General features: G+C 47.9%; 1 protein-coding gene and 2 long non-coding RNA genes across 6 annotated transcripts; all 3 read left to right on the top strand.

Moving 5' to 3' along the window:
• Window positions 1-2,037: 2,037 nt before the first annotated feature.
• On the top strand, window positions 2,038-4,006 carry LOC135912047 (uncharacterized). Its single transcript, XM_070541435.1, has 3 exons — window positions 2,038-3,009; window positions 3,307-3,447; window positions 3,989-4,006. The coding sequence occupies exons 1-3, from the start codon at window positions 2,038-2,040 to the stop codon at window positions 4,004-4,006; spliced, it is 1,131 nt and encodes a 376-aa protein (XP_070397536.1).
• Window positions 4,007-23,349: 19,343 nt separating this feature from the next.
• Window positions 23,350-143,367, top strand: LOC135917028 (uncharacterized). 4 transcript variants are annotated; one of them, XR_011514998.1, is made up of 3 exons: window positions 23,350-23,654; window positions 38,784-38,858; window positions 82,935-83,634. It is a non-coding gene; the product is annotated as an uncharacterized lncRNA (long non-coding RNA). The 4 variants fall into 4 exon arrangements; XR_010569151.2 differs by lacking the exon at window positions 82,935-83,634 and adding an exon at window positions 125,240-125,473 and having other exon boundaries at window positions 23,351-23,654; XR_010569150.2 differs by lacking the exon at window positions 82,935-83,634 and adding an exon at window positions 40,465-41,960 and having other exon boundaries at window positions 23,351-23,654.
• LOC135917036 (uncharacterized) lies at window positions 43,976-47,082 on the top strand. The gene is made up of 3 exons (XR_011515441.1): window positions 43,976-44,376; window positions 45,787-45,996; window positions 46,831-47,082. It is a non-coding gene; the product is annotated as an uncharacterized lncRNA (long non-coding RNA).
• Window positions 143,368-144,179: the final 812 nt, after the last annotated feature.

The raw sequence follows: 144,179 nt of genomic DNA, 5'->3' as shown, positions 1-144,179 counted from the left end.
CTCTCCGGCTGAGCCGTCAGCCTTCCTCTCTGGCAGCGGCGCAGCCGCCGTACTAGGCTCGCGCGGCCACTTCCCAGACTCCAGCATGCAGGTCACAGTGTCTGCAGAGGACTTGAACCCGTCCGAATACAACCCCCGGGACTGGAAGCATGTCCTGTCCATGCACGCGTCCCGTCGGAACACGACCGGAGCCTCCAAATCGTCTCCCGCATGCCCAGGATCCAGCATGGGGACGCCACAAAACGCAAACGCCACGACGCCATCGCCGCCCACGTTCCAGCCTCGCCAGGAACAGCTGCGCGCTGCGAGAGCAGCAGCGTTCAAAGGTCGCCAACTCGCGCCGTTGCCTGCCGACGCTTACAAGATTGTCTACCGATCGCAGGGAGGGCTCGCGCTTCTCGACATCCCACCGCGCTCGCTACTCGCCACAATCATGCAAGCAGCGCAGCTACAAGGCCAACAAGACATCCAGATCCGAGTACATCCCACCAACAACACGTGCACCATCGCCACCACGTGCCAAGAGACCGCCCGCAAACTCGTCGATCTCAAGGAAATTACACTACGCGACCGAAAATATGCTATCACAGCCTACATTGCCCCACCAGCCGGGGCGGTGCGCGGAGTGATCACGAACGCATTCTGGGATGAAACCCCCAGTGAGGTCATCGCAGACCTTGAGGCCCGAAATTCCGAAGTCCCCATCATTGATGCCCGACGTATGGGGAAAACACGCTCAATCCTTATCACCTTCGCCTACGGACCAGTTCCAAGGAAAATCATCTACGGCGGCGGTGTCCACCTATGCACGGTCTACCGGGGACACATCGACGCCTGTGCGAACTGCAGAAAACCAGGACATCGAGCAGATGTATGTACCCTGCCCCGCTCCCACCGATGCCCAAGATGTGGTGAAACTCATGAAAGAGTGGACCCCCCAACCTGCGCTCCACAATGCATTCTCTGCGGTGGAGGACACATGACCGGAACAAGTGGATGCAAAGCAAATCGAAGTCCTACTACACGCCAGCCGCGATCCACTCAAAAGAAGACAGAACATCGACAACACCATCGATCCAGTCCCAGCCCGCGTCGACGCTCCGGCAGCCCAGCTTCTCGCCCTTCGGACGCTCGACATCTCACATGGGCCGACCTGGTCGCCGGAAGACATACCCCCCCGCTCACCAAGACTCCCGAAGCGCTGCAACAGGAACGGGAGCTCCAGGCCCTCAAGGAAGAGGTAAGTCGCCTTGCTTCCCTCGTCCATACCCAACCCCCGACACAATCAGGCCTCCCTAACTCCACTCCACCCCCCGAGACGGAATCTCCCAGCACACCTCCCACGAAAAAACAGCGAACCACACAGGAAATACCACCCCCTCAGATGACAGACATAGATGCCAAACTCGGAGCGCTTGAGGCTAAATTCGATCGTAAACTACAAGAACTCGAAACACGCCTCGAGTCTAAACTCACTCACCTCGTAGAAACCCTCACGGAGAAATTAGAGCACCGCATGGATGTTATGCTTAACAAGATGCTCGAAAACATAGAACACCGCTTCACACAAATGCGTCCTTCCATACCCTCGCAACCCACCCTTCAGCCTACACAATTCACCCCTCCTGTCCAACACATTCCAATGGACACGCAACTAACCCCCCCTCTCCGCCCCCCCCCCCACGCTCCAGTATGGCGGCGCGGGGAAATAATTACCTACAAATTCTAACTTGGAACTGCCGTGGCTTCCGGGGCAAGCGTGCACCTCTGCAGCTTTTACTTCCCACACTCACTCCTCAGCCCCAAATACTTTTACTCCAAGACACTGCACATTGCGCAACCCTTCCCAGCTACACCTCGGTACATTCGGACGCCACAGACAAACCCAGGGTGTCCACACTCATACACCGTAGCATCACTCACAGGGTACACCATATCGCTTCAGAGACGCCCTGCGTGATCACTGAAATCATACACCATAAACACACGTTACCATCTATATTTATTGTCAACATTTATCACCTCCCATCACACCCGATGGCGTCTCTAGAGTCCCTACTTCGATCGGTGCACCGGCTGGCAGGAAAGCACCGCCTGTTAGTCGGCGGAGAATTCAACAGTCAACATACAGACTGGGGATACAAAACAACAACACACCGAGGTCGCAGGCTCTGGCTGCTCCTCCAGAGCCTCCACCTCACAGTACACAACAACTTCCTGACGCCCACTCGGATCGGAAATAGCGTCAGCATGGACACCAGCCCGGACCTGGTGCTGACCCACTCCCTCCGAGGCGTCACCTGGACTAGAACACAATACACACTAGGCAGCGATCATTACATTATACAGGTCACTGTCCCATACAAACAACCCCGTCACACTTACATGACACACAAACTCATAAACTGGGACTCTCTCCGCACCACTCGGGCGGCCCGCTCTGACACCCCTATTTCCGATATCGACACCTGGGTGAAATCGCTCCAGGATGACGTTCAATGCAACACAAAACTCATTGAAACCCCTGCAGAAACCCCTACATTAGACACCCGACTGGCCCACCTCTGGGAGGCCTACCACAGCCTCCTAGAACGGTGGAAGAGGAATAAGCTAAACAGGACACTTAAAAAGCGGCTGGCCGCGCTGCAAACCCAAATCCAACAACATTCTGAGGAGCTCTGCCGGTCCAACTGGGGCCAGATATGCGACGGCATTGCTGGGAACCTGTCCACCAAGCGGGCCTGGCAACTCCTCCGCCACCTTATAGATCCGACGCAGACAAAAACAGCAACACAACACCATATAACAAGACTCGTCCACGCACACATGGACAACCCTGACAGCCTTATAGATACACTTCAAAAAACCTACACCTCCCCAGGCACACCGACTCGCTTACCTCCCTACACAGGGCAGCCCAACCCCACACTCGACACGGACATAACGGAGACGGAAGTCAGAGCGGCCCTCCTGACTCTCCGTACCAGCTCCGCACCTGGCGCCGACCAGGTAACCAAATCTATGCTTCGTAATCTGGATGATCAATCCATCACACAGATTACGGACTACTTCAACCAGTGTTGGAGGGAGGGCACCCTCCCCCAGTCCTGGCGTCATGCGAAGGTTATTTTCATACCCAAACCCAACAAACCACTTACACTCCAAAACCTTCGCCCGATCTCGCTAACCTCATGCCTCGGAAAGCTTTTCGAGCATGTAGTATTATCGAGACTCACACAACACATGGCGGAAAACGACCTTTACCCTCACAGCATGGTGGGCTTCCGCCCCCATTTATCCGCGCAGGATGCCATGCTACAACTTACGCACGACATTTTCGACCCCCTTATCCCGGGTCACACAAAGGCAGTCTTGGCTTTGGACCTCTCCAAAGCCTTTGATCGCGTAGAACACCATGCGATCATGACTGCCCTCTCGCCACTGAATGTGGGTGCACGTACGTACACCTACATTCAGGCATTCCTGACCGACCGCACGGCTCAGATACACTTTGGCCCACTCACCTCCCTCTCTTTTACTTTACGGAGTGTTGGCACCCCGCAAGGGTCCGTTCTGTCCCCCTTTCTATTTAATATCACCCTAATCCCCCTGGCCCGACAATTGGCAACCATACCCCATCTCAAACACACCCTCTATGCCGACGACATCACGCTGTGGACTACCCACGGCAGTGACGGCGGCATAGAGGACACTCTCCAATCTGCAGCCACCCTGACCCAAAATTATGCTACCAGTATCGGTCTTTCTTGCTCCCCAGAAAAATCCGAACTGCTACTAATCAGACCTCGTAATCGCTGCTCCCCATGCTCCCCCATCACGATCGAGCTGGACAGACGCCCAGTGCCGGAGGTTGAAACCCTCCGAGTACTGGGACTCCATATCCAGAGTGATGGTAAAAACACCACCACCCTGAAGAAACTCAAGCAGATTGCAGGTGCGATTTCGCACCTCATTCGCCGGGTTTCAGCCCACCACAGAGGCATGAAGGAGCGCGACCTATGTCGCCTCATCCATGCCTTCGTCCTCAGTCGTGTGCTTTACACAACCCCATATTTACACTTATCCCGACACGATACTAATGCCCTAGATGCATTAATACGCAAGGCGTACAAAGTAGCATTAAAACTACCCATTAATACACCCACAGAGAGACTACTCGGCCTGGGCCTCCACAACACTATCGGGGAACTTGTAGAAACCCACCGGCAGGCGCAATACATTCGCCTGACACGAACCTCCACTGGGCGGCACATCCTGGACTCCCTCGGGATCCGGATACCGGCCAACGACCCTACACAACTCGCCACCCCACGCCACATCCACCGGGAGCTGCTTATTAAGCCGCTCCCGAGGAACATGCATCCACAACACCACGAGGCGCGCCGCCGAGCTCGAGCTAAGGCGCTCCATCGCTATTACGGCCCCGAACCGGACGCCGTATGGGTGGACGCCGCATGCATGGGAGAGCAAGCGGTTGCCGCCGTGGTGGACTCCTCCCTCTCCCCACTCATCACACTACCCCTCCCCCCACACACTTCCCCAGAAGCTGCAGAGGAAGCTGCGATTGCCATTGCCATCACCCACACGGAAGCCCGGTACATAATAACAGATTCAAAAACAGCTATACTAAATTTTGCACGAGGCCGAGTCCATGTTCCTGCTTTTTGCATACTGGACTCGCCCGTTGCACCTCCACCCCGCCATGTGGAGCTGATATGGGTGCCTGCGCACTCCGGGAATCCCGGAAACGAGGCTGCCAACCTTTTAGCCCGAGGTTCTATTAACCGGGCTCAGGTGGCCTCCGATCCGGGATTCACGAAGGAGCGCATGCACTCTTTCAGCGATCTGACGCAGGCTTATAGGGCCGCACGTCAGATCTACCCCCCACCTCACCCATCCCTAGACAACAGGCATGCGACACTGTGGAGGCGACTCCAGACCCACACACTCCCCTCCCCTGTCACCCTATCGCATTACCATCCCTCTTTCCCCACGCCCGCCTGCGCCCTCTGTCCCGAACCGTTCGCATCCGCCATTCACATCCTCTCGCTTTGCCCGGCGGACCCTCCCCCGCGGGGCCTGGAGCACCTGACATCGTGGGAGGACTGGGAGACCGTGCTCCGCTCTGAGGACCCGGCAACGCAGACCATCGCGACCAGCCGGGCTGCCAGTGTTATGGACCTACGGAACATAAACACTTGAGTGGACTACGGTCGTGCGGGGGCCCAGGGGCCTACGTGGCCCGAACACCTCTGTTTAAATAAAGTTTTTAACAACAACATGATTTTTAAACCACAGGTGAACCACTCCCGCAAGGTAGAATATGACGGCATTTAACTTGGCGGTATCGTCCCATCGATTGTGCAAGCTCACCCGTTCGTATGTAGACAACCTGTAATTGATGTCCTGCTCATTAGTACCGCTGAAAATCGCTGGATGGCGTTGCGGGACAGCGTCAGAGCAGGCAACGGAGGGTGGCGGCGACGTCGGCTGGGGAGAGTCAGGCATGACGGGAGGTAGAGGCGAGACCGGAGTTCCAGGGTGTAGATGTTCTTGAATATCCCACACATCCACTAATTTTAATCGGGTGTATTGAACAGTTCAGTTGGTAGCGTCTGTTCGTAATCGAGAAGGCAGGTCACGTAGAGGAGGAACAGCTGTTTGCCCGAACGGTTCACGCTCGTGCTAAGCACTGGCGATCCGGCTGGCCCACTGGTTGCACTGCAGGCACGGAACAGACGATCTGGCTGGCCTTGTCCTTGTGCTCTGCTTCTTCATTACACTATGCTTAATTTTCGTGTAGCTGTCTGCTAGTTGGATATGGGAATCGATGCTTCGCCTTTACGGCGAAACTGAGATTTTTTTTTTATTTATCGCAACTTTAGTGCATTGGGAGTAAGTTATTGATGTTTTCTAATGAGAGAAAGTTGTAGTTCTGTATGAAAGAATGAGGTGAGCGGTACTGTAAAGGATTTTTTTTTAGGGGGGGTCACGGAAAAACGGGTGCATGTTACAATCGAGGGCGCGTTATAATCGAGTAAACACGGTATGGTGTGCAAAACTAAGAGTCCATGGTTTGTACATGCGCACATGTCTCTCTCTCCAATTTCCCACCTCAATATATCGCTAATTCAAAACACCTAAGGAGCTGCGCTCAAATTTCGCATTGGGACGTAATTTTCACACAAGCCATGAATCAACATTCTGTTTGTGCATCCAGTAGAAGTCGGCTTTCATCGATGAAATCGGCTCGAGGCTTGGCTCAGTCATTCCTTAAGTAACAACGCTTTCGCCACATGCACGTATCTCAACAGGGATCAGGGATCGAAACCTCAAGACAGGCATGCGCGAGTCAACAATCGTTCACTGATCTGACTTACTCGAAGTGGAAGCAGCGCCCATGGGGGCGCCGAGCGAAGCTGTTGAGCCGGTACGCACCGGGACAGACTGCGCCGCTGTCTGGGCAATCTTTTGGGTTGGAGCTTTGGTCTTTCATGGGGGCTCAGATTGACCGCCTTTTCACTCGTCCCTCAACATACCCATAACTCTTTTAATGTCGAACAACTGCGGAGCAGTTGCGGTTTTAATGGGAAATACCGCGCTCAGAACTTTCTGCGCCTCCGACATCAGTGCTGACAATCATAAAAGGAACAAAACGTGGACGTACGCAGCGCAAATCGCCATCGAGCTTCGCAGCGCCGGTGAGCGTCGGCGGTCAAACGCCGCGCGCGGGCGACGCCGTTTGTGAAAAACACGAGTCCCGCTGTAAAGATAAGCGTTGCCAGACGAGTGCGCAGGGCGATAGCCGGCGGCGGCGCGCGCCTCTGGTGGCCGTCGTCGCGTTGGAATGCGCGTCGCCCCAGTCGTGCAAGGTCGCGCTTACTCCGCGGCGAGATAAAATCGCACGTGGAACACACGTGGAACGTCGGCGAACGACGCCAGCGGCTCTCTCTCTCTTGCCCTGTTCTTCCCTCCCCCGAAGGGTGTTCTCGCCTCATCTCCCAGTTAAACACGCGCGCGGGGAAATTGTTGCACTGACGAGGGCAAAGCACGGGCAACCGAGTCCTGCCTGATGGCATGGCCGAGCGGCAATAGCAAGGCTGCAGCTGTCAAGTATTCCCGCATTGTCTGCAGCAGTGCAGAATGCACGACCGTGTCAGAGCGTCCTCGTGGTTCTGTACATGAATGCTCCTCCTTTCCCCTTGTATAGGGTGCAGCTCGAGTAGGCCTTTGACGCACAGTCTTTGCATGTGTAAGTTACCAAGTGTATAAGGGCCTTGCATGAAATATGTTCGCTGTTCTCTCGGGTGATTTTAGATGTAGAGAGGGAGAATGAGCTCTTTATTTGAAAGCAGGCGTAGAATTTTCGCTTCATGCTACTCTTCAAGCCAGATCGAGATAAAGACCCTAGAAGAAGGAGGGCAGGAGAAAGTGCAATGCAAAACATATCTTCATTACACTTTTACCTACTTACAGGTAACACCTGTAAGTAGGTGTTACTCGCCAGGAGTTTCGACGATCACCTTTGGCGGCTTGCGACAGTACTAGAGGCCATCAAGTCACCGGGCTCACTCTGAAGCCTGAAGAGCGCCACTTCGCTTACGACGAGCTTCTGTTAAAAAATAACGTACAGCGCGAAGGACAAGGACAGCGATAGACGACATACACAGCGCAGACTTCCAACAATATTTTATTGCGTTGCCACATCGTGTGTATATATACAAGAAAGGGCATGCGCAGAAAATGTAAGACAGTAACATGGGGTGTTCTAACAGCAAGTCACTGAATTAAGAGCATGGTCACCTGAAAAAAATAAAAACATTAAGCATTACGATTTCTATCTGTTTAGATACGTGACTTCACCAGGGGTCAGCGCGATAGAGGGGGCACTAACACAAATACTACCAAGTTTTCTGATGAAATCAGCTTCCACAATTTCCCGGGTGAGCTGCGAGCTGGGTCGCGCGCTAAAACTTCAGTATCTTCAAAAAATGGCACGCAGCCGCAGTCCCGGCAATGGATGCCCAAGTAGCCTTGTACAGTGCTGCGGACGTTGTTACAGTGCTCTCTTAGTCGATCGTTTAAGCACCTGCATGTCTGTCCTACATATTTGCTGCCGCAAGACAGGGAAATTTGGTAGACTACATTCGTCGTGCACGTCACAAAACGTTTTCTGTGCCCGACAGAACAACAACTCTGATGCGATTTAGGCGCGTTTACACGCTTACAGAGCCTTGCCAATTTTTCCGGGGCTGAGAAAACGACTGTGAATACCTGCACGCTGCCCAATTTTCTTTAGCCTATGGGAGACGTCATGGACATACGGCAGCACTGCAAACCTGCGTCTTTCAGCCCGCTGGTTCCCTGATTACGCGGGATCATCACGTTTTGTGCGCCTCAGAAGCTGTTCGGCTATGGCTGAAATTAAGGCCAAAGGGTAAGCACCCTAAGAAAGGCGATCGACCTGAGCAGCAAGACTATGTTGCATCTGGTGTGGGCACGATTTATTGAGGCTGTTAATGAGACATAACTTTATAATACTTCGTTTAACGAGTTTTGAGTATGCGGAGTTAAAGGGCAAGATTGGCTTCTTACTTCTCGGTTCGAAGCACCAGCACACATTTGTTAACAAGGCTCAGCCTGAGATCTAGAAAGCGCAAGGAATCATCAATGGGGACCTCAATGCGTAAGTTCTACAGGCTCCAGGCCTTAAAGATCTCCAATACTTCAGAAACAGCCGGCTCAAAAGCGGGATTAGCACAATCAATAAATATCAGGTAGTCGTCCACAAACCTGCACACTTTGACAACAGAGGACGCGGCTAGGTGACCATGAATATTGCGATCATGATGAGCTAGATAAATATCGCTTAATACGGGCGCCAGATATGATCGTATAAAAACACCTTTCCTTTGTATGTAATTTTGTTCATTCCATGAGATGTATGTTGATTTCAAGTAGAAGGTGAGCAATTCATGAAAGCCGCCAACAGAAACACCTGCAGCATTCTGAAAGCCAACTCATCCAAAGTCATCAATGGATTCTTCAACAACCAGAAGCAACTTGTCATGCGGAAGTGAATAGTACAGATCTTGAACGTCGATCGAGAACATCTTGAGTCCTTTATCATTCTCTTTTAAAAAACTAATAACTTCACCAGAATCACTAACGAGGAAAGGATCGTCAGTGATTAGAAGGTCTAGTTTATCTTGCAAATACAAGCCAACAGCCTTCAGCCAAGTCGCTGCTTCAGTCACCATAACCCGCAGAGGGCAGTCATTCTTATGCGTCTTAGCTGAGAAGAAAATGTCTAGGTTTTTAGTTTTTTCTATCACTTTTGCTAGCTTGTCGAGGCTAAGGGATTTGCATAGTTTTTTTGCTTTCAATTTCACGTTTGCAAGGGAAACACTGTCATCACGTTTAAAAACTGAATCAATGGCAACCGTAGCCTTCGCATTGAAGTCACCCAACGGCAGGACAGCAAAACCACCTTCTTTGTCAGAGGGTAAAAGTGATAACGAGTTCGCTTTCAGAAACGATGTAACATATCCGATCGGGAGAACCTTTGTGGAAGGTTTGCAGCGCATTAAAACATCAACACCTTCCGCATCACACCTTTCAGATTCGGTGTCCGGGGCACGTCCAGCAACTTGCCTAACAAGGGTGAGAAGTTCGTGTGGCGACTTCGAGGTTCCACGGCAAACTTCGGCCCAAGGGTTAACACATGCTGCACCTTTTCTGGAAGCGTCACATCTCCAACACGGTGCACATTTTTCATCGGTAGAGGTTTCTTCTTTGGAGTAATGGCACGTAGTTGTAGGAGCGCATGTTGCCAGAGATATTCAGCAGTTCTGTCGACGATAGCAGACAACTCACACCGCTTTTTCTTTGCCGTAGACGGTCTGTCAGAACTTAGAAGTTGAAGAAACAAGACGTCACGGTAGAAGTGGGCCTGGCGTTGCCATTGCGAGCGCAGAATCTTGCAGATCCTCACGATACGCCCACAAGAGGGTCTGAACCCACCACACAGGGCTGCCACTTCGGGAGGTAGGATCTTGACTCGGATACAGTAAGCGAATGAATGAGCTCGGCACATGGCAAGAGCAATCAAACTGACCAAAACACTAGGACTTGCTGAGGAACAGGGGAAAGACGAAGGGAAAGGGCCCATTGTACTAGAAATGAACTAGGGTGGTTGCTTGGGCTAGCTGGTAATTCATGATCAAAAATAACGTACAGCGCGTAGGACAAGGAATGCGATAGACGACATACACAGCGCTGACTTTCAACAATAACTTCAACAATACCAACTTCCAATTGATGATTCCTTGCGCTTTCTAGATCTCAGGCTGAACCTTGCTAACAAACATGTGTGCTGGTGCTTCGAACCGAGAAGTAAGAAGCCACTTACCCTTTAACTCCGCATACTTAAAACTCGTTAAACGATGTATTATAAAGTTATGTCTCGTTAACAGCCTCAATAAATCGTGCCCACACCAGATGCAACATAGTCTTGCTGCTCAGGTTGATCGCCTTTCTTGGGCTGCTTACCCTTTGGCCTTAATTTCAGCCATAGCGGAACAGCTTCTGAGGCGCACAAAACGTGATGATGCCGCGTAATCAGGGAACCAGCGGGCTGAAAGACGCAGGTTTGCAGTGCTGCCGTATGTGCATGATGTCTCCCATAGTCTAAAGAAGATTGGGCAGTGTGCAGGAGTCAGAGTCGTTTGCTCAGCCCCGGAAAAATTGGCAAGGCTCTGTAAGCGTGTAAACGCGCCTAAATCGCATCAGAGTTGTTGTTCTGTCGGGCACAGAAAACGTTCTGTGACGTGCACGACGAATGTAGTCTACCAAATTCCCCTGTCTTGCGGCAGTAAATATGTAGGACAGACGTGCAGGTGCTTAAACGATCGAATAAGAGAACACTGTAACAACGTCCGCAGCACTGTACAAGGCCACTTGGGCATCCATTGCCGGGACTGCGGCTGCGTGTCATTTTTTGAAGATACTGAAGTTTTAGCGAGACACAGCTCACAGCTCACTCGGGAAATTGTGGAAGCTGATTTCATCAGAAAACTTGGTAGTATTTGCGTTAGTGCCCCCTCTATCGCGCTGACCCCTGGTGAAATCACGTATCTAAACAGATAGAAATTGTAATGATTAATGTTTTTATTTTTTTCAGATGACCATGCTTATAGTTCAGTGACTTGCTGTTAGAACACCCCATGTTACTGTCTTACATTTTCTGCGCATGCCCTTTCTTGTGTATATACACACGATGTGGCAACGCAATAAAATATTGTTGGAAGTCAGCGCTGTGTATATCGTCTATCGCTGTCCTTGTACTTCGCGCTGTACGTTATTTTTGATCATGAATTACCAACTAGCCGAAGCAACCACCCTAGTAGAGCTTCTGTTCTTGGGCCACGTCATCAGCAAATCCGGAGTCCGCCCTGACCTACAGGAGACAGCTGCCATCGCAAAATACCAGCTGCCCATCGACGGGAATGCAGTGTGTAGATTCCTTGGCATGTGTGCCTACTACAGGCGCTTTGTGACGGAGTTTTCACCCAACCGCTGACACATCTAACTAAATTTCATGTCGAGTTCAAGTGGGAAACGCCGTAGGCCGTTGCATTTCAAGAACTCAAATGACGTATGCAGTCGCCCGCGGTACTTGCCCACATCGATGAGTACGCCGATACACAAATCCATACTGACGCCAGTAGCCTAGGCCTCGGTGCGGTTCTAGTCCAGAAGAAAAACTGCCTTGAACGGGCGATAGCTTACACTAGCCGGTCGCTCTCAAAAGCGGATGGAAATAATTCTACGACCAAAAAGGAGTGCCTCGCCATTGTTTGAGCTAGAGCAAAATTCCGCCCTTGTACCTATATTGGCAGGCCGTTCAAAGTCGTCAGCGACCATCACGCGTTGTGCTCGCTTGCGAACTTAAGGGACCCTTCAGGACGCCTGGCGCGCTGGGGCCCCAGACTGCAAGAATATGACATCACTGTAATCTAAAAGTCCGGACCAAAACACTGATGCCAACTGCCTGTCTCGCGCTCCCGTGTACCCGCCGCTACAGAATGACCGAGACGAGGTCGCCTTTTTGGGTACACTAAGTTGTGGGGTTTCTGGTTCTCGCGGCGTTTTTCAGGCTCTCGCGATGGTTGTGCGGAGGCCATTGCATTGTATTGCCGGGGGGGGGGGGGGGGCTCCGTGTCCCTCTCCTCCTTGCCTGGACGGGGTGGCAGCGGGTCATAAAACACTGTCGCTCTGCTGTCATCCCGCCCACGCGAAGGTCAACAGGCTTTCGCCATTGGCTAACATTTTGGCGGGATTCGGGCCTTGCTTGCGTGCACTCCGGGTAAAGCCTGTTTCACATGATGCGATTTTCGTCGCACCGGAAGTGCGATTTCCGTCGTTTGCGATGAAAATCGCAGTCGCAGTGCCGACCCCCCGATTTTCGGCTGCGACCAACCGGTTGGTCGCACAGTCGCACCGTCGCACCGATCGCTGCGATTTTCCGTCGAAATTGCGCGGAGAGCTGTCAACGGAGCTATTTCGCCGGTTTGTTTTGGAAAATGGCGTCTCGAACGACAAGTGCAATGCGCGGAGACGTGGATCGTCGAATTCGGTACGTACGCGAAGGGAGAATAAAAAACTTGTACCGCAGATTGCATTCTCCGATTGCTATGCGTTTGTTGACACGCTACACAGCAAATGAAGTGCATTTTCACGTTTGCTTCGTACGCCTTTGCGAGTTGTCAGTGCTAGGAGGTGTTCGATCCCTAGCAGACGACGAGGTCGTCACAATTTTCTTTTGTTGTGTAGCATGCAAAAATCGCGCTTACGGAGCCGCTTGAATTATTTCAACCTCGGCAAGGGCAAATGACAAGACAGCAAAGTACCCGAAGGTTCAACGTTGCTCTGAACGCGGTACCGTTCAGTTGCATTTTCTTGTCGGTTTTCAAGCATGAATTTCCCGATGCATCTTGAAAGCTTATCTTGCCTCTTATTAAATTTGACAGAGCAAAAGTGTAGGCTATCGTAATGAATTTGCTACGATAGCATTAAATCCGTGGCTTGAATAAAATATTACATGCACGTTTAGTTGCACCTCTTCTCTGGAGAATTTTTTTTCTTGCTCAGAAACCAATAAACATTGACTATGTTGCGGACTTTGTATCCTTACTGCATCTGTATGAACACTTGCTCTGCAAGGTAATTAACTGTACAGCTAGTAGATTAAGTAAATACAGTGACAACGTACCCTCCTGCACAATTATGTAGAACTCGTGCAACAATGCGAAAAGCAGGCAAACAGCCTGTTCTTGTGGGGATAAAACAGTATAAAATGACACGCTGAAGAAAAGTAAATCAAAACTGTGCAGTGAAGTCAGGCAGTACAAGCAGTTCTTGCACGTTCACAGCTGATCAAGTGTGCAGAAACATTCATGCCTTACATATTTCTAGTAAGTTTCTAATAAGTTTGTGATCACATATATTAGTGTGTAAACCCATATAACGATATCCGCTGCGATTACTATCTTTATAAATAATGAAATACCATGCTACTTGCAAGAACATAATTATATCACCTGAGGATTTTAGAACAAATTTCTGCATTTCAACTATACACAATATGTGGTTTATTCAATAAAAGAACACAAACTGGGCTTTTTGCAATGACAAACTTATTCCAAACTTTACTTACATACAGGCAAGAAAAAAATTATAGACAGAAATATTGTTCTTCAATTTGTTCACCTGCCACTGTGGCTATAGCATTCTGCTGCTAACACAAGGCGAGAGATTGATTTGCCAGCCATGGAAGTCGCATTTCGATGGGAGTCATAGGTGCGAAAAAAAGCTCTTGCACTTAGATTTAGTTCATCACCTTTTATTGAACCCTTACGCTTCAAAATGCTATTGCACGGGGCACACGCTTATGCAAAATCTAACACCAATAGAAAGCAAAGCGCAGAATTGTAAAACAACCATCTTTCGTGATAATTCAAGTGTGTAAATATTCATTGCATCAATATGTATTGTTCAACAGCACTGCACAAGTAAGCATGATCAGGTATAGCAAGTACTCTGTCAAGAAGCTGGTTCTACAGATGTTTAAATGTCAAGGCATGAATGCTCATACTACGTCGCACACATAGCACACAGAAAACCTTTTTCAAGAGTTGTCCCTTCTGGCAGATATGAGTGGGCCATAAGCAGCAGAAACTTTATTGCAGGACATCGTGTAATACCGCTTATGAAAGAATGAACAGAGTGAAGAGGCTTTTTAACCCTTTATTGACAAGTGTTGCCTACAGGCAACACACCAAAAAAGAATTTTTTTCTTGTCGAGTTTAGGTATAGAGTACGAAGTTTCTAGCTAAATGTCTTCGGCCAACACTGAATGACAGGCAGCAAGCGTCATTTGTTGGTTTAGAGCAGGAACACTAGACGAGGAAGAAGAAGTTTGGCACGCGACTCACTGTCTTGTGCAAGCAAGTTCAGAGGAGACAGGCCAATGCAACGTATGCAGCTGCAGTGGTGTCGCAGATTTGATGTAAAGCAAATGAAATGGGCACCTATGGTTCACATATGATAAGAGCTGTCTATACAAATTGACAATAAAGCTAGGTGGCTTCATTGGGGTGAAGCCCACTTCCAGTTTCCTGCCTGGGGTTTTCCCTCTATTGCTGAAAAATTTCTGCAAAATATTTTTTCTTTTTGTTGATTATGCTTACTCTTGACGTGTTTTGCATATTTAGATAGAACAATAAACATGTTTTCTCGGTATTTATATGTCTCGTCATTAAATGGTTAACAGCAGCACCTCATGCTGCTCTAATAAGAGGAACGATGAGCAAAAACATTTCTGGTAGAGCACTTAAACTAACTTTCTGAAAGACAGAAAATTACAGGTGAGAGTTGGAGGTACGTTTAGCCCACACACACCAACAACAAGGGCATACTACAAGAAACGCTACAGCCTATGGTGTATTACAGTCTGTGGGAAAGCTATCTTATACAGAAATCAAGAATGATGCAACAAGCCCTCGACAACACTGCAGACTTTCTTGGCTAGTCTGGCCTCTCGCTTTCTGATAAGTCAGCTCATATCGACGTCAGAAAGAAAAGAAAGACTAGAATCAAGAACTACCCCAGATTGCACATTGTGATCCACACAGCTGGACAAATATGCCCGCAAGTCAACATCCACAAATCCTCAGCTAGTGTAAGCATATATGACGGCAGATCCATCATGTGGGTGAAACAATTATGCAATGCCTGGACGCAACTTCCACACCTGGTGAAAAGAATAATCTCGAAATAACGGGGGTGGGCGAGCGGATACTATAGAAAATCGCAGATGCTGTGCTTGTGTCCAAGGTATGGTACGGTATGAATTACCAGCAGCACACAAAAAAAGACAACTCATCGAATACAGGCATCGGGTAGTAATAACAGGTCTTTCCAACTGTACCATGCTTGAAGACATCTACGAGAAAGAGCTAACGAACAAGCACCTAGACAGAGTAGAGTTGCAGCCTGCAGCACAAATTCTTTGTCTCAAGAGCTCAGAACCTCATCCCAAGATACTATGCCAGCTAGCATATGAGATGCAAAGACGACTACCCCTCCCTTCAGAAACACAACCTCGGGAGTACCTGAACTTGAAACACAACAGGCCCATACCATGGAATATGGGGGCAAACAATTAGGCCAGGAGACTATATGCAACTGCCAAACACACAGAGGAGGTTGCTAATCATGAAGATACAAGCAAACATAAGGCACATATAGTACACTGATCTGGCAATAGCAGTGTAACAGTAGTATGACGCCACATAAAACTAAACCCCATATAAGTGAGTACCATTCCAGGTCATCCTACACCTAGAAAAGCTGAACGGAAAGCAATCAAAGCAGCACTTGTAATGCAGATTACACCCTGCACAACACCCTGCATGGATTCACCAGAAACTGTCTGGGCCTGCACATCACACAAGATTGTCAGGAAAATCAGGAGATTAACGCGCAACTTGCCAGCACATGGCCAGAAATTAAATTACAGGATACATAGCCATGCAGATATTCCAGGACACAAGCGGGCTTATAAGCCTGACATAATAACTGAAAACTAGATGAGTTTGTGTGTATTCATTACTAACTAAAGTGCAACAGATAGACAACAGACAAGAACGAAGCGTTCTGTGTGTTCACTTCGTTCCTGTCCATCGCATTTCTGTTGCAGTATAGTTAATGAATTCATAAGGCTGCACAGGAGAGGAATGATACCTCTGCCCAAGGGCCCGATCTCGCATCCAAATCCACGCGTGTGCACACACACACACACACACACACACACAAATGTTGCAAGAGTGCATAGCATGAAGCAGTATCAACAGGATGACACTAGATATGGATGAGGACTAACTTTCAACTGAGGTTCATTTATAAAAATGTGGCGAGTTGTAAAAGGGCGATGAGCGAAACGAGAACAAGGTGAAAGCAGGAGCCAACGTTTCGACAAGTGGACTTGTCTTCTTCAAGGTCCACGTGTAGAAACGTTGGCTCCTACTTTCACCTTTTTCTCATGTTGCTCATCGTCTTGAATTTCCAACTCCTGCCTTCCCCGAGTTTTCCCCAGAAAAAGAAAGACATCTTTGAAGGACAGATAAAAATTGGTGCTTGATGCAGCCAAACATAAATAAAAATGCTACAGAAAGAAAATAGAGAAAAATTTCAAGTTCAGGAAAAAATCATTACAATTGCCAATCCTGCATGCCAGCACCTTTCAAGAAACACTGTTGTTATTCCAATACACAGACTGACAGCTTGCTTATGCAATGCAAGCACATTCTTCCAGTTCCATGCCATTGGGAAGAAAACGAGTTTCCTGGAAGGTAGCCACTTGCACACTTGGTGATCACTGTTTTTTTTCCCTGGACTTGTATATCTATATGTATTTTCCCCCTTTCCTGCTTTTACGTTTGGTTTCATCAAGCACTAGTCTTTATCAGGTTTTATTGCTGTGCTACTTTGTGGTAACCTTTATAGATCACTGCATTTTCACAATAAACCTTTTAATTAGACGTTAGCATACCCTGTTCTTACTGCTTCACACTGTACATTCTTGCTACATTGGCCAAATAAAAGATTTTATAAGGTATCATGAGGGCCATTAAAGTGACTTGCTGCAGTCTAAAAAAAAACGAATAGCCTGGCTGCAAATGGCACCAAAGAACACATAGGACAAACAAGAAAACCGTGATCTAACAATCAAAAGTTTAATGTACACACCGAATAAATGCTCGCTGACAAGCAATAGACTGAACATACACAAAAAGGAGAAGCAAAAATTCATGTGCATTTCCTGACAGGAAATGCATTCATTTCTAACGGAGGCCGTGATGACAAGATTAACCCAGCATTTTTAGATCTACAGCTTCCGTAATTTCTCTAGGCAGCCGATCTGCACAGAATGCTAGCTTCTTCCTCTTCAATGCACGCTCAGATGTGGAGAGTGCATTGTAGAGGAAGAAGCTAGCATTCTGTGGAGATCGGCTGCCTAGAGAAATTATGGATGCTGTAGATGCAAATACACTGGAAGAATCTTGTGTCAGCATGGCCGCTGTTACACTTTCAGAGATGGATGCGTTTCCTGTTGGGATCTGTATGGACACACATCAGATCTTGCTTCTGCTTTTTGTGTAAATTAGATTTATTGCTTGTCGACCAGCATTTACTCGGCATGGTCAATAAACTTTCATTTGTTAGTACACCTCATGAGATTATCTTGGTATCTAGCAGAAAGGTGTTCATTCTTTTTAGAGTTAAGCTGTATATGCCTAGGCGAAACACTCATGGTCCGATCACAAGAACCCTAGCGTAGGGGTATGAGCCATTGTTTCGGGGGTTGTGAGCCATTGTTCGTCTTACATGAGGGACGGAGACATTTCTTGTTGGGTAGACATAGAAATGCTTATGCATTTAACACATAAAAATTTATCTACGCATTATTGCAACGAAGGGACACAGAGTGGGATGGGGTTAAGACAAGATCATGATGTCATAATTATCTTGCAGCAAAGGTGTGGCGGGCCATTGGCTACACCGATAGTGACGTCGTTTCTCTCTAGCGGCAGAGCGCGCATGCAGAAGTTTCTCTCACACTTCCCTATAGGTTGAAAAATGTGTCCCTGTATTTAATTAAATGAAATGTGCAGCCCCGGTGTGTCACTTGGTAACTACAGTGCATAACTGAGTCATAAACATTATGATTAACGCATTACAAAACACAAATGCGTAACATAATTCAGAAAGACTTCGATGGACCACCTGGATTAACACAATGAACCGCTGCTCATTGCACTTTCGAAGATGGTGATCTTGCAAAGCGCAGTGTGCGGCATTCCAAATAAACAATGTGATAAACCCAAGCCAAACATGTGCATAACCTCATTAAGAAACACAGACATAACCAATAATATAGAAAGACTTGAATAAGCCATTGGAATTAACCCAGTGATAAAAACCTGGGCTGCACATTTCAGCTTCGCTGGTTTACCGTCTGTACAGGGTGCATGGGCAGTAACTTTTTCTGTTATTGTTTGTTAAGTATTGTATAATGTTGCGCCAGCAAAACACGTTGGGCTAGTTGGTGCAATGTAGTAGTACTGCTTTTTTTGCTGGTTTTTTTCTTAATGTTGTGCCCTTCTTCCTTTTGTAACAACTTTTTTATTCCCCCTTGCATAATACTTCAACCTTGCAGCCTGCGAGGTATATAAATAAATAAGTACATAAGCACGTCATTCATTCATCTGCATACACCTCGCACCATTCCTTGCTCAACAAACGTCACTGTGTTGATGTCTCGCAGCGTGCATCTACATTAACTGCCGTTTGTGTTTCGGTATGGTTTGTGAACAGTGTAATGCATATAGATTACATGACATTAAGGTTGTGACCTATGCGGTGCATAAGCAAACCTTGCAAAAGATGACAGGTTGGATTGTTGAAAATAAGACAAATTGTATATACCGCAGTTACTTTAACAGCATTTAATTGACCACTTGACAAAAACTTCACTTCGCATAGATTCCAACATGTACACTGAATCTGCAGTTTTCTTTTTTTGCTTATTAATGCAGTCGTTACTGCATGGCCACATTGTAGATTTGAAAACAAAGTGAAATAAATTTGTTTGTTGCAATATAACAATATGTGTAGATCACTGCGATTGTAACCCCAGAACTTAATACAAACATGCACACTATAGGACACAGACAAATGTTCAGGACAAATTTCAGAATGTTTGCATCCTGATACTTATGAAAGTGAACGGTTTCATTCCATGGCTATCAATGAGAGGGAGAGAGAAAACTTAATTGTGTTCGTGGAACAAAAACGCATTGATAAGCTTAGACATATAGTAATTGCTTAACACTTTCGAAATGAATAATTATAGCTTGCTATCGACATTGAAGCAGCCATTCGACAGCAAGAAAAGGAATCAGTTTTTCCAGCTCTGAACATTGAATTGCAGGAAATGCAAGCAGGCATAAAATTCTGCCAATATAATGTTTAGGAATACCAAATTGGAATAAACATTGAGGCTTGCATTTGTACTTTCTCTGGCTGAGCAATCTAGTTTGAAATGGCTCCCATAAGCATGTCGTACCAATGTTGATCTAATACAGGTTGAATGCATGACTAGCTTAAGAAATCTGGATGATTGCTATAAACTACAGTGAAGAAACTATAATATCTAGTAACATTAATAATATAATAATAATATTTATTTCCACAAAACAGGCTATCCGTGAGAGGCGTGCTAGGCTGAGCAGAAAGCTGAAAAATTCTACGGCAAGTGCGCCTGCCGTGGGCCTACAATCCTGCATTATGAATAGCGCGTATTGATATGGTCTTCTTGTTAGAAGTTCCGAGTATACTACCAGCGCGAGACACGGGACAACAAAGTGGACGAGAAGCGTGTCTTTTAGAATGCTATGTTACAACGTACTGGTTTCTACAAAAGTGTCGGTAACTGCTCGAAACATTTGATGCGTCGGCTTTTGCGCCTTTAGAAATATTGAGAGGGAGCTCCCATATATATATTCGCAGCGCAAGCACGGCGATGGACAAACCAGGCTAGCGCTAAGGTTGAATTTCACAACACAATTTTCATTCCACGTCGTAATCACACAGATCGTTTGAGGCTTCGTTCAGGGGCACACGCGGGCGTTCGGGTTGGTGCTTCTTGTTGCGTTTGGCGTAAGAATATGGCTAGGAGCAGGCACCACATATGCGCAATGACAGGCAATATACACGCATCTTTTCTCCAGAAGGTGACGCCGAGCACGGGTAGCGCGAGGATCTTGTTGGGCTGACACGACAACTTCGTGGCAGCCGAATTCCGAATACTGCATATACGGTGAGGGTAGCTATATGAACTTGTCGATAGGTCATCTTGCAGATTGTTGTAGCACAGGCAGAACGAAACGGTCATAGAAGGTAGATAAGACAACACACATCGCTGAACCACCTGCGAACAGCTGATTACGTGCGCGATGTCGCACTGAACTACAGAAACCGCCGTCGCGCACCCCAAGACAAATCATAACTAACGTTTTTAAATGAGTAAAAGAACATATTATTTGCTTACAATCAAGAGAAGTCAATAATATTATAGTGTAAACGTTTTATTCACTACAATAAAAGAATTATGCAGCGCGTGCCACGAAACCTGGCACTAAGCAACCCTGTGCGTCGCACCAGTCGCATTGTTGAAATCGCAATCATGTGAAATGAGCCCTCTAAAAATCGCATTGCGACGCGTGCGACAGCACCGATTTTCGTCGTTGCAGTCGCAGCATGTGAAACAGCCTTAAGCGCGCGCAAGACGGCTCCCGAGGAGACCACATCGGGGCGTCTGAAGGTGCGTACGTGTCCCTCTCTGCCGGCGGCGGCCCCCTTCGTCCGCCGCCGGCCGATGGTCACTTCGGCTCGTCGGGGTCCCGGCCTCGGCGGGCGCGCGCGCACTCTTCCGTCGTCTCGATGTCCTGAGGCAGCGTCTGCCGATCGTGCCCCCATCTGTTCGTCTGTCGTTTCTTTCTATTTCCCCTTTCTCTGCTGTGGGGCGCGCGATGGGAGGCGCTGACCGAAGGATAGGCAACCTCTTACTGCTGGGGTTCTTTGTTCCTCGTTTCTTTGTTCTCTCTCTGTCGCGGTGGGCCATTAGCGGCCACCGGCGACCATTCGGCCATGTTTTGTGTAATTAGATTCAGATTCGGACGTGATGTTAAAACGTGTGTTTGTATTGACTCCCAGTTTAATAAATGTACTTTCTGGCTTCTCGAAAGCTTTGCCTAGGGTCTCCCTTGCTGCGCGCGCAGTCTCGCCTTCCCCTAAGCTGTGGGGCCGGCGGGGCGCGTACGCGCGCAGCTGCGCGTCGGCACACGGAGCGGGCCGGAGCAGGCGCGGACGCGTGGTGCCCTGCGCGCGTGGCGGCTCGGAGTGCTCGAACCTGCGGTGGTCGTCCGGCGCACGCGGAATCGGAGCGTGCGCGCCGTGAGCGTCGCGGGTGAAGACCACAAAGTACAGGCGACATTGCCACGCAGAAGTGAGCCGACCCGGATCTCGGAAGCCTTGCTGAGTACTTGCCAGGCAAGACCGACTTTGTCCCGATGGTATTTAGGCGCGGCTTGTCTTCGTTTTTCTTACGAAGCGACGTCGTGGTGAAGAACTTTTCGCCAGCCCACGCAAACTACCTCCTCGTTGTGCCCGCAGCACTCCGGTCGGAAGCCCTGCACGATGGTCAGACAGCCGGGCACCTCGCGTTCTCCCGTACGCTCGCAAGAATACAAGAGAAGTACTATTGGCAGCACATGACCGCCGATGTTACGTGAAGACATGTCGAGAGTGCCAGCGACGCAAAACACCATCGACGACAAGGCCGGCGGGATTACTACACCGGATCGAGCCTGTCTGTCTGCCGACCGTTGCAGGAGATCGGGATGGATTCCTTAGGACCCTTTCCGACGTCAACTAAAAACAAGGGTATCTTCCTGGCCTCCGACTACTTTACCCGCTACGCCGAAACGAAAGCTCTGCCTAAAGGCAGTGCGGCCTTATATAATCACTAAATTATTCGTCGAGAACATCCTGCTGCGACATGGTGCGCCAGAATTCCTCATTACTGACAGCGGAACGGCTTTTACAGCTGAGCTTACAGAAGCCTTCCTGCAGTATACCCCAGACAAGCCACAGGACTTCAACTGCCTACCACCCGCTGACAAATGGTCTTACGGAGCCCGCCTGAATAAGACCCTCGCCGACATGCTATCAATGTAGGCCGAAGTCGAACACAAAACGTGGGAGGCCATGCTCCCATTTGTCACATATGCTTAAAACACGGCAGTACAAGAAAGAGAGATCACGCCATTCAGGCTGGTTCATGGAAGGAACCCGACGATGCATCTCGACGCCATGCTGCCGCACGTCACCAACGAAGAGAATGTCGACGTCGACGCCTATCTCCAGCGTGCCGAAGAAGCCCGACAGCTTGCCCACCTGCGTATCGAGAACCAGCAGAGGACCGACAGCTGACGTTACAATCTAGGACGACGCTACGTCGAGTACCAGCCCGGCGACCGTGTTTGGATTTGGACCCCGATACGCCAACGAGGACTCAGTGAGAAACAATTGCGACACCATTTCGGACCTTACAAGATTATCCGACGCATTGGCGCACTGGGCTATTAGGTCGTGCCAGACAGCATTTCGCAATCACAGCGTCGCCGCTCGTGACCTGAACATGTTGTGCGCCTTAAGCCGTTCTCCCAGCGCTAACGAGCTTTGTTTCTTCGTTGTTGTTACTTTGTTTTAACTGTGGCTTTTGTTTTTCGCTGTCCTGTTTGCAGCATCGGTACGACGCTTTTTAAGAGGGGGCATTGACACGTGTAATTCATCTTTATCGGGTGACCGCGTTTCACCGTCTCAAAAGTGTTATCGCTCACCGAAGGATGAGTCTGTACGTATCAGAATTTTCTCGAATGTTATCGATGGGTCTACCCGCTCTCTCTTGTCACCGAACTTTGTGTAATCTAATTGCACGTATGCGCGAGGCGAATTCTGTAGTACTTTCTGGAAGACACGCAGCCATTAGTTATTTCGCTGGAAGCTTCGATGACTCATGTATAAAAGCCGATGTGCTTGTCCCGCTGTTCAGATTTTGACGATCAGCGAATGTGTTCGCCGCTGTCAAAGTGCTTTGAGTGGAACTTGCTTCTGTGGGCAAAAGTTCGCCCAATAAAAGTTAGTCTCATCATTCTCAAGTTTGTCCCTGCGTTATTCGCCGTCACTACCACCTGACGATGTTTACGCATGCGCAGATAACTCCTGGCTCGGACATCACGTGGTTATTTGTGAATCATTCACAATAAGTTGGAAGTCCAGCGCTCGTCCCTGTCGTTTCATCTGCGTCCGTGTTCCTTTGTGCTGCCGGCTTTTTGGATTTTCTTAGCGACTATACTTCCCACGCGAGTGACCGTGGGACCCTGTTTCGTTTCCGAGAGCGGCAGAGTCCAGCAACCAGAGAAGCGTGTACTGAAGCCGTGCAGCAGGTAAGCGCCCAATCTTAGCATTCCTGCCGAGCATAGCACCACTATTTCGACCCACCCGGTCTCACTCGACACGAAAAGCACCTTACTGTATCTATTGCGAATGGACGTCGCCTTTCAGAACGCTGGTTCATGTCACTTACCGTGTCAGTAAAACATGTGGTACAGAAGGAACTTCGCCCATTGCGCAAGATGACCAGAGGCTTCGCGCCCGTTTCTGGCACGACACGTCGTTCACTCGCGCAGTCTGCGAGAGAAAAAAAAAAGAATATTGCTGCGTTTCGTTTACAGAATCCTATGTCAGTAGCGTAGCAAGGCGGCGGCACAGCGGGCACGTGCCTCATCGGGCAAGTGGTTTCCCTCTTCTAAGCAAATTTCTGGCTTTGCCACTGGTGAGAGCCTACGATTGAGTGAGCGATGAACCCTGTTGCCGGTCACTGCGGTCATGCGTGCGTGTTGTGAACCTTTATTATGTCGTTTTGCTTCTAATCTATTTTGCGCCATATTACTGGTCGGCCTCCATAGAGGAGACCGAGTTGCTGCATCTAGCTTGTGCACGAGGCTGCACTATTTATTCTTCCGAAGGACTCGTTAAGAAAGGCAAAATCCAACATCCACCCGTTCATAGCAATTGCTACAAAGGAAACTCAAAACGGGTTCCTCGAAAGAAAAGCCTCGCAGTTTAAGAAAAATTCGTCCTGGTCCGGGACAAGAACCCGGGACCACCGCCTTTCCGGGACGCATTTTTACATTGCTTATACATTACATTGCTTATTGCTTAATAACAATGCGGGGGCCATCTGGCAGAACACTGTAAACGTCACAATTGACGTCCGTATCTTCGCGACACCAGGTTTCTGGCATGGTCTAGTGATAGACTAGAAAGGGAGATATTGGAAGCTTTTTACATTGCAAAGGTCGAGGGCACGTGCATTAGTTGCCCTTCAGTGACGCTTACTGAAAAAGAGATAGCTTTTCTGAAGAGATAGGGAGGTCGTGATGTCACGATGGGCCATTCTTGGTTGCATCTATTTAAAGTTCTGTTTCTTCAAAAAACATTCAGTTGGAAGTAGCGCCTTGTCTGTCGTACATGTTGTTCTTTCGTCCGCGTCTTCGTAGCGCTCATTTCATCAAGTGTGCTTATAGATGCAGCGGGGCGTGGCGTTTCTCGCGGCGCTCGACGTTTCTGCGCAGGCGCGAGTAAGAGTGGGTGCGAGAGAGAAAATCTGGGGGCCTTTGCTCCTTGAATATTTTACTCTGCCTAGGCACTACGGAGGTTTATTAGCGCGTGTTGTATGCGTTCGTCCGCTAGACATGCCGGCATGGCGCAGTGCGGTCGTGTTCGTATGCGCTCCGCCGTTGGCTGCCCGCGCGGTGAGGCAGTGGGCACGGGCGCTCCATTTGGTGATCGCTGTGTCTGAAGGGGCAAGGTTCTCACTGGTGTTGTACAAGTCGCGGGTCGCTTTTCGTCGCGACGATAAATTGCATTTTAAAGCGAAGCTTTCTTTGCCTCTTCTTTCGACTTTCCCGCTGCTGCTGCTGTCGCGCTCACCGCGTCGGGGGGTGGTTCAGAGTGCGTATATAGATGACAGGCGCGAGTAAAAGAGGAAAGTAAAACTTTTGCTTGGGCTAGTTGGTTCATGCTTGAATGAGTAAAGGCAAGGCGCAAAAGACCAGGACTGGAGGACACAAACGACTGGTTCTGGCGTTTGTGTCTTTCAGGCCTGGTCTTTTGCGCCTTGCCTTTACTCATTCAAGAGTGGAAAGGCGACGGGAGAAATTCGTTTTCACCCCACCGCGTCGAATGTGCGCAATGCCTTCTGGAGCTCCCTGGCTGTCGCCACATTAGCTGCTTGACAGCTGTATTTATTCGTGGCTCCCCTAAGAAGCATTGCAGAAACTGCCGCGCTTCCCTTTCTACTAACGTGCGAGGCCAGAGCGGACGCAGATAGAACTGTAGAGAGAAGCGGCAGTTCCCGTATATGATAGGTGGGGGAGGTGACGAGAGCGGTTGCGGGGAAGCAGGGTAAGCTTATGTTCAAGGTACGGTATAGTACGTTGCTGCTATTCCTGAAAAATAAACACCATGCAAATATGTCAAATGGGCAACTTACGCAGGGCGTGAAGAACCAGAACCGCATTAACTAATTAAATCACACCGCAGGGTCCAGGAGGTACCGCCGCGGTAGCTTTGCGGCTATGGTTAAAACATGTTGGCGAGCTAGTTGGTTAGAATCCATGGTAGAGTGTATAAGCGCGACTGGACGACTGGAATCGCGGCAGCCGCATTTCGACGCGGGCGAAATAGAAAACGCACGTGCCCTTAGATTTTGGTTCACGTTAAAGAACATCACAGTGTCAAAATGAATCCGGAGTCCGCCACTACGGCTTGCCTTATAGTCTGAGTGGTTTTGGCACGTACAGCCCCATAATCCAATTCATGTTTAATACTTCTGCCACAATGCGATGTGCCATGTGAGGACATGACAATACTCAACCCTCTCAAAGGTTGCAGAATATAAGTGGAAAGTTGGGAGAGTTGGTATACATTCATAATGGGAACAGCGCGAACAAGACGACGACGGTATGAAAGGACACAGGACGAGCCCTCGCCCGGCAGCCACATGGGGTCTTCAGACATGACATGACGCCCGGCACACAAACCATGGTGGCCCCGTTGCGTTACCACTTAAGCCCGTGGATACCGGCAGAAAGTGTGTGTTTGGGGGGGGGGGGGGGGTCTTCAGACATGACATGACGCCCGGCAGCCACATACCAGCCAGAGCACGCTTCTTCCACGCATTAGCGTTTCGTCCTCCGCAACCCTTCCTCGCCGTCGATTCTCGTGGGAAGCCGTGTTGGCCAGCTCAGACCCAGTCGTTCAGACCAGGGCCATGGAGTCGGCCACCCAGGTCGCCGTCTGCCATGAGCTGATGGCCATCTAGCACGGAATCGTCCGCACATGCGTTCTGACGAAAATAAAGTTTTTCCGTCTATCTCGCCGGCTGAACACGGCTAGGTCGTCCTCTGGCGTTACTGAGAACGTTTACCTGCAGTGTTAAAATATTCTCGTAATAGATAATTATAAGGAGGCTTGTTGCGGTCTGAACATTTGTTATGTTAAGAATTTGCATTCGGTTTCCACTGCCTGGTGCTGCTTGCCCAGGATTTCACAAGTACATCTTTCTTTTTAGGGGCACGAGCATCGAGTGACTCTTGTTTCTTGCACAGCACTTCCGGTTCACCTCCCGAGACCACCGAGGACGAAATTCAATATAAATACGAAAAAAAAGGAAAAGAATAGTACAGTTCAAAAGTCATGGGTTTCATTATAGATACATCATGAACACACGTTTAGTTGCAAGTTGAGTTACTGAAGTGTCTGGAATAATTAGAATTACTTAGAAATCCCTGATTACTGCAAACCAAAGCACAGTATCGTAGACTTTAAGGCCCCGCCACATGAGCACGACTTGGGCGAAATTCCTGGAAACGCGGAAGTACCACACCACACGTACGCCATCGTACTCTTGCGGACGTGCTCCCACGCATGCGCAGACAGTGCCGCCCGGCTCGTACGTGTCGAAACGCGGCACAGTCTCGGTGAACAGCTGCTCTCTGTTACCTTCGCGCTCGGGCTGCCTCGCGTCGGCGCGCATAGCTACACAACTACGGCGCAGTGCGTTCAGCTCCCAGCCAAGCATACCGATATCGGGCAAGAAAGTGCTTAAGCTTTCCTTCTTGCGCTCATCGGAGAGCTCTAAAATATTACTTTTCTACATATCGAAGCATTTCGAGGCACCATCAGTAACCAAGTGCGGAGTGGCCTCTTCCAGGGCGTCTATGAACGAGCCCAGTGAGCGCGCGCTTTTGCCTGTATCTGTGGATGCAAGCCATCACTCCTCGCGAGAAGCGAGCTTGCGCGTGTACGTCTGGTCTCGGCTTAAAGCTGAAGCAATGACGTCACACACAAGAAAGTGGCATAATATTTAACCGGCTAATAATCGCAAACTGTTGCCTGGCATAACGGACGTGACGTCACTCCCGGCCTCGCTTCTCTCCCTGTGCTCACCCGCACGCTCGCTTGCCGGCAACAGCGGCACGCGCTCGTTACATGCTCTGACGTCAGCACCGGAGAGGGCGCGTAAGGTGAACGCGCCCTCTCCGAGGGTGATGAAAGGTGCGCCGCTCGTAAGGGGCTACGCCCCGCCAGGCGGCGCGCTTTCTTCCTCCTCGTCCTCGGTAAGGAAGCTCTGGTGAAAGCAGTGGAACAAACTTTGAAAGATAGACGAATACCAGACAGTTAGCGACAAAGTAGAATTAATTTAATTGATAAAGGCAAGGGGCGAGAACGATAGAATTCACTCGTATAGACCGTTGACCCTTACATCGGTAATATACAGGCTAGCAATGCAAGCAATCAAATGAAAGCTTCAAGCTTGGGCAGAGAATAATGGCATTTTGGGAGAACTTCAGAATGGCTACAGAATAGGGAGGCGTTTGGATGATAACTTATTTGTTCTTACTCAGTGTATTGAAATATCAAAAGTGGAAAGGAGACCAATATATGTGGTCTTTTTAGACATTACAGGAGCCTATGACAACGTAGACCGCAACATATTGTGGGATATTCTGAAAGGGGAAGGCTTAGGTGACAATTGTCTACAGCTTTTGAGAGATTTACCTACAAAACACCGTTTGCGTTGAATGGGAAAGGATGAGAAGCGAGGAGAAAGTTCATATCACCAAGGGACTGAGACAGAAGTGCCCTTTATCCCCGCTGCTGTTTATGATGTACATGGTGAGGATGGAGAGGGCGCTAGAAGGAAGTAATATCGGCTTTATTCTCTCATACAAACAGGCGGGCACAGTAGTTGAGCAGCAGCTTCCAGGTTTATTTTACGCGTATGACACTGCGTTGCTAGCTAACACGCAAAGTGGTTTGCAACGTCTGGCTAATATCTGTGGACAGGAAGGCAACAATTTAGGTTTGAAATTTAGTGTTAAAAAATCAGGTGTTATGGTATTCAATGAAAACAATGAAGAGACAGTGGATGTACAGGGCCAGAAAATACCTCGGGCAACAAAATATAAATACCTTGGTATATGGATTAACGGGGGCAATACATATATGGAAACACAGGAACAAAACAATAACAGTGAAGGGGAAGAGAAATGCAGCCATAATGAAGCACAGAGCGCTATGGGGATGTAATAGGTACGAGGTCCTCCGAGGTATGTGGAAAGGTGTAATGGTTCCAGGCCTTACTTTTGGAAATGCGGTTGTTTGCTTTAAATCAGGGGTACAATCAGGACTCGATGGGAACCAAAGGTCAGTGGGTCGCCTCGCCTTGGGCGCTCACGGGAAGACTACAAATGAAGCTGTGCAGGCTGATATGGGCTGGACTAGTTTGGACTAGGCTGGACTCGGCCGCCCGATTGGCCTGACTTATGAAGGACTGTTGTCCCAGGTCAGAGCTGGTTAGCTGTGCCTCCCATTGCTCCATTGCGTGGTGTGTTTTATCAAACGGGTGTGATTCACAATCCCAAGTAATGTGTTGTAGTGTCAGTATGCTTCCGCACCACGGGCAATCGGGCCTGTAGCGAGTGGGGAACATGGCATCCTGTAACTTAAGGTAGGGGAATACCCCAGTCTGAATTTTGCGCCAGTTGGCGGCTTCCTCTCCACTGGGTTGTGCGTGAGGGGGAGGGTATTTTTTTTTCTGTTTGTACCCTGCTGAGCGAGAATCTCCCGGGCATTCGTTGAATTGGGGGCACTGGCCAGGTAGCCACTGTGATAGTGACTACGTGGCACTGTCCCAGTCGAGTCGGCCCGGTTAATAATACCTCAGGCTAGCGAATCGGCCAGTTCGTTCCCCTCAGGGCCTGTATGACCTGGACACCATAGAATCCGGTGATGACGGGCGAATTTTGTCGGTATTATTGAGTGACATGTTTTGGTCACGTGGCCCCTGAGAAACAGGTGACATTACAGTGTACTAGAAGAGTTATTCTAGTACACTGTAGGCGACATGCTTCTTGTGAGTCTGTTATGTTGACGCTCTTTGGCGTGCGTTCCGCGTGAGCGAGGGCCATTGTCACGGCGAAAGTTTCGGCAGCCGCCGGAGTTCCTGCCTTGACGGATGCCGTAAGTTGTTGCTGTGTTTTCGTGTCGACGATTGCCACTGCGTACCTCCTGACGTTCTTTAGGGCACCACTGGCGTTCGAGTGTACGTTCGAATACGCGGCTGCGTCCGTGTATATTGTGTTGTACGTGGGATTATTTTCATACATTGTTCTAATATGTTGTGCGCGTGCTTTTCGCCTTGCTTTATTGTATTCAGGGTGCATGTTTTTGGGTATGGGGGCCACTGTTACTCGAGCTCGTGTTGAGGGCGGTAGTGGTAATACGTATGGTATGGTATGATGAACTTTATTTAATGTCCTGAAGATCAACCTTTAGGTTGACGCAGGCGGCTCCCACGTCGGGACAGTAAGGTTTAACCTTTGAGCCATATCGTGAGCCTTCTGGACGGCCTGTACTTGATCGGAAAGAACTCTACTGTGTAGGACTCGCCGCCACCAGTCTCTCTCTTTGTCACAGTCTGTGAAAGTCACAGGACACTGCCAAAGCATGTGATCCAGAGTAATGATGCCATTACACTTCTCGCAATTGATTTGTACCTCCCTTTCAGGATATAGCTTATTAATAAAGTTTGGACTTGGATAGGTTCTTGTCTGCAACAATCTCATAGTCACTGCTTGAGCTCTATTGAGCTTAGCGTGTGGCACTAGGAATTCCCTTCTGTTCATGTAGTAATGCCTCGTTATTTCATTATATGTAAGTAATTGGTCCCTGTTCTCCTCCTGTATATTATTAAGGTCCTGGTCGCGTAGTACACGGATAGTAAGTCCTCGTGCAGCTGCGTTAGCCATCTCGTTTAAATTCTTCCGAGATGGATCGACAGACCCCATGTGCGCAGGAAACCAGCGGATTTCGATCCCTTGGCTGTCCAACTCACCGATCAGCTGGGCAGCCCTTTTGGTTACAAAGCCATTGGTAAAGTGTCTAATAGCCATCTTAGAGTCACTGTAAATCTTCGTCCACTTATTATTCCTTAAAGCCAATGCTATCGCTACTTCTTCCGCGACTGTCGTGTCTTTAGTCATGATTGTAATAGCATCCCGAGTGAGACCATCTGCATCTACTACTACTGCCGTAAAGGCTTTCTTTCCTCTGACCCATGCAGCATCTACAATAGCCGCATGTTCTCTGTCGTGTTCTATCTCTTGCAGGAGAGCTTGGGCACTTGCCTTTCGTCGTTCCAGGTTGTGCACCGGGTGCATATTTCTGGGGAAAGGAGTTGTTTTGATTATCTCTCTTATGCTATCTTTTAGTTCTACTGTGCCTTCACCTGAAATTTTGGATTCGGTTGGGCAGCACCCTACCTCTTCTAGTATTGCTCTACCTGGCCTTGTTCCAGAGAGCCTCTCTCTGTGGTCAATTTGCTGAGCTTAAATTATCTCGGCTATTGTGTTGTGGAGCCCCAGTTTCATTGATTTATTATCCGGCGTGGTAATCGGTAACCCCACTGTTGTTTTGACTAGCCTTTTAATTAATCTGTTCAACTTGTTTAGATCTGTGTCCTACTGAGCATCCCGGCTACATAGAAGTGACACAAGGCGAAAGCGTGGACCAGTCTCATGGCGCTCTCCTCTCCCAGCCCTCTGTGTCTGTTACTGATTCTCCTTAGCAGTCTTATTACTTCAACAGTCTTGCTTGTGATTTGTCGTATTGTTCTTCCGTTTGCCCCGTTTGCCTCCAGGAATAACCCTAAGACTCTAATGGATTCTACTTATTTAATAGATTCGCCTGCCTTCGTGGTTAGTACTAACCTGGGTTCTTCCTCGGGAACATATCCCCTCGATTTTCTACCCCTTCTTCTGTTCTTGAGTACAAGGAGTATAGACTTATTAGCAGAGCATTTGAGTCCCATGTCTTCTAAAATAGACTCTACCTCATAAATGCTCTGCTGAAGTCTTCTTTCCGCATGTCCCATACTTCCTTCAGCGCTCCATATAGTCACATCGTCTGCATAATTGGTAAAGTAATGCCCTCTATCCCTTTTAATCCCTTTGCCACTTGGCCAGGTTGAAAAGCATAGGTGACAAGACCGACGCTTGTGGCGTCCCTCTGTCACCGAGATCCATCTTCTTTGATTTAATATCCCCGAATCTAAGGTGAGCTGAACGATTGCCAAGAAAGGTGTTGACCACTTCATAGTTTCCTCCCCAATCCCAGTTCGGAAATCACTTCAAGTATTGCTCTATACTTAATTCTGTCAAAAGCTTTTTCGACATCCAACCCCAAGAGAGCTCGAGTGTTTTTTGGTTTAGCTAATAGCAGTTGATGTTTGATCAACAACATGGCATCTTGTGTGGACAAGCCTGATCTGAAACCAATCAGATTGTACGGTAGGATGTCATTGTCCTCCACATATTTCGTTAACCTGTTCAACATGACATGCTCCATTGTCTTCCCTAGACATGATGTTAACGAAATTGGCCTCAGATTATCCAAGTTGAGTTGCTTGCCCTGCTTTGGTATTAACATAGTACTGGCCGTCCTCCATTCTTCTGGATATACCCCACCTTTCCATAGTTCATTAATGTATGTGGTCAGATATTTCACTGATTCGTCATCCAAATTCTTAAGCAATCTGTTAGAGATGCCATCCGGGCCAGCTGCTGACCTACTATTGAGATCATACAGTGCCGTGCGTACCTCACTTTCGGTGAATTCCTGATCCATATATTTGCATTCTACCCCTAAGTAATCGGTATAACTCGCATCCTGATCCTCTTTCCTGAAAGGCAAGTATTTAGTAGCCAATCGCTCCATTATGCTCTCTGCGCTCGCAGTCTGACTTTCCTTGTGTACAAGTTTCGCCACTGCCGTACGTCTGTTCGATTTAGTGCCTTTTTCGTTGAGCAGATGCCTGAGAAGACTCCAATCGCCTCCACGTTTTATCCTTCCGTCTACACATTTAAAAACCTCATCCCATTTTTGTTTCTGCAAATATCGTGCGTGTTCCTCTATATTCTTATTGAGCTGAGCAATTCGTTTTCTAAGTCTCCTGTTTAAGCGTTGTGATTTCCATCTTTTTAAAATCGATTGCTTGCCTTCGATCAAATGCGCCAATCTACTATCAATTTGTTCGACCTCTTCCTTTGTCTCTATAGCCTTAGTTGCTGCATTCAAGTCGTCCCTAAGCTGAGCCACCCACTCTTGTAGTCTAACGCGCCCCTTTCTATCTGTGTCTGCTCTGTCTGTTCTGATTTTTCTAAAGTGATCCCAGTGTATGTAAGTGAAATGCTTTACCTCCACCCCCGTAGTTTCCACCATTGTGTGTAGTATATAATGGTCGCTTCCTAGGTCCGTACCAGAGTTGATCCAGTCTGCCCTGGGGAAGTTATAAGTGAAGGGTAAATCCGGGGTAGTGTCCCTTCACGTGGAACTGCCACCCCTGGTAGGAAAAGCTGGGTCCGTGATAAGAGAAAGGCCTAAATCCGTGGCGAGACGTGTTCGCTGATAAATTATGGGTGTGGGGAAATACGTGGCTTTGTCAGCCGGGCCCGCCCTGCGTGAGTGTAGTTCAAGCGTTCCCTCTGGGAGGTTAGTGTGGCTTGTTTTAGCTCTTCGAATGTGTTGGGTACTCCTAAGGCTAGCAGGCGCTGTGTGGACGTCCCCTTGGGTAGTACGAGGGGCGCTTTGCATGCTGATCTTATTATGACGGCTACCTGCCTCTCCTCCTCGCGCACGTGACTCGGCATCACTAGTGCTTGGACGAGCCTCAGCGTGTCGTGTTCTTGCATGCCAGCTTTCCTATAAGTTACGCGACGGATCATTTGCGCAATGTTATTTGCGGTCGTTTTCAATGTTTTGATGGTGTGGAATGCTTGCCCGCTACTTTGGAGCCAGAAACCCATGATCAGCGAAGACCAGCGCCGAGGTGCGAGTGTCACTACGAGACACCTAAGTCAAGGATTAGGGTCACCTACTATTGTTTTATTGCGTGTTCTACGCAGCTCTTTTTGATGCCGCTTGACCATTGCGATTATCTTGTCCCCTAAACATGCGTGGCTACAGAGCTATTATAACAAATGATACGCATAACGACTTAGCACGAGGAAAGCGGCAGATGGAAGTTCAAGACGATGAGGAAAACGAGAACAAGGTGAAGCCAAGGTTTCGACAAGTGGCCTTGTCTTCCTTAAGGCCGTGAAGAAAACGAGCCTACTTGTCAAAACGTTGGCTCCTGCTTTCACCTTGTTCTCGTTTTGCTCGTCGCATAGCGACTAAGAGGCATAACCCGTCATTCTAGAACAGTCATTGCGTGTATTTTTCCTCGTTAGCATGGACTGTAGCTGAGTCGGTCCTTGGGTCGCCAGTCCCGACTCGCTGCGAACGCCAAGTGTCCGGGAATAAACGCGCTCAGAGGCTGCTCGATCGCAGGCTTGAAGCCAGTGCGGTGGCAGACGCCGCAAGTGCGCTGTATGTGACACGCATTGCACCGCGGGAGAGGGACGCTTCGGCCGTGTTGGACAAGGATGGCGCTGCAGCGTGATTTACCTGCGATGCACCTCAACAGCGAGTCAATGCACATGAGCCTCCAGAACATTGATGTCAAAATCTGTGGGCCTTCAGCACGTACTCAACTGATCAGCATTCGCGTACGGGCGGCTAATGCGCCCGCACATGGTTGCCTGCGACGATGTGCAGACGCTGCCCCCTTTCGAGCCATTTGGAGCCGTGTTGTACGCGAGAACCAGCAGATGTGGTCGGCGTGGAGCGCCCTGTAATCCCGGCGAGGGCCACGTGGACATAGAGGACTGAAAGAAACGCTTGCAGCAGGCCTTCGAGCCGCATTTATTCGTTCGGAGAGAAAATTAGCAGCAGTAGTGTGCCGCGTTCGTGTGCAACGAGCCCTTTATGAAACGCGAGATAGGCGGCCATTTGCGAGCTGCGTATCGTTGTCGAGTGTCTCTACACTCGATGCTTGTATATGCTTCAACATTTTTTAATAAGTGCGTTTCTCGGAAATGGGGTAGCCCAGCTAGGTGCATTTTCTATAACAGGCAGTTCAGTCAAAGCGTGAAGCTCTATTCTACGATGCGCTAAATGGCTTGCGTACCATGAAGAGCTTCAGCAGTCGATTGCTCTAATGCCTGATGTATACCATAGAATTTAACTGTTCTTCGTAATTAGGTTTATCATTAATGAGTTTTGCTCAATTGCGCCACTCATCGCAGCTCTGCCTACTCGTCGCTGCTCTCTGCAAAAAATTGGCAGTGGCTTATCTCGGTTACGCCAGGATAATTATGCCTTAAGGGCAAGCCTTCATCGCAATAAAAAAAAAAACGTAGCGAAAGCTAAGGCATAGCATGGTTAGCCTTGGTTAATCTTGATTGCAAGTCTAGATTAGTCTGGTTGTCTAGTCATGTTGCGAAGTTTAGCCGGTCGTTCGGCGCGCTGTTCGTCTGTTTCCTGGGCGATCCGTTTTCTCTTCCATCTCGTTCCGATGTCGATTCCAGGCCTCCTCCTGCTTATCAGAATTGCCGCCGTCCATGCTGCCGCCTCAACTGTGCTTGCGGCGCACGCGAGCTCTCCTTTTCAATCCTACATGTTATCAGGCATGCGACGCAGCTGGCGAAGCGAGCGGAGGCGAGCGCCACGACGAGGAACGCGTGTGACGTCATACCCAACGGCAGGCGCGGAAAGGCGTGGCGCTGCGCAGCGGCGGAACATAGAGTCACTGGAAAAAAATTCAGAGTACCGCATTCGTTTCCCCGCGCCGCCGACGCGTTCATTGGCCCAACCGTACCACGTGACTTTGGAGTGCCATATACCTTCCAAGCGCCGGGTGGGCCGGCTCATGTTCCCTACGCAGGTTCCCTACGTTTTTGTGTGTGTGTGTTACGATTGTCGCGCTCGCGTTTGACTGCAAGGAAATCATGCCTGGGTACTGCGCCTTCGGATGCAGCAACCGAACCGAGTCCGGAAAGACTTTTTACTCGATTCCGACTGGGAAAAATGACCGAGAGCGTCGTTCTGCGTGGTTACACACTGTAGAATCGGCCGGGAGAACTTCAAGCCTACAAAAAACAACCGCGTGTGCGAGGGATAAGTACATCTTGCTTGTGCTTTTCGCACTGTTTTAAAAGATATTTAAGCGAAGTGCACGCGGTGTTAGCGATGCTACGAATATAGGAGGTCATTGCAGGGATCGTTCGCGTCTTGCACGCTTGACGCAGGTACAAGGGTACGCGTTTGTTGCTCAACACACGCGGTTATTCCGTGCTCGTGGCACGCGAAGGTACACTTGTCGCGCGAGAATTTCGCGTCCTCACGTGCATCAGGTACTCGCATGATTTCTCCGTGCACGTGAGCACGCTCTCACCTCAAGTCACTCGAACCATATGGCACTTAATTGTCTTTCGCAGATCGTGGCGATCGCAGTCAATAAAAACATGGTCCTTACGAGGTCTATGATACTTCCTGTTTTCCACTTATCCTTTTCTCATTTATACATACGCATTTCGAGCTTGAAACCAATGACCAGGTGATATTCGCAACACATGCTTCAAATTTTGAGCTTGTAAGCCGAGCACATACAATGAACTGAAGTCAGCAAACATATTATGCGAAGCATATTACGAGAGCTCAACCCAGCTCCTCAGGCGCGGCGGTGTCGCCTTGAATACCACGTGACACCGTGACGTCACGACAGAGGAGAAGTGGCTTTGGCTCAACTCTTGCAAGATGGGCTGGGTGGGAATCGAACCAGTCTCCGGAGTGTGAGACGGAGACGCTACCACTGAGCCACGAGTACGATGCTTCAAAGCGGTACAAACGCGCCTCTAGTTAATGCGGTGTTGCCTTAGAAACGAGCTGTTTCTAAGGCTCAGGCGTGCGTCGCTTGCTCAGGCGCACATTTCGTTGCCGCGCCGAACGCTGCGTTGCTCGACGCTCCCCGCGTCCAATGCGGGGCGTCCAAGGCGAAGCAGAGTAACGCATGAGTTGTTTCTTCGTCTAGCCGAACCAAATATAGCCAAGCAACAGCAGTTCACCAAGCTAAACAGTGGTTCAAGAACTAAAATAAAGGCTAGTATGCTTCGCATCCTGGGCTTAACCTTACCTAAGCCACAGCCATTTTTTATGTTTTATGTTGAAATGCTACGGTGCATACCCAAGTAATGTGCTGGATGCATAACAAGAAATACAAAACAACAAAACACCGAGTAGCTTTAGTTTCACTTTGTCACTATGCATGTTACATAAACCGCTCTAAAAGCAGAACAATTTTATACATCGCTCATGTAGCTTAGAAAAAAAAGTGCTGCGTCACCAGCCGGCGTTCTTGTCTTTTTTTTTTTTACACAGGCAGCAAATCTTGGCAGTCTAAGAAAACAGTCATAAATAAGTAGAGAAGAGTAGCCGCTCATGGACGCACTAGACAGCCGCCTTCATAAATCGCAATGTAGCAAACTCTCGCTCATTACTAGTGCACAGAAGTACATATACGCTGCTGTAATGATGCAAATGTCACATATTGGCCTTCCACAAGATTTAGTGCGCAAAATGGTCATCGAAGTTGGTATTTACGCCTGCTGTGCACAGATCATCTTACGATCACGGCCAAACACCGGTGCGCACACGGCAGTCGCAGTGTGTCGTGCGTATACGGCGGACGAAGTCGCCCGGCAGAATCGAGAACGTGCGGTATCCGTTTACAAACTAAATTAAACGTATCCGGTTTAGCTTGTGAAATTATGCAATGAACGTACGTGCCTGTGACACTGTCAGGTGTTAGTTTCGTCCTGCTTGGAAACATTCAATAGAAGCTGACGGCGGTCCGCGATGTTCATCCCCAAAAGCACAAGCTTGCCTCATTCCGGCTCGAAGTGACAAAATGTTTCCTTCGTAGCTCGCTCCACGGAAGGGGGAAAAAAAAACGCGTGCATAAGCTCCCGATATCAGCGCTAAGCGGCTGCCAACAGTCGTAGCACAGTTCCAGCAGCAAACACGATCGGCGGGCAAAACAACCACCGGCTGCATTACTTCGCACAAAATATTTTATTTTCGTTCTTAGCAACCATTATCTCCGGCCACAAAGTATTTGTACTTCAGTAAGAACTCAACCCGATGTGTCAACGAATATCAAGCTCTTGCAACACGGCGCCCTTCCCGCGACGCAGTCGGCTTGGAAGGTATATGGCGATGGCCGCTCAGTGTGGCCAGTCAAATCCCGACCTTTGCGGTACTCTGAAATATTTTCCAGTGACTCTAGCGGAGCACCTGTGGCTCGGTGCTACTAGTGTCGCATGCGCAGTAGTGGCTAGGGAGCGAGCGAAAGAGATATATATACGCGACGAGGCGCGTGTTGTGACGTCATGTGCCTCCTCGGAGCACCGCCACGGCAAAATGGCAAGTTCGCGGCCAGTAGAGCTTTCGCTTTAGAAGTTTGTTCCGCAGATGATTGTAGATTTTACGTGCGCGATACGATTGCGAGATACGCCGTGGTATCCAGATTGACCGCCTGGGACCCGGTAGTGGTTGCGTGTCGATGCATCTAAACGCGGCCACTCGCGACATACACGACTAGACTGACCATTTACTAACTCACTGAGGGAATCGCGGAAACTAATCTCACTATAGCTTCGCGCATTACGAAACGCACCACGAAACGCTGTTTTGATTCCATGAACTGTGCGTTTTTCATCTGCTTCCCAATTTGGCCCCGGTCGATGCTGCAACTGCGCAGGCTGCATTTCTTCTGAGCGATAATTCTTGCGTGTGGATGTGCTCCCTTAAAAAAAAAAAAGAAAGAACTGGAGCCGGGAGGCGAAAAAGCCCCGAAGAAAGTGCTCATTATAACACAGCATCTCATCAGTTAAAGAAAATGTTTTACTGCCAGATGAAAGAATGAGTTCGGCCCCCCTTCCTAGAATAACGCGAACGCCAACACCGTTGCGCTAATGCGGCGTTAGGAATTCAGAACTGCTCGTACTCTAGAACAGAAAAAAAGAATTCCTCAATGACCTCGTCGACCCCTGCGTGCATGAACACAGGAGGAGACGCTGTCGTACGGTGGCAGCTGGTTGCGGCCTCGAGCGAGCCTCGCCGTCCGGAGTGCACCAATCATGGTGAGTTTGTCCACATTCTAGAAAGGCATGTTCCGTGTTGTACTGTAGCGCAGTTTAGCTTACTGATTCATTTTTGTGTCCCACGCTTAAGAACGGCCTTCACGTAGCTGCTAATTGCACCTCAAATGCTTTCGACTCGTGGCGTGTCCGTAGGTTACTTTTCCACGAAGCTCGACGTCATTATCTATAGTGACACGGTTTCTGGAGCATCACTGCGGGCCCGGCGTTGGGGGGCGTTATCTGCGTAACTCGTGATCCGATTAGCCCATATCTGAGTTGAGGCAGACGGCGCGTTGGCGACGCACAAGTGCGCGGATTATCAGACACGCCTCAGATGACGTCAGAGCCCGATAGCTGACTCCCCGGTCTATTCGTCACGTGCCGGCATCGTTACAATCGGCGCGAGGTGGGGCGCACTTGTCCGTTTGCGTCGTCAGCTGGGTTTAACCTCGGCAGGGCTTCGGCGTTCGTTGGGGAGAAAGGCGCTGCACACCCGAGGAACCAACGATTTTGCGAGTTCCACGTGAGCGCCATTGCGGCTCGCTTGGTGCATGCGTGCATTGCCTGACGCCGAGCTGTGTACGCGAGGCTTCGCGAGACCCATATGCGGGGCCAGTTTTCCCTCACTCCGAGTAATTCGCACGCGTTGCTGATTCCGGCTTCGACACGCTTTCGGAACACTCGAATAAATGCTGACATTCAGTATGTTACATGGGGGGAAAAACGACCAGCGTAAGTTGTACGCTTTCTGACAGTGCGCCTCTTCTGTGCCGGTATGCTATATATTTGCAGTAGATACATACAGCTCTAACCGTAAATTTAACAGCACGAGGTGTGCACTTAGGTCACGATGGAGTTCGCCGCGTTAAGCGAGCCGCGCATCCGGGACGCCGGCAAAAGCCGGGCGATTGCCATGCAAGGTTTCACAACTGCAAGACAACAGGCGAAGAGAGCAAAATGTTGTGGTTGTTGGCTTGTTTCCTCCTACCCGTTACTAGAGGCATTTTACATGCATAAGGAGCGGGCGATGAATCCGAAAATGCATCAAAGTAGAATTACAGAGAAAAGCGGTTCCTGTAGCAAATGGAAAGCTTAATTGTACAAACCTGAATGCGCAAGAAGGCGCACTCGCTAGGCCTAATATATACAATTTTAAAGTGGGCGGATGCAAAAATTCCTTTCACAAGCCTAGTAGGTACCAAGAAAGATTGATCAGTAGAATCAAATGCATGAGTAACAGATGATAATTGCCTCTTTTCTCCTGCTTGCCTGCGGGGCCCAGCTGTGCAGGCAAGTAGTCTTCTTGACGCACAATAGAGAGCTTTAAACCGCGGCTTCGTTATGCACGGCCGACACTGAACAGTGTGCAGCGTTGCCTTCGTACGAAATTTGTTGATTACTTGTTTATAAGTGCTGCGACACTATGCGAAAACTTAATTAAGCAGCTGAAGGCGCACGAGTTTCAGGAAGTAAAATAGCAACTATGTGCAAAAATGCACAAATCACCAAAGTGGTAACGGTCAATGTGACGTGCCAAACAGCTGGTGCTCACGTCAAAATAAGGCCCCATGCCGTGACAGTGTACTACAATTAAACCACTCGAAAGGTGCCTGCGAGACCCGGCTGATCACCGGCGAGTTGGCCTGTGTCGACCTCTACGTTCAATGGGATTTGCGGTGCCTTGCCTCCGACCTGCACGACCGTGCCTACAGGCGCTTCCCAACTCGCTGTCTCTGGCTGGGCTATAGTTCCGGTATCTGGCAATTAGCGCGGCCCGCGGAAAATAAAATGCCTTTTGCATATTTGGCGGTTTTTGGAACTTGAGAATAAAGTAAGACTTGTATGTAGAAATGAAATGTTTTCCCCTTCTCTCTCCTTCTAGTTCATTCGCTACGGGCTTTCGCTGTAATGCCGTCCACTGTGCGGTGTCGTTTTTGTGACGCAGAGCATTCTGCGCGGCTCTGTATGCTGGGCGGGAAGAAACCAATTTTTCACCCGCTTCCAAGAGAATGGAAATCTTTGCGGTCGTTATGCAGCGAATTGCCGCCAACTTTACCGAAGTGGTTGTAAGACGAAAGGAAGGGTCTGCCGTACGCGATGTATTAGTTTTTGTTCAGCACATCCCGAGTCGAGTGAATGCTTACGACGGAAATTGCACCTCGTTATACATTGGCGACGCTGTGCGTTTTCTTTACGAATAAAAATTGATCTTCGCTAAATATGTTTTAATGCCTGTTGCACGGGTGAGGTGCTTAGGTAAGAGAACACTGTGCTTGGCAGTTGTTCTCGGCTAGACATTGCAAGCCGTCTGGAGCTTCGCGAGGTACGGAACCCCATTGAGGTGCACGGTGTAGAAACCACTGCAAGAGCTGTTTTCTCCGCGCTGGTCTGCTACGGCCCCGGGCGCCTCTTGCGTTACGAAGCGAGCATGTGTGTCGCCAAAAAACAGCCCGCTTGTCTGTTCCTCTTCATCGGATATTCATCTGTGATGTCCGCAGTTGTTAACTAAGGAGCCTAGCAGATTTAGCTGAGCGAATTTAGCTTCGTAGCAGGTTGCGCTGCCACGCAGTGCGTGCAAAGCTGACGTTAGCTTTAGAGCGCAGCTTTTAAACTAGAGTCCCGTGATCGCCGGCATCACTCGGTGTAACCGCGCTCGTCCGACGCTGGAAAGGAATTGCAAGAAGCTTTGTGTAATTACGCGCCTGTAGAATGTGTGTACGATAGGTGGGAGATATGCCCACAATAATATTGTTCGGTTTATTGAGTCTCCTGCTGTGTAAAATTTGCTAGTAAAAATGCTAAATAATACAGGTTTCAGCGCTCATTTTTTTCCTCCCAAAATGTAATAGCCCTGCGTTATGGTGTGCTGGATAGATCAGCACAATGCGTTGGCGGGCTAGTTGGTGCGAATCCATGAATACTTTGTTTAGCGCAAAACGAGGTAGATGCGAGGCGAGAAACGAGGCGAGGTAGATTTTCGCAATGCGACCGGGTTGTCTTCGGAAAGTTTCATGTCCCTTCTTGAATTTTATTTAAGTGCAACCCATACAAAAATGCTTCCTTACTTTCTTTAGAACTTTTATCAACATCCTATCAACTTTAGTAACATCCTATTGACTTTTACTTTTTAGTAACGTTTGTCAAAAGAAAGTTGGTTACTTCTTTTCTAACTTCAGTATGTAAAAAGAAAGTTACTAGAAAGTTAAGACACACTATTTTAACTTTTTAGAAACACGATTCAATAGGAAGGTAATAAAAATAATTATGTTCTTAAAGTACATAACCCAAGTTACAAAACATGCATGAATATTATTCAATAAGGTTATAATTATTCAGTGAACATGGCTGGTGCAAGACAGTGTTGTTTCATGGACAGGTGTAACTTTCCACAATTTGCAATCAACTTTCTAGTAACCCTGGTTACTACAAAGTTGTTAAAAATGATTTAGTGAAAAATGAACATATAACAGCATCTGAACTATAAATGAATATGCAAAGACTGACTGCATTAAAAAAAATGTTTTTTTGCACAGTAACTGTTTTCCTAATTTTTAATCAACTTCCTAGTAACAGATGATAGTAGAATGTTCATAGAAAAAAATTGCTTCTAATACCGGACGCTAAGAGGAAATATGGTCTCACCAATTCAAGAAGTGGGCACGTATTCTCGAAAACACGACAGCTAGTGCCATGGGAAGCGTGTATATGAGCGGTGATCATGAATTTGTGCTCAGTAGGTGTCAAAGAAGCCCGTAGGCCATGCACCATCGCACTAGACGGCGCGCTGATCGGCTCGTGTTCGCCAACTAAAGCGGGAGACACACGGTCCGATTTGGTGTCCGATCCGGCGTCTGACGCGCCGAAACTGCAGCCCGAATCGAGCTGTTTTGCCGTGCCGAAGCGCCGGATCGGACGTCCGGCGTGCGACAAACCGGGCAGCTAGATTTTCATCGTTCGACGTGTCCGACAACTGCACCGTCGTCTGGCCGCAGCCATTGGCAGCGCGGCTGGCATGTGACGTTCTCTGACGTTCCCTCCACGGAGGCGGTGCTGGCTTTCCGGTTTCTCGCAGTTATTCTTTTTCCTTGCCTGCTGCAGTTTGTTTCTGACATGAAATAGTTACCAGTTCAGTAAAATTATCTCGAACGTGTGCCTGTTATGCAAACCAGCGCCTTGTACACTAGCACTAAGCTACTGGTGAGATCGGGAGCTGCGACGCGAGGGCATTTCGCGAGCAGACATCACACACCGACCGTCTGAGCGAGGCCGCTCGCTTCGCTTGCGCGTTTGCCCTTCGCAACGACTGCGTCGAGTAAACCAATTGTATTTAATTACGGCCGACCTAAGTGTACAGTGTTCATTGTTTTGGCAAAAATAAGCACTCTTCGACGAGCTCGGACTGGATCGCAAGCGCCGTCGGCTGCAGCGTCCGCCTAGCTATGCCTACCGGCCCTATCGCTGGCTTTAGCGGAGCCGTCAGTGGACAACGCGCCGTCGTGAAGTGTTCTGTCACTCACAGGGGCATAATTTTATCGACAGCCTTCGCGCAAAGCGGAGCAGTGTTGTGCAGAGTTGTTTATATTGCCTTTCTCGACGTGGATATGAACTCAAGCTGGGGAGTTGGATGTGGGCGGAGCTTACGCGCCGCTCATGCCGTAGCATGCAGCGCCGCACGTCGGATCGGACACCGAATCGTACCGCGTGCGTCTGTATAGCTCGCTCATGGTTCGGCTGAAGTCCCCGTATACACTTTATAAATAAGGAAGCCTACCTAGGCACTGTAAACCCAATGATTGGGGCCTAAATGCCTCTCCGCCTCCTACTACGGCTTCCTTTGAGTGACAGTCTGATCTCGAAGGCCGTGCTTTTGCAACCTGCATGCACCTGAAGCAATTGCGAATCTTGAAGGCAACATCCGCTTAGTTTTTATTATATATACATTTTCTTAAACTTCGTATCACAAAGTACAAAGTACACACTTCTGGACCAAATAAATTTATTAAAAGACTCTATCAAATGTTATTAGAAAAAAACACGCAATTTTTTCATTTAAGATACATTTTTCTAAAAAACCGCAGAGTGGCGCTACTGTAGTATTTGTTTGGTCGACACACCACGTTGGTCGTCGTGAGTGCTCCCTGCAGTGAGGCGGTATTTGAGTTAAATTTTAGAAGTGCCTAGACAAAACGTGCTCCTTGTCGTGTGCAGTGACCATCCCAAACCCTCCGGACTCGTGTAACGCCATTAGTTCGCCGTGTGTTTCGAGCGATGCACCAGTGTCGTCAGTGAGTGCCCTAGTACAGCTCCCGTCCGAGCTGCCTTTGTTCTGCCGAGCTACCTGCTCGCGCTCTCGTGAAAAGTCTGGTACTGGGGCTTCGAATTGTAGTGTTTGGAAGACTGTTGAAGGTTGTGCTTTTGTGGAGCTGGAGTTCATCGGCAGTTCTACAGTGCTTGCGCCAGAGAAACGTCGGTGCTTCTGTACCTGTTAGACGAAGGAGCGTTTGCCAAGGCTTGAAAGGTAAGCAAGTTTGGCGCTTGCGCGCATTTTTGAAGCTTATGATTTACGTAATGAGTGCTGTGTAACTAGCTAGAGCAAAGCGCTTTCCTATCGCATGTTAGCCATGTTGCTGTGCACATTTAGCAAGCAATTTCACGAAAGCTTCCTCTGATGTTACAGCGTACTTGCATTCTGCTACCCGCCTTGATTGCTATGCCTGAATGGGCACACAATTATGAAAACACATTGAAAATTTGTGTTCGTTCGGCAGTGCGTAATAATTTAAAGACTGCGATTTTGTAGCGATACTTACCCCTCGATTCTATATCACTCTTCTCGCCCACCGCTAACGCCCGGCAGCTGCAGTACGTAGCACGGGCCGGGGCGTCGGTCAGCCTACTAACGAATAGCGCAAAGGAATACCATCGCTACAAAATCGCGGTCTTTAAATTATTACGCAAATTTTGTGCACAATGAATGTTATAAACACACCTTGCATGTACATGAAAAAAAGGTTTACAACAGAGATGACATATATGCATGGGCACATATATGTGTCAATAAAATACTCGAGCCTCTTTCTGACTACAGAAAAAGAAGTTATGTCTTCTCGAGGGCATGGCTGCTTGTAATAATGAACCTCTAAGGGAAGGTTTTCTCTAATCCCTATTTTTGATATCTAAATCCTTATGTGGCATGTACAAACTGCTTGCATCAATTTCTCATTGGGATGAGCTGTCTGAAATTTAATTTTCAGTAATAATTGCAATAATTAACTCCTTTCACCTGTCTTCTAATGACTAAAGTTCTATGCTTCTACCTTGACAAACCTTTTGTGAAATTAGTTTGATGAGGCCCAATATGCAGGGTTTTTTAAATTGAAGGTATCAGTACCTATTAAAGACTATGCTAACTATGAAAATGCTGCTTGTGTATATTGTTTATTCACTCTGTCAGACAAAATCTTTACACCCAAGTGCAGTCAGTAAATTTAAAAGTGCATGTCTGCAAGGGGAAGTTAGAATTGTATTTGAAGACAATTGCATCTTGTTTGATAGTTCTCGAGCACTTGTGCGCCACTAATCGAGCACAGCTTGGCCCTATACTCGATGAGGCTTGAAGCTTTCAATGTCTGCTAATCACTAAAACAGCACCAGATCTCACTCTGTGTCAAGGGGTGGCACACATTTGCCTAGTTCTAGGCAGATGCATGTCTTTCTTTCGCATTGAAGTTCCCAAAACTTTCTAGTCTTACATAAAAGTACACAGCTCAGTACAATGCATGTATGGTATACGTAAGGCTGCTTTGTTCTTTAAACCGAATCAACAAGAAGCAGCGACTTCCGTTTTTGCAAACCTTACCCTACTTCCTAACCATTCCTTGATCAAATGCGTATAAAATGAATCTTTGGTTGTTGTATTCTTTCACAGGTAGACATCGGTGACGGTGTATACGTTGAAAAGGGCCTGCTGAAGAGGCTGTGCCTGGATGCTAACAACTCAGGCTTTCACTTCGCGGAGGGCCGCCTTAAAGCTCCTTTTTCAATAGAAGACGTTGAAGGGAGGTCCTTCTTTGGGCGGCTGTCAAATGCCTTCCACAGAAGGATCCGTTGGATTCCAAGAAGGTCAACACCATAGTAGGTATGTGTGTCACAAAGAAGCATCTTAATATTCTTTGTGCAGTTTTCAAAAAAACTCCTTTCATGGCAATTTCAGTGCTATCTTAGGGTATACTCCTTTCTTTCCTGCTAAAATAGCTATTAACCTGATTATAATAGCATATTATAATGCAAGCTTTGCCACCATAACTAGAAAATTCTCATTACTGTTGGCATATGTATTTTTGTGATAGAGGCCCTGGTCATATGAATGCACTGATAATATAATATCCTGTCTTGTGGAAAGCTAACATGTTTAGTAACAAGCTCACTTTGACAATGTCTGCCTGCACAACAAAGGCATTTTCTAATCTTGCTGTAGAACGTCCGTAATGCCTGTTCAACTGCTTACATGTTGCTTGTATCATTTCGTGGTTCTTAAGTGCAACATAAAAATCAACTCTTCTATGTACCTGTGCCCAAGCAAAGCTGCAGCATAGTTATGACTGACACCTTGCCTTTCCTAAGATAATTCACACATGAGACTTCCATGTACAAGTCACAATACGAATATCGGAGTTCATTAAACTGAAGTTGATTTACAGCTTTTGTTTGTAGATGACAATTGGTACGATAGAGTTTATGTGTCGTGCATCTGTTGGTGTTACGCACATCCATCACGCTCCCAGCTTTAATGCACGAATTCAGTCATTTCATGCATTTTTAGGACTTTGCACAAAACAGGTGAAGATGTTTATAGCTCACAGGATTGAAAGCTTGTCTCTTGTGCACTTCCTTTTTAAGAAACAGATGCATGGTGTGTTGCAATGTCACTGTAGCAAAACTAATATATTGCCTTTATTCTTCTCGTTTCTAGGCTACACAACGCAACATTTCAGCCTACTTCCAGGGCAGCTGGAGAACTCGTCCTCCTTACTAGCCCGGGGATATTAAATGGATGTGTTCAAGCACAAATGGAAACCCGTCTTCTTCTGTTGCATGCCACACCTAGCCACTTGGCAATCACTATTCGCCAAAGACAGATAGTTGACAGGATGTTACTAGCAAGTCGTTAGGATATATAAAGGTGGTTATTAAATAGTCATTGCACAGTTTTTAGGAAGCAAATAAAAATTTTATTCAGAGATAATCAAAGCTTACTTTTGCAATATATAATTGCAAAAGTAATTACCTCTGAATAAAATTTTTATGTACTTTCTAAAAACTGTGAAGCGACTATTTATTGACCACCTTTATACATCCTAACGACTTCCTAGTAACATCCTGTCAACTATCTGTGGCGAATAGTCGACAGGATGTTACTAGCAAGTTGTTAGGATGTATAAAGGTGGTCAATAAATAGTCGCTTCACAGTTGACACTTTCTAACGACATAAGATAATAAGCAGTCAGTAAGAATTCTATCGACATTTTATATCTATACTTTCAATTCAATATCGGTGGCCAATAGTCGGTAGGAGGTTACTAGGAAGTTGTTACGGTGTCTAAAGACGTTTTATAGAATGTCGATAGGTTCTAGTAACATTTGTCTAAAGACGGTTTATAAAATGTTACTAAAATTTTTTGTAAGGGAACTTTTATCCAGTTCGAAAATAACCTTTTTATCCAGAAAAATGGTGTGTGTATTGGTTCATGTGTGGCGCCTGCTCTTTGTAATATTTTTTTATCGTTTGTCGACCGCGCTCTTAAGAGTGCCTTAAACAATGACTCGGTTCAAATTTTTAGATATGTTGACGATTTCCTTGTTGTGATAAAACAGACTAACAGCGAATGCTCCGTGACGGTAGCTGATATTTTAACTATGTTCAATGACAATGGCAAAGGTTTCACAAAACTTTCACACATGAGCTATCTATGGACGGTAAACTCCAGTTTTTAGATTTGAAGCTATCCTTACAAACAGGCCACGCCTGTTGGATGTACTCGCCACGTGCACGTAAGGAACTTTTACCTTACGCGTCTGCGCACTCAAAGACTGTGAAACGCGCTATTGCTTTGATGTGTTTAGAATCTTCCTTAAAGAAATCTTGTCATCACTCTGCGAACCAGAGTTTCATTGCACAGTTAAATAGGCTGCAGGCTGCTGGTTACCCAAGTGTGGTGGTGACGTCAGCCTCGGAGGTTTTGCTTGAAAAACTGAAAGGGAAGCGGCACAAAAGTAACTGCATCACACAAAAGAAGAGGCCTGAAGTTGTGCCGTATTGCCACAGACTGGCTCACAATCTAAAGAATGTCGCCACTAGATACCAAATTGCGGTAGTGTTTTCCGCTCCTCAGAAACTGTCAATGTTGTGCAACCGTATTTCTAAAACAATTGAAAAACCTGATTGTGAAAAGAACCACGTGAAGTTTGTAGATTGCAGCGTCGGTGTGGTTTATAAGATTCCCTTGTCATGTGGCAAAGTGTATGTTGGGCAGTCAGGCCGCTGTGTTAACGAGCGCCTTAGAGAACATGAGCGATCCATACCAACAGGCACAGGTTCCAATTTGGCTCTGCATTGTAAAACATGCAAGTGCAAACCCCTGTTTCGTGATACCACGATTTTGAAGATGAGCCGTGACACCACCGCCCGAGAGTTATCGGAAGCATTTTTCATTCAGTCATTGGGGTCACAGTGCATTAGTGTGCCTTCCTTAACCTTGTACAGCGCTGAATTTGGTTTTTTGGATTCTGTCGCATGAGTGCGCTCTTGGGATCGGATGTTGGTGGCTCCACCGCATGGTGCTCATGCTCACTGCGCATGTTTCTCTGGTTTGAGCGGTCTATAAAGGAGTGACGCAATAAAATGATGTCAGTTGAGAGTAGCGCCTTGTCCTGTCGTCTTTCTTGTGTCTGTCGTTTTGCGCTAAACAAAGTATTCATGTGCTGGATAGAGTAACCTTAAGGGAATACGGATGCACTGCTGGCCCTCAAAGAACCAAGCAAACAAAATTAAAATGGCATTAAACGAAGAGGCTTAAAATGACTGTCTTAGAATGAAACAGAGTGCAACAGCAAACGCAAATTGTGCTCGTTTGCGTCTGCCGAGAAGATTGCCGAGAGCATAGCAGACCAGAGTCGCGCATCAACAAAACTTTTTAAATTAGTTCTTCCCCGGAGCATGGCCAACCAGGGTCGTGACGCCGCTTATCTGCCGGGCCAGCTCGTCAGGAGGACGCGGAACTGCGCCGCCTTATCGGCGGCCGCATTGTTGGCGCCGCCGCCGATTGCCGCCGCCGGTGGCAAGCCCGTCGCGTCCCAGGGAGGATGTCATCGCACCTCCCCCGCACCCAAGTAGCGATTGAAGAGCAGCGCTTGCTCACTCTTCTCCTGGTACGAGGGGGTGGTGGCTATGGTGTTGAGCTGCTAAGCACGATGTCGCGGGATCGAATCCCGGCCATGGCGGCCGCATTTCGATGGGGGCGAAATGCGAAAACACCCATGTACTTACATTTAGGTGCGCGGTAAAGAACCTCGGGTGGTCCAAATTATTGCGGGGTCCCCCACTACGGCGTGCCTCATAATCAGATCGTAGTTTTGGTACGTAAAAGACCATAATTTAATCAGGGAGACCAAAGTGCTATCCTTCTTAACCAGAACTAGCAGAAAAATACCAACACGGCTGTCAGACTTTTGACACATTGTGGTGATCATTTAAGGGGCGTCGAGAAAGCAAGCATCAATAAAAAGAAAATGAGACATCTACCCTGACGTAGCTTATTGCTACAGAGGAAACCCATACGGGTTCTCTGCGCACGGTATTTTCACTAACATGATACTAAGTGAGCACGCTGCAAGCCCAGTGTGCATCGCTTGCTCGACTCTTTATTACGATCGCCATATTTCGTTTTCAGTGACTCTGCCGATCTCTAGCACCAGCCAATTGGTTGAGTAGTAGTTCAGCATGTCGCGGTCGGTAACAGGAGAGGCAGTGTGTGAGGCTGACCCCGTTCGAATATGCAACGCAAAGGGATCAGAGGGACAAATTCACTCTCGCCGCCCTGGTGCTGCAAACAGCTGGAATAAATGTTCCTCTCCGCGAGGTCGTGATCAAGGGTCGAGTAGTGGAGACCGCATCGTGTAGTTGCAAAGCAGGGTGTGAACGCGTATTTTACTCGAAAAAAAAAAAGCATTTACTTCTGTGCAACACTGACTTTCCGCTTGCACCTAGCTTTCGAATAGTGTACGCACATATTGTATGCATAAATATGTACTTATTTTTTGCTCAAGCTAATTATCCTACTATAGAAGTTGAACTAAGCAGGTAATAAGCGTGCCTATTCAATTTAGAGAAAATAAGTTTAGTTCTCCATGCTAATACCTAGTTGACTATTTTTGATTATTTTATAGGAAACATAAATGCAAACGTATGGTAGCCTTGCTTTCCGTGCGTGAAAGAAGTCCACGAATGCTCGCAAAGTGCCTCGAGCGGCCAGTCCCGTGGCAATTTTGCGTAATTATGCGCGGCGCTGGCGTTATTGCCCTTGGACTTTATACGGAACTTCGCGGTATAGCGCACATACGAGGTGCCTACACAGACCCTTCCCTGCAACTTCGACCTCCGGCCAGACTGCACCGACGCGTCTCTGCTGTGTCGGTTGTGGCTTGGAGTTGCCTTGCTGAACGCTGTGGACAGGGCGGACGAGGCTGCTATCACCCTAGCCATCGCGCAGGCTTCAACCACCGGATGGACTGGCTGGTTCCGGATTGCACGTTGCGCGTAACCTCCCAAAAGTTACGCAACCCGAAGGAACGCAGCCGCGAGCTTAGCTCCCGGCGAAGCTCGGCGTGTTTCGGACCGTTCGTACAGGAAGGTTCGGCGATGGCGCTGCTCCGGGAACAAGACACCGTCTTTTCCAGCCTGGCGCGAATAATCGTCGCAAATTCTAATACGTACAGTCCCAGGAAGAGTACGTGTTTGGGCTGGTTGGTTCATGGTTGCTTTCATGATTAGTTCGCATCTCATTGATTGCAATTTATTTCCCCAGCGCATACTGAATTGCCTGTTGTTTTATTGCTTTGTGGAACAAAGACTCTTGGTGGTAAGTCAGCGCCGCGGTCTGTGTCCCTCTCTTCGTCCTGTTGTTTAGCGCTGTTTTCTGCTCACAGTCCCGGGAAGTTCCACGTCGTACTAGCCGAACATTTTAGCTCCAAAGCCACCCACAAAATCTTCTTCGCTGAAGGGCTTGCTATACATGCGATAATGAAAGTTGGGCTGCTTCCTCATTCTCAGCTTTATCAACCATGCATCCTGCTGCTGCTTGGTTTTGGGGTACGCATGAAAACTCGCACTGGGCTCGGTCGAATACGTTCGTCACTGCGGCACCGAGCAGTAAACCATGCTAAATCAATAAACCAAATCACTGCCTTCGAGATGGAAGGCAGCGAGCAGCGCTGGCGTGGCTGGTCGCGACAAAGGCGAGTCACGTGATGTCGTTTACAATGTCACAGCGATAGCAGCGCCGGTCTCTCCTGTGGTGGCCCTCTAGGCCATTACCCAAGCTGTACAGGTACCACTCGGTAGAGTCGTGCCAGGGCAAATTATAAATGCCGAATGCTTTGCTCCTAGATTCAACACTTCCCAAATTTACAAAGTCGGCGGCAATTATTGAATACACTGGTAAAACAGAAGAAACCAATTAACATAAGCTCCCGATCTTTTTTTTTTCATGGCGACTATTATCTTTGCTTCAATGACGTTCATACCTATACGATCCTTTCTACTTTATTTGTCAATGAATAACGCATATGTGTGTTGCATTTAACGTTAAAAAATGTGTTCTATGTGTTTCTGCATTTACATGCTTTAACCATTTTGTAGTAAAGGAGACGCCGTTCCCATCAACCTATTCACCGGGTTTACGTGTCGTCAAGATCGAGTATGCATATGTGTCGTCGAAATAAACGGTTTTATTTCATGTCGCTGGAAGCGACAAGGGGCTTGTCGTCGTCGGAACTCCAGGGACTCGCAGCTTGCTGGGCTGTCGATCGACTCGGGCGTCCGTTCTCTTGGCTACGGATATGGCCGGGAATTACGACGCCTCTCGCGGATAACTTTCCGTGGCTACGCGAATAAAAACATGAAATAGGAGCGCACGTGCTGTGCGCAGCCCCGAGGCTGAATTCCGCCAATGCACCACCTGACACTCGTGGCTTAGTTGAGCAGGAATTTGAGTTCTCTTCGGCCAATAGATTGAATACGTAACTAGATAAAAGGGTTGCTAGGATTTACGGAAGAGTAGTACAATAGCTGCACGTATCTAATCGGCGTGGAAGCCTCTTTGCTCCTCTTTTCTGTAGAGTAGGCATGCGTTATGCCCCTTTCTGTGGCCAGCCTGCTGATCGCTTTCCCTATCCTGTCAAGTCTGTATATGTTCTCAAAAGAAACAGTAATAAAAATAGGACGACGCCAATACTGAAATAGAAAACACACAGGACGGTGTCACTAGTTCATTGAAAAACAAAATGAAAAATAAAGGGAATACGACACCTGCGGGTGCTTGCCACTACGAAATATATATCGCCAAGCATTCGCGTCTCACAATCTAACAAAGAGCAAGATGGTTCCGCTGCGAAACCATCATCGTGCATATTTTGTATGGGAAAGGCTGCTGCAAGGTAACGAGCCTTTACGCTTGATAATCTTGGTTCGATCGAAGAAACGCTTAGATCCATGTGCTTTACAGCCCCATACGATCGTCTTTGTCCAAAGCCCAAAGATGCCGAACGCGATTTCATTCCGTCATTTTGCTTGTCATAGTACAAAACGGGCAAACTTTTGTTCTTGCTAATAGATTTGCTTTTCAGTCACGGTGGGCGAGAAAATTGCGCAACTTCAATGCGATGCGATACAGTAAGCATGACATGGTGCGAGGATTTGGGAAAGGAGTAATGTTACTAGCGCTAACGTTCCCCAATGTGATTTCGCGCTTTAAATTATGTATCTTGTCAGGGTGAAGGTTGACCAAACGTCGGTGGTCCGATTCGTACAGAGTCCGCGGTAAAACCACGAATGAGGCAGTGGGGTGTGACATTGGTTGCGCTTCTTTTCAGTTGAAAGGAGCGCAGAGCGAAATTCGTTTCGGAATGGTCGGGAACATGGCAAAACCTTAATGAGCGGCACCTCAGAATCGCGTACACGGAATGGGAGAGGTCGGGAAAGTTGGCGGCCAGGTACAGGGTAGTAGAAAAGAGGCGATGGTAGAAAAGCGGCCTCTTGCGTGGGCCGATCCCAGCGGCACAGCCGCGCCAAGAAAATTGCATCGTTTTCCGGTTCTTTCGCGCTTTTAATACTTCAGTCTGAATAGATTCAACATAAAGGGTATGCGCTGTCGGTGTATTGTTTCATGACTTTTGTTTGTGGACTGTGATTCTCAAAATTCATAGGAATAACTTTGTCAGGAACATAACGTAGGGGGAACTTTAGTGATAGAATTGTGTGGCCATACAGCTCGCATATACCGCGTGCCATGTATAGCAAGGCGTGGCGTACGCACGTATACCTAAGTACGTAAGAAAATTTTCCCTCACGGAGAACCGACGCCGGATTTTCTGCGACACGGGGCCCTGTGACGCTGCGAATCCGTGCGATCACATCGAGCGCGGCGTCTCGGTGCAACCGAGGCCCGAGCTTACAAACTATCCGAGGACGCAAACATGCCGGAGTCGAGTATTCGCGGAACAAAAGTCCGACTCGGCGCATCGTCGTGGAATGAGCTGGTGGAGGATCCACTGGTCCGAGGAGGGCACTGGTGCAGAAAGCCCGGGTTTGCTGAGCATGGCACAAGTGACACCGTGGGCATAGCTACGGACAACTTGAGGAGGCAGCGTTCCCTCAAAGGCGCCTCCGCCAATGGGCGCGCGACACGGTCCCGATGGTCGGTGTAGGGGTTTAAGGACGGACTTCGGGATGAAAACCAAACTTGGGAGTATTTATTTTACATTATATACAGAGAGGTGAGAGACAAATAACAGTCGTACAGTCATTACGGGCCGGCAGCAACTCGGACGCTGCGGCCCGCGGCAAGAAGTTCGAGAGAGGTGAATCAGGGCATCAGGGAATGTCCTGGTCTCTCTGGAAGCATTCAGACTGGGATACATCGCGCAAAAAATTACACAGGGACAAGCAGAACACAGGACGAGCGCTAACTTTCAACAAATGATTTATTGCAGCTGGTGAGTATATATATACTCACTGGGACACCACTACAATAGAGCAGACTGAAGGGAAAGAGGAAAAAGACAGTCATGTGACTACTATGCCCAAAAATTCAAGCTCTTTCCTTGATAAAAATATAGACGGCGTGCTAACGCACTCTTCACCTGCTCTGGCTATCTCAGCTGCTTCCACAATTTCCCTCGTAATCTTATTCCTGTGGCGATAGACAACAACGGTTCGTTCGAAAAGCGGGAAGCATGGAGCCTTCGCGTCACACTTTCTACAATGGGCAGCCAGATGCCCATCTATTGCAATGCTCTCCACTTTGTTGCTATGCTCCGCCAGACGCACGTTTAAACATCTGCCCGTCTGGCCCACGTAGTACCTCCCACACGAGAGTGGGATCTTATACACAACATTACGGGTGCATGCAACAAAAGGATCTTTGTGCGCGGTAGCGCAACCAGGCTTTGGTTTCCTCATGGGAGAGCTCATCACACTCAACCTCAAGAGTTTGTTAGGTGCTGTAAACACAACGTTTACACCAGAACGTTGCCCGACCTTCTTTAGGTTGTGGGAAACCTTATGAAAGTAGGGAATTACCGCCACTTTACGTTTTTCCCTTTCTTCTTTCCTTTCTCTTACGTAGTCCGCTCTCTGCTCAACGCTCATGCGTACTTGTTGCGTATTTGTTGAAAGTTAGCGCTCGTCCTGTGTTCTGCTTGCCCCGTGTAATTTTTTGCGCTATGTATCCCAGTCTGAATGCATCCCACCAACACGCCCAAACTTCTTCCCTGCTCTCTGGAAGGCTTCTTATAAGCCCTTCAAGCACTGTAAGTCACGTCATGTTTGACCAATGGGAGAGTCCGCTCAGATGACGCCATTTTCAGCCAATGGTAGGCGCCCGTGCGATGGTGTCATACCCGGCGAAGAGGGTCGGCGCCTGGTCCTCCTCTCTTGATCACTTGATCCCGGTGCTGCGGCCCCTCAGCGGTAGCAATTGTCTTCTTCAAAGGCGATGAAGAGGTTCGCTTGGGCCTTCCCGGCACGTCTGGTTGTCACGGCGCATTACCGCCGTCTTGGTTTGCACCCACTTCTTCTAAGGTGGAGAAGGAGGGGGGGGGGGCGCTCATGCTCCATTGTACAAGGGTCCACCTGCTCCCGGTGGCTCGGCTCCGCAGTGGTGGCAAATGCCTTCTTCAAAGGCGAAGAGGGGTGATGATTGGGCTCTATTGTCCGACGGCCCCTTCTAATCCCGGCGGCGCACGACCTGGGCGCCGCAAACTTGTTTGCACTTGTCTGGTGCTCCTCTGGAATGTGCTTTCCTGCTTCTGCATTCCTCAATTAGCTGTGCTGCGATTCGAAGTGGTTTGGGGAACTCGAAGTAGCCTCAGGAAACGGCGCCATATCTAACATCGGTCACACCGCCGACGGAGAACATGGCACCCCGCGCTTCGAACGATTCGCGTCAGCGGGACCATTTCTTCACTCGCGGAGGCAATCGGTCGTCTTGGCGTAGGGACCTCTCCTCCCTTCTTAAGTTGTACCCGACCATGCATATATTGAAGAGGGAAATATACTAGACTAACTGAAAAGTTATCATTGAAATTGTCGTATATAATGACTAAGCAAATACTAATATCGAATCGCAACAGAAAGGGATATTGTGGTGGTATACTATATATATATTGTGGATATTGTATACTCCATTTATGGAATGTATAACTGTGACAAGTGACGGTATTGTGAAAGCTATTGAGCGTTTACCTTCGTTTTCTAGTCCAGGTCCTGATGGTATTTGTACTAAGCTACTAAAAATGACAAAACACTATTCTGCTCTAATACTTACACTATTGTTTCAACAGTCTCTCGACACCGCCGAAATTCCAGACGACTGGAAATTGGCACATGTCATACCAATATATAAAACTGGCGACAAAAACAAGCTAACAAACTATAGGCCTATTTCCCTTACGTCTGTTGTATGCAAACTATTTGAACACGTATTATCTTCTCAAATCATGCAGTACATGGCTAGCAACCACATTCTTTTTGCAAACCAGCATGGTTTTCAACGAGGCCGATCATGTGAATCCCAGCTTCTTGAACTAACTACAGACATTCACCTTAACCTTCACGAACTTACACAAACTGACGCCATATTTATAGATTTTGCTAAAGCATTTGACCGTGTGGCTCATAACCGCCTCATATATAAAATGAAACTGATTAATGTTGACGAAAAAGTAACAAACTGGGTTCAAGAATATTTAAGTAACAGACGACAAGCTGTCGTAATCAATAATGTCCGTTCTTCATTTCAACCTGTTCAGTCCGGGGTGCCTCAAGGTTCCGTTTTGGGACCCACTCTATTTTTAATTTATATAAATGATATTCATCAGGGTATAGACTCAGAAATCCGGTTATATGCCGACGATTGCGTTCTGTATCGGCCATTAAAATGTAAGGGTGATTGTGATAAGTTACAAAATGACTTGAACAAGATTGAAAGATGGTGCTCAGACTGGCAAATGAGCGTAAATACCTCGAAAACTAAACTTATGAGATTTACTACTTGCAGTGAAATTACGAAACACACATACTTTCTTAATGGTGAGGCTCTAGAAACTACAGAATCATTTAAATATCTAGGTGTTCATCTTTCTCCGACTTTGTCTTGGCATAATCACGTGGGTTGTATTGTTTCCGCTGCATGCAAGTCTCTTGGCTTCATTCGTCGAACGCTTCGTCAGGCTAATAGTGATACTAAACTTCTTGCATATACCACCGTACTTCGTTCAAAGAATGAGTATGCCTCATTTATATGGAACCCGCACCAAACGCATCTTATTAACAAATTAGAATCTTTTCAGAACAAGGCAGCGCGATTTATTACGGGTAACTATTCACAACATTCAAGTATCACCAAAATAAAACATGACCTAGGACTCATCCCATTGCAGACTAGAAGAAAGATATCTCGGCTAACATTCTTCCACCAGCTTTTTCATAACCCAAATATATTCTCTCAGGCACACATCTTACCAGCCAAAAGAAAATTCTCACGAATTGATCACGAATTTAAGGTCGAACAACCATTTGCACGTACTAACCTATTGCAGTTTTCGTGTCTGCACTTAGCCATTTCGGAATGGAATCATCTCCCAAGTAATATAGCTGAAATAACTGACCATATTATATTCAAACAAGCACTTAATAAAACATTCGTGAATTAATAACATTAACATTTCTTCCTGCCTTTCTTCAGATGTCATATTATTGTTTGTATAATTTAATAATTATTGGCGTATGATGTTGTCAAATTAGTAGTGACGTAAAGGTTGTATAGCATGTACTACTTCATATAAGGAAGGTCGACTTACAATGTATATTGTATATCATTTATATTTTATATCAATTGTTCTCCCCCCCCCCCTATGTAATGCCCAAGCTGGGCCTTTAGGGTAAATAAATGAAAAAAAAAATGAAAAGATATGAAGAAAGCACTGGTGGATTTAATTTTTATAAAGCACCTTCGTTTTATTCTGTAGTGATTTGGTGGAAGTTCAACAACTCCAAACTTGGTAGACTGCTGTGATGAACAGGACGTGGAAGGCGAGCAGCTGCACCAAACAGCAGTCACCAAACCGCAGTTCCCTGTCAGCAAAGTGCAATGATAGAGCAATACCCTGTCGCCGCTGTTTGGATACTTGCCTGTTCAGATTCCGTCAGTATGTTGTGCGGTTGCTTTGTTGTGAGATATATATACATTGTTACGGGGATGTTGGGAGTATGACTGTATGTACAATGTATATACAAGCAGAGTCGATGGGGTTAAAACAGCGTCTCGCGATCTTTTTCTTCCTTGCTCCCTTCTTTCATCCTTCCGCAACAGAACCCCCGGGTGGTGCAGCACCGTCTCGGCTCATAGTACGCGAAGAACTGCGAGCGAAGTATGGCTTCAGCCGCGAAACGTGCACGACGTCAACAGGCGGCGGACTTCAGGATGGATGAAACTTGAACTGCGCGATTTCGTAATTGATGTCGTTAACTTGAAGTAGGACTTCATAAGGCCCTGTGTAGCGAGAGAGAAGGTTTTGGGAGAGGCCGACCCGACGACATGGTGACCAAAGCAGCACCCAAGCACCTGGGGCGAACTGAACATCGCGATGGCACCGGTCGTAACGCTCTCTTTGCAGACGCTGCGGGGCTAATAAGCGAGATCGGGTGACTTGGCGCGCCATGCATGTGACCCCGATCGGTGGCTTCACGAGCGTACTCATTGGCAACGCGGGGCACAGAAGGTAGGATGGTGTCAAAGAGCAAAACAGGGTCGTTACCATACGAAAGATAAAAGGGTGAATATCCTGCTGTGTCATGCCGGGACGAGTTATACGCGAATGTTACGTAGGCCAGCGTGGCGCCCCAGTCGCGGTGATCGTTGGAAACATACATCGACAGCATCTCTGTCAGTGTTCTGTTGAGACGTTCCGTAAGATCGTTAGTTTGTGGGTGGTAGGCGGTGGACAGCTTGTGCTCAGTGGCACAAGAGCGGAGGAGATCGTCCTCAACTCGAGACAAGAACGACCGGCCGCGGTCTATAACTGTCGAGGTACACCGTGGTGTAGAATGAATGACGTCGTGAAGGAGAAAATCGGTGACGTCAGTTGGCGCATCTAGTCGGCAATGCCTTTGTTATCGCGCAGCGTGTCGCGTAATCAGCAGCGACAGCGATCCACTTATTCCCTCTAGTCGTCGTCAGAAAAAGGCCAAGCAGGTGAAGGCCTACGCGAAAGAATCGTTTAGATGGAACTTCAATTGGATGGAGTCGGCCGACAGGTGGCAGGGCAGGTTTCTTCCGGCGCTGACACAATTCGCAACTTCCGACATAACGGCGCACAGTGGTAGAGACCCGGTCAGAAGAACCGGCGTCGTACGCGGTCGTATGTACGCAAAACTCCAAGGTGTCCCGCCATCGGTGTATCGTGAAATCGTTCGAGAACGACGGATCGCAGATGAAGAGGAAGGAGAAGGAGCAACTCAGGGCCGTCGGGTTGATATTGAGGCAGTAGAGGCCGTCGTGCAGAACGAACATGCGGCACATGTCGTCAGTGCTGCCAGATTGCACTCCGGCGATGGACTATAAAGATGCGTCGCGTTGTTGTTCAGCGCGCATGTCGGTCATGTCAGTCAATCATCACGCAGGTCGCCGGATCATGCGCAACAGGATCGGAAGGATCCACGCGGTTACGCGAGAGGCAGTCAGCGTCCTTGTGCAAACGTCCAAACTTAGTTGGCAACAAATGCAAATTCCTGGAGCCGCAAAGCCCAGTGACCAAGTCGTCCTGTGGTCTCCCGGGGGGAAGACGGCCAGCTGTAATGGGAAGACGGGACTGTAATGGGGGGAAAACGGCTGTAATGACCGAAAACATGCGGCCGTAAAACTATGGCTGCAACTTCGCGACAGCCCAAACTAACGCCAAGCGCTCGCCCTCAGTGATTGAGTAATTTCTCTCAGCAGGTGACAGCAGGCGGCTGGCGTAAGCTATCACGCGCTTGGTACCATTCTGTTGATGGGCGAGAACAGCACCGATGCTGTGGTCGCTTGCGTCAGTGTGGACTTCGGTTGGTGCAGATGGATCAAAGTGGGACAGTATGGTAGGGGTGGTCAGAAACCCGATGCGAGCGGTAAACGCGTGAGCTTGCTCAAGGCCCCATGAGAACGGCGTGTTCTTCTTTAGAAGACCTGTCAAAGGCCGAGCAATGTCGGCGAAGTTTTTGACATAACTGCGAAAGTAAGAACACAAGCCGACGATGCAGCGCATGCAAGAAGCAGAACGTGGCAGAGGGAAACTGCATACGGTGGGAACTTTTTCCGGATCTGGTTGGACACCGGATGCGTCAGTGAGGTGTCCCAACACGGTAATCTGACGGCGCCCAAATTGACACTTGGAGGAGTTCAGCTGGAGGCCAGCTTTTCGAAACGCCGCAAGAATGGCAGTGAGTCGGGTAAGGTGGCTGCCGAACGTGGGAGAAAAAACAATAACGTCGCCAAGGTAACAGACAGGTGGTCCATTTGTAGCCTCGCAGAAGAGAGTCCATCGTACGTTCAAATATCGCAGCAGCATGGCATAGGCCAAAGTGCATGACTCTGAACTGATATAAGTCATTAGGCGTGATGAAGGCCGTCTTTTCGCAGTACATTTCATCAAATGAAATCTGTCAGTAGCCGGATCGAAGATCGATGGACGAGAAGTCTTTAGCTCCGTGCAAGCAGTCCAAGGCGTCATCGACGCGTGGTAGTGGGTAGACATCTTTTCGGGTGATCTTGTTTAAACGGCGATAATCGACGCAAAAACGCCAGGTACCATCTTTTTTTTTCACAGGGACGACAGGCGAAGCCCAAGGGCTGGCTGATGGTTCGATGACCCCTTTGCAGAGCATTTTGTGCCCTTCTGATTGGATTACTCGACCTTCAGCATGCGATACACGATAGGGACGCCGACGAATAGGATTTGTATCTCCAGTGTTCATACGGTGGTGAACAACAGATGTTTGTCCTAAAGGTTTGTCGCCGAAATCAAAGATGTCAAAGTACGATTCGAGGGGAAGACGTTGTCCGCGGCCTGTGCAGAGGTGAGGTCAGGTGCAATAATCTTCGCCAAGTCATCCGCTGGGGAACCAGAGCTGTGAGCTGCGATTGATGCTAAGAAACCGCTCTCGGAACTCACTTTCAATGTCAAATTCCGAAGTATTAGAAACGCTGGCCAAAAACATGCCGGCAGAAAGCACCTGAGAGCACAGCCTGAAATGCAGAAGCGGAAGAACAACGTTGTTATTAGTAATCGTCACGAGGTATGCGGAAGAGCAATGTTCCGGTTCAAAAGCACGTCGATGATGGGGCGAAAGACATATTCATCGTCGGGAATCTGTGGCTGTGTGGTCAAAGCGACGTAATTGACGGTCTCAGGTGATAGACGCACATCTTGAAGCGAACACAAGTGCGGTGTAGCCGTCGGCCACACGAAGCATTCGGGCAGCTGCTGAGGTGAGGACTTTCTTTAAACGTCTACGTAGGCTAGCACTCATCACAGATACGTGGACTCTAGTGTCGACGAGTGCTTGGACAGGGAAGCCGTCTATTTTAACGTCAATTACACTTCTCTTTGTGGGCACAGAGGATTTGCTTCAGTAGTGGGCAATGCAGCACCACCTCCGAAGGCTGCATTTCTTAGTTTTTCGAGAGGGTGCAGCTAAAAGCCACAGGGGACGAAAGACAACTGGGCTGTGGCGAACGGGAAGGTGGGCTACGTGTTTAGGGTGAGCGAGACTGGTGTCCGTGCGGCGATGGTGAGTGACTGTACCACGTGCCCCTAGCAGAGTTGTCGGCGCTGTTAGACTCGGCGGTGGGCGAAACATTGCAGGCATTTCCATTAAAATGGCTCAGGTTGGTCGGCGGGCGAGGTGTTGAGAGTCGCGAGTTGTGACAGTATCTGGCGACATGACCAATGCGGCGACAGGTGAAGCATATCGGCTGGTCGTACGCGGTTCTCCACTCAGTCGGGTTGCGATAACGCGGAGAGAATAATCGAGGTTGGAGCGAAAATAGTAGAAGGGCGTTCGTTGGCTCTGGGGTTGGCGACAGCACAGACGGAATGTGTATGTTTGGTTTATTGCTTGTCAGCCAGCATTTACTTGTGTGTACATTAAACTTTTGGTTGTTATATCATCTGTTTTCTCGTTCGTCCTCTGTCTTCTCTGGTGCCGCTTGCAGCCAGACTATTCTTTATTTTTTTAACTGCAACAAGTCACTTTAATGACCCTTACTATGTTTTTGTGTGCCTTATATAATCTTTCATTTTGGCAATGTTGCAAGAGCGTACAGTATGAAGCAGTCAGAATAGGGGACGCTAATTTCTAATCAAGTGGTTTAGTGTGAAAGTTCAGTGACTTATAAAGCTTATCAGAAAATAGTACAACAAGAAAGCCTGATAAAAGCTAGTCTTTGATCATATCAAACATAATAAAAAAGGAAAGAGAGAAAATATAAATATACAAGTCCAAGGAAAAAATACATTGTGGTCACCATGTGCGCATGCGAGTACCTTCCAAGAATTTCTTTTCCAATGGCATGGGACTAGAAGATTGTGCTTGCATAAGCAAGCTGTCACTCTGTCTATTGGAAAAAGAAGTGTTTCTTGAAAGGTGCTGGCATTCATGATTGGCGATTGTAATTTTTTTCCTGCACTTGGAATGTTTCTGTATTTCGTTTCTGTAGCGTTTTTATTTCAGGTTCGTTGTATCAAGCACCATTCTTTATTTAGCTTTCAAACCTGTATTTTGCCTTGTAAACTATAAATCGCCACATTTTTACTATGAACCTTAGTTGGAAGTTAGCCCTCATCCGTTTCTAGTGTCATCCTGCTGATACTGCTTCATGCTATGCCCCATTGCAACATTTACGCGCGCGCCTGTGTGTGTGTGTGTGTGTGTGTGTGTGTGTGTGTGTGTGTGTGTGTGTGTGTGTGTGTGTGTGTGTGTGTGTGTGTGTGTGTGTGTGTGTGTGTGTGTGTGTGTGTGTGTGTGTGTGTGTGTGTGTGTGTGTGTGTGTGTGTGTGTGTGTGTGTGTGTGTGTGTGTGTGTGTGTGTGTGTGTGTGTGTGTGTGTGTGTGTGTGTGTGTGTGTGTGTGTGTGTGTGTGTGTGTGTGTGTGTGTGTGTGTGTGTGTGTGTGTGTGTGTGTGTGTGTGTGTGTGTGTGTGTGTGTGTGTGTGTGTGTGTGTGTGTGTGTGTGTGTGTGTGTGTGTGTGTGTGTGTGTGTGTGTGTGTGTGTGTGTGTGTGTGTGTGTGTGTGTGTGTGTGTGTGTGTGTGTGTGTGTGTGTGTGTGTGTGTGTGTGTGTGTGTGTGTGTGTGTGTGTGTGTGTGTGTGTGTGTGTGTGTGTGTGTGTGTGTGTGTGTGTGTGTGTGTGTGTGTGTCCTGTAATTTAATTTTTGGCCATGTACCTGCAAGTGGGGTGTCAATCTCCCGATTCTCCTGACAATCTTGTGTAATGTGCAGGCCCAGACAGTTTCTGGTGGATCCATGCTGCTGTGCAGGATGCGTTAGTCTGCAAATTAGCACTGCAACTGCCCCTTCGAATGCTTTCAGTTTGGCTTTTCTAGATGTAGGAGTACCTGGAATGGTACTCACTTGTATATTACTTTAACACTGCTATTGCCACATCACTATATGTTCCTGATGTTTGCTTACATCTTCATCATTAGTAACCTCTTCTGTATGTTTGGCAGTTGCATATAGTCTCCTGGCCTAATTGTTTGCCCCATATTGTATGGTATGGGCCGGTTGTGTTTCAAGTCCAAGTGCTCCTGAGGTTGTTTCCGAAGAGAGGGGTAATCGTCTTTGCATCTCATATGGTAGCTGGCATAGTATCATAGGACCAGGTCCTGAGCTCTTGAGGCAAATAATTTGTGCTCCAGACTGCAACTATATTCTGTCTAGGTGCGTGTTCGTCTGCTCTTTCTCCTAGAGCTCTTCAAGCATGGTAAAGTTGGAAAGACCTGTTATTTCCCGATACCTGTACTAAATGAGTTGTTTTTTTGTGCACTGTTGTTAATTCATGCTGGACACAAGTACAGCATCTGGGATTTTCAATCGTATCCTCTCGACCAGCCCCCATGATTTCGAGATTCTTTTCACCAGGTGTAGAACTTGCGTTCATGCATGGCATAATTGTTTCACCCACGTCCTGGCTCTGCCGTCATGGTCTTAAACTAGCTGAGGACTTGTGAATGTTGACTTGCGGGTGGGTATAGCCTATGTATAAGCTATGTGGAGAGAGAGAATAAACATTTTTATTCGGTGAATGAAGCTTTGGAGAGGTGTCCTCATTCCAGAATGCCTTGAGCTCGGGCAGCGTCCTGGGCCCTCGCAATCAGCCGTTGCTGATCCTCGAGGTCGGAGCTGGCCAAGGCTCTCTCCCAAAGCTCGTTAGTGGGGTAAGGGTTCGGAGGATTTAATGGTGCCGCTCTGCAACCCCCTACTATGTGCCTGAGGGACGCGGGCTCTGCGCAGAAGCGGCATTGCGGAGAGAATTTTTTAGTGTCTATGAGGTGATTTCTGGTTGGGTGCGGGAATGCATTAACCTGTAGAGCTCGGAGGAATCGCTCCTGCTCAGTAGGTAGTGACTTGTGTGGAGGTGCATATGTTCTGCGGGTTAGCTTGTGTTGTGTGATGTCTTGGTAAGAGACTAGAGGGTGCATGCGCTCGGGTTCAGATTCCTCGGCGTCGGCTCGGTGGGTCAGATCTTGATTATAGTATTTTTTCCAACATCGATGTAAACTGACTTATCAGAAAGCGAGATGCCACACTGGCCAAGAAAGTCTGCAGTGCTGTCGAGAGCTTGTTGCATCATTCTTGATTTCTGTATAAGATAGCTTTCCCATGGACTGTAGTACACCATAGACTATAGTACTACTTGTAGTATGCCTGTGTTGCTGGTGTGGGTGGGCCGAATTTACCTCCAACTTTCACTTGAAATTGTCTGCCTTTCAAAAGGTTACCGTTGAACTTAAGTGCTCTACCAGGAATTTTCTTGCTCATCGTTCCTCTTATTAAAATATCATCAGGTACTGCTGTTAAAAGCCTCTTCGCTCTCTTCATTCTTTCATCAGCAGTATTACACAATGACCTGTAATAAAGTTTCTGCTGCTTATGGTCCACTCATATCTGCCAGAAGAGAACTCTTGAAAAAGGTTTTCTTTGTGCTGTGTGTGCGACGTAGTATGAGCACTCATGTCTTGACATTTATACATCTGTAGAACCAGCTTCCTGGCAGCGTACTTGCTATGCCTGATCATGCTTATTTGTGTGGTGCTGCTGAGCAATACATTTTGATTCAATGAATGTTTACACACTCGAAGTATGAGAAAAGTTGCTTGTTTTAAAGATTGTGGTCTTTGCTTTCGATTGCTGTTAGATTTTACATAAGCATGCCCCCCTATGCAAAAGTATTTGGAAGTTTAAGAGTTCCATAAATGATGAACTGAATCTAGATGAAAAAGCTTGTTTTTGCCTATGAGTCCAATCGAAACGTGACTGCCATGGCTGGCAATTCAACGCCTCGCCTTGTGTTAGTAGCACAATGCTATAGCCACAGGAGCAGGTGAATAAATTGAATAACAATTTTGTTGTTTACAGATGTGTTTTTCTGTCTTACCTGTTTATGTAGGTAAAATTTGGAATAAGTTTGTCACTGCAAAAAAGCATCTTGTGGTCTTTTATTGAATAAACCGCATATTGTGTATCGTTGAAATGCAGAAGGTTCTTTTAAAATCCCAGGGTGATACGTTCTTGCAAGTAGCACGATATTTCATTACTTTTAAACCTAGTATTCACAGTGGATATCGTTATGGGTTTGCACATTAATACATGTGATCACAAACTTATTAGAAACTGTCAATAGAAACATGTAAGGCATGGATCTTTCTGCACACTTGATCAGTTGTGAAATCCAAGAACCGTTCGTATTAAAAAAAAAAAAAATTCAGACTCACCGGAAGGGATGCAACTGGCTGACTTCACTGGACAGTTTTTATTTAACTTTTCTGTAACGTGTCGTCTTCTACTGTTTCACCTCCACAAGAACAGGCTGTTTGCCTGCTTTTCGCATTGTTGCACGAGCTTTATATGACGGTGCAGCACGGTGCGTTGTCACTGTGCCACTATAGCAAGCGAAAGAGAGAGAGAGAGAAACTTTATTTTCAACCGTCAGAGTATGGGTGATTGGTGTGAGACGCAGCTCTCCCTTTCACCATCTACCTCCCCCCTAGATGTCGGCCGGAATTAGTTGGCTTCCGGTGGTGGCCTGGGACCAATTACTTGTTTTTGGGCTTGTTCTTCCTGGCTACGGAGGGAGGATTCTCGTGATTCTTGTTCCTATGTAGGCCATTTAGCGCTGGCCAAGCTCAGAGCATGGCTTTTAGGGTCGGTATGCCTTCACAGTTTTTGCATTTGGAAGAGTGCACCTCAGGATGCTATTTGTGTAGGATATACGGGTTTGGGAAGGTAACCGTCTGCAGTTCTCGCCAGAGAACTTATTCCTTCTTTGTTAGATATATATATATAGGGGGGGTGGGGGAGGGGGCATTTTATAGGCATGGCATGGCAAGAACTTTATTTTAGTCCAGAGACACTAGGGTCCGAGGGCACAAGCCCCCGGGCTATGTTGGTGGCTCCGCCCACGTAGGCACCGATAGGCCAAAGGCTTTCCCGATGTCGTGAGCTCTCCGGACGGCCAGGAGTTGACCTTGGAGGACATCGCTGGATATGCGCCGACTCCAGTCCTCTTCACTGTTGAGATCCGAAGCCCTTTGGTTGGGGCACAGCCAGAACATATGATCAAATAGACACGGAGTGTGTCCACAACTTTTACATTCCGCGGGAAAGTCCCGGTCAATTTTGTTAAGCACAAAAGGTGTGGGATAAGATTTAGTTTGAATCATTCTTAATGTGACTGCCTGAGCTCGGTTGAGCTTCTGATGGGGGGGAGGAAAAAATCTCCTGCCGTCCCTATAGTGTGAGGTGATCTCGTGAAAAGTAGTAAGTGGGTCTTTGTAGGAGCCGCAGTCATCCTGGAGCAGTTCCTGATCTGATGCGCGGCATGTGAGATCTCGCACAGCAGAGTGAGCTTGCTCGTTAGGATTGCAACCACTGGGGCTGACCGAGTGGCCCTGATGAGCCGGAAACCAGACTAGGTGTGAGCTATCCAGTTGGTCGTAATTATGAGTATTAATACTGTGTTTAAGTAACTTGTGTGCTTCCGCTGAGACGAAGCCGGCTGAGTAATTCCTAATAGCTGTACGGGAATCGGAGAAAATTGTGGAGCCTCTCCTCATTGTAATTGCAAGTGCTATACTTGCTTCTTCGGCGGCATGAATAGAACTCGTTCTTAGTGACGCCGCACTTATTAATTTACCGCTCTCATCGACCACGGCAATAGCGTAGCGGTTGCCCGATCCATAACGAGTTGCATCGACAAAAAGAGCAGAGCTGTGTTGTTGGTGCAGTTTACCCAGAATGCATTTGGCCCTGGCGTCCCTTCTGCCTTTGTTGTACACAGGATGAATATTTCTGGGTATGGGGTCCACAACTAATTGTGTCTCCACCTCCTTGGGTATTTTGAGCTTAGAGACGTCTCCTCTTCGAGGCAGTATTCCGACTTCATCTAGAATTTTACACCCTGACATAGTGTTGGAGAGTCTTGCAATTTGTGACATCGAATGTGCCTCAATGAGCTCATCTATAGGGTTATGTAGTCCTAACTTGTTGAGGAGTTCGGTACTCGTTCCGTGCGGGAGTCCCAGAGCCATTTTGAGTCCGGAGCGTATAAGTGCGTTTAGCTTAGCCTTCTCTCCTTTCCCCCAGTTCAGGTATGATGCAATGTACGTCACATGACTGATGAAAAATGCATGATATGCTCTGATGAGATTGTCCTCCTTGAGGCCTGCATTTCGGTTTGAAACCCTGCCCAGGAGCTTTAAAGTACTGTTGGCCTGACCTGTGAGACGGTTCAGGGCTGTAGCGTTACAGCTCCTTGCGTCAATGAGAAGACCCAGAATTTTTGTTTGCTCTACTCTGGGTATTTTATAGTGTTCTAGAATTTCTTTGTAAGTGGTTAAGACTAGCTTTATGGACAGGGAGTAGTCTGCCTGCGCTTGGGGCCCGGTGTGCGAGTCCTCGGGTAACCTCGTTGGCGTTCTCGTTCCCTGTGAGTCCACTATGAGCGGGCGCCCATATTATTCTAATTAGGTCGTTGGGTACGTTCTGCTTGCTTGCCTGCAGAATTTTGCCAGCCTCTTTGGACACCTTGCCGGTGTCATAGGCTTTGATTTCAGTTTTAGAATAGGTTAAAATTATTCTGGTTGATGGGTTTGTGATTATCAGGGCAACCGCCGCCATCTCTGCCTCCTCTGGTGAAGAGTGCCTCACACTACAGCTCGAGATTAGCTCGCCTTTGTCGCTCACAACTACTGCAGCGTAGTGCCCTTCTGGGTACTCTGCCGCATCGGTGTACACTACCCCTTGTTTTTGGAGGAGGGAGCTTTGCAGTCTTTGTACTCTGCTTTGGACAGGTGCAGTAAGGATACACAGTCCGCAACATATGCGGTGTTTATTGGTTTCTGTGCAAGGAAAAATATTCTCCCCGCAGGGGCGTCTGCGCAAGCAGGCGTTTGGTGTGTTGCGACACCACGCACCCGAGCACACGAGGGTTGGACCCTCCCGCGTGTAGCCGTGCGCGGCTTAGCCGTGTCTGGGGAAAAGGGGATCCTGGGGGTTGAGCCGAAGCTGGGTGTTTGGACCTTTAAGGCCCCCCGGCGGAGGCAACACACCTCTTCGGCCTCGGCTTCACATAGACGGCACCTCCAGACTGACCCACCTGGAGGAAATCGGCAGTCGCCTTTTCCTGTCTGTCTTCCTACAACCTTCGTCTTTCCCTTACTTTCCACCTTTCTTGTCTTCTTCTCTTTTCTATTTACTTCCATCTTCTTGGCGGCAAGGGTTAACCCTGTGTGGCTATCCAACCTTGGGTACACCATATTTGGTTATAGCGACGGCATACGGCTGGCGTCGTGCAGGCTTGCATGCAAGCTCTGCCGCGTCCCCTCGTTGGGCTCCGTGGTGGGTGGTCGGCGCTGTTGCCGAATTTTTATATATTCTCATGGAAACTCCTTTCCCTAAACTTTTTGATCGCCCTCAAAAACGAGGGCGCACCGAAGATGTTTTCAAGTTTTTCGGCAACAGATTACAAAGCTTTCCCCGATTCCACGTCATCCATTCCGACAAACCTGAAAAGACGATGAGAATGATTTCACCTTTCCTTGTGTCAAAATGTCTTACCGAAGCACTTGGTGCAGGTTACAAGGCATCAAAGATGGCTAGTGGAGACCTCCTTCTGGAACTCCGCGACGCGAAGCAACATGAGAGCCTTCCTAATCTAGTTAAATTTGGAGAAATTCCAGTCACTATATCCCCGCACCGAACTATGAATACGAGCCGTGGTATTGTCTCTGATGATGATCTAATGGAGCTGACAGAAGCCGAACTGATGGAAGGCTGGACCGAACAGAATGTTATCAATGTCAAGCGAATTATGCTAAGGCGTGACGGTAAGGAAATCAAGACAAAGCATCTTATACTCACTTTTGGCTCAAGCATCCTGCCCGAGACAATCGAGGCAGGCTATGTAAAGCTACGTGTCAGACCCTATGCCCAAATCCTCTTCGATGCTTTAAATTCCAGCGTTTCGGACACAGTTCCCAGAACTGCCGAGGCCGGCAGACATGTGCTAAATGTAGTGGAGGAGATCATACTTCTGAAAATTGCGAAAGCGCTCTACACTGTGTCAACTGTGATGGCGAGCACGCCGCATACTCACGGTCGTGCCCGTCATGGAAAAAAGAAAAAGAAATCGTGACGATAAAAGTTACAGAGAACATTTCATTTAAAGAAGCGCGCAGGCGGGTTTCCTACCTGCCCAAGAGCAGCTTTGCCGATGTGGCGCGTCAGGGGGCAGCGCCACAACGGCCTCCGGCGACCGTCCGACCCACACCCAGTGAGGCGGCAGTGACGCCTCCCGCCCCCCCGGCGGCTGCAGCTAGCGCTGCTACGCCAACCCAGCAGAAGGGGCCATCTACCTTCGAGCAGGTGGCCTCAAAGGTCTCTTCCACAGGGACGAGGCCTTCTTTTCGAACGCAGCGCTCGCAAGAGCGCTTGTCCAGCACCTCTTCCGAGGTGATGGACACAACCAGCCAGACGGCGCCGCCAGCGCCTAAGGAGCGGCGAGATTCTCGCAATAGCTCCCAAAAAGAAAAGCATCGCATCTTGGCGCCCTCAAAGGGTTCCGTGAGGTAACTCGTCTTTCTTAAACACACAGCACATAAACCACATTCAACATGGATACGCAAATAATACACTGGAACGTCAGAGGTCTGCTGCACAATCTTGATGATATCAAAGAACTCCTATACAAGTATACTCCAAAAGTGCTGTGTGTTCAGGAAACACACCTCAAACATACGGAAACAAATTTCCTTCGACAATATGCTATATTTCGTAAAGACCGCGATGACACCCTCGTCTCATCCGGCGGTGTTGCAATCATTGTAGACAGAGGTGTTGCTTGCCGAGAAGTAGAACTTCGTACGCCCCTAGAGGCAGTTGCTATCCGAGGGGTGTTGTTTGATAAGCTGGTCACTATCAGCTCTGTATACATTCCTCCAAATTATCAACTTAAGAAAAGCGAATTTCAAAACTACATAGATGAACTTCCCGCGCCGTACATAGTTGTCGGAGATTTAAACGCACACAACACTTTGTGGGGAGACTCTCGTTGCGATGCGAGAGGTCGTCTAATTGAAAACTTTGTTTTTTCCTCAGGAGCATGTATACTTAATAAAAAGGAGCCGACGTACCACAGTGTGGCACATAATACATATTCCTCGATAGATTTAAGCATAGTGACGAGTACTCTAATGCCGTACCTTGAGTGGTCCGTTTTGAAGAACCCCTTTGGAAGCGACCACTTCCCAGTTATATTAAACCTGACCAAACAAGATGAATCCTTGCCACATGCTCCCCGGTGGAACATCGAGTCGGCTAACTGGGAACTTTTCCGCGAACTAACATATACAATCCGGGATGAAATCGATTCATTCAATATAGACGATGTTGTGGCGTACATGCCTTATAATTCAGGCTGCGAGAAAATGCATTCGCGAAACTAATGGAATGCCGAATAAGCGTCGTATCCCATGGTGGAACGAAGAATGTAAAAAAGCACGGAAAAACCAGAACAAAGCTTCGGGACGACTTCGCGACTTTCCAACCGCCGAAAACTTGATTAATTTTAAACAAATAAAGGCTCAGGGTAGAAGAACACGTCGACGTGCTAAAAGGGAGAGCTGGGAGAAATACATCTCTGGCATAAATTCCTACACGGACGAGACGAAAGTCTGGACAAGAGTGAATAAATTAATAGGCCGGCAGACGCATCCTCTACCCTTGGTTAGCACCCACGGTGATAGCCTGGAGGCTCAGGCGGATTGTCTAGGTGAACACTTTGAATATGTTTCAAGTGCATCGCACTACACAGAATCTTTCCTGAGGTTAAAAGAGCGTGCAGAGAGACAGCCTCTTAATCACAAAGACCCCTCGAATGAAGCTTACAATCGTCCATTTAACTTAGCGGAACTAAAAGCGTCTCTCGCTTGTTGCAAAAACTCGGCGCCAGGCGGCGACCGCATTATGTATGAAATGATTAAATACCTCCACCCTGAAGCACTGAAAACGCTCCTATCTCTTTTCAATGCCATGTGGGCGGCTGGGTGTATTCCATCCTCATGGAAAGAAGCCATAGTCATCCCGATACTTAAACAAGGCAAAGACCCGTCCTTAGCCAGCAGCTACAGGCCAATAGCGCTAACAAGCTGTCTGTGCAAGCTCTACGAAAAAATGATTAACCGGCGCTTAATCTCTTTCCTAGAAAATAACAAAACACTAGACCCCTTCCAGTGTGGGTTCCGAGAAGGTAGATCGACAGTAGACCACCTCGTCCGCATCGAGGCGAACATGAGAGATGCGTTTATACATAAGCAGTTCTTACTCTCGGTATTCTTAGATTTAGAGAAAGCATACGATACGACATGGCGCTTCGGGATATTGCGAGATCTTTATGCGATGGGGGTCCGAGGAAATATGTTAAACACAGTCAAAAGCTATTTATCCAACCGCACGTTTCGTGTGAGAGTGGGCAACGCTTTATCTAGAACATTCACTCAGGAGACTGGGGTGCCGCAAGGGGGTGTGCTTAGTTGCACACTGTTTATTGTAAAGATGAACTCCCTGTATGCAGTCATACCACGCCCAATGTTTTATTCTGTATATGTCGATGACATACAGATAGGTTTTAAATCATGCAACATTGCGATCTGCGAGCGACAGATACAGCTCACCTTAAACAAATTATCTCAATGGGCGGATGCAAATGGCTTTAAAATAAATTGCCGCAAAAGTACGTGTATACTCTTTTCAAGCAGAAGAGGCATACCACTAGTGCCGAAACTCACCATCAATAGAGAGCAACTGTCTGTGAGCAGTGAACACAAATTTCTGGGAATAATTCTAGATTCCAAGCTTACTTTCATCCTCCACCTCAAATATCTGAAGGCAAGATGTTTGAAAACGATGAATATTTTAAAAATTCTGTCTCGCACAACCTGGGGAAGTGATCGAAAATGTCTCCTAAACTTGTACAGGAGTCTTGTCCGTTCTCGTCTTGACTATGGTGCTATAATCTATCATTCTGCAACACCGAGCGCCCTAATAATCCTAGACCCTGTGCACCACCTAGGTATCCGCCTAGCGACCGGTGCTTTCAGGACAAGCCCTGTAGAAAGTCTCTATGTAGAATCAAACGAGTGGTCACTTCGTCTGCAGAGGTCATATTCCAGCTTTACATATTTTCTCAAAGTAAACTCGAATCCTGAACACCCTTGTTACACAACTGTAAATGATGTTTCCTGTGCCACACTTTTTAATAATCGGCCTACAGTCAGGCAGCCCTTCTCGCTCCGTATAAGGAATCTTAGTGAAGAAATGTCTGTCCCACTTGTAGAACACCATCTAATGCATCCAGCGAAACTGTCACCGCCGTGACAGTGGCAGCTGCCGGAATGTGACATGTCGTTTATTGAAGTCAGTAAGCATGCTTCTGAGATGCACATTCGAATGCACTTCCTTGAACTTCGGTCGAAGTATTGCTGCCCAGAGTATTACAGCGATGCATCTAAGTCGCAAGCCGGCGTCTCTTACGCAGCAGTTGGTCCGTCCTTCTCCGACTCTGGCATCTTGCATGCGCAGACAAGTATCTTTACGGCGGAGGCCTATGCATTATTATCAGCTGTGAAACACATAAAACAATTAAAACTAGGAAAGTCAATTATATATACCGACTCTCTGAGCGTTGTTAAGGCGTTAGTATCGCTTAAAAACACAAGAACCCTGTAATTAATGACCTTTATACGCTCTTGTGCGCTGTCTATGGGTGTAATCAACGTCTCATTATATGCTGGGTGCCAGGGCACAGAGGCATTCAGGGTAATGTGCTCGCTGACAAAATCTCCACATCCACAGCAAGAAAAGATTTGAACTGTTCTGTAGGTGTCCCCGCCATAGATTTAAGACCTTTTATTCGCAAAAAACTAAGAGATTATTGGCAACACTTCTGGGACTCGGAAACCTCGAATAAACTTCATTTAATCAGGCCACATTTAGGTACCGCCCCATCTATAGCCAAATTACGAGAGACTGATGTCGCTTTCTGTCGACTAAGAATAGGGCACACATACAGTACACACAACTTCTTGCTGACTGGTGAGGAACCTCCTACATGTGGTAGATGTGGCAAGAGACTACCGGTCATCCACGTCCTCGTGGAATGTATGGAAACAGAATGCGAGAGAAAAAAGCACTTTCCCTTGGCGTATCAACACCATATCCCATTACATCCTGCACAATTTCTCGGCTCGAACCCGTTATTCAACACCACATCAGTTTTAAATTATTTAAACGACATTCAAACTTTGCACATTATCAGACCAAGTGTTACGTAGTACGGCCTCTTAGCAGAGGCTCCTGCTGCGTCTGTTACATTAGCATAGCACGTGTCTCCAAGCCCTTGCATTCAAGGGCCCTTGTGAGACATCAGTGCTGCATTCACTACATGTTCTGTTTCATCATCCGCGTGTAACATGACAGTTCCATAGTTCACACCTCTGGTCATTGTCATTGTTTTAATACTTATTTATTTTACGCAATCCAGAGCGACTGATTTTAGGCCTATTTACAGCCATGCCACATCCACCATTCGAGGTACATTTCTTCACTTCACGAACAATTCATTGAAAACCGATCACCATGTGTATGGCGCTCTTTGGTCATACCTGGCCCTTGCGCCAAAAAACCCCATACGTCATCATCATCAAGGAAAAATATTCTCCAGAGAAGGAATGCAACTTAACGTGGATGAAATATTCGAAAACAAATTAATGATGCTGTTTATCCAAGCCACAGAGTTAATGCTATCGTAGAAAATTCATTACGATAGCTTACACGTTTGTTCTGTCAAATTTAATAAGTAAGCGAGGTAAGATAACCTTTCAAGATGGATCGGAAAATTCTTGCTTGAAAACCGACAAGAAAATGCAACTGAACGGTATGGCCTTCAGCACAAGGTCGAAACTTCGGGTACTATGCTGCCTTGCCATTTGCCCTTACCGAGGTTGAACTTACTTAAGCTGTTCCGTACGCGCGGTATCCGTATGGAATTCAACAAAAGAAAATTGTGAAGACCCCAAAAGGCCAGGTCACCTCGTGGCAACTCGCAGAGTTGTACGAAGCAAACGTGAAAGTGCACTTCATTTGCTGCGTAGCGTGTCAACGCACGCATAGAAATGGGAGAATAGAAGCTGCGGTACAAGTTTTTTATTGTCCCTTCGCGTTCGTACCGAATTCGGCATACCGCGTCTTCGCGCATTGCACTTGTTGAGCGAGACGCCATTTTCCAAAACAAACCGGCGAAATAGCTCTCTGCGCAATTTCGATGGAGAATCGCAGCAATTGCTGCGACAGTGCGACCAACCGGTTGGTCGCAGCCGAAAATCGCGGGGTTGGCACTGCGACTGCTATTTTCGTCACAAAGAAATCGCATTTCTGGTGCGACGAAAATTGCATCATATGAAACAGGCTTTAGGCATTTCTCGCATTTTCACCGCTTAAACGGCACCGATTCTTCTTGAAAAACACCTTTGCACTTGTTTATACGCGCATGCTTTAAATGCACTCATCTGGCGAATAAAACAAATTGAGGCCAGTGGCGGTACGCGCTGAATTTTTTTAGAGAAGTTCCAGCGGCAATATTCAAGCACTCAAGATTGTTATGCGCACGTTTTCCCGGTGTTCTAGGTAAAATTGATGATGCACCACTAAGTTTAAATGTGGAAGGAATGTTATAGGCGGTGTGTGAGGGAAAATATTTTGCGAGTTAAACGAGCGCTTCGCAAAATATTAATTCAAGCTCCAGAAAGCAAGCTTATCTAGAATTGTTACTCTGCAGAGTCGCACGACTGTGCCGTTTGTGACATTTCTTTCTCGGTATCTTTGCCGCGCTGCAATCACACAAGGAAAAAGATACATTTTTTGTATTTCACAACTTCTTTTCCTTTCTTTTGTTTTTTAATAGGTTCATTTTTCTATTATAAAGCATGTCTCAGTTTATGACGTTTTTTTTCTAACGCCCATTGCACTGAAAAGCACTCGAGCTTCTCACTGTAGTAAGAAAGCGAATCGTAAAATACGCTGCAAGAGCGTATGTGTAAATTACAATGTCGGCCGAGCATTATTGGGTGGCTGATAGGAATCAATCTGGGAGGAGAGTGAACCTTGACCTCGCGACCTGAACAATGTAACACCAAGAAAACTTGGTTTTATTTATCCCATTAATGTCTTCGTATACTGCAAAGACTTGCATCACTTAAGGGTGCAAATCGGTCTCTATCTCACACCCGCACGAGCTACAGACTTATTTGCGCCCTTATGGACCCTTAACCCTTTCAGTTTCACTGACGTTCAGGTGCGTTTCGGTCCCACCCCGTAAGTGACTTACTCGTGCGTTCTCCACTCTCTGGTATGGTATGGTATGAGGAACTTTATTTGGTCCTGAAGGTCAACCATAGGCTGACGCGGGCCGCTCCCACGTTGGGACTGTCAGGCCGAGCCCTTCAGCCACATCGCGGGCCTTCTGGACTGCCCGTAATTGGTCAGACAGTGATTCGCTATGTAGCATTTGCCGCCACCATTCTTCTTCCTTGTCGCAGTCTGTGAAGACCGCGGGGCACTGCCAAAGCATGTGGTCAAGAGTAATGATGCGATTGCACTTATTACAGTTGATTTGAGTTTCCCTCTCAGGATAGATCCTGTTAATAAAATATGGACTTGGGTATGTTCTAGTCTGTAGCAAACGTAATGTGACCGCTTGGGCTCTGCAAAGCTTACCGTGTGGCAATGGGTACTCCCTTCTGCTTAAATAATAATGCTTCGTGATTTCGTTATATGTTAATAATCGATCCCTGTGTTCCCCGGGTGAAGCGTAAGTTGCTCGGTCTTGAAGAGCACGGCTAGAAAGTCCTCGTGCTGCTTCATTTGCCACCTCATTGAGGTTTCTCCGAGCTCCGTCCACTACCCCCAGATGTGCAGGAAACCAGCGGATTTCAATCCTCTCACTGTTGACCTTCTCTAGTAATTTTGTTGCTGTCCGTGTCACATATCCGTTGGTAAAGTTGCGTATGGCTGTTCTAGAGTCGCTGTAAATATGTGTCCACCGATTAGCCCGAATGGCTAAGGCGATTGCTACTTGTTCTGCTACTGTTGGGTCCTTGGTATAGACGGTGATGGCATCCCGTATGTTACCTTGAGTGTCTACAACAACAGAAGTATACGCATCCTTATTTTTAACCCAGGCAGCGTCAACAAACACCGCCTGCTGCTTATGTTGATCTATGTCTTGAAGGAGTGCCTTCGCCCTTGCCTTTCGTCTCTCGAGGTTATGTGTCGGGTGCATGTTCCTAGGGAACGGGGTCGTCTTTATTGTTTCTCGTAGTCCCGCTTGCAATTGTGTTAGTAATTCTCCTTCGTTGGTGTGGTTGTTAATTTCTACGCCAATTTCTTCAAGTAGCGCCCTCCCAGGTCGTGTCCCCATTAGTCTCTCCTGGTGGGCCACCTGCTGAGCCTCAGCTATCTCTTCTAGTGTGTTATGCAGCCCTAGGCGCAATAAGCTATCGTTAGCAGTGCTGATGGGAAGTCCTAGTGCACTCTTTATAAGTCGTCTGATTAAAGCGTTTAGCTTGTTCTTGTCAGCCTGTGTCCACTGTAGCATGCCAGCCACGTACGAGAAGTGGCAAAAGGCGAATGCATGTACCAATCTTATGGCACTGTGTTCTCCTAGCCCCTTATGCCTGTTGGTAACTCTACGCAGAAGCCTAATGACTTCTTCTGACTTGTTAGAGATGTGTTGTATCATCCTGCAATTAGATCCATTCGCTTGCAGGAGAAGTCCTAGCACTCTGATAGTCTCCACCTGCCTGATTGGTTCTCCATTCTTCGCGTATATGTCAATGCGGGGTTCTTCCTCTGGGATATATCCGTTCGGTTTGCGCCCACGCTTACTGCTCCGTAGTACCAATAGTTCAGATTTCTTAGCAGAACAGTTCAGTCCCATACCCTCAAGTGTTGTTTCCACGACATAAATGCTTTCCTGTAGTTTGGTCTCTGTTTGTCCCATATTACCTTCGGCACTCCAGATTGTTACATCATCTGCATATATAGCAAAATGGATACCCTCAATCTGCGCGAGACCTCGAGCCACTTTTGACATTGCCAAATTAAATAACATGGGAGATAGGACGGACCCTTGTGGTGTCCCACGATTCCCAAGTTCCAGAGTTGTCGATTGGAGTTCGCCTAACCTGAGACAAGCAGAACGGCCACCGAGGAAGGCTTTAACTATATCGTGCAATCGTTTACCTAATCCCATCTCCGAGAGGATATTCAATATGGCCCTGTGCTTGATGCGATCAAAGGCCTTTTCTACATCCAGGCCTAGAAGAGCTCTCGTATGCAGCGGGCTAGCAAGAATAAGGTGATGTTTGATTAAAAGCATTGCATCTTGAGTCGAAAGTCCAGGACGGAAACCGATCAGGTTATGCGGAAGAAGATTTCTGTTTTCTACATAGTAAGTCTATTGAGTATGACATGCTCCATGGTTTTGCCCAGACATGATGTTAACGATATGGGTCTTAGGTTATCTAGATTTAGTTGCTTGCCTGGTTTGGGAATAAGAATTGTGTTAGCAATTCTCCATTCCTTTGGATAATCACCATTTTCCAGAGTTCGTTGAAATACTCTGTTAAATATGTTATAGATTCATCGTCCAAATTTTTCAACAGCCTATTGGAAATGCCATCTGGACCGGCAGCAGATCTACTGTTGAGGTCGTACAGGGCTGCGCGAACTTCGCTTTCTGTGAAGTCTTGATCCATAGGCTCACAGTCTTCCCCTGTATATTCAGGCGGGTCTGTACTCTCATTGCTATCCTTAAGCGGTAAATACTTAGCTGCAAGTCGATCCAGAATGGCCTCCTCCGTTGTGTCCTGGCTCTCACGATGGACGAGTCGTGCTACTGCTGTTCTCCTATTAGATTTCGTGTCGTTCTCATGAAGCAAATGTCTAAGTAAATTCCAATTTCCACCACGTCTGATTCGACCATCTATGGAATTGCAAAGCTCATCCCATTGTTGTTTCTGTAAATTTCTGGAGTGTTCTTCAATCTCCCTATTCAACAATGATATGCGCTTCCTGAGTCTCCTGTTCAGACGTTGCGTTTTCCATCTTTTTAGCATAGATTGTTTGGCTTCAATCAAGTGCGCCAGCCTACTGTCCATGATTTCGATATCCTCCTCTGTTGTAATATCCTTCGTTGCCGCCTTTACATCTTCCCTGAGCTGAGTGGTCCAAGTTTGGAGTGTTTTCTTTTCTCCTGTCTCTGTCTCAGCTCTGCTTTTCCTTGCTTTCCGAAAAAGATCCCAGTCAATGTAGTTAAAGTGCTTTATCTCATTACTTGGTGTTTCCAATAGTATTTGCAATATGTAATGATCGCTACCCAGGTCAATATTGGAGTTATTCCAGCCAGCGTTCGCTAAATTTGATACAAAAGTAAGGTCTGGGGTGGAGTCCCTGCATGTAGATGTACCACACCTAGTGGGATAAGCTGGGTTTGTGATGAGGGAGAGATTAAGATCTGTAGCTAGGTGCCAGAGTCCATCCCCTTTCTTAGTATTCCAGCGATATCCCGAGGTTTGATGTGGGGCGTTGAAATCTCCTCCAATAATGAGTGGAGCGTGCTTAGTAATAGCCATAGTCTTATTAAGAAGTGCCCTGAAACTCTGTTTCATGTCGCTAGGGCTGCTATAAACATTAAGACAAAAGAGGCTTTGCGGTTTGCTTCTATTCCTTTTCAGAATTATTTCCACAAGTAAGTATTCTAATTTGTTTTGTCCAAGGTGCAAATCATGTTCTATGTAAGGTATTTTCTTATCTACGAGCGTGGCTAGCCCCCTACCCGGCTCTTTGCCCCTGCATGTCGCTTTGTATCCGGAGAGGCTAATGTCATCCGCCAAGGTTTCCTGCAGCATAATAATTTTCGGTTTGTCTGCACAGTTTTTTATTAACTGCATGAGAGGTGCTTTTTTGTGATAAAATCCTCGGCAATTCCATTAGTGAGGATCATAATAACGCGTTTGCCATTATCCGTGTCATCGTTTCCCTTTCGAATAATCGAGAACAAATATCCGAGGACTCCGAAGCGCTTCTTGTGAGTTGTGCAAGCATTGGTGTCCAACTGAACGGCGCCGAGCGCTCCTTCGAGATTTGCGCTGCGAGCAATGCCCCTCGCGCGACGCACTACTGCCGCAGCAGGTGTACCCTTTCGCCCGCTTTGCCACACGACATCGGGAAGTGACAGTGCTTGCTTAATGCACCTTATGCGGTCACGTGTAGGTTACGGTTCCGCGGTGCATCACTCTGCCGCTCCAAGTGCATTGAATACTTTGGATCCCATTCACCATTTAGATATTCGCCTGGCCGCTTGGCCACAGGCGCCTTCAGAACAAGTCCTATGCAGAGTTTTATGCGAAGCATATTACGAGAGCTCAACCCAGCTCCTCAGGCGCGGCGGTGTCGCCTTCAATACCACGTGACACCGTGACGTCACGACAGAGGAGAAACGGGGCTCCAACTCGCGCAGTCGCGGCGGTATATAAGCAGCTGCGCTTGCCTCTGCTAGACACTCACAAGGTGAGATGCCTTCTGGAGACAGAGCTGCTCGTTGGAATGAGAAGCGAAGGTTGGGGCGTGCTACAGAGACTGTTTCTGGGTGGCTTTGGCTCAACTCTTGCAAGATGGGCTGGGTGGGAATCGAACCAGGGTCTCCGGAGTGTGAGACGGAGACGCTACCACTGAGCCACGAGTACGGTGCTTCAAAGCGGTACAAAAGCGCCTCTAGTGAATGCGGTGTTGCCTTAGAAACGAGCTGTTTCTAAGTCTCAGGCGCGCGTCGCTTGCTCAGGCGCACATTTCGTTGCCGCGCCGAACGCTGCGTTGCTCGACGCTCACCGCGTCCAATGCGGGGCGCGTAGTCGCTGCGCATTGTCTTACACCCCTTGGCGGGTCGACGGGAACGCTGTCGCGTTCCACTCTTGAAGGCGAAGCAGAGTAACGCATGAGTTCTTTCTTCGTCTAGCCGAACCAAATATAGCCAAGCAACAGCAGTTCACCAGGCTAAACAGTGGTTCAACAACTAAAATAAAGGCTAGTATGCGTCGCATCCTGGGCTTAACCTTAGCTAAGCCACAGCCATTTTTTGTATCTAGAATCCAATGAGTGTTCACTCCGCCTGCAAAGAACAAATATAAGCGTCACATATTTCCTCAATATGCACTCTAGTCTTGAAAAGTTCTGTTACAAGACCGTTAGCGATTTGACATCTGCCAAACTATTTCAAGACCAACCTTCAATGAGAAAGCCGTTCTCACTACACGTGAGGAAGCTGGGCAAAGAAATGAATGTCCCACTACGTGTACAGCCACTGATGGCTCTAACTCCAACACGGCTGTTGCCGCTGTGGCTGTAGCAACTGATAAAATGCGAGACGCGAGACATGCTTTGTCGAAGTCACAAAGCGTGCTCCAGAGACTCACATCCGTACGCACTTTCTGGAACTCAAGTATTCCTGCCTGGAAGTTTATACCGACGCATCAAGGTCACCTAATGGCGTATCATATGCGGCAGTCGGGCCATGCTTCTCGGAATTCAATGTTCTGCACGCAGTCAGGAACATCTTTACGGCAGAGGCTTAGGCAATACGCTCGGCTGTAAAACGCATGACGGCATTCAAATTACAAAATGCTATCATAATTTCAAGCTCTCTAAGCGTAGTAAGTGCTTTACTGCCTCTACAGAAACATAAGAATCCAATAGTCAATGACTTCTACTCATCTTTGTGTAGTTATGCATGCATCTAACCAATGTATCGTAATGTGTTGGGGGCTAGCCGCAGAGGCATAGTGGGCAATATGCTTGTAGATGAACTTGCTACATCCTTAACAACGAGAGCCTGTAACTCAACCATGGCTATCCCTCCCACAGAATTGAAGGATGTCTTGCGCAAAAAAAAAAAACTGAGAAACTTTTGGCAATCTATCTGGGACCGGGAAACCGCTAATAAACTTTATTTAATTAAACCGCGACTACGAAATTGGCCATCAGTAACAAAATCAGTAACAAAAGTGCGACAACTGATGTCATGTTCTGTCGACTGATAATAGGACACGCATTCGGTACTCATTCTTACCTGCTGGTGAACCTCCTCTCTGTGGTAGGTGTGGTGAGAGGCTGACCGTTCTCCACGTCTTGGAGGAGTATCGGGAAGCAGAGGTTGAGCACCCTGTGTACGTCTCGTTCTTCGTCGGGTCCGTTGTATTCTCTGGCGCTGTTTTACTACGGATGTGAACCAACTAGCCCCAAAATACGCCTTGACCGAAAACGGCACTTTCTACTAGCACACCGATGCCACATTCCCCTTATTAATATTTCTTGGAGCAGAACGAATGCTTGACCATAAATAGGTTTTCAAATTTTTACAAGATGTAGATTTATTGCCAGTTACAAGCCCACGAAATTCATAGCACATCCTCTCATCAGAGGCTGCTGCTGCGGTAATAGCGACCTGTATGGCACATGCCGAAATTGTGCTTAAAGGGCCCCTCACCAGGCCTGTCAATTTGTCGGCTATGTAGACAATTGCTACACGATGCGGAAACAGCGGACATTTCTAACCGAACACCGTTTGCCCTTCTCCTCGCGGGCGCCCCGCTCCCAGCGGGAGAGTCGATGCATATCGCACAAGTGCGACTACGTAGATGGCAATACTGTGACCTCGATCATAGTAACACGTGATTTCCAGAATTATTCAAGCAACATCTGTTATTTTTGTAATATGTTGCTTCTATAGACGAATTTGAAAAATAATAAAACACAAACCAAATGTATGCGTGTTTTTGTTTTACTTCGCACCGCAGCAAGAGAGATCTACTTCTGTTTCGTCTGTTTATTCCCACGTCGTGCAGTTGCGCGCGCAGGCACCGAATCTGTCATTTTCTACCATGTTCCAAGCGCGCGATCATGCTTTGTGATCCGCTTGTATCTGCCTGAGTATTCGTGGAGCACTGACTTATACCGCTAGTAAGGTATTCTCGTACATAGCGCCCAAAATCTCGTGCTGGGCGAAACGAGACAATCGCGACAGCTCGCGCGCGACGCCGTCAGCAGAAATGCGCCGCACCGCAAGAAAACGGGGAGAAAAAAGAATGAAGGCAGGGCTTGATACGTATGCGTCACGCGATAATCCAACGCCGGTATGGGAGAACGCAGGGAAGGCTAGACGGGGCAAGTGCAGAGAGCTGTCCCTCTTGGCAGTGACCCTCGCATGCTGAACTCGTGGATTCGCGGCACTGAACTATTTCTGTCTCGGCTATTAATGAGCCGATTTGAAAGATTCTTGCGGCAGAACGTTCCCTACAGGGCACGACGAAGTGTTTTTTGATACAAGTTCTTTCTACCTCCGGTTTATTTCTGTGAAAATCTAAGTTCATCCGCAGGTCTTCGCTCCCTGCTCGATCGTGATGCAAGTGGACCACCTCGCATGTCTGCCGGCGACGGCGGAGTCAGCGGCGGCCGCCACCAGGAAGCGGATCGGTCAGCAGAGCGACAGCGAGGACACCCATGTTTACTCTCTCAGCAGCCCTTCCGATGACGGCTTCCAGCTTGTGCAAAGCCGCAGAGCGAAGAGAAGGAACACCAGGACTTCCTCATCGTCAAGCACGCAAACAGTAAGGCACACGCAGAGGCCGGACGCCAATACCCGGCTTCCCACCGTCGACATGAAGGTTTACTTAATAGGCAATCTGTGTCGATGTCACTGGAAGCCCTTGTGCCAAATGAAATATCGGACATTCGAGTGAACAACAAAAAAAAATCTACTGGCGGTTGATGTCCAGCATGCGGCTGCTATGACCCCTCTACGCAGCATAAGGAACTTCGATGGAATTGAGGTGCGCTTTTACATTCCTCTGGGATCTGACGTAGGCACCGGCGTTATCTACGACGTAGACGTCACCGTCCTTAGTAGCGACTTGCCGTTTCTTATCAAGCCAGCCAATAATGAGGTCATTGTTGATGATAAGCGGCTAGACAGTTCACGCTGCGTGAAGATTGCCTTCAAGGGTAAATATACACCCTCGCATGTTGAGGTAGGACACTTGAGACATCTAGCGTGGCCTTTCATTGCGAAACCTCTTCAGTGCCTCAAATGCATCAAACTGGGACACGGGAGCAGCGTCTCCGAAAATCGGGCAGCATGCCCCCGCTGCGCCGAGCCCAACGCTCCAGATAAATGCGGCGCGACTGTAATGAAGTGTTCAAACTACGGAGGGTTACATGAAGTTACATGGAAGAATTGCCCACATATTAAGAAACATGGTCATCTTGAAACAGATGGCGAGACATCATTAATCTCTTCGCGAAGCTGCCGATAATGTCAGGGTTCCCGGCGCTGGAAGGCTATAAGCCCCTGCGACGTGCATGCCACTTCCTACAGCACCACCTCCTTCTCTGCCGCCCAGGCCAGGCCCTGTGGGAGGGCAGGTCACTGAGAAGACCACATCTGCCGAATCTTGGCCGGCTCTGCCGAAACGACAGCTTCACCAACAAAATCATTGCTGGACAACGCCCGACGTCTACCATTGGTGATTTGTGCGACCAAGACAGGCAGGTGGCTGCAAAGGAGTCGACATTTGGGCGAGTTGGTACTGGTTGAACATGTTGAAGGGGCAGCGCAATATGACGAAGACAGAAGGCAGGAACACACAGGACAGCGCTGAACCCACAACTAACTTTATTCGAAGGCATACACAGACCTATAGGTACACAACCACGTGCTCTCCCATCGATGGCACCATTATTCAACGTCAATCGCTAACGGGTAAGGCCTACTCATATGTCGCGCGGCATTGCTCTGAGCATGGGTGCACTCCAATCTATAAAAACACCACAATACTTTCCGCGCATAAAAATCAGACCACGAGGGAGAATACTGAGGCCTACTATATCAGGAAAAAAGGGTCGTGTTGTGTAAGCATGCCATCGTTAAATTTGCATGACAGTGAATTTTAATTTTTAAGCCGTCTCATAGTGTAGCCTTAAATTACAGGGGTTGCATTTTTTGCCTGCGCGCTGATAATGACGCCATCGATGGGAGAGCACGTGGCTATGGATTGTGTACATAAGTCTGTGTAAGCCTTCGAATAAAGTTAGTTACGACTTCAGCGCTGTCCTGTGTGTTCCTGCCTTCTGTCTTTGTCATATTGCGCTGCCCCTTCAAGAGGTGGCTGTATTGCTGCAATCGCTAATTAATACAATGCGCATCATACTGAACAAGCTGCAAACACCAGCAGCTCGAAGCGCTCTGCAAATACTGTACGCACTAAATCCAGTGCTTGCTATAGCATCGCTTAAGCATCATGGCTCGATGAATAGTCCCCTTCCACACTGAACTTAAAAGTGCGTCGATCTTTCAGTGGAGTGCCAGGGGTCTAAGGACCCGTATAGCAGACTTTCGCCGATTCATTTTTACAAATCGTTCCCCCATACTGGTCATATGCGAACCGAATACATCAACTCCACTCAGTCTGCCCGGTTACGAATCTTTCGTTTCGTCCCCATGCGGTGGAGCACGAAAGTAATCGTCTACTTCCGCACAGACTTTACATATGTCCCTAACGCGCTAGAGCCTCATGACAACCAATATGCCTGCCTAAATGTCCAACAGAAGGATGTGTCATTTTCACTAATTGGAGCCTACATATCCCCAGCGGGTCACTTTGACGGCGAACGACTTAAGAATACATTACTAGTGAACAATGGCCCCTGAGTTATCACAGGTGACTTCAACGTGCATCAACAGCTATGGCGAAGCACTAAAATTGACTCCTGAGGCAGGAATCTTGCCTCCTTTGCTACCTACCCTGATTTGTGCTGTGTGAATGCCCTACATTTCTGGGAGGCATGACCTATAGTAGCTGCTTGGACCCAACTTTGGTGTCACGGCACTGCCTCCAGCGTCCAATGGCTTACGGACATAGAAACACATGAAAGCGACCATATTCCAACAAACATAAATATCAGAGGAATTGGGCAATGCTCCTCTACTGCCTTGTGTACAGTTCATTGGTCAAAGTTTAAGAAGGATATGGATGACGCATGTCGGGAAGGCCCTTCACACACTATCGAATATGCAATCGCAGAGGCATTGAAAGCATCCATCTGCTCGCTTACAAGGTCATCAAGGCGAACAGGCTTGGACATAGAAATGAAGAGGCTGCGAGTGGCACGCCGACAGGCGGAGAGAAGGTATCGGTGCACGAAATCCGTCATGGAGCTGAGGGCTTCACGACGCATACAAAAGAAAATTCAACGTCGTATGGATAAATTTGCAGACAAGCGATGGAAAACTTTCTGTCAGTCAGTCGCTTGATCCTTGATAACCGCTCCCGCACATATGGAGAACGGTTAGGAGTCTTGCTCATTTCCGCATCAAAGGAAGTCCTTTGCTGCGCTGGCCCTCTACCAACTCCGCTCGGAACTTCAAGTGGCTGAAGAGCGCTGTGGACAGGTTGCTGGGTCCGTGGTCATCTTTACTGACGCAGCACAGCACTGAATGACATCCCTGAGGCACGTGTACCAGAAATAAACGTGCTATTTTCATTCGAAGAGCTCGATGCTGCGTTGGCGACCTGCAGGCGTTCTTCGTCACAGGACCTCATGGCATCACGTATGCTGGCATATACCACCTCGGACATCACGCACATGATGAGCTGCTTAACTACTACAGTGAGTCTTGGCAGAACGGCGCCGTTCCTAAACAATGGAAATCGAGCCGCTTGATCCCCATTCTGAAACCTGGAAAGCATAGTTTCATATTAGTATAACTGGAGCGAAATCTGGCGCTGCGATCGTTTAACCATCATAGGAATGATTGCAAGTACAGGCTTCTACGGATTGGCATTCTGTTGACTGACGAACTAGTCTACAAGTATTTTTTGGCACTTTTGGTTTCGCTCAGAGCAGTTGCTATACCTGCAGTGGGACAGTGCAACGCAAAGCTCTCTGCCTTTGTTCTGTTGCTCGACGTGGCGATAGCACGCTGGGCCAGCGGCTGGGACGTTTGTGTCGGGGTGTGGTGTCGAAGCTCTGACGAGAAAGCGACGGCATTGTGAACGTTCAAAGAACATGTTTCGAGCATTTGGACCTTGGTTTGTTCAGTGTGTTAGGTTCGCGCTGTAGCGTTACGTGCTTCATGAAGCTTCAGAATAGGAAAATGAAGGTACTGCTGATACAAGACAAACAGTTGTACTTCTAGTGGCTTTACAATCAAATTTTATTGAGGGTTTCAATATGCATTGCTCGTTTATGTGCTTATTGAAATGCGCGTTTTAGAACTTTGAGAACAGAAACTTACTGTGGTAGGAAAGGTTGCTGCTTCCTGGCTGTAGTCTAGTGTCGCAAAATGGGTAAGTGCAAAGCCACGCCATAAAGCCTCGGAAGCGGTACGTCAATATAAAATATAATGAAACATACTTGTAGGAGGCCACAAATGTCCCAGCTAGCACTGCAGCAGATGTGCTTAAAAGTACTTGAAGACGTTTAGCAATCGTGACAGCCGACGCAGCCTTTCGAAATAGCGAGAGAGTGCGCAAGTGCCTGTCGTCTGCGAGAAAAGTCTCGCGTTTGCAGCGAGGAGGCATCGTAGCAGACGACTCTTCTGGAATTCCTCTCAAGGGCGCAACACTTTCTCCCAATACAACATTTTTATTTTTACAAATACCTGATGAGTATTTTTATAAAAGTAAATGCACGGTTGTTATTGCTGTTGTAAAGCTAAACAAAAAATATTCTCTGGCGTTAAAGGGAAGCTGAAACACTTTTCGAAAAAGAGTTCTCTGCGGCATTCTACAGTTTTGAGTCCCCTGAACGCGAATATCTGGTTCAAAAAGGGCGGAAACAAACGCAAGCGGTTGTTTTTTCAAGAAAACGAGCACCACCGCCTCAGGGCATCGCGCGAACGCCGCTGTTGCCCGTGATTGGTCGGGGCCGCTGTGACGTCATTCGCGGCAGTCGCCGGTTGGCGCCGCCGTTTCAGAGCGTAGCACGCTGTTCTGTTCTGGCTTCATAGCTGAGTTGTAAGCAATATGGAACGTTCTCGCTGTCTCGGACAGCTTGTATTTTCGCCGTACATGTTCGAACCGGTAGCCGATACGGAGAACGTTGGCGGCAACGGCGGCAACGACGAAGTTGAGTGTGCCAACAGCGAGAGCGATGTGTGCACCTTCTCGCGCATTGGAAATCTTAGCTGGTACATATGTTTTTTGTTTTTGTTTTTTCATGTAGCTGCACGTTCCAATGACGGGAGGAAAAATGCGCTAAAGTGACACTGGGAACTTGCTGCTGGAAGAATGCCGAAGCAATAACTTCTCATTAGATTGTAAACACGGGTGCGATTCCGCGATGTCAAGCACCTTGCCGCTGCTTGTCTAAAGTCCCGTAGTTTTTTGGGTGTTAATACACGATCGCGAACATATGTGTCGCGTTTCAAAGCGCGCACATGCAGTGCTGCGAGGTACAGTCACGGAAGTTGCTTATCATACGCAACCAGAGATGGCCAGAGGTATTTTATGTGCAATATCCATACTATGGTTCGACGACTTTGCGATTGTGGTTCGATCAAGAATCGGTATGCGTGCTCCATGCTAGTGTTGACATAAAGATATTAGGCAGTTTTACCACCACCGTGTGGTAAACACGATAACTGCAACCGTACGTCGAATGTCAATAGGCAAGCCTATACTCAATTTCACACCTCAGGTTCAACGCTGTGGAAGCTACGCACGAAGTCCGGTCACCATAATTTATTACTGCGCGCGTTTCCGTCTATGCTTCGCAGCGTGCCAGCGGCGTTTGCTCGCGCGAGCACGCTCGTGAAGCTGCCGCGACGGGCAGCTTCACGAAAGAACAGTTTACGAAAGTCGCAAAAGAAAACAAACCTGAGCGGCGGCGGCGGCAGATCTCTCGTAGCGTCGTTCAGTAAAGCGCAGGGCGGGAAGGGGTAATGCCGGTCCGGCCACTCGGTCCCCACGCACGAAGTCACTCTCGCCGGTTCTCTCCTCTGGCAACCACCTCACCCGGCGCTCCGGGAAGCGATGGGGGCGTGTCCGCGGGGGTGATTTAGACAGCGATTTCCGCCCCTTATATTAACCAAACGAAGAAAAAAAATTCGGAACCGTAAATAAGTAGGTCTGTTCTTCCTAATCCGAGCAATTCATGGAAATTGAAAACCGTTTCAGCTTCCCTTTAAATCGGGAGCAGAATCGCACAAGAACGCATACCCTGGTGTGCCCTGTTGATAAACCATAGTAAACCGTGCTTCAATCTCAAAGTCATACAAAGCTTATGTAACGTGTTGTACATTATATAAGATACTTCAGAAATTAGACTTTACGCGATAATATTTGAGTATAGCTTCGTTTACTGCGCCACAAGCAAATGCCTCTAGCCTAAAGATCGAAGTTAGTCCGAAGCCTGTACTTCCCATCATTCCCATGTAGGTTGAGGCAACGCTCATGAAAACCCCCGTAGACACTGGCCTTACATTTCCCTCTGGGGTGTTTATTTAGGAACTCTATGCTTAAAGTCTCCCCTTGATCTCTCATCATATCGCCCCTTCGTGCTTTCGAGCTGCGTCGGCAAAGTGATGAAAATAATAATTATTACTCACTTGGAATGGTACCTACAGCGATTCAACATCTAACCGGATGCCATGGCGGGCTTTCGTCGATGTTGCTCGTCCATCGACAACGTCATCGATATCGCAACCTGGTTCCAAAATCAAAAACGGCCTCAAGTGCCTATCAGTGGCACTTTTTCTAGATATAAAAGGAACATACGACAACGTCGCCCATGAGGCCATACTTGGCTCACTTGAGTCTGTGGGAGTTGGTAGCCGGATGTATCAATGGATTCGGGACTATGTGACTGAGAGGTGCTTTTTCTTACAGACCGAAGACAGCCCAATTTCAGAACATTACATCTGCCTTGGCGTGCCGCAGGGTGAAGTGTTGAGCCCTATTCGGTTCCACCTCGTCCTGGTAGCGCTAGCGGAGCACTTAGCGCGGACAGTTCATGTGTCAATATACGCCGACTACACTTGCCTCTGGGCCTTTGCGGTGACCCGCCCTCAGGCACGAGCCAGGCTTCAGCGGGCGGCAACCATGACGGTGTCTTATCTCCAAGAACAAAGCCTCCGTGTGTCTACTGAAAAGTGTACATTGGTTGGCTTTACGCGCAAACAAACGTTATTGTATTGTTTTAATCAATGGTCAAGTTGTATCCTATGTTAACACGCATCGCTTTCTGGGTGCCGCAACCTCTCGTGGAGCCCTCACTGCGTCTATCTGAAGAAGTTAGTTGCCATTGCTCAGGTTTTCACATTTCTCTGCGGGAAAAACTGGGCTAAACCAGTCCATTCTATGTTGCAGCTGTACAGGGTACTGTTTCTTGTACTCCTACGTTAGTCTACCAGTGTTGTCAAATACATGCAAGACGAACTTTCGCGCTTTTGAGAACTTTCCCGCTTTCAAGGTCAAGCCCTACGCATGTGTTTAGGGCTGCCTCGTTGCACCTCAACAGCAGCAACAATTGCCATCGCGTGATACCATACGATCAAGACATATCTGGCTGTTGAGTTTCTCACAGCGCACATTCTCCATATTTCAAGGATCCCAGACCATCATTTGGTCTCCCTATACCGGCCCAGGGACCTGAAGCGACCTTTTCAAGAGCGATTAGCGCTCATCAAGAGTGCATGCCTTCATCTTTTACACCGGTGGGGAAGCCTTCATCTCCCCTGTGGTGCCTGCGACAGCCTCAAGTAAATTTTGCTATTCCTGAAATTACAAAAAAGGCAAATCATCCATCGCCGGCTCTGAAGCAACTTACGCTCCCATTACTGCACCAGGCGTGTCATGACCACATACATATATACCAGTGGTTCAACTTCACCTACCAACTCAAGTGCCGCATTCGTCGTTCCAGCTAAGCAGGTTACAGTTAGATTCAAATTGTCACACATCACTACATCTACGTCAGCAGAACTTGCAGCTCTCCATGCCGTCATGACATACGTCACCGCAGAGCCGACGGAGAAATCAGTCGTATTTTGTTATTATAAGGCAGCTCTTCACAGTATCAAGTCTGCATTAAATCACAGGACTTACGAGCATATGATATCCGACATCAGGCAATTGCCCCACCATGCTCTGGAAAGAGGGCACAACATTATATTTCGATGGGTTCCTGCTCACTGTGGCATCGTCGGTAACAACCTTGCTGACAAGGCCCCCTGCCCGGTTCTGCCTATGAAGATACCCAGACGCGTCCAACACATTTGGAGAGGTCGGACGCTGCCAGGGAACTTCGCCCATTTGCCTGCAAAAAGTCGCAAGATCTCGAGTTCAAGTGCCTTCAATTGCCGATTGCATAACTGGACCCCACGCTACGGCTACAACCGCATCTAGCCTTTCGCGCGGCGAAACAAACTTGCCGTGCCACTTGTGGCTGGGAGTGGCGTCGACGAATGCATACTCCTGTCGTTTGGGAGTGGCCGAGATCCCGATGTGCGACTCCTGTGGATTCTAGGAAACCATTGAGCACCTATTGTGTACCTGTGCTCGCTACGATGTACAACGCATCTCTCTGCGGACAACTTTACACCGACTGAACTCAAGACCATTCACCGAGTCAAAAATACTCGGACTGTGGCCACACCCGTCACTGGCACGAAAAGCGATTCGTGCACTAGTACGATACTTGAAGTGCACCAGGTTGAGGTCGTTTATAGTGTCCCTGTGTGCAGTGTCCCTCCCACCGTGATTCATCTACGTCTGGACATTCGTTATTGAAATACGAATGACAGCCTATTACCATGGTCTTGGCGCTCTTTGGCCACATCTTGCCTTTGCGCCAGTAAACTACAATCATGATGATCGCATCAAGATATTTGTTCGCTTTATAATATCTGAGCAAGAAAGCAGACACTGGGCATGCGTCCCCTTGGAAAAAAAAAATGAGAAAGCCCGATGGACACACACTGAAAGGGTTAAAGGAGGCGGACTGGGCTAGTTCATGCTAAACGAGACAAAAGCAACACGGGGACGGGCTTGCGCATTGTTTTTCAATGGGGGGGCCTGCAAGGGCGGCCTGCGTCGCGACTCCGCAGTGCAAGCAAAGGCAAGCCTGCCTGGATCGACGCAACCAGCGCGCGTGCGCTTCTACAAACATCCATGGTGCCGATAAGGCATCACTGCGAGCGCGCGCACCGGATGTCACGCGTTTGCGTGGTTGCGGTTGGCTATGTAACCTTATCGTCGGCAAAGAGCTCATTTGTAACACAAACTATTACATCATTGTTTTGACTCCTCTCTACATGGGCGTTCTTAATCTCAACAATTTCTTTTATTCAGTGTTCTTCTTAAGGAGCGTGGCACAATGAATTAAGCATTTCTTCAAACGAGAGACCTCTTGCTCAATAAAAATCTGTCCGCATCACTTTTTAAGACAGCGTGTGAACATAGCTTACTTCGCAGTGTGTACGGAAATACGCCGCACAGTGAAATTTGGCATGTTTCTCTTCTCCTATTTTTCTCATCTGTCCTTCCCTTCCCCTGAGGGCGATGGTGTTAACGCCAACCTGGCATGGCCTTTCCCTCCTACTCTCTAAATGTCGTCAAGGCTGGAAATAGACAGCTCGAATAAAATGGTCACTTTAGGGCGCTGAGGCAGCTCTGTGCAAAGTTTCGTTAGCGTGCATTAAAGATGTAAGCCCAGGATCTGTGGGCATAAATATGAGTTTAGTTTTACGTACCGTGCGTAGCTGCTTTGTGAGGTGCTAAAGCTCAACATTCTAACGCATGCTGTAGCCTGGTAGCGCTGCAACAATGCTCTGGAGCAACAACACAAATTTAAGCAATGATGAGCTACGGTGCAGCTGTGGCATCCACCGTGGCGACGTGACGCTATTGTTCGTGAGGGCGGAACTAACCGATTTGCATAACGCGAGACGAAAAAAAGCAGTCCAGATTAAAAGTTCAGAAACCGAGGGATCTGAGAAAAACTGAATTTCCGAGCAGTTTGTGACTAGAACCAGACTGTATGTTGTTCGCGTACAAAGCGGCGTGGTCAGGCTACGGAAGTATCTGCGCATTTATGAGATCTCGAGGTCCATGAACATTCGACGCCGACTGTACGGCTTACGTGAATTAAGTCTATAATGAAAGTGTAGTTCGTCGACGTTTTTACGGCCGCAGTTCAATGGGATGGAAGGAAGAGGTGTTCGTTTCCCTTCGGGGTCAATAATTCAATAGGAACTACATTAATTTGGTGTCTTTCCTAACCCGATCGTGTAGCTGAAATCAACACTGGCGGCATTTCTTGTCCTGCTTTAACCACGCCGTGAGTAGAGGCAATTGCGGAGATGTGAAGCACCGGCCGCTTCAACAAAGCAATAGCAACTGCATTCACAGGCTAAGCAGCTTCAAAGTGCAGTGCGCGCAAGAGCGGTTGCGAACGAAGGGCGCCACCCGCGTTCTCGACATAGCGAGGACTAGCGGACGCCAGTTGAGGACAAACAACTCGGCTTTCGCAGCGGGCGGAAGTCACCGGGCATAGTTGAAATTCACGTTAGTTTGCTGAATGACTTGTCAGTTTTTACTTCCCTCTATTCTTGGGGCTTTCTGCTTTTATGGCTGACGCGTGTAGGCGAGATGCTGGACTGTTGTGCCCTGGAAGTGCCGGCGGCCGCCTCCTCGGCGCGTGCGGACGTGCGTCAGCCGTGTTTTTCTCGCGAGCGGCGCCGGCGGTCGGCGCACGCTTTATTTGCGCTGGTTTGCGCAGTGTGCGTGGCAGCTGCGCTTTGTGTTCGAGGGTGTGCTTTTTCTCTTTCCCATTTCTGTCTAGAGTAGGCCTTGCGGTGGCAGCTTGCTCCTCGATTTCCTCCCACGTGTGTGCTTATTTTCAAGAGAAATAATTATTTGATACTGTCAGGCTGCCACGTGAGTGGTGGTGGCCTGCCCGAACGTAGGCAGTTTCGCAACCGATGATGCCGCCATAGCCCGCCGTGCCAGTAAAGCTTCTGGCTGAATTTTGCTGGGACGGGTCATACAGTGCCACAGGACGTCATGTGTGCCGCGCATTGCGATTTGCGTTGGCAACCGAACGTTTTGGGGGCTCTCGCTGTAAGGCATTTCCAAAAATTCGCTGATTGATTGATCGATCTGGTCGGAAGAGAAGGGAAAAGCCATGCAAGAACAGCTTGAGGCAGTTACTGGCAAGGACAGCAGCAGAAACATAAGCATTTTGTTTATGTCGTACGCTTTGACGAAACCATTAAATTAAGCGCATCGCTATAATTACTGCCTTATACAGAGCGTCACTAATTATTGTAAATCACTTCACATCAGCATCACACACTTCTAGGCCTGTAGCACAGCTCAGATAGAGCAGAAAGGAAGGCCGAAGGGGTAATGGTTAGGAACGGAGAACAGACTGAGCGCTCACTCCGTTCTGCGTTCCTTTTCATTACCCCTTCCACCTTCCCTTTTGCTCTTTCTGAGCGGCGCTACAAGCCTAGAAAAGTCATGACATACCAACTCGCCCAAATGCCACGCTTTTAAGCATCAGACATCATGCACAAGTCCCATTTACGACGTACACATTGTAATAGTCATATCATAAGAAGCCACAAACACTGACTTCAAAGATAACATAGGGGAAATTACTTGTGCTTAATAAATGAAATAAAAAAACACGATAAATTACAGCAGAACTTCTTGTTCGGCTAGTTGGTGCATGTTACTGAAGTACTAAAGCGCCAAACAGACGACAGAGCGCTCGTCCGTGTCTTTTCTTGTGTCGTCTGTTTGGCGCTTTAGTACTTCAGAAACGATAAATAATGCAAATGAAACATTCTAATAGCGACGTTTAAGAACATGATTAAATAGAAATCTAACATCGGTATAGTTTTCAGAATTGAAACAACGCGTACAAGTCGGATAATTTTACTTCGCGGTTGTCCATTTTTTATTATTATAATTTAATAAGCGGAGAAGTTGGTTGTGAGGCATTTGCTGACCATAACCAGTGTGAGAATATAGAACGTTCCATATTGGGGTTGTTCTTGTGTTATATGGCAGTTCTTTCCCACAATAATTTGCTGTAACCCCATCAAGAGACGATTGTGACGTGAAACGTTAAACTCTGTCATAACGGTAACATCAGTTGGCATATTACGAGCGCAACTCGTGCCTTGCACACTCGTTGCGCAGCAGCAATGCAGTGCATCCCACGCTACAGTTTGCGTGCTCCCGCAAAGATGACGTGGAGGCGGGACTGCAACATTGACGCGTCGACGGACTGCGTGGTGAAATCATCTTGCTTTTGTGCTGTTTGCGCACGTCGGCATCGTCTGAGCACAAGCTTTCTTTGGCCTCGTAAAAAAGTGAGAGGCTCCTATGAATGTGTCAGCAGATGTGACCACCAAGACAGGTGAGTTTATCTGTAAACGAACGCATAGTATGCGCCTTTATCAATGACGTGCCCGAGATCTGTGAATGTGGCGTGCTCCCTTCAAGCTCCTCAATCACGAAGCCATGAGGGCTGTCGCCAGCCTGCCACTTTTCACCCCCTTACATCGCCTGGCCCAGATGAACCCGATCGAGGCTCTCGCCTGGATTCATGCACAGTATCCACAATATCCGGTCGCAGCATCCTTTCGCTTCATCTTCCCGTCCTCTCAACACACCTGCCCTCTTTCCCTGCCCCGTGGAATTGCTCCCTAACCGGGGACTGTTGCACCGTGAATGCCGATCACGCAGCGAGGTCTTACGCAAGCAGGCATGAAGCGCAAGTTCGCGACGCTCCTCCCCACCACCACGCTGCCGACGCCGCCCTCCGTGACGAAGCTTCAGCCACACCGGCCCACGTACCGCCGCGGCCTACTCCTGTCGCCCTGCCTGCAGTTCGCTCGATACACCGCGCGACGCGAATCGCCGACGAGGCTGGCCACACTGTCCGCCTCGCATGGATATCGGGTCAGTCTGGAGTCGCTGGCAACCGCATGGCCTACTCTCTGGGAAGGGAGCCCCTTTCTCGGCCAGAAGCGCCTGATGACTCGGACAAAGTCCTGGCAGAGGAAAGGCCACGCTCCGGAACATCCGTGCCGTGACGCAACCCGTGCCTGCGACGCATGGTCAATGGGCGCCTCCGGATTCTGGCAAGGAGTCACTTGCCGTTCCTGACCACCGTAGAACAGCGAGAGCCACTCTGAAGCCTCAGGATTTGGACGCCTGGCGCGTCACATTCGACCCATTACTTGGGTTTCTACAAGACTCGAGAATGGTTATTAATGTCAGAAGTGTCCTTCGCCTTTGTCCCTCTCGCCACCCTAATGGGGGCGAAAACTTTTTATGGTAATTTTAATAAACGTTTCAACAGCAAGCTCCGCCAGCATTGTGAGAGCAGCCCTCCCAGCTCATTCGTTGACTGCACTTCCTTTGACGAGTACGAGGCCTTAGGAAAGACAAGTTTCTACAGCATGACCTCCCCGAATGGTTTACCGCGATATCTCAAAGCAGCAGCTGGGTTGCTTTTTGAATTCCACAGGGGAATCGGAATTCTGGCTCTGCTTACTGCTCATATACACATGTCGATAAATTTTTAGGCTTGATCTATTACGGCAGGCTTGGCCATACAGACACACGCAGTATGAAATTACCTTTTAAAAACCTCACCCCAATCGGTTTGTTTGCCGTCAGTGTTGCAGGGCCAACACGCACAGCGCCTTTTCCTTTGCGCATCTCTTCCTGCCGCCGTGAATCAGGTTTATCGCCAGCCGCCGCTGTTTTTGCTGCTGGCGCATGGACGCGATTTTTTTACACCTGAGCTGTTAGCCTGTAATTGCTCATTCTTCGTGCCCGCGTGCGTTGTTTCGCTCCCACAAAAACAAACGGCAGCTGGGAGGCTTTTTGTTTGAGTTTGCGCGTAACAGAATTATGTTTTCTCATATATTCGAACTACAATCCGATGTCATGACACCTGCAGGTTGTGCGTAAGTCGTATTTTATGTTTCTAACGCATTTTCCTTCGCGAAATTAAATTATTTCTACAACGCAATTGCGCTAGGCAGGGGGTCTACAAGAATGAGAATGCAGGCTGTACTAGCGGCTCCGATACTTATTGGAATAACAATCCGAACCTATCGTGTCTGCAACTTATGTGTAAGTCGTTCATAACTTAATAATGCACTTTCGCTTGGCGGAGAGAGTGAAACATCTTTATTATTAATATTTGAACGGGGAGAGGAACCTTCAGTCCAGGGTCCCTAAGATGATTCCGGCGATGTTTGGAGCACGTTGTATCGTAGCTCGGAGGACCTCAGGAGCTCCGTCGCGGAGGGCATCGTCCCACAGCACTTTGTTGCGTAGGGGGTAAAGGAGAGTTGGCTAGGGAGGACAGAGGTTTGCAGTGCACTCAATCGTGACGTGGAAGATTGTGCACGAGCTGCCACAACCCGGGGCAACGGTCTGCATAACAGCGTGGGTAGAATATATTGTCACGTGGTCGTGACGTTAAAGAACACAGTAGCAATACTGTGAAAGGCAAAAACTAGCTTTAATTGGGCGAACCTGTGCCCACAAAACAGGCTACACTTAAAGCACAACGAGAGCGGCGAACGCAGTCGGCGATCGGCGTAAATCTGATCGGCGGGTCAAGCGCGTCGGCTTCTATAGATCAGTCGTGGAATGTTCCAGATTAACCGATGGGACCCGCGTGCCTTCCACAAAGTTCTGCACTATTTGCGTCGCGCATACATGCAATCAGATGACACAAGTTGCGGTGAGACAGTGGAGGGAACCATCGATAACATTCTAGAAACTGCTTTTACATGCAGGCGCGTCCTGCGCTGCACGATAACATTTGTTAGGCGGCCAAACGTGGTCGCCCGATAAAGATAAGTACACGTGTCATTACCCCCCTCTTAAAAAGCATCGACCCGATGCTGCAAACAAACGAAAGTAATAAATAGGCACTCGTAGCAAAGAAAACAACAAAATAAGGGTAGTTCGTTAGCGTCCGTAAAACGGTTTAAGACGCACCACGTGGACCACTTCAGGTCGTGCGCGGCGCCGCTGCGAATGCGAAATGCCGTCTGGCACGACCTCATAGTCCAGTGCGCCAATACGTCGGATGACCTTGTAGGGTCCGAAATAGCGTCTCAGTAGTTTCTCACTCAGTCCTCGTCGGCGTATTGGGGTCCATACCCAAACACGGTCGCCGGGCTGGTGCTCGACGAAGCGTGGTCGGAGGTTGTAGTGTCGGCTGTCGGTACGCTGCTGATTTTTTATCCGTAGGCGGGCGAGTTGTCGGGCTTCTTCGGCGCGCTGGAGATAGGTAGCGACGTCAAGATTCTCTTCATCAGTTACGTGCGGCAACATGGCGTCGATCGTCGTCGTCGGGTTCCTGCCGTAAAGCAACTTGAACGGCGTGATCAGTGTTGTTTCTTGCACAGCCGTGTTGTAAGCGAATGTTACGTAGGGCAGGACGGCATCCCACGTCTTGTGTTCTACGTCGACGTACATCGCTAGCATGTCGGCGAGGGTCTTATTCAGCCGCTCCGTAAGACCATTCGTCTGCGGGTGGTAGGCCGTTGTCCTCCTGTGCCTTGTCTGACTGTAGTTCAGAATGGCTTGAGTGAGCTCCGCTGTAAAGGCCGTTCCTCTGTCGGTGATGACTTCTGGGGCGCCATGTCGCAGCAGGATGTTTTCGACAAAGAATTTCGCCACTTCGGCTGCGCTACCTTTCGGCAGTGCTTTAGTTTCAGCGAAGCGGGTGAGGTAGTCCATCGCCACGACGATCCACTTATTTCCGGTTGTTGACGTCGGAAAGGGTCCCAACAAGTCCATCCCGATCTGCTGGAATGGTCGGCAAGGAGGCTCGATTGGCTGTAGTAATCCGGCTGGCCTTGTCGGCGGTGTCTTGCGTCGCTGACAGTCTCGGCATGTTCTGACATAACGGGCGACGTCGGCGGCCAGGTGCGGCCAATAATACTTGTATCCTCGATAGTGTCCGGGAAAATCCTAGGTGTCCAGTGGTCGGATCGTCATGTAGGGCGTGCAATACTTCTGGACGAAGTCCTGACGGGACAACAAGAAGGTAGCTGGCGCGGACTGGTGAAAAGTTCTTCTTCACGAGTAGATTGTTTTGAAGCATGAAGGAAGATAATCCGCGCTTAAATGCCCTGGGTACAACGTCGGTGTGCCCTTCCAAATATTCGATGAGGCCTTTTAGCTCCGCGTCTGCCCGTTGCTGTGCAGCGAAGTCTTCCACGCTTATCATTCCAAGGAAGGCGTCGTCATTCTCGTCGTCTTGCGGCGGCGGGTCAATGGGGGCGCGTGATAGGCAATCGGCATCGGAGTGTTTTCGTCCGGATTTGTAGGTGACAGTGATGTCGTATTCTTGTAGTCTGAGGCTCCACCGCGCTAGTCGTCCTCAAGGATCCTTTATATTCGCTAGCCAACACAACGCGTGATGGTCACTGACGACTTTGAATGGCCTGCCATAAAGATAAGGGCGAAATTTAGCTGTAGCCCAAACGATGGCGAGGCATTCCTTTTCGGTCGTAGAATAGTTGCCTTCCGCTTTTGACACCGACCGGCTAGCGTAAGCTATCACCTGTTCGACTCCGTTTCTCCTCTGGACTATAACGGCACCGAGGCCTAGGCTACTGGCGTCAGTATGGATTTCTGTATCGGCGTACTCGTCGAAGTGCGCAAGTACCGGCGGCGACTGTATGCGTCGTTTGAGTTCTTCAAATGCGTCGGCCTGCGGCGTTTCCCACGTGAACTCAACATCACATTTAGTTAGACGTGTCAACGGCTAGGCGATGCGTGAGAAGTCCTTGACAAAGCACCTGTAGTAGGTACACATGCCAAGGAATCTACGCACTGCCTTCTTGTTGACGGGTTGTGGGAACTGTGCGATTGCAGCTGTATTTTGCTCGTCTGGACGGACACCAGATTTGCTGATTACGTGGCCTAGGAACAGAAGTTCATCGTAAGCGAAGCGGTATTTTTCCGGCTTCAAAGTAAGCCCTGACGACTTGATGGCTTCTAGTACTGTCGCAAGCCGCTTGAGGTGATCGTCGAAATTTCCGGCGAAGACGACGACGTCATCCAAGTAAACGAGACAGGTCTGCCACTTCAATCCTGCTATTACCGTGTCCATGACGCGCTGGAACGTTGCAGGCGCCGAGCACAGTCCGAATGGCATAACTTTGAACTCGTAGAGGCCGTCTGGCGTGATGAAGGCAGTCTTTTCGCGATCCATTTCGTCGACTTCTATTTGCCAGTAGCCAGACTTGAGGTCCATCGATGAGAAGTATTTAGCATTGCAGAGCCGATCCAATGCGTCGTCTATCCGTGGGAGGGGGTATACGTCTTTCTTCGTGGTTTTGTTCAATCGACGATAATCGACGCAGAAACGTAGGGTTCCGTCCTTTTTCTTTACCAGGACTGCAGGAGAGGCCCACGGGCTTTTCGACGGCTGGATGATGTCGTCGCGCAGCATTTCGTCGACTTGTTACCTAATAGCTTCACGTTCTCGCTTCGAAACACGGTAAGGGCTCCGGCGGAGTGGTCGAGCGCTCTCTTCGGTTATTATGCGATGCTTTGCAACTGGTGTTTGTCGAATCCTCGATGACGTCGAAAAGCAGTCTTTGTATCGTCGGAGGAGACTTCTGATCTGTTGCTGCTTACTCATAGGAAGACTTGGATTCACGTCCAAGTCTGGTTCGGGGACAATGCTCATCGGGGTCGATGCGGCTGAATCCGAGAGGACACAAAGGCATTGCTGGTTTCCACAATTTCCTCGATGTATGCGATTGTCGTGCCCTTGTTGATGTGCTTCAACTCTTGGCTGAAGTTGGTTAGCATAACTTCCACTTGCCCTCCGTGAAGTCGAGCGATCCCTCTTGCGACGCAAATTTCACGGTCGAGCAGTAGATGTTGTTCGCCCTCGATGACGCCTTCTACGTCAGCGGGTGTTTCAGTGCCGACGGAAATAATAATGCTGGAGCGCGGCGGGATGCTCACTTGATCTTCGAGCACACTCAAGGCGTGGTGACTACGACAGCTCTCCGGCGGTATCGCTTGATCTTGTGACAGCGTTATCGATTTCGACTTCAGGTCCATGACTGCGCCATGTTGATTCAGGAAGTCCATGCCGAGAATAACGTCTCCTGAACACTGTTGGAGGACAACGAAGGTGGCAGGGTAAGTCCGGTCATGAACGGTAATTCTTGCCGTGCAGACTCCAGTCGGCGTTATGAGGTGTCCTCCAGCAGTCCGAATTTGAGGGCCTTCCCACGTAGTCTTAACTTTCTTCAACTGGGCGGCGATGTGTCCACTCATGACGGAGTAATCAGCCCCTGTGTCGACTAAGGCGGTGACTGCGAGGCCGTCGAGAAGCACGTCGAGGTCGGTGGTTCTTTGTCTTGCATTACAGTTCGGTCTTGGCGTCGGATCACGACTGCGTCGCTTTGACCTGTGTCTGGTATGTCACGTCGTCAGGTCGTCTTTCGTCGTCGCATTCTTTCCTTCCAGACTTCGTCGGGACGGCGGCGTGTCGTTATGTCGTCGAGGTAGTTTCTTCGGCGTCTTTGTCGGCGGCGGAGGATCTTCGTCAGTTCGACGGACAGCAACCGCCCCTCCATCGGTTACTGCTTTTAGTTGTCCGGATATGGGCTCGCTAAGCGGCCCCGGGCTGGGCCAGTGTATGGTCGGCGCTGTGGCGACAGGTAGCGGCCTGGTGATGGCGAACGCGACGGTCGTCGAGAGCTCCAATGACTAGCCGCGAGGTAGTCAGCGATATCGCGAGGGCGTTCTCCTTGCTGCGGGCGCGGAGCGTTGACGGCGAACCCTCGGAGTCCCATATCCCGGTATGGGCATCGGCGGTAGATGTGCCCGGCTTCTCCGCAGTGATAGCAAAGCGGACGGTGGTCGGGGGCGCGCCAAACGTCAGTCTTCCTTGGAATGCCGTGTGAGGGGACGGCTTGGCGTGCTGGCGGCGGGGTGGTGGTGGACGACGGAACTGTCGTCACTGGGCCCTGGCGTGGACGCGGAGGGGGTACGTGACGGCGGGCTACAGCGGCGTATGTCATCGCTTGCGGCTGAGGTTGCGGCAATTCAGGGGCTACTCCGAGTTGTTGTTGGACCTCCTCACGTACGGCGTTGGCGATCGACGCCACTTGAGGCTGTGATGAAGGAAACAGCTTTTGCAGCTCCTGCCGCACGACTGCTCGGATAGTCTCGCGCAGGTCGTCGGTGGCCAGTGACTGAACTCCGGCGTAGTTTGTCGAGATAGAGCGGCGGTTGAATTGCCGGTTCCGCATTTCCAGTGTCTTCTCGATGCTGGTGGCTTCGCGAAGAAACTCCTCGACGGTCTGTGGTGGGCTCCGTACCATTCCGGCGAAAAGTTCCTCCTTTACACCACGCATCAGTAGGCGGACTTTCTTCTCCTCGGACATTTCCGGGTCGGCGTGGCGGAATAGGCGGCTCATTTCTTCGGTAAAAATCGCTGCGGTCTCATTTGGTAGTTGCACCCGGGTTTCTAATAGCGCTTGGGCTCGTTCTCGGCGTACGACGCTTGCGAATGTCTGCAGGAAGCCGCTTCGGAACAGCTCCCAGGTCGTTAAGGTGGCTTCTCGGTTCTCGAACCACGTCCTGGCCGCGTCTTCCAAAGCGAAGAAAATATATCGCAGTTTGTCGTCGCTATTCCAGTTGTTAAATGCAGTGACCCTCTCGTACATCTCGAGCCAGGTTTCCGGGTCCTCGATTGTTGAACCGCGGAACGTGGGGGGCTCCCTGGGCTGCTGCAGCACGACGGGGGATGCTGGGGCTACCATTGGGGTGGACTTGGTGGCAATCTTCCTGCTCGTCTCAGGTAGAAGTCCGTGCTCTGGGGGCGGTCCTTGCAGTCGGCGGCTAGCACGCTGGTCTTGGGCGACGTTGGTTTTGTCCTCGGGCTTCGGGCTTGAATCGCTGCTTTGCGGGGGCGTTCGGTACATGAACGCACAAGCACCTCCACCAGATGTCACGTGGTCGTGACGTCAAAGAACACAGTAGCAATACTGTGAAAGGCAAAAACTAGCTTTAATTTGGCGAACCTGTGCCCACAAAACAGGCTACACTTAAAGCACAACGAGAGCGGCGAACGCAGTCGGCGATCGGCGTAAATCTGATCGGCGGGTCAAGCGCGTCGGCTTTTATAGATCAGTCGTGGAATGTTCCAGATTAACCGATGGGACCCGCGTGCCTTCCACAAAGTTCTGCACTATTCGCGTCGCGCATACATGCAATCAGATTACACAAGTTGCGGTGAAAGACAGTGGAGGGAACCATCGATAACATTCCAGAAACTTCTTTTACATGCAGGCGCGTCCTGCGCTGCACGATAACATTTGTTAGGCGGCCAAACGTGGTCGCCCGATAAAGATAAGTACACGTGTCAATATTGAGACAGACAAGCTTTGGAAAAGTTGGGCTTTGTAACTGGCGTAATGTCACTGCTGCCTCTCGCGAGAAGGATGACGGTCGTGCGGCGTGAGTGCGACGAATGCGTGTATAATGACGGAGTATGTCTTTGTAACGGAGCAAGTGCGGTCGGCTCCCCGTGCCGTTTTGCGGCGTAGGTCCTGTAAGACCACCCGTACCTCGTCAGATGTGATGTCTGCATCCAGCGATTGTTGGCCTCGCCTACGTATGGGTAGTCAGGGTACTGCAGCGGGCCTGTGTGTATGAAATGCTTCTCTAGCTCCCTGAGGAGTGTCGAGACATCGTCCCTGTACTCGTGCATTAGGATGTGCAGCTGTCGAAATGTTTTTTCCATCTGTTGTGGTAGGGTCTGCGAGTGAGCGAAGAATCGACCACGTTTATGCTGGGCTAAATGTGCCTAAGAGGCCATCGCAAAATCCTCGCCAATTGAAATTAAGAGTTTGACGAAATCCCGTCTAGTCTAGATGTAACGGCATAATAAGAATAAAAAGGGAACGCCGACCAAAATGGGGTTCTCAAAATATTTTTAAACCTTTCGGCTTCCCCACGGAAGCCTTGTTGACTGCACTGAGAGGCAAAAAAACCTTCAGCTTAAATGCACATCAATGATCACTTCAGGCATCCCACGTATGTTGGCGGGAGACTGCCATCGTTTCAATTAAGCGTGTGTGCGGTCAGGGATTCCAGATACTGCTGCTTTGTCCAGTTCTTTTCTTGTGCGATGACTGAAACTTGGCTCCAGTTGAAATCGTGTTGCTTGGCTTCTGCGTGTTCAGCGAGTGCACTAGAAGTTACTTTTTTTCTTTCTCACCTCGTTCATGTGCTCCTTTAGGTGCCGCTCAAAATGGCACTTTCACCAATATAGACATAACTGCAGTCCACGCACGGTATCTTATATATAACGCCAGGAAACCTTTCCTTGCTTAATTTGTCTTTGACGTTAACAAACTCGTTGCGTAACTTGCCGCTGGGAACATGGGCGACTTGCACGTGATATTTACACGTGCTAAAGCTTCGCTGATGTCGGGAACATACGGGATGGCGGCGTTGCCTTGGCTCTTTCTTTCTGAAAAAGCAGTCCAGCTTGTTGGGTAGCGCCGAACTCGCCTCGACTGCAGGCCAAATCTGAAGGACTTTCACCATCGAAGAGGAGGATTCCTTTTCTCGACGTGTTGGTAGAACGGGACAGACAGCGGATGCTTTTCAAAGTAAGGACACGCTCACAGGGCGGTATCTACACTTCACTTCTGTAAACCCTGTGTGCCACAAGCGGTCCGTGGCTTACTCATTAATACAGGGAGCCCATAGGGTTTGGTATCAGATTTCGCCTGCATTCGACGTGAGATCGGCGCGTGCGGCCGCTCGAGGCACTCTGCGTCCATTCGCGGGCTGCTTTCAAGCTCGCAAAAACACTTTCATGTAGCACGTATTGAGCAACCGAAAGCTGTACCAGGAATTCTTTGTGCGTATCGGAAGTTGATCAATTAATTACTATAATTAGGCAGACTACGAAAAATAATCTGAGTATCTCCAAGCGACAGCAAACAATATTAACTTGTTTCTGTCCACGTATGTGGCGTTCTCACATCTTTAAATTTCGGTGCATGACAGTTGGGACACCCTGTGTGAGAACTGCAAATGATACACGTGCTGCGCCAGCAGCGGTTCTCCCCCTCGAGGCAGTCGGCGGTGCAGCTGCACGGTGGCAGCGCAGCACTCCTCGAGTCGTTGCATCGCGCATGCGTGCGGAAGCCTCCTCCTGTCTGCCGGAGCGGCGTGCGCCCGTCACACATTCCATGCGGCGGCGGCAGCAGACGACGCGCCAGCATCCGCTCAACTTTCAAACAGTGCGCCGGCTGCTCGAGTGCCGCTGTATAAGTAGAAGCACTTTGGCGTTGTTAGATATGGCGCCGTTTCCTGAGGCTACTTCGAGTTCCCCAGACCACATCGAGTCGCAGCACAGCTAACTGAGGAATGCAGAAGCAGGGGTGCCACATTCCTGAGGCAGGACACTTGCAAACAAGTTCGTACGCCGCCGGGATTAGAAGGGCCCCTCGGACAATGATTGATTGATTGATTGATTGATTGATTGATTGATTGATTGGTTTTTTATTGCTTTATCACATGTACATGTGATGGGAGGCGAAGGGAAAAGCCATTCAAGGATGGCTTGAGGGAGTCCTTCGCCCCCACGCTGGCAAAGACAACAGCAGAGGCACACACGTCCTGTTCACATGGTCGTACACTTTTTACAAAACATATTAAGCACAACATTGCCATAAACCTTGACGAAACCACAAAATTAAACACATTAGCTACTGTCCTACGTAGGGCATCATGCGTTAACATACTTTACTTCACCTCAGCATCGAATGGCAGCACATTTCATAACAATGTACGCTTAGTAATAGTGACATTGAAACAATATAATTAAATAGCAATCGTAAAACAGCTCTAGTGGTCAATGTTAGGCTAGAAAGAATGTGTACAAGTCAGATAATGTTGCTTCGCGAATATCGATTTGTTTTTTATTAAACTCATTTAGTAGACGTGGAAGTTTATTTTGGAGCATTTGCCGACCATAGCCAGTGTGACAATATGGAACATTCCATATTTCTGTTGTTCTAGTGGCATATGATGCTTCCTTCAAATGGAGATTCACCAAACCCATGAAGATAGAATTATGACAGTCATAGTTAAGGCGATATTCACGCAACAATTTATGCTCATATGTGTCTTGTATTCTAATTATTTTAAATTTTTTAAAGACCTCCTCAGTTGAATGCCGGAGTGGCACATTCTCAATTATTCTCAAAATTCTTTTTTGCATGACTAATAGCCGCGATAAATTCGATTGTGTTGTATTCCCCCAGACCAAATGACAATAGTTTAGATAGGAAGCGAAGAGGGCGTTATAGATTAACAATTTTATTGACTTCGGAATTAAGTAGCGGTTTCTGTTCAGAATTCCCGTTATTGCACCTAACTTTTGTAATATCGCATTGATATGCTCATCCCACTGCAGTGATTCTGAAAAATGCACACCAAGTACTTTAATAGACCTAACTAGCTCTATCTCTGAGCAGTGATAAACTAGGTTATGTACTACTGAAACCTTCCTGCCTATAGAATGAAACATCACAGCCTTTGTTTTCTTTGCATTTATCTTTAATTGGTTATTATCTGCCCACGTGCTTAGTTCCTCTAAAATGACATTACCTTTATGAAAAAGTTCGGCATCTGATGAAGACGAAACAAATATGCTAGTGTCGTCAGCATAAATTATAAATTTACCTTCTGAAGATATATGGACTATGTCGTTTATATATAAATTAAAGATCAAAGGCCCGAGAATGCTACCCTGCGGTACTCCTGAGATTATTTGCTTTCTGTCAGATACCATTTCATTCATTGACACAAACTGACGTCTTTCCGAAAGATAACTTTTCAGAAGCATCAGGGGAAGCCCACGAATGCCATAGTGACTTAATTCGTCAAATAAAATTTTATGATTTATGTAATCAAAGGCTTGCGTAAAATCAATAAAAACACCAAGAACAAATTGTTTTTGTTCAAATTTGTCCAATATATATTCTTTCTGGTCGAGAAGAGCTAGTTCTGTTGATCGATTTTTTATAAATCCGTACTGGCATTTCGTTATCACGTGCTTCTTACAGAAAGGATATAGTCGATTATAGATTATTTTCTCGAAACCTTTAGAAAATACAGGCAGTATCGACACTGGTCTATAATTCGAGACGTCTTTTTTGTCTCCTTTCTTATATAAAGCCACTACACGAGCCACTTGCATTTTGGATGGAAAAATACCGGTTGAAATACATAAGTTATAGATATATGTCAGCACAGGAGCAATTTTATTTATTACGTATTTTACTGGCCTTACTTGCAACCCATCAGCATCGCAACTTCGGCTGTTTTTTAACGCCAAGAAAACAGCTAACTTCATGTTCTACTGTTGCTTCCAAAAAGAATGTATTTGCATTTTGAGGATCTAGAGCTGTGTAGGATGCACGTGGCCCAGTGTCAAAATCTCTCTGCACGAGATTGGAGCCCATTGTTAATGGAGCCCACGATTGGGCTCCATTAACAATGGAGCCCAATCGTCCCCCTTCGCCTTTGAAGAAGACATTTGCTACCGCTGCGGGGCCGTAGCACCGGGAGCAGGTGGACCTTCGGACAATGGAGCATGAGCTCCTCCTTTGAAGAAGCGCATTGCACCACTGCGAGGCAAGACAGCAGAGAGCCGCCGGGTGTGACAACGCGATACGGGCGCCAACCATTGGCTGAAAGTGGCGTCATCTGAGCGGACTCTCCCATTGGTCGAACATGACGCGACTTCCAGTCCTCGAGGGGTTTAAAAGGAGCGTTCCAGAGAGACCAGAGCATTCCCCGATTCCCTGATTCACCTCTCTCGAACTTCTTGCCGCGGGCCGCAGCGTCCGAGTTGCTGCCGGCCCGTAATGACTGTACGACTGGTACTTGTCTCTCACCTCCTTGTAAATAATGTAAAATAAATACTCCCAAGTTTGGTTTTCATCCCGAAGTCCGTCCTTCAACCCCTACAGCGTACACATAAACGAAGCACTCAAGCACCCATAAAGATAATCGGAAAAAAAGTGGAACCGGAATGCAGCTATAGTGAAACATAGGGCTCTTTGGGGCCACAATAAATTTGGCGCATGGCATCTGGAAAGGAGTATTGGTGCCAGCGCTAACGTTCGCAAGTGCCATCCTGTGTTTTAAATCGTGTAACTTGTCCGGGTTGGAAGTTGACCAAAGATCGGTAGGCCAGCTGGCTTTGGGAGCCCACAGTGTTCATCTTACCGAAACTTCTCTCGTGCCGATGATGTTCAATTATTGATATACTTTCGCTTAATTTTGACGACTTTTCAAGGAGCACCGAAGGCGTAGTGTCGCTGTGGTGCAGGTTTAAAAAAGTAGTTAGAGTGCATTGATCGCTTTGTCTCGTTGTCGATTAAAAAGATAAATCGCAATAATCCCTGGATTTCCTGCGAGACATAGCGGCTCGAAAGGAAACTGAAACGTGTAAAGAAAAAATTAAACATAGAGAACGTGCAGTCAGTGAAACAAAAGGTCGATGACATTTCTTCTCAGCTTAAAAGTCAAGTGCACGCCGATAAACACTAGTATGGTGAATCGCTACCAAGTTTCATGACCACGGCTCCAGATAAATTTTGACGTTCTATTTCTCCGACATCCAAGGAATGTGATGTATTTCATGTTCATGGTAAGGCAGTTCACGAAAGCGAAGAAATAGCAAATGCGTTTAACAAACACCTTAAGTCCGTCTAAACAAATGATAATGATGTAATGCCACCTTTCGAAATGTCTGTGCCGCCTATACCCGATGTCCAAAATAAGCGGACCAGGTATACTAAACATGCTTTTTCAACTGAACAGTAAAAAATCTTCTGGCCAGGACAACATTCCAAACACATTTTTAAAGAGGTATGCAGAATGGCCATCAAGGTACCTGCACGTTCTGTTCACAAGGTCATTGTGCGAGGAACAAATACCGAGTGACTGGAGGACAGCCAGAACGAAGCCACTACATAAAACAGGGAGAAAGCACTGCATTCCCAACTACCGTCCAATTTCTTTAACATCCACGGCGTGTAAAAGTTTGGAACACATAATCCATAGTCATATCTCCGAATTCTCGGAAAATAATATACCAACAAAGCATCAACACGGATTCAGAAAAGGCTACTCTACAATTACCCAATTAGTTTTAACAGTGCACGTCTTTGCGAAAGCAATTAACAATGGGCACACATAGATGCTATTTTCATGGACTTTTCGAAGGCTTTCGACAGGGTCTTTGTCAAAAAACTACTTTACGGATTGAGCAAGATGCTAAAAAACTCCATACTAATTAATTGGCTCGCAGCACACTTTGATGGTAGAGAACAATTTGTTGTTCTTAATAATCATTATTCTCAACGACTTCCGGTAGACTCTGGTGTTCCCCAGGGCTCGTTCTTTGGACCTCTCTTGTTCCTTTTATTCATTAATGATATGCTGCATGGATTCCATTTATGGTTCAGCTTTATGCCGATGACTGTGTATTGTACTCAGAAATAGACAGTATTGCTGACCAGGAGTTGCTGAACGATGTCGACTGGGGCGATGCCTGGCAAATGTCGATTAATTTCGAAAATAACTGTTTTTATCTACATTTCACGTAAGAAGCATAAGCTAACGTTTCCACACGGTATTAATAACATAATTATTTCCGAAGTAACACACTATAAGTATCTCCGACTCTGGATCACAAATGAGCTCACTTGGACTAAACACCTTGAATATGTAGTAGCTAAGGCTAACCGCTAGCTTTTTTTTTAAGGAGGGCTTTCAAACTTTCTACTCCCACTGTCCGCCTACTCGCATATAAAGCTGTAATTCTGCCGATGCTAGACTACGCATATGTAATTTGGGACTTGCAGGGAAACACGTTGTGGGGCTAGTTGGTGCATAGCTTTCAAAAAATGAAGCGCCAATGGTAACGGCACAATAAGAAGGAACAAAAAGACAGGACAAGGCGCTACTTGCAAATGTTTATTGAAGTGAAAAGTGGCTGATTGTATAGCCATGGGGAGAGGGGGTCAAAAAAAGAGGAACACTGATTGTGTCAATGCGCACGTGCGAGAACACTGAACATATATATGAAGCGAATCGCGATTAATCAAAATCGAAAACTTATCTAAAAACATGCTTTCATTGTTATAAATATTCAGAGACGACGTGCTCACACAGGCGTCCCCTCTTTTCTTGATCTGGTTAGCCTCCAACAATTCACGTGCCACAGAATCTCTACTTTTAAACATGATTGTTGTGTCATGAAGCCTTGCTTCATACTTGTTTCTTCTCATTCCCGCAGGCCTTGCAATGAAGAGGCAAGTTTGAACCATAATCATTTTTCAATGAAAGCTTATGCCCCCGCAGGCGTTCATTATTTGGCCGATATACTCTTTCCCACACTTCAGTGGTATGTGGTATACGACCCCTCCTTCACACTTAACAAGAGGTTTCATATGTTTAATAGAACACCCTACTTTCTTCGAGTCATCCGGACCAATCAGGCGGCACAAAGTAGCAAGCTTTCGGGGCGCGGAAAAAACCACGGGGACTTTGTATTTCAGGGCGACGTGTTCAAGATTATGCGCCACTTTATGAGAATACGGTAGCACCACTGGTTTAGTTTTCTTTTCGAATGTTTGAAATTCTTCACTGGTTCTTTTTCTTTCATTTTTCACCATTTTCAGTAGCGCCTCCGATACTGCCCTTAAAACAAAGCACGGAAAGCCAGCTTTCCTCAACTTTAAAATCTGTTAGTCAAAGCTTGCGTGTGCCTTATGACAGTACGATTTTTTAGAGCAGATTCGAGGCACATAGTGGCAATCGCACATTTTAGTCTTGAGTGTGTAGGCTCACACGGCAACAATTCCTTGCGGGCACGCGGTCGGTACATCCAGAAGAAACCTCCGTCAGTAAGGGTTATGTCAAGATCTAAAAACTGTAAGCTGTAAGCTGTAGCTCCTTGGCTGGTTCAAAAGTAAAATCCAAGCTTTTGCCTTGCTGTTTGAAATCAGATAAAATGCCCTGCACAGTATGCGAGTAAGTCATGGGAGATCGTTCCGTCAGTGAAATTAGAAAATCATCAACATACCTAAATAACTTGAGCACTTTGCCTCCGTCAAACACCTTGGATAGCGTTCTATCCATGCCCGCAAGGAAAATGATGCAAGGTACGGGAGCCACGCATGAGCCAATACAAATTCCTTTCTTTTGCACATAAAGCTGACCTTGAAAACAAACAGCTGTTGAACACAAATAAAAGTCCAGGAGTGCTATGAAGTTCTCCCCAGAAATTCCCGCGGTATTCTGAAAGGACAACTGCCCGTTTATCTCAATGCAGCTCAGGACGGCAGCTAACAATTCCTTTCGCGGAATAGAGTAAAAAAGATCCACAACGTCTATTGAAAACAAGCATGCTAGCGACTTGGTCTCATGTAAAAAACCTGTGATGTGAAAGCTATTCTTCACCACGAACGGGTCATCTATAACCAATGTGTTAAGCTGCTTTAGAAGGTAACGGCTAACGTTGTTTTTCCAGGAACCTCTTTCACTTACAGTACACTGAGCGGTATATCATCTTTGTGCGTTTTTGCAGTAAAGAATACATTTAAACAGTTTTCCCTGCATTTCTGGACGCCATTAGCGAGCTTCTGTAGTCCAAGGTCTTCACACAAAGATATTGCATGGCTCTTTTCCTTACTTGGCTTCATTTTCGTTACCTTGAAATTCCTCTGGATGGCTTGTAGAGCTTTTTCATTAAACATGCCCGACGGCATGGCTACAAACCCTCCGTCTTTGTCGGCCTGCAGGAGTCGAACGTCATTGTCCTTGAAAAAATTCACGATACGTTTTGTGGGGATTCTTGGACGAGTTCCTTTCTTAGACACCGTTCTGGTCAGGCTGTCAACTCCGTCCAGAAGACACCTTTCCTTGTCCTCTAGAGTGGCTTTGTTGGAAATATTTCTATTCAAGGAAAGAAGCTCCTGTGCCGGGATCCTCGCCTCGGAGCTGAACTTGGCGCCTTTCTTGAGGACGTCAGCGATGTCTTCCGGGATGAAGGCTCCCTCGAGAACTTAGTGCCAAGCTGCTGGCTTTGTTTGTTTCGCCTCCTTTAGCAAGAATGGCTACGGTCTCACGCCATAAAAATTCCGCGTTCTGAGCTGCAAGCTTCCGAAGGGACTGCAGTTTAGTACTTGCAATGTTCACTGGATCCAGTGAAAAGCATGCCAGGTGAAGCCAGTCGTAGGGCAGGCGGACCTGTCGCCATATCTCGGAACGTAGAATCCGGCACATTCTTTTACCATGGCCAGCCGATGGTCTACCGCAACCGAACAGAGCGGTGAATTCTGTAGGCACAAGTCCCTTCCTAATGCAGTATCCTAGGGTTCTCGCATGGCACGTCGCAAAGGCGATATGGCAGACCACCACCGAAGGATTCGGTGCACTGGAAGGTACACATAGAAAGGGGCCCACAGTAGAAGAAAGGTATTGCAGTAAAACACGTTGTGGGGCTAGTTGGCGCATATCTTTCAAAAAATGAACCGCCATCGGTAACAGCATGAATGAACAAAAAGACAGGACAAGGCGCTACTTGCAACTGTTTGTTGAAGTCAAAGGTGGCTGGTTATGAGCCATGGGTAGAGGGGGACGAGAAAAAAAACGTGCAATCGGTGTCCCTCTTTTCCCGTCCCCCTCTCCTCATGGCTACGAAATGAGCCACCTTTGACTTCAATAAACAGTAGTAAGTAGCGCGTTGTCCTGTCTTTCTGTTCATTTTTGAAAGATAATTTGGGACCCTTTTACTAAAACTGGCACTAACAAAATAGAAATGGTGCAAAGAGAACCAGCTCGTTTCATTTATAACAGTATCGGACGCACTTTAGTGACAGACCTGTTAGCAAAAGCAAAACTGACACCATTAATGCAACGAACCGTATACCACGACTAAAATTCCTTTTCAACTTATTAACGGATCTCTATTAACGGATTAACGGATCTTATTAACGGATTATTAAGACAGATCTCACGGGAATATTTACTTTTTCATCTGGGTATGCTACTAGGCAACGACATAGCCGAACAATAACTCCATTTAGTACGCGTCATAACTGTTTTAAGTATTCCTTCTTTCCACGATCAGTGGTTGGATGGAATCATCTAACCAATGACCAAGATTTAAAACCATCACTTTCGGCGTTTGTTTCAAGTATTGAGTAAAAACTTATCTTGCTGTGTCATTCCTATGTTCAAGCTCTGTTGACCTGATTTGCGTTGTGCTCGTTTCCTATGCTATAGTGTCCTTTACATATGTATTGTTTCCCACCCTGCTAAAATCACCAGTGGGGACTGCACTATTGATAAATAAATATAAATAAAACAACAAATGAGGCAGTGCACGGTGACATGGGAAAGGCCTCTTTTGAAGTAACAGAAGCCCAGAGCAAAATTTGTTTTAAGAAAGACTCGGGGACATCAATCAAAATAAATACGACGCTAAAGTACACAAGTATCTGTACGTCAAAAGCATAGATAGAGAATGGAGGAAGAATTCAAGAAAGTTCGCAACTAAGTATACGGTAATTGAAAGTCTAAATAGATAACAAGGTGGAATCGGAATGAAAGTAAGAGAACAGAGACAGCGAATTGGATGCAAAGAATGAAAACGAAAAAGACCGTCGAGATTTACAAGAATGGGAAGAAATGAGAAGGGAAAATATGTACGATAACACGAAGGGCACTGCCTTGCTATTTAAGGCTCGAGCTGGTTGCCTAAAGACAAAAAAAAAAAATACCTGACCAAATATACGAGACAAGATGAGCCATGTGTATGCTGCAGCAAGAAATCCATAGACCACCCAGCACGTCGTAATGGAAGACGAAGGCGTTCACCTAGCGGGACCCGCAGGACACGTACACCTTCCCGAAACGCTTGAATTTAAAGTGAACGAAAGTGTCAATCTGGCAGCAGTCGCGATAAGCAAGAGACATAGAGCATCCATGGAAGGAAGATATTGATACGACTGGATATATTGCACATATCTGTACAAGGTAGAATTTGAAGGCAAAAAATTGTTGAGAGGTATACAAGCATGCTAGAAAGAAAAACATGTACCGTATACTTGATTACATCAATCAGGCACGGTGACTGATTGGCATGCATGATTGGCACGGCATGCCACAATATCATCACCATCGTATAATCAACTAGTCCCTGCCGAATTTCGGAGTATCGATGATACGATGATTTATTGGCATCCCCTTTAAAACGAGGCGTTGACAAATGGTCCCCTAGCCTACTTGAGTTACTGAGGTATGCTATGCATGATTTCCATTCTGACACTTTTGTACACATGTCCTTAATCTTTCTTTCTCTTCCTTAAAACTTGCCTATCTGCCTTGTGCCATTTCCTGTGCCAGATCCGGTCGTATAAATCTTTCGCTGCTTTTTTTTTGCCACAAATACTCCAAACGTCTTTTGCTAATCACGACTACTGACCGGTTGATGCTTCCGTTGACTTTAATTACAAACGCGTTTGGAAGGTGTGCGTAACGTATGAGTAACGCACACCTTCTCACTGGGTGAACACCTTCTCATTCCATTGGGATATGCTAATTGGTATTCGGATTTTCGCTGCAGCAAGCACAGGTCTCCTCCTGTTGCGGATATTTGTTCCTCGTTGAGGGCGACCATCCCTTGAAGTCCCAGCCAAGGGGCCACCTGCGAGGAAAGTAAGCCCTTTGTTTCGCTACGCTCGGCATCGGTTTTTGAGCGTTATATTGAACCTCTCATGACGACTCGTATAAGCTCCGGAAAAAAAATGATGGTTCTCTGTGGAAATGTGCCAGTCACATCGAGAACAAGCGCAATCAACGAAAGGAAAAACAGTTGGCGGAAAATTTTTCAGCCACAGCAGCCAAATCACAGGCACAAAATTGAAAGTGGGGCAGCCCCAAGCAACCTAAGGCATTGTTTGGAATATGTGCAGGCAGCTGTCATGTGAGCCACATATCTCGTGCATTCCATCACGTCTGTGACACTACTAAAGGCGGAGATCTTGCAGAGTGATCTGTCTCCGTTGACCTCAAAGAAAGCGAGTCACGTGCCAAACGTGTTCTTCCTCGTCCTGTGTTCCTGCTCTAAAAAAATTACTCTTGCTGTTTGTCATTGAGTGTTGGCCAAATCGACATATCCAGAAACTTCGTACTCAATATCGAAACTCAGCAAGAAACAATTGTTTTTTTTTCTGTAATATTGCCCGTAGGCCACACTCGTCCATAGAACCCATTCGGTGACACGCACCCTCCGCGCGAACACTTTTCGCTCCGTGTTCACAAGCGCTGCGATGGTGAACTTTTGGCAGGCACCGCCACTTGATCAAGCTACTCGCTGTAGCAGCTTTTTGACTGCTACTTTCTTTCACAGAAAGACAAATGAAGCATTGAATTGAACATGGGAGCACGTGTCGCTCGTTCGCGGGACTATTCTCTTATATTCAAGTTATCGTCAATGACTTCTGCACAATCTTCAGTTCAGTGATTACATACGTACAGTTTCATACATGGTCACTCCGAAACGATTCAACTTCTTGTACGCGACCGATAAACTTTTCCTGTACGGTTCAAGCGGCTCGCTCTGCTTCGCGCCATATAAAACAACCTACACGTATTTCAAGTAAGTTGCTCGGTTCATCATGACGATCTTGTTTAAACAGCCCTATGGAGGAGGACGTTCTCGTTCACATCGACGTTTTGAGATCACTGTCAGTGCGAACCAACTCGCCCAAATCAAGCAATTGTTGGTGTTCGCTGTTCATTCGGCTCGCGCGCTGCTTCAAATGATGTTGAAAACAGGGTACACCCTGTTACAGCATAATTTTGAATGCTTGCAGATTGCCAACAGGCAATGTTCTCAACCGCCTCTAAATCTAAATCTCTAAATAGCCTCGTACGTTGTTTCATACCAACGGTGCGGTGAAAGTAGAGCACCCTTCCAAAAATACAAGAGACCAATCTGGATCGTACGTTATGATCGTGCTTTTGACGTCTGGTTTTCCCGCCACCTGCATTGACATCCTACTGTAATACTACTTCTTGCGTTAATAATCTGATTTAGATAAATCACTGTCTGCACTCGAAGGAGCACGATTGAAGAAAGCTATAGGTTGGCACAAAAAAAAGAACACACACGCAAGCAAACGCACACCTGTTCATGAAATGAAAACGCCAAGAAAACAATCTTCAAGAACACACAAGCAGATCTGCAAATCCGCAGCAAGTTTGGTGATATCAAAGGCGCAAAAATACATATAAATGCACATAAGTACACAGATTTACTTATGCCCATATGCAAATATCTGCTTACGTCTCGCGTGAATTAAGCTCTCATAACGAGTTTACAAAGCGGATCATATTCTTTTTTTTTAATGAACGAGTACATCTGACAATCTGACATCTGACAAGAGAAACATCTGACAATGGTGGTGCGCAATGTCCCTGCCTTGCCCGCACCCCTTGCGCCTCCGACGACGAGCCGAGGGATACAGACGAGTACTGTGGAGGCGACCTGAACAGTCTGCACATTCCATCTGCTGTCAAGCTGCTCTTTCAGCGCGATGCAGACGAGCACTGTCGAGGCCACCTGAACAGACTGCACATTCCATCGGCTGTCAAGCTGCCTTTTCAGCGCGACGCAGACGAGCACTGTGGAGGCGACCTGGACAGACGGCTCATTCCATCGGCTGTCAAGCTGCCTTTTTAGCGCGACAGAGACGAGCACTGTGGAGGCGACCTGAACACGCAGACTGCACATTACCTCGGCTGTCAAGCTGACTTTTTAGCGCGACGCAGACGAGCAATGTGGAGGCGACTTGAACAGACGCAACATTCCATCGGCTGTCAAGCTGCCTTTTCAGCGCGACGCAGACGAGCACTGCGGAGGCGACCTGACTAGTCTGCACATTCCATCGGCTGTCAAGCTGCCTTTTCAGCGCGACGTATACGAGCACCGTGGAGGCGACCTGGGCCGCTATCTTGTACACGTTCGAAACGCCGACGTTTGATTTCTCCTCATGCGATTGGAATAGATTGGCCTAGGCCGCGATATTGGCGCAGCCTGGACAATCGCGCGAGGCGAAATCGCACGTCAGCTTTTCGAACGTGTACAAGATAGCGGCCCTGAGCAGACTGCACATTCCATCGGCTGCCAAGCTGCCTTTTCAGTGCGACGCAGACAAGCACTGTGGAGGCGACCTGAACAGACGGCTCATTCCATCGGCTGTCAAGCTGCCTTTTTAGCGCGACACAGACGAGCACTGTGGAGGCGACCTGAACAGACTGCACATTCCATCGGCTGTCAAGCTGACTTTTTAGCGCGACGCAGACGAACAATGTGGAGGCAACTTGAACAGACGCAACGTTCCATCGGCTGTCAAGCTGCCTTTTTAGCGCGACGCAGACGAGCACTGCGGTGGCGATCTGAACAGACTGCACATTTCATCGTCTGTCAAGCTGCCTTTTCAGCCCAACCCCAAGGCTCAGTGTGCAAATTAACGACGTTTGATATGACTTCACTGAAAGCATACAAATATATTCTTGCAGCTCCGGTCCTATCCAGCATACAGCACTTGACTCAAGACAACCATGAAGCCATGAAGTGAGTTCGTGAGCACCGCCGCACATTTTTCATGCCCCGTTCCGACGCTCATCCGCAAGTGCGTTCGTACACATCGATATCTCGGTAGTTTGATTGTATCAAACCAGCTCATATGAAACTTGTTTCTGCTGACAACTCACCTGTTCTTGCTCATTCCATGCTGGGGTATTTCCTAACCAACCTAAATTGGTGAAACAATTTGTCTTCCAAAAAACGCAATCGAGGAAATATTAACAATTACTGTTTCATTTTTATCTTGCCGTTTCTTAAGAAGGTTGTTGAAAAAATTGTCTATGCTAACCTCATGAACTATATAGATAAGTTACGGTTTGTCATTCTCCTTCAGTTTGTGTTCAGGGATGGCTATTCAACTTGGCTCTAGTTCACTTAACTGTCAAAATTAAGCAAGCCATTGATCGGGGTCTAATTGTCGGGGCTATATTTATTGATCTTACAAAGGCATTTGACACCCGCAATCAGTGCATTCTATTAAAAAGCTAACGCAGTTAGGCATCACTGGTCCACCTCTCGAACCTTTCCACTGCTACTTGTCTAATCGTTCCATAGTTGTCTGTGTAGAAGATCATTACTCTACCAATAAATTAATTACGATTGGTGTTCCTCAGGGTTCCATCTTAGGTCCGTTGCTTTCCTTATTATTCATAAACGACTTTCCTAATGTATTGACCGATTCAGACTGCCTATTATATGCCGACGATAACACATTATACTCATTTCAGCACACACTAACAGCTCTGCAAGCTACACTCAATACTGACCTCTCCAACGCCCACACGTGGTGCACTTTAAACCAACTGCCTATATATCCAGTTAAAATAACGTTTGTCCTGTTCTGTATAGACCAAAACACGATAGCCTCACACCCAGACTAACCGAACGCATACTGTCGGACTGGGGTTGCCCGGTAGACCAGCGCCATTTTGTACTGGGCTGCCAAAGTGTGTTCGCCGGCGACCGGTGTACATGGCAAGCGCTAGCTCTAGGGCTCCAAAGTGCAGAAATGTGCCCGTTCACACAGATACAAAATACAAGAAGTCATCTGGGCATCATTGCGTCGTGTTTGGGTGCCAAAACAAACAGCGCAAATGGTGCACGTTGCTTAGCGCTGTTTGCGAAGAGCACAACACACGTAGGGAATCGTGCCGGTGCGGTGTTTTCAGCCTGCACCGATTTCCATCCTCAACGAAGAATGCCAAGCTGCGCCACCGGTGGATAGCTGCAGTGAATGGGAAGAACTACCAACCCAGTGAAAATGCCCGAGTGAGTATTCGATCTGTGTATATTTTGGTGCCTGGTTCAACTTTGCGACCTACGAACGTAATATGTGTAACACGCAGTTTTGCTCCGAGCACTTTCTGGACAACAAGCCTACAGAGCAGAATCCCGTGCCGGTGCTTCGCCTTGGCTATCACAAAAAGGCAAGCCTTTTCGTGTTTTCATTCATGCACAGCTCCCGACGGTTAAGCGGAACAATTGGGTTTGCGGTTAGCGATACTTGCAGCTGGCGCACGGCATGACCATTAAGCCTGAACGACCAGTTGTAGGCAATAGAACGTTGCCCTGCTGGTGAGCGTAATTGCTAATGAAAGTAAACCAAAGTCTGCTCGTCACGTAGCATGCGTCCACGAAAACGTAAACGACAACTGCTCGTCGCCGACGGTGTTCTTGCAGCGCGCCTGCCTTTACGAGCGGGTGTTGCAGGTGTCATTCGTAACGAATTCATTTGAGCCTCCTGACTACTTCGGTTTTTGAAAGAGACGGGATTGGACAAGCGGCTGTGAGAGTAACGTCGCGTACCAGCCAGAATGATGGACTCCAACGGACGATGTGTGTGTGCTGTGATATGTGCTCTCTCTCCCTCTCCCCCTTCCCCATCTTTAATCTCCCCCATCCCTCTCCCATGTGTAGGGTAGCAAACCGGTTAAGCCATACTGGTTAACCTCCCTACCTTTCCTTCTCCACTTTTTCCTTCCTTCCTTCCTTCCTTGAGCCTCCTGAGCTCTAAACTGCGTGCGGGTTGTTATGCGGGGCAAAGCGCAAAATTTTTCCGTCCATATAGCGAGGAAAATAAGGTGGTTAATTATTGTTGTATTTCGTAACAAGATGTTGCTCGTTCTCACCAGTTTTTTTTTTACTGTTTTCTTTTCTAAGGGAGCGCCAACAATCCGATATGGCCTCGCACAAGCGAAACAGGTCTGATACCAGGTAGCTGCAGTTGGTGGGGCTAATTTCTTGGAATGCAGGTGCGGTTGTTGTCTTGTACCAAAGGGGTCCCTGATGGTGCAGCTTTAAGTAGGGATGGTAATTTTATGTGCCCTGTCATGGTTTGTGGAACTGTACAACATATCTGCATCTGTCATGCTCACCCTGTTATACGGGCTTTGACTGCAAGCGTTGTTGAACATTATAACTACTGTAGTTCCTCATTTTCCAATGAGTGCTGGTTTAGCATCATATGCTGCTTGTTCGAAAGCTGTAGGCTTGTGTTCTGAATGTTGTACTCTTAAGTGGTTGCACGATACAATTGGCCTGGTGTATTCTCTATTTCATTTTAAGAGGACTTTATATCTTCGCAACTGTGATGGCATGGGAAAGACCTACAGCCCTTCTTACTATAACATATATATTGTTTCCAATGTGCAGGTGGTGAAGGGCAGGCGTCTGCTAATCAGGCAGGCTGTAAGCCTAGTCAAATGACCTCACCAGTTGGTTGCCAAACGCAGCCAACCCAGTAGTAACCATGACAAACAAGACCAAACAGAAAGTGCAGAGGACAATGTTCTGCGTGCTTTAATGATATATGGCACCAACACAGTGGTGTAATATCTTTCACAGGTTACGTGCCAAAAATGCGGGGATATTACACCTCACACGTATTCTAGCATATAGCGGTCGGTTTGTACAAACGTAATAGCGTACTGACTCGATGTATTCGCTTTTGCAGTCTGCACAACACTCAGTGTGGCCATTGCGGACTTGCATGAAGTCTTGAAGTCTGATTGAATCGAGACAGCGAAAATGACAGGTTAGAAAAAACGCGAAACACGCCTTCCGCATAGCTAAAAAGCCCAAGTTTCACTTTTGCGCCGGGTCGCATCTACCAGCGTGGCAGCCCAGGCCTGCTACTTCGCGGCGCTTGGGATAGATGGCGCGACCGGCGCTCATCAATATGGCGGCGCGCTTTGAATTCACGGTGTTCTGGTGTATAGTCCACCAAAAGCAATAGTAAATCCGGTAACGATTTCTTTGAATGATTATGAACTACCGATATCTGAAACAGTGAGATTTCTTGGTGTTGCCCTTGACAAACACCTAAAATGCCACTGTCATGTCAGTTCATTACTGATACTAAGTATCATTTGGTATTCATGTTCTCATCGAAACACCTGCATACTATTGTATATACGCATCTCTTCCTCATAGCATCATCATCAGTCATAGGCCCTTTTCGTCCCCGTCCCTTTTCCCGAGTGTAGAGTAGCAGGCCAAAGCAAGTTATAGCTCAGGCCAACATTTCTGCTTTCTATAGATAAATCTCTCTCTCTCTCTCTCTCTCTTGCGCTACATATTCTTACTTCCTTATATCATGCATATATAGGTAGCCACTTAAAATGTTTTTTACATGGGGAAAGACATATCCTACTCACCTAAAGCCTTGATAGTCCATTCAAAACCAAGCAATGAAACTCATTACATTCTGACATTTGCGCTGCGATTCCATGCCTATTTACCAACGTTTTCATATTCTACCCCTTCGGTACTTAATTAAATATAAATTATCACTTCTCATGTTTCGTTTCACTCATCTTGACATACCTACGTATGTCGTTTCCTTGAGTCACATCGTTTTTTCATACAACACTGCGTTTTCTGAACAGAATAACCTTCTTTTACCCAGAATCACATATAACTATGGAAAGTTCACCCTCAGATTTGTTTGTATAACTGTTTGGAATACAATGCCTGCAGACAGTAGGATCATCTCTTCTTTGTACTTCGTTAAATGAAAATTCAAAATAAAATTGTTAGGAGAGCTGCTAGCACTGGTGATCGTTCTTTCTTTCTCTGTGTGTTTTCGCTGTTGTTGCGATTTCGTTTTTTTTAAGGACTGTTTTTTCTACTATTTTTGCAGCAACTTCTACTATGTATAAGTTTCCCGATTCTTACTGCTTAGGTTCATTTTAAGTAAATACTTTCGTGTTGTTATACATTCGTGATAAACAATCTTGATAATCTCTATTTGCGCCTCTTTAGCTTATCATAATGATATGTTCTTTTTTTGTTAGCACAGTTCCTTATTTCATTGTTTTATCTTGTTATTTTGTACTTATATAATAATCTGCTGTGTATAATCGTTTGTTGAATGCATCCTACTACTGTTTCTACCATTATCATGTATGCATTGTGAAACATGAGGTCTCCCGGACAGTTCGAGTTTGGGACCTCCTCATGTGCTGCTGAAGATGTACACTTGTTGTCTCTTGCGCTAAAATCAATTTCAACTTCAAACTTCAGACATATGACGACAGCTGCTTGCACATATTCCGAACGATGCCTTGGGTTGGTAGGGGCTGCCCCACTTCATGTTTTCTGCCTGTGATTTGGCCCCTGTGGCTGGAAAACTTTCCGCCAACTGTTTTTTTCTTTGGTTGATAGTGCTTGTTCTCGATGTGATTGGTACATTTAGATAGAGAACAAACATTTTTTGCTGGCGCTTATGCGAGTCGTCATTAGAGGTTCAGTATTGTTATGGTTATTGCGGACGCCATCACTTGCGTTTTCTCTGTGTCCCAGTTGCTTCGAATCGGCAACGAGCAACGCCGCGATCCTTCCTTACGAGCCCTCATCGACCGTCTGGAGTCAACTCCTGGCGACGCCTTTCTCCGGATGTTTCTCCTTAAGGAGGGGGCATTGTACCGCCGCAATTTTGATCCACACGGCCTTGACCTTCTGCTCGTCATTCCATCGCACCTGCGTTCGACTGTCCTCCAGCAACTTCACGACGCTCCCTTGGCTGTACACTTCGGCGTCTCCCGCACATAGACCGCGTGCGCCGTTGATTCCTTTGGCCGGGTCTCGCCCGCTCCGTGCGGCGCTACGTTGCCGCTTGTGAGCCCTGTCAGCGCCGGAAGAAGCCCTCCACACCTCCAGCTGGATGTCTCCAGCCGATCGATATCCCCCCTGAACCCTCTTTCCGTGTTGCTCTAGTCCTTCTTGGACCATTTCCTCTCTCGGGCTCCGGAAATAAATGGGTCGCCGTCGCTACTGATTATGCTACGCGGTGAATAAAGGGAACATTAAAGGGAAGGGATGATGATGACGATGAAAAACGTTTATTTGCTCTATTTTGCGGTGATTTTTGCGGCATCAGATGGAGTCTTCCATCTTCTCTCCAGGGTCGGTTCCCCTAGTCCAGGGCTCCGCTGAGGGTACCTGCCCTGCGTGCATGCCTTACTAGTCCTTGTTGGACTTTCAGGATGTCGCTGGATAGCATCCTCTCCCACTGTTCAGCACTCGGGTTTTTTATTATGGCTAGCCCTTCTGTTTTCTGGCAAGCCCATGTGGTATGGTATAGGGTTGGTTTGTCTCCACACCATGGGCACTTGCTCTCGAAATTGCTACGCGGTACGCAATCACCAGAGCCCTCCCGACAAGTTCTGCTACTGACGTTGCTGACTTTCTTCTGTATGACATCATTTTAGTGCACGGTGCTCCGCGCCAATTACTCACTGACCGTGGCCGCAGCTTTCTCTCGGCAGTCGTTGAGGACATCCTCCGCTCCTGCTCGACAAAGCACAAGTTCAGCACGTCCTACCACCCACAGACCAACGGCCTCACGGAGCGCCTCAACCGGACCATCACGGGCATGCTTTCGAAGTACGTTGCGACCGACCAGCACGACTGGGATCTCATCAAAGACAAGCTCCGCGACCTTATTGGCAATCCGTTTGGTCGACAAGTCAATGCCAAGAAAGCCCTTGCCACAGGTGTACAAACGTCGACCGAGTCCTACGTGTCGTACATTCTCGACGTCTTGGCCCTTTGTGCCAAGGCTGACCCGAACATGTCTGAGGACGATAAGGTTAACCACGTCCTCAAAGGCATTGCTCACGACGCCTTGAATTTACTGGTGTTTACAAACGTCACCAGCATCGATACCATTCTCAAGGAGTGCCGCCGTCTCAAGCATGCTAAAAGCCGCAGGGTATTCCAGCATATCACGCGACTTCCCAACACAGCCACTACGTCATCCTGTGACGAACTCTTCCACTAGCCGTCGCGATGTGACAACTTGACCCACATCATTCGTCGCGAGTTCGAAGCGGCACAACCGGCGGCCCCTTCATTCCCGTTACCTGATCATTCTCCGGTGACAATCTCCTTGATCCGGGCCGTCGTCCGTCAAGAGTTGTCCAACGTCGGCCTGCAATCCATTCGTTCCATACGCTCGGAACCTCTTTCTCCACGCACGTCCCCACCCCGCTCTTCTTACTCCTTTTATGGACAGCGCAACCCCTCCGAATGGCGAACCGTGGACGACAAGCCCATCTGTTTTACCTACCGACGCATTGGACATGTCGCTCGCCACTGCCGCAGCCGCTGGACTTCTCCGACGCGCTATTCTCCTGATTACCACCCTCGCCCCTCTAGCTCGTCCTTTTCCTTCGCTCCTGCTATGCCCACCCCATCGTCTGACCCTGCGACATCTTTGACACGACCCCGCACCTCCACCCAAAAATGTTACGTGTCGCTGAAGCTGAATGCTATTTACAATTTATTTACAGGGAAGCTAACGGAGACCAAAATGGCGACGCTATATCAAGGCGGTACACACGTCGTCTTCTTTCTCCTCAGTGCAGCCACACTATGGGAGCTGTTCCGTAGCAATATAACGCTCAAAAATCGAGGCCGAGCGTAGCGAAACCGCGGGCTTACATTGCTCGCAGGTGACCGTCCCCTTGGCTGGGACTTCAAGGGATGGTCGCCCTAAACGAGGAACAAATATTCGCTACAGGAGGAGGCCTGTGCTTGCTTCAGCGAAAATCCGGATACCAATTAGCGCATCCTCATGGAATGAGAAGGCATTCAGCCAGTGAGACTCATACGTAACGCACACCTTCCAAAAGCGTTTGTATTTAAAGTCAACGGAAGAATCAACCGGTCAGTATTCGAGATAAGGAAAAGACGTTCGGAGTATGTGTGGCAAAAAAAAAAAAGCAGCGAAGAGATTTATACGACCGGATTTGGCACAGGCACAAGTAGTGGCACAAGGCAGATAGACAAGTTTTGAGGAAGAGAAAAAAAGATTAACGAGATGTATACAACAATGCTAGAATGAAAATCATGTATACCATACCTCAGTAACTCAAGCTCGCTAGGTGACAATTTGTGAACGCCCTGTCTTAAAGGGGATGCCAATAAATGATTGTCACCATTGGGAACATTGTGATGCGAAGCCACCAGTGTGAGATATGCCGACGCCCAAGCATGGGGACTCGCATGCCAAGCATAAAGGCCTCGTCACATACAGGACGCATTTGGAGCACTGAATCATTCGACAGCCGATGAATGAATACGACCACGTTACCGAAGCGAGTTTTGTTCCAAGCGTGTTCTTGCCCGCCACGTGATATCTGACGGGTATTTCCGTGTGCGCGCCTATGCACTCTGCCCGAGCCGCATATAAAGGGACGCCGACTTAACGTGTTCTCAGATTACACTAAAGTCCAATGTGTACATTGAGAATCGTAAGTGATGTTAGTAAAATGATACGAAAAGCCCTTGTTAGGTCTCTAAGAGTTGTGTGCAAACACATGACGCGACACTCTACTGCGAAATTTTGTTACTAAAGCTTGCTTATGTTCCAACAGTTTTCGAGCCAGTCTTTCTGTTGCAGGCTGCGTGTCGTAGACGCCTTCAGGGTTGGTCAAAGCACCGATATGTCATATTTTATTCACGCGAACGAATCACTACATCGCTGCCGACTGCATCATCGCCCAGTGGCACTCGCCAGAAGCATCATCGATGACGCATTCCTTCCTCCTTGATTGGTTCAGAACAAAGCCGAAGATAACCACTGCACTGTAGCAAGAACGTGATGAATAAAGATTTAGTTTTGTTTGCTGCACTATTAACGCAAATGGACGCAGCCGCAAAAGAACAGCGCCGTAACCTGCAGAAGCACGCTAGTAGAGGCCTCTGCTCGTGCGCCCTCGCTTGTGCACGCTCCGGAGCATTATGCGGCGCCTCGGTTCATCGTTGTTGTTGTTGGGCTCAAGTGGCTGCGCTGCGCAGGCTATGAAAACGTCTCAAGATGCTCGGGGAAGCCGTGGCTCTAGCCATTATCGTCAGGGAAACGCATTAGCTAACTTACGGCGGCCTACTGTGTAAACGAAAGGATGTAATGTGACTTCACGTTGCGTTAAACCATGGTAACGACGCCATTGGAAACGAAGGGTTCTACCAGCACAGGTGAGTGAAATGAGCGCAGGAGATGGCAAAAAATTTCCCTTGAGGGCACGTATTCTTTTTCTCGTATTTTCTGTGCTGAATAACTTCGGACTGCGTACCCCTATCGCTGCCGTTCTTGTAGTATTCTTCTCGCCCAAGCGTCAATCTATGCAACCTGCAACATATACTTGTGGCTTCGGAAGTGTTCGATAGCGTCAGTCCTCGACGCTTTCTTGACCCCCAGGACGTGAACCCATCGGTTAGACCTTGACCGGACTTTTTCGGGTTCGTGAAAACGTAGCTCGCGATCCAAGATCGGGGCACATAGGTTAGCTGATAAAAACACACCGTGACTATTGCTTTATAGAACGTTCTCACTTTCAATGTGTGCCTGTTGATACACACTTTGTTGCCGACAGCCCTCGAGTGTTTCACGTTTCAAGGCGATGTTTCCTCGCCGAATGTATGCAAAGGTCTTTCGGGGTGCAAAGCCTTTCCCGCTGGCTGCTCGGCGCGATGCCGCTGCACTCTGGCTGCGCACTCACCTGTTTTCGGACACCACCGCGTGCACTGCATGGGATATCGCAAAACTGGGCGTGTGCATTAGTTTAAAAACAAGCCTCGAGTTAAACTGTTCATGTTATGCTGACTGATCTGCGCTTGGAACACAAATCATTGTGTGATCCTGCTGGTGGTGTCCATCAAACTATGGTACTCATTGTTTACTGGCGTATATAGAAGTGACTGGTGCGTAAATTCTGCGCAAGCGCTGCTTTATTATTCGCTGTACTTCTTACTGCATCCCAATGTGCGCTGAATCATAAGTGGTATCTTTACCATAGATTAAAACAAAATTAGGGTTGATCTCTCTGTCATAGGAATTGGTATAACACGAAAGTAAAACACCTTTACAGAAGCTGTTGCATGTTTGCTTCGCGCACTCGTGGTCCGCTGCAGCGAAAGGCGCACGATTTGCGGGCCGGCCGCAGCGGGCGCCGTTGGCGAGTGGCGTCGAGCTGTCGCTTCGGCGGTGGTGCCAGCATTTTGGTCGTTTCAGCCAATGAGGGGGAGTTGCAATGCGTTCGGCTTCGGGAATGCGAGTGGCCTAGTTCGCCGCGTGCGCCGCCTGACCGAGGCGAGACGCGCGACGCCTTCCTGCGCCGATTCCTTAGTTGACGCCGTCACAAGCGAAAAAGTAGGCGGCATGTAAGCACGGCTGATGCATGTTGAAGCTGCCCTAAGTAGGAGACGAGGCGCCTACTGAGTGCTGCAAATCCATGTGCTGCAAGTGCCAACACCATGCTACATCGCGTTTGAGCCTCCGCTGTGGATAGATAGATGGATGGATGGATGTTATGAGCGTACCCTTTGGAACGGGGCGGTGAGTTGCGCCACCAAGCTCTTGCTAGTATACTGCCTAATGTCCTACCTAGGTTAAACAATAATAATATTAAAAAAAACTATGAACTCCCACTACCAAATATTATAATCCCGTATTGCGTACTGTGCTTTTGTATGTCTCGTTTTTTGTCATTTCTCTACTTTTCTTCCACCAATCCTCCAATCGCCTCTTACCACTCCCTACTGCGGATATGTTTACTTTCACACTTCTCTCGCTGAACCCAAGGGCTTCAAGGAGGCCAGATGTGCGTAAATCGACCACTGGGTAGACGTCCCTACATTCTAGCAAAACATGCTCCGTAGTTTCCCTAGCTTTACCGCAGCAAGCACATGCTTCTTCCTTCTTATATCTCGCTTTATAGGTGCGTGTTCTAAGGCATCCTGATCTCGCTTCGAAAAGTGATGAACTTCTCTTTGAGGTATCATAAATAGTTCCTTTCGTGATTTCGTTTTTTCCTCTTAAGTAGTTACTCATGGCAGGTTTATTTTCCGTTGCCGCCAGTCGTAAGATTATTTCAGCCTCTCCGACTTTCCGCCTGACGTTCTTTATTGCTCTGTTGCCCACCCTACAGGCCGCATACTTGCTGGTAAGCTTCCTAGTTCTTTTCCTCCACTGTGAATCAATGTTTTTCCTGTACAGATATCTCAGCACCTTCCCAGCCCATTTACTTTCTTCCATATTCCTCAGTCGTTCTTCATACTCAATTTTACTGCGAGCTTCCCTCAGTTCAAAACTAGCCCAGCCCATATCACCCTGCACAGCTTCATTTGTAGTCTTTTCATGAGCGCCCAATGCGAGGCGACTGTTTGACTTTGGTTCCCATCGAGTCCTGATTCTACCCTTGATTTAAAGCAAACAACCGCATTTCCAAAAGTAAGGCCTGGAACCATTACACCTTTCCTCATACGACGGAGCACCTCGTACATATTGTATACCTATAGTGCTCTGTGCTTCATTTTGGCTGCATTTCTTTTCCCCTTCACTGTTATTGTTTTTTCCTGTGTTTCCATATATCTATTGCCTCCATTTATCCATATACCAATGTATTTATATTCTGTTACCCGAGGTATTTCCTGGCTCTGTATCACCACGGTATGGTAATTGTTTCCCTTGGATACCATAACACCTGATTTTCTAACACTAAATTTCAAGCCTAAATTGCTGCCTACCTGTCCACGGATATTAGCCAGACGTTGCAAATCACTTTGTCAGCTAGCAACACAATATCGTCTACATAAAATAAACCTGGAAGTTACTGCTCTACTACTCTATCCGCCTGTTTGTGTGAGAGATTCAACCCGATATTACTTCCTTCTAGCGCCCTCTCCATCCTCACCATGTACATCATAAAAAGCAGCGGGGATAAAGGGCACCCCTGCCTCAGTCCGTTGTTCAGATGAGCTTTCTCCTCGCTGCTCATCTCTTCCCATTCAACGCTAACTGTATTTTCTAGGTAAATCTCTCAAAAGCTGTAGGCAATCGTCACCTAAGCCTTCCCCGTCCAGAATATCCCACAAAATGATGCCGTCTACGTTGTCATAGGCTCCTGTACTGTCTAAAAAGGGCACATATAAACGGCCTGCTACCTACTTTTTATATTTCAATACATCGAGTAAGAACAAATAAGTTATCATCTAAACGCCTACCTATTCTGAAGCTATTCCGAAGTTCTCCCAAAACCTCATTATTCTCTATCCATGCTTGAAGCTTTAGTTCGATTGCCTGCATTGCTATCCTGTATATTACCGATGTAATGGTCAACGGTCTATACGACTGAATTCTATATTTCTCCCCCTTACCTAATAAATTAAAACCATTCTATACTTTGTCGCCAACTCTCTGGTATTCGTCTATCTTTTGTAAAGTTTTTTCCACTGCTTTCACCAGAGCTTCCTTACATATTGGTCCTAGTTCATTAATCAGCCTAATGGGAACCTTGTCTAGCGCTGTGGCTGTGCGCTTAGGAATTTTCTCTTCGGCTTTCTTCCAGTTGAAATTTGTCAGCACCAGCTCTTTTTCCACCTGGGTCTTTTTCATGCTCTTTTTTTTTCTTCTTTCTTTCTTTCTTTCTTTCTTTCTTTCTTTCTTTCTTTCTTTCTTTATACTGTCAGCCCTTTCTTTAGGGCTGTTACAGGAGTGGAGCAAAAATAATAAAACAAGCAATGTAAATACATCTCATTCAGGCAGGGTGTACAATACCTCTGAATACAACGTACAAAAAACAAATCGCATTGCATATACATTGTAATAGGGCAAGCAGAGAAAACCAATCAATGTATCTTGAGGCATGTAAAATAAGAACAACATACACAGATAATAACAAAATCATAAAATCAGATGATTCAGAAAGTCAGATAATTAACTCACCGCGCTCTCGAAATAAATAACGGCATGCAAATTACTCGGAAAGCTATTTAAAAAGGTAGACTGAACTACGAAATCGGGAAGCCTGTTCCACTCTTTCATCGTTCTGGGAAAGAAGCTATATTTAAATGTGCCATTACGGGTTACCGGAGGGGGAATATACATGTTGTGGCGATGTCTAGAAGATTCATTAGTAAAAATTTCAAAATAGTTCGTCCTATTTTTATTTCATTATGTATAATAAGGAACAGGAACTTCAGCCTATCATACTTAGTTCTTAATTCTAAATTGGGAAGATTTGCAAGCTGACATAGTTTTGAAAGAGAGTGAAGTATACCATATCGGTTGAAGATGAATCGAGAAGTTAACCTCTGAATTCATTCCAGTTTCTTACGGTTTCGCTGTGTAAATTTGGCAAAACCCAAATAAATGAGGTCCATATGACCACGGGAATTTATCGTTTGTGAAATGTCATGAACCAATTCAGTTAAATGAGTGATCGTAGATAGTCCTTTACGGAATACATGCTGCACAGGGGATCACAAGTTATACATTTCAAGGTATTGTGACAAGTGTTTAGATAGATATGTTCCAGGAGTTTAGAGCTTGTACTTGTGAGGGAAATTGGTCGGTAATTGCTAATGTCTGAAGCGTTCCCAGTTTTATGAACTGGTATTATTCTTTTATGAAGTGGTATTTTCTTCAAATTGAACGTCGTCATTGCCTTGAAAATATTCGGCTGGTATTTTTCGGATGTAATTTATTACCGCTTCTCCTTCCAGTCTGTTTTCATGTTCGTCTAGGATATGTTGTTGCATTGTTGTTGACTTCCTACCTAATAATTTTATGTGGTTCCAAAATATTCTAGGTGCGGCCTTCTTTTTTTCACGTAAGTCGGACAACTAACGTTCACTTCCACCTTTCAATTTTCTTTGCACCAGTATGTGAACCATAGACTTTGTCGCCTGGTATATTTCTCATTTACTAGTTACTTCATCCTGCGGCAACTTTGCGTTCTTTGCCTGCCTGTGCTCTCGCGATGCTTCCTGTCGTTCGGCGATCGCTTCTCGCCTCTCCCTGTTCCACCAGCTTTTCGTTTTTTTTTTATCCTTTCCAGCGACAATGTTGTTTCTCTTTCCGTATTTCTGTCGTTATAACACTTAGAAGCTCATTATATTCCCATTCTTTACTTGGTCGTTTGCCAAGTACTTCCTCGACTCTAGTGACTATATTTGTTATTTGTTCAGCGTTCAAATTTGGACTGGTCATTTTGCACTCCTTGCTCTCTTAACTACATATCCCGTTTTCAAGATGATGCGTTTATGGTCACTCCCTATGTTGCTATAATCTTACTCATCAATGACCATTTCTCTCAACTTATCAATTCCTTCTGTCATCAGACAGTAATCAATGGTTGAGTGCCAGTTTTCCGTTTCCCACGTGATCTGCCCTTCACACTCCGGCCCTGTATTCACGATAACGAGGTTATATTGCTCACAATGCCCTAGCATTGACTTTGACACTCCCGTTGTTGTCGGTATAGCCATCTAAATCCTGTGTGTGGACATTCATGTCACCTAATACGGTAATTTTAGCACCATTCCCGAAACCCTTAATATCAGCGCTTATGCATTCCACTAACTCTTTATTCTTCTCTGTGCAGTTATTTCCGGTGCACAAATACGTAAAGCCCAGCCAAGTTTTTTTCCCACTCATTGTCCCTGATAATCAACGATGCTCTTGACATTTTGAATTTACTCTTTTCCATTTGACTCCCTGATGGATGAGCATTCCGACTCCCCCTCCCTTTCTTTCCGACTTAGTTCTGTTGCACCCTTCCCAAACATAATTATCAATCACTGGCGGCTCTTCCGAGTCTTTAAGGTGCGTTTCTGTAACCGCGCACACCCCTATTTGTTCTCTATTTAAATGCTCCTCAATATGTGCCCACTTTTCCTTTCTTCTGCCGCCCTGCATGTTTAGTAGCCTATTGCATGGCGAGCTCTTTCTTGCTTTCCTTCTTTTTCTGTTATCGACGGCCATGCTCTTCTGAGGCTGCCCTAGGGCACCTTTTTCATTACTACCTACTCTGGCGTCCTGAGCGCCCTTGCGCCCCCTAAAGAAGCAACAGCGGGACCACCAAGTCGTCAGCCCACTTCTCGTGCCAGCCTGTAATTGAAGTGGGTCCCGTCTCGTTTAAAACCACCACACCTTCTCACTTCCCTGTTTACTTCGACAACCTCGAAGCCTCTCTCTCGGCTGATTTTCCATATCGCCTCATTAGCAGCCACTACGGCTCTGTGCACGTGACTGTCACGTACAGGCACCTCCGGCTCCGTGCTCACCACGATCTGCACCTGAGGGGATAGCTCGCGCAAGTCGTCCACCCCCTTCGCCAAGCGCTGGGCTAGTGCTGTCCCGTTCCTGTTTAGGACGCCATTTAGCCCACCTGCTACTAGGACAAGGTTGTGCACGTGGGCATTTTCCGCGAGCTTTTCTTTTGCTCGCTCCATTACAGAACCGAGCGTCCGTCCTGGAAATGACCCTACCGCCACTCTTCTATCGCCTTTCACCCTCTCCACAATTGCGTGTGAACAGCTAGCCAGGTTCGAGTCACCGGCGATAATCACCCTTTCACTCTCTCCTACCTCTCACTGCTTCCTTTTGTCCTTTTCCGCGTCATTCGGACTCGACAAGGGGCATTGTCCCCTGTGCTCCCGCGTTTTCCGCGTGGCGGCCTGGAGGTAGGTGCTGCTCTTTCAAGCTAACCCTTCACCACGTTGCACGCATTCCACGTACTTTGCTAGCACTCCCTCTCCTGTCACGTCGGGGACTGTGTTCCATCCTCCCCCACGTTCTTGTTTACAATGGCGGGCCTGTTCAGCTTTTCCTCGGCTGTTTCAAGTCTTTTTTCAACTACATTCCCTGCATCACGCACACTATTTAGCTAATTTTTGAGCTCTTCCACCTATTTGATAAGCTCTTCCTGAAAAGGCTCCATTTTCTGCAGCCTAGTATCGACATCAGTGTGTGCCGGATGACTCGATTCCCTCTCCATTCTCATCCGTACCCTCATCTGCGTTGAGGACCCCCGCGCACTGCCAGCTCTCCCGGCTTTCTTGCCATGTATTGCATGGCTTTTTCTGATGCGAATTCTATAGTACTATAATAATGCAGAGCATGCGCCTTTTAGCAAAAACCAATACGCACAGGATCCAAATCCTCAATATGTCGTAAAGCAATGCTCACCACTGTTTCAAAAGCAATCGATGCCTCGGAGACCCAAGGCATGGCACGCTCTCCCACGCGCTCAACCACGCGGCTACGCTCTCATTTTCCTACCAAAACAGGCACAGTAAAACCACTAATAGCTATTAGTCCTTGTGATAACCCTAATATGGGGGCAAAGGTTCGTGCACTCAAATGTTTTAACGGTTCTCTTAGGCGGAGCCTCGGAGAACCCAATTGAGGACAAAGCCGTTGGTTTCGAACACACATGCACAAAGACTTTTAATCAAACTAAAAAGAGGCATAAAGTAAAGAGATGGAAAGAGACAGCATGCATAAAATAAACACTCAAGCGGACATTGCGGCAAGGAACACACATAGGGCTTGCATGAGGTTAACTAGTGCGCGAGTCCGGGCTTGCCACGACGGCAGGGACACACAACAGTCTCGACAAGCTGACGAAAGGAGTGGCGCCGGTCTCACCAAAGGTCGTGGTGGAAGCAGTCGGCTTGGTGGCACGAGCAGACGGGGTGCCGTTGTGGCGGGCAGCTGGCGTAGAAGCCCGACTGTTCTCGTCCTGCCCACGGGCGCAGAAGCTCACCGGCCTTGAGGAGCTGGCGGCACGCTCGGGTGGACGGGCGACGCACAGGAACAGGTTGGCAGGAGGCCCCGGTCGGGTGAAGTCCTGGTGGCTCGGGTCCGGATTCCGACGGCCCGTCTTCAACGCCCGCTCCGCTGGTTGACCTCCTCCTGCCGTCGCTTCCTGGAACTCTCCTGGCGTCCCCCCTGCGTCGCCCCCTTCTGCCAGCGCACCACGCTTTTATGCGAAGCATATTACGAGAGCTCAACCCAGCTCCTCAGGCGCGGCGGTGTCGCCTTGAAACCACGTGACACCGTGACGTCACGACAGAGGAGAAGTGGCTTTGGCTCAACTCTTGCAAGACGGGCTGGGTGGGAATCGAACCAGGGTCTCCGGAGTGTGGGACGGAGACGCCACCACTGAGCCACGAGTACGATGCTTCAAAGCGGTACAAAAGCGCATCTAGTGAATGCGGTGTTGCCTTAGAAACGAGCTGTTTCTAAGGCGTGCGTCTCTTGCTCAGGCGCACATTTCGTTGCCGCGCCGAACGCTGCTTTGCTCGACGCTCACCGCGTCCAATGCGGGGCGCGTAGTCGCTGCCCTGTAGCCCACTGTCTTACACCCCTTGGCGGGTCGACGGGAATGCTGTCGCGTTCCACTCTTGAAGGCGAAGCAGTAATGCATGAGTTGTTTCTTCGTCTAGCCGAACCAAATATAGCCAAGCAACAGCAGTTCACCAGGCTAAACAGTGGTTCAACAACTAAAATAAAGGCTAGTATGCTTCGCATCCTGGGCTTAACCTTACCTAAGCCACAGCCATTTTTTTCTTGCGTTCTGGCCAATTAGGCATTCTCCGATTGGCTGCCTCACGCCCCGTGGTCTTTTCTAATTGGTTTGCTTTTCTTCTTTTAGTTGTTTTTCCTGCGCCGCGCGTTCTCGTGCCGGACGCTCTTCGGCGTCGTTGTTTTCCTTCTTCCAGCACGGAATCCGCCTCGGCGCGCGCATTCCTTGTCTGCTCCTGACCGTCCCGATCACCGCACCATGTCGCGCACCACACACCACAGTCTTGCCACCTCCAAGCTACCGTTTAAAGGCTACAAACACTCAACGTCCCACCTGGCTGCACGTTTTGAAGCACGTGACGCGAAAGGACGGTCTAACCATCCTGCAAAACCAAATGTACACGAAACGCCTGTGCACACGAAATACGAGACCAAAAAAAGCAAACCACACAATTACTATTTAAAGGCAAAAGAAATCAGCAAATCAAAAACAGAAGCAAGCTCAAAGCATGCACAAAAACTTACGATTTTGTCGCCGCCACGGAGCCCCGAAAAGCACGTCCATTCGCCGCAAAATCTCAAGCAACGTCCTGTGCTCTCACTACGAAAGCGCTCCCTGACGGCCCTCATTAGTGTCACGATGTAGTACTTAGCTTCACCACTGCTGTCTCCATCCATTGCTCCATCTCACAAGCTGACTGCAGCGCTGCCGGAGGCACGCTGCCCACTGCCCACGCAGGGCAGTGGGCAGCGTTATATAGTTCCGGGCGGAACTGGCTGATGATTGGATATATACTAGTTTTATTTTACAGCGAAAACTGTGTATTACTAACCTTCCGTAGATTTTTCGGCGTCCGGCAACAGAAACGGACTTCGCGATGTCTAACAAACCCATACAAAATGGGTTTCATTGTTTGCTTTGTGTGTGACCACGTACGGATGCAATGCGGCGGCGCAGATGTCAAAATGCGGAACATATTAGAACACTCGCCGTGAAAAATAACTTGACGTCATGGTTATCGCAGTATGTAAGTAAAAGGGGTGTCGGCGCTAAAAACAGCTGCGTCATCGATGGTCCGGACACGTATAGTTGTGGAATAGTAAGCTGTTGAGGTAGTTGGTTTGACATGATCTTTGCAAACGGGTATGTTCTTCAGGTGTACGTATAGTTCGTACACCCGAAGAGCAACATGCGTACGAGGAGCGCCGGAGCGAATAGCAACGAGAACGTAAACGGCGCCGGCGTGAGACGACCACCGACGAAGAACGTTCCTGCGATGCTGAACGAAAACGACAATAGCGAGCCCGGGCAACCATACCGCTATATGAAGGTGTAATGGCAGCGAACGCACTTTTCTTTTCAGAGCTTTGACTGCCGTCAGCTTTCGTTGCCATTTCATCTTCAGAGTGGAATGGCCATTTTTTTTATCGACACGTGATACGGTACAGCGATACGCGACATGTTATGACCTGTATTAATGCATGTTATATGCCGAGAATTACTGTGGCAGTTACCGCCGGTAACCGTAATAGCGACCGTGATCAAGCATGGCAGCGCCTACCACCCGCTTCGATCGGAATGTGCGATCGTTACTAGCTCTCCTCCCTGTCAGCAAGAAACAAGCGCGACATCCGTCATCGCCAAGTCTCATCTCAAGCTAAGGCCGAATCATAAGGTATGTTTTTTCGTAAATATTGAGATCGGCTGCTTGTTTTCACGCTAACACTACAGACACGGAAAGAGCAGTAAAACTGGTTCGCTTTCTAGTTAGTAGATGACGCCACAGCATTGGTATTTGTGATGCGTTGACGATGCAGAACGCTATAAAGTCCTAATTGTTCACTGCATCGTTACTTTACAACCCCGCTCTGTCATGGTACGCGATGACGGTAGTGAGCGAACGCCAAGTAGACGCCGAGGAAACACTGTGGCTCAGGTGAACATTTGTGAGGGCATTCGCGCGTACTACTGGTTAAGGAGGCTGCAAGGTAACTGCAGAGAAAGCATACGAGGTGAAACCTGCTGTCGCATGCGTGTCAACGCAGCTCATGGTTACGGCGTCAATCCACCAACCATGAAACATGTAGCAGGATGGCAAGCAGAGGCTGAGGAGCAGTCGACGAGGCGTGAATGAGCAAGGCGCATTCGGCTTAGAATTTGTGTAGCTTGCACAGTGCTGCAACCAGCCAGCTATTTTACTCCTAGGCGCCGACGCCACATCCGTTACAGGAAGTCCAGAGTTGGACCCCGCCATGATACTGTTAAAAGAAAAAAAATACGTCGAGTTCAATTTGGCATTCGCCGTCCCGAGCGCGCTGCTCCGTCCGCGCGGCGTCGAGACACGTGGAACGCCGCGCCTCAGCTCGCGTCATTTCCCATGCGTTCTGGTTGTTTCTACGGTGAATAATAGTAATCGAGTTTATGCAACAACCTTTTGCAACATTAGCGGCGGCCAAATCGAGGCCACAGCTTCCTGTCAAGGTTGACTGAAGCGCCGCTGCGCGAAAGGCGGCGACTCGTGCCACGCAAGACGCCAGCCGCGACCACGCTGCATACGCCTCGGGTAAATGCCAGCGCTTGGCTTCCATATTTAGCGACCCGCGAAAGCGATGACGTCATGCGTTCGAGCATTACGCGTCATCTACGCAATACCGTAATCACGCGCAAACAGCCACGCGCGCATCGGGGTTTTCGCTTGCGTACGTAGAAGCGTGTTTTTTTCCCGCGCATCACCGGCAATAATTTTGCTGGCGTTTGGCGCGTGCATACTGCTTTGTCCAGCGCGCGGTTACATCAGCGACAATCGTCGTTCGAGTGGCAAAGAAATGCAGTGATGACCACGTTTCGACGGAAGCGCTGTAAAAAATGTCTGTCCTGCGATTTCGGTTTAAGAGCCAAGTTGATGGCAGTAATCCGGAGCAACCCCCTTTCACACTTGTCTCTTTTCGTCTTTTTAGTATTTGACGCAACGCGCATGCAGTTTGTAACGACGCTGACGCAGCCAGACCTCGCTTCTGCGCTGGACGAGGCCGATGCACTGGGTCGAAGCATGGCAAGAGTTGCACCCAGCTTTTCTAATCGGCTGCCTTAAATCCGCAAGGCGAGAATAATGCGCGCGCCCCACGAGCAGCGCCAGCTATTCGTGGGTCCGGCTACGCCGGAGCGGGGCTTCTCCGTACTGCGGCCGAACACAAAGCCTTCCTTCCCGAGAATTGTTTGTCGACGGTCGCGCCTGCCGGCAGCCACACCTGCATCGGCGCGGGAACTTTTTCTCGCGGGAAACTCGACAGCACTCACGCCTTCTTCTTGCGAAAGGGGACCCCTTCTTTTTTGCATTGCTCCTTCCTGCTTCATTCGTGCATAGTGAGCTATTCGGGAAACTGAGGCGCCGCTTTGAAGGAAGCCATGCTGACGCGCATCCGATTACACAAGTTTAATGTCTGCCTTGCGGCGCGGCACAAGCTTCTCTCGAGGAAAAAAATAGTCCGCCATTAACTCAGCCATATAGCAAATAAACAGTTCTCGACATTTTTGTTTCCTTCTGTCTTTGTAGCACGGCGAAACATAAAAGAGGCTCCAGTACGAAGAACAACGCGTGTGATTTTCTGTCGGTGACGCGCAGCCTGAATCGCCGTGGAAGCGAGGTTGCGCAGCAAAAACGCGCGTTCCAGATATGACCACTGGCATGCGTCGGTACGCTTCGGCACGCGTCGGCACGCAACAAGCTCCGGCTGCGGCGCACTGTTGCCGGACTGCTTCGTGCGCCTAAGGCCGGCTGCAGACAGCCTGCTCTAAACCGAGTCTGAAACTACAGCTTAGTGATCTGTACGCGCTTTGAGGTGTAAAAAAGAAAACGGGCTTGGTTAATGAATGCACGCCTGCAGCGACGGTTTACCTGCGAAGTAACCGTAGAGCGCAAAATGACATCAGCGCTTGTAAGCTCGCGTCGTCTGTCTACGAGATTGCTCTGCATGCAACGACCATGTCATATCACATCAGAAGCTGTCGCTATGCGATTTCATTTTTGGTGGCTCATTGTAGAGCCAAACTATGTAAGAATTAGGCGCGCAAAGTATCAATGAAATATTGCCACGTTGTAGTGACGGCGAAGAATGGTGCAGAGTAAAAACTGGGAGTTACAAATTTAACTGTTGAAGCACTTATTCAAACGCATGGGGGCAGCTCATTTGCATTGTCTATATATATGTGAACATGTTATTTTCACCATTTATACACTTCAAGTCATCACACACAAGAAATACCACGTGAGGGTTTTCAACCTACTATGATGTTTTGAATGGGAAATACATTCAATTTTTTCTTCGCAACATGTTGCTTTTTAGCACAAAGAACTCGACAAAAAGAAGACAGTGAGAGGCGAAAAGAAAGGAAAGACGAGCGCTACTGTTTGTTCTGCGAGGCATGCAGTATTTGCTGTGGCATATTATTTCATTGCACAACACAGAATACGGTAGCCAATCGTTATTTAACTTCAGAAGAAATTAACAGCACATTGCATATGATCAGGCACATACCATTTTATTGCACTTTCTTAATTGATTCTTTTTTTATTGTCGCACTAAACAGTGTTGCACAAAAGCTACTGCACTGAAATAATATGCTAGAGCATACTTACAAAACACCGATTTTATACTGCATTAATAATCAATCAATCAATCAATCAATCAATCAACCGATCAATGTTTATTATAGTGCCCATGAACAGCTTGACAGCCTTCGTACTGGTGGACTTGAAAAGCAATATGCGAGCTAAAATGTACACGGAACAGAAATGTGGTAGACAAAACAATGCGAGATAAACAAATAGGGAAAAAGAAAACGAGGAAGCGTGAAACGGAGTTAATCATGTAGCCTGATTATCTACATATAGACATAGACATAGAAGATCCTTTTCGTGTGAGCAACTGAAAGGATGTGATTGAATTTTTGGGTGACAAGATGGTGCTTCACAAGCCAATTTTGCCTTTTCAGTTGATATTGAGGAGCTTTTTTATTCCATTCCCCAGACAGAGTTGTTAGACGGAGTAAAAGAGCGGATTGAAAACTGGGGGGGCTGTCCAGTTCCAAAATAGTAGCGGGGTTTCCGTAAACGACTTTGTAGCATTAGTTGAGTGCTGCCTCTCTTCCACCTACATTTGTTTTAACGACAAGTTGTTCGTGCAGGAAGATGGTATTTGCATAGGCTCCTGCATAGCTCCTATACTTAGTGAAATTTTTTTAGGCCAATTTGACAAGCGCGTGGCAGCGTGCATAAAACAGGAAAAACGTGTTGTGAGGTGTTTTAGATATGTCGATGATTTTATTGTGTTTGTAAATGTTGAAAACGAGAGCGACAAACCAATGGTAGTAAAAAGTGTTTTAGAAATTTTCGGTGATTGTTCTGGCAAATTAACGTTCACGCATGAAGTGCCGATGAACGGATGTCTCCAATTCCTCGAACTGTGTTTGCACTTTGGCACAGGGCACATCTGCTGGTCGTATCAGCCTCGCACAAAAAAGGAAATTCTAGCATATAATTCGGCTCACTCAAAACTGGTTAAGAGGGGCATTGCAAAAAATTGCCTGCGTGGTGCTCTCGAAAAGTCCTGCCACCATAAGATTGAGGTTAGCTTGCAGATGCAAGTGCTCCGGTAGCAGAACGCCGGTTTTCCGAAAGAGATCGTGACGGCTGTGGCGGAATGCCTCCTGAAAGAAATCAGAGCGGGTGGACGCCCTGGCATAGCAGCCGAAAAAAGCTGCAAGAAGCTGAAATGTACAGCTATACCGTACGTGCACCAGCTATCGCACCGGCTGAGAAAAGTTGGTGAGAAGTGCGGCGTGGACGTGATGTTCACTGCCCCCGAAAAGCTGGTGCGCATGTGCAAAGCCGTAAACGAGAAGAAAAAACCGGTCTGCGCCATAAAACATGCATGCAAGTTTGTACCCTGCATTGTTGGGGTCGTATACCGCATACCTCTTTCATGCGGTAGATGCTACGTGGGGAAGACTGGCCGCTGCCTAAATGAACGGCTACGAGAGCACCGAACGCTGGTAGATTCATTAGCGGGGGGCGGCCATTTGGCCATGCACTGTAAGCGATGCGAGTGCGTGCCTGCGTTTGACGCCACGTGTGTGCTTGGTAGGGGAGGCACAAGGTGGGGCCGCGAGATTTGTGAGGCGTATCACATTGACAGATAACTGTCTCAGCACGGCTTCACTTGCCTTGTCCAAAAAAGAAAAAATGTTCTTACAGAACAGTCTGCCACATTTTGATTAGAATGAGATTGTACTATTTTAACACTGTGTGCACATGCACCAACGAAATGTATACATGTACCTTCGCTTGAAGTAAAAAACCAGTTGATGTTTAGCGCTCGTCCTGTCGTCTTCTCTGTCTTTGTCCCTGCTATTTTGCGCTAGTCTTTTGAATAATGATGACACACCAACTAGCCCAACTTTCTGCCTTGATAGCGTATGTAAGCTGCACACCTCCGCTTCCAGGATATCATTGAAATCGTGTCTGGGAAAGCTCTTTGAGCACACTGTCCACGAATGACTCGAACCTCGCATAGAGAACCACCATATCTTCCCATACACAATGTTGGGTCGAAAGATTGGGCCGGAAACACAAGATGTTCTACTTTAACTGAAGGAAGAAGTCCTCGACCACGTCACACCCAATAGCCCAAACGCAGTACGCAATAATTGAGGTACTCGGAAAGCACGAGGGTACCTGTAAAACGTGGTTACAACAAGGTCAACGCTAGTGAAATAAAGGACAAAAGATAACGAAGATGACAATGAAAACACAACAATCAACCAAAGTTAAGGCGAAGTTGAAACAATTAAAACCTGTGAAACTTGTGAAATGGCATGAGGGAAGAGTAACCAGACACGTTAACATATGGTGAAGCTCAGCGTGAACGCACGAACTCACAAGTGGCTTCCCAAAAAAGCAATTTCTTCGTGTAAAAGCGAAACAGACGGCGTGATGACAAACTTGTCGCTAGGGTTTATAATGTGAAATGCTTCCACGGTCTGCCTTTCCGTCTGGTCTCTCGATCTGAACAGAAACGTTCTGCTTTCCAAGCTTGGCGTGCAAGGTGTCTTTTGCATACCCTCACCTTTACCACTACATCCTTTGCAATGTTGGACTAAGGTGCCTCCTGCGTTATTCTTTACATTCCAGTTATGTTCACGTGCCGTATCATTGAAACACCTACACGTTTGTCCGATGTAAAGCCTGTCACAGGTCGATGTGGTGAGCGGCTGACCGTCCTTCACGTCCTCTTGGAGTGTCGGAAAGCCGAATCTGAAAGAAAAAAATGGCTGTGGCTTAGCTAAGGTTAAGCCCAGGATGCGAAGCATACTAGCCTTTATTCTAGTTGTTGAACCACTGTTTAGCCTAGTGAGCTGCTGTTGCTTGGCTATATTTGGTTCGGCTAGACGAAGAAACAACTCATGCAGGCGAGCGCACGAGCTGAGATCCGGCTATGTAGCTACGCGGCCGCAAGCGAGCGCACGAGTTGAGCCTCCGCTTTTGCAGCTGTTATGACGTCATATGGTAGCTGCGCGGCGCAGCAAGGAAGAGCGTGGTTGTGCGGCTAGTATGCTTCGCATAATAGAAGCAACTTAATACCAAACATAGCAAACTTAAAAGACAATAGACCCACATATGAGACGCGCAGCAATGAACAATGGCTCATACCCTCAATGGTATATAGCTACGCGGCCGTGCGCGGCGCAGCAAGGAAGAGCGTGGTTCGGCTAGTATGCTTCGCATAAAAACATTTTCCTATTGCATATCATTATTGCGTGTCCTTCACCCAGCTATGTTTCTTGGTAAAGAACCGTTTTTTAACACCAAAGTAGTCCTCAATTTTTTAAATGATGTTGTCCTACATGTTACAAGCCCATTGAATTCGTAGCGCATCCTCTTTCCAGAGGATGCCGCTGTGATAGTCGTTTTGTATAGCCCATGCCTCTAGGCCCGTGTGTATCAAGGGCTCTAACGAGGCCGTGGTGCTCTAGTGAATTGTAGAATCTTATACATAATTTATATGGTATCATTATTTCGCAATGCACCTTAATGCTCATAGTACACGTCTTTCGTCATTGCCATAATCTTATTACACATAGACTTTATGCCCATTAGAGCGACCATTCTTAAGGCCCCTTTACAGCCACGTCACATCAACTTCATAGAAGTCATAACTCCACTGCAAACTCATCAACACTGACTTGGCGCTCTTTGGCCATACCTGGCCCTTGCGCCAATAAACACCACACATTCATTCTTTCAACCTGTCACAGGTGAGGGTAATTAGATAAACAACCCCACAAATGCACTCAGTCAACTGCTTATCGTGCTTCGTTGTGCGCTGAGGCCCACGCTTATTTTATTGCGTCACCGAAGGGGCGCACTCTGCCGAGTTTACATGGAGTCGAGAAGACGACCTTGATCGCGCGAAGACTTTTTTAATGTTGTGTGAAATGCGATGAATGTGGGGCATAAACTGCAGCTCACCTTTATTGAAAGTCTCATTATGTTTTTTGCGCCTTTTTGTCTCTGCAAGAGACTTTCACCCGCGCTGGTGGTTAAATTCTCCGGGTATCTAGCCGAAAGGAAGCGCTGCACTTGCTGATTAAAACTAGCTTGTGTTTTATGTTCGCAGGATTTTTCCAGGGCGGACTTGCAGGCCTGAGTGATGATAGGCTGCTTAACAAGCTTGGAATTAGCGCTTTCAAACGGCAGCGGCGTCTTCTTGGTCCTCGGATTGTAAGACCAACGTCTTTACAATGTCTTTACAACAATGTCTTCCGCGTCTAAAGGAAGCTTTAGGTTCAGGAACTGTAGGCAGTTATCACTGGCCAACTCATGGCTGAAGGTGAGACCTCCAGAGGCGGAGTTACATATTTCTAGGATGCAATTAGTGGTATCATCAAGGTGCGGACACCTGAACTATGACTAGGCAATCGTCCACATATCGGAAAATTCAAGACACTTGTTGACCTACACTCGTGGTGTGTTGTGTGTTTCTTTCGCTGTCCTCGTTTTTCGCGCAGTTTTAACCTCCCTTCAAGTATGAACCAACTAGCCCTCAAGAACGTCCTACTAAAGTATGTTCCCGAACCCAATAAGGCTTAATTTCATGTTCCCTTCTCAATATGACGGACAATGTAAATACTGTGAACAGCTAGAACCACTCCGGCACAGTGTCATAGATTGTAAACAAAATCCAGCCTCACCTCCTCTACCCCCAAGAGCGCTGGGAGACGCTGCTGTCCAGCTCCCGCCTGTTCGACCAGATAATGTCACCGCCAAGACGATGCATGGATTCCCGTGAACCACTCTGAAGATCGAGCTGTCGTGCTCATTACAGGTGCTCTCTGCTTTCGACAACGTGGCACACCATTCCAAAGAACCAGAGCAATGCCAGCTGCTGAGCCGCGCACGTATCGCTACATTCCTTGCCAATCGTATACCATTCGCAGCGAGGGACGCCCCCTATTCGCACGGGCACACCACAAGGCCTCATGTACTCAACGACGCCTTGATTGGACCCCAGCTGAATGTCCTCCCTGGTATCAGCCACGCCCTGCTTGCGGATGACATTACTATATGGACAACAGATGGCTCCGAGGGTGCATGACAAGATGGCTTGCAACGTGCAGTCAACAGCGTACAGAGCTGCGCCACACGCGGTGGACTGCAACAGTGTGCTCCAGAAAAAATCGCAGCTCCTTATCGTAACGCGAGGCGAGCCTGATGCCACACGATATTGCACTCCACAATCAACCAAATCCCCCGGGTGAACAAGCTTTTGCACATGCAGATCGACTCATGGCGGAGGGGGGGGCCATGTAGGTACTTGGTATGCAGTTTGTTACGCATCACAAACAGAAAGCCTGGCTTCAAGGAGGTCCTGCGACTCATACGTGCACTCGCGAGCCACCACTGTACGCCACATCCTTCAACAATTCGGAGATCGCATGGACACTTCTCGAGCACCTCTCAATTATTGCACC

This window comes from Dermacentor albipictus, chromosome 6, assembly GCF_038994185.2.
Source record: "Dermacentor albipictus isolate Rhodes 1998 colony chromosome 6, USDA_Dalb.pri_finalv2, whole genome shotgun sequence".
In the NCBI taxonomy this organism is placed as follows: domain Eukaryota; kingdom Metazoa; phylum Arthropoda; class Arachnida; order Ixodida; family Ixodidae; genus Dermacentor; species Dermacentor albipictus.
This window is presented reverse-complemented; position numbering and strand designations above follow the sequence as displayed.

Coding starts and splice junctions, on each gene's coding strand:
- LOC135912047 (XM_070541435.1), top strand. CDS start 2,038: ATGGCGTCTCTAGAGTCCCTACTTCGATCGGTGCACCGGCTGGCAGGA. Junction 3,010..3,306: donor CCGCACCTGGCGCCGACCAG/GTAACCAAATCT, acceptor TTATCCGCGCAG/GATGCCATGCTACAACTTAC.